This window comes from Phymastichus coffea, unplaced genomic scaffold (genome assembly GCF_024137745.1).
Source record: "Phymastichus coffea isolate CEN01 unplaced genomic scaffold, Cenicafe_Pcof_1.1 PCOF00008, whole genome shotgun sequence".
In the NCBI taxonomy this organism is placed as follows: Eukaryota; Metazoa; Arthropoda; class Insecta; order Hymenoptera; family Eulophidae; genus Phymastichus; species Phymastichus coffea.
Window position 1 is genome coordinate 10038440 of NW_026706819.1, and position 144179 is coordinate 10182618.

The following is a 144179-nucleotide window of genomic DNA, read 5'->3' on the forward strand; positions in this document are numbered from 1 at the left end:
TTATTAAAAGTTTTACGAAATCATTTGTCAAATTCTAAAAATATATATGTGAAAGGAAAAGAGAAAAAACAATGGCTTCAAAGTATACTGCCTGAAAAGTAAGTTTTAGTAATGTGTGTTTGAATATTTAGTCTATGTATATAATTCTTAATTACATTTTTATTTACAGAAAAATTTTAGATCTTGAAAGTGATATCAGATGTCCTCCGTTAGCAGAATTATCAAATCCATTAAGAACGTCAAGAGTATTTCATTGTAAAAAGATACTGATTTCGTTTGTGCTGCTGCAAATGTACACAAATTATATACGTGGATTAAGAAGAGACGAAAACAAGCTGAACCACAAGAAATCGACATAATAAATTCATTTGAAGATGATTATAATTTTTATAAGAATTTATCTGCATATTTTGAAATAGCTATGTCAACTGAAGAGAATAAAGATTATCGATAGAGTATTCTTTACTCTATGTATGATTAAAAAAGTAAATAAATAAATACTATTAATTTCATTGTCTACATACTATTAATTTTATTGTCTACTTATACAATTAAAATGATAAATAAAAAAATAGATAATAGCTAATAATTACACTGCCTACTTACTACAAATAGATATATCTAAGGGAAGTGGGAAAGTGGGTGGGTGGGTGGAGAAGCGTAGGAAAAGGCTATTTCGCGAACTGAGTGTGGGTGAGACACTGAACTCTGTCTTTCAATATAAGCTCGATGCAGCCCTAGCAAGCATACCCCCTTCATACACAAATCAAGCTAGAGAGAGAGAGACATCGAGCCAACATATAGCTTAGCTAGTGCACCTTAATCTAGAAACGCTACCCCCCTCTCCAAGGGCCCATATGCTTACCGAGCGCCCTACTATGGAAGAAGAACGAGAGAGCAGTATCCATGCTATACGAAGAGCGTACGCTGTAAGAATGCATGAGAGAGAGAGAGAGAGAGAGAGAGAGAGAGAGAGAGAGAGAGAGAGAGCAACATCCACGCTATACAGTGTACGTGCCTAGCCAGCATATAGTTTACCAAGCTAAGACGCTACTCCCTGTCCTAGGGCTCACGCTTAGCTAGCATATAACTTAATAAAATTTATTATTTACTATTGAGGAGGGGTTCGCAATTAGGTCAAGAAACAACTCTAGGGGATCGTCAGGAGGCACCACCCACTCCCTTACTGCAGCAGCATCCACGCTATACGATGTACGCGCCTAGCAAGCTAGATACGCTACCCCCTCTCCGAGGGCCCACACCTAGCCAGTATATAGCTTACCAAGCGCCCTATCAACTTCTACAACCTCCTACCTTTACAACCTCTATAGGAGGAATCTACCTTGACAGTCTATCTGAAAATTTATTATTTTATTACTTGCTAATAGGGGAGAGGGGGGGGGGGGGCTCTTGGGAGTCGCGACTAAGTCAAGGAGAGGAGGTCGTCAGGCGGCACCACCCACTCTCGAACTATTAACGACCCGTGTGCAGCGCGCGCGCATGCGCAAACCCCAATATATGATTCAAATCTAGAGTTGCAGCGTGACGGACATGAAAAAATATGTCGGACATATGTCCGTCACATGTCGGTCATATGTCCGAACGACTTATGACTGCGAATTTTATGTCAGATAACGAAAACACACGAACAAACCCGGCTCACATCTAGGCCTACATGCACCGACGTAAACGTTGTTGCGAAAGCCAAGGCGTTCTACTGATTGTGAGAGTAATTCCTACCTGAGATCATCCTGCTTTCTTTTTAAACCTATTTTTTCTACCGAGAAGATTGTATTATAGTGCGCATTTACGATTTTTCATTCCGTGAGCTATTCTACTGGTAAGATTAAGGTATAATATAATATAGAAATGATGAGGTTAAGTACATAAAAAAAAAAAATATATATATATATATATATATATATATATATATATATATATATATATATATATATATATATATATATATATATAAATCGATTATTTAACTTGACTATTTTAGGTCTCAGCTATCTTAGCAAGAGACATGAAGTTGCGAAAAGTGGCCTTAAAACATTTTACCTTGAAACCTAAGCCACCAAACCAAAAATTGGAATCTTATGGTTGTAATTATTGCACACAAGTTTATGTTTGTCATACGACGCGGATGATCGATCATTTGCTCGAGTGCAAAGGATGCCCGCCCCACGTTGTAACTTTATTAAAAGAACACCAACAAAAACAGGGACGAAAATCAAAAAAACGAAAGTTGATTACAAACACCTCAAAATCAGCTGCAGCAAATTCCATCAGCAGTGAGTCATGTTTAGACTCAGAAAATGAAAATAATTCTACCGATTCTACAGCTGTTCCAAAGAAGAAAATAGGTGCACCAATTTCTGAATTTTTTGACAATATGACAAAAAGCGAACAAGAAATTTGTTCGAATCTTTTAGCTAAAGCCATTTACACTGGAGGTACATATAAAAATTTAGCAATTTTGTGATATTAAAAAAAAAGTTCCAATGTTACTTGACTGCTGTTTTTTTCAGGTGTGTCATTCATATTTCTAGAAAATGAATATTTTCTTGAATTTCTCTCGCGTTTGCGCCCAAAATTTATTTGCCCAACGCGTCATCAAATTTCTGGACCTTTGCTCGATAAAATTCATGATGAAGTTCAAGTTAAAGTGAACAAAAAAATTGAGAATGCTTCATCGCTAACAATCCAATCTGATTCGTATTCAACTACTACAAACGAAGGCATTATCAATTTTATCGTCAACACACCAGATCCTGTGCTTTACAAGCACATTGAAACTAAAAATGCTTCGCAAACAGGCGAGTATTTATGTGATGCATTGTCTTCTGTCATTGACGAAGTTAGCGCAGAAAAAACGCTCGCTGCTATTACAGATAACGCGTCTTATTGCAGAAGAGCATGGAAGTTACTAGAATTAAGATATGCATTAGAGCAAATTTTTGGCTATGGATGTTTCGCTCACATCTTGAATTTATTTTGTCAAGACACTATCCAGACACCATCTACAAAATCAATATTAGACGAAGCAGTGCTGATTGTAAAATCAATCAAACATTCGCACATATTAGGAGCAGCTTTAAAAGACATTCAGAACTCTTCAAATGGAGAAGAAGGAGCAAGGAGAGTGACAAAGACTCTGAAATTGCCTGGAAAAACTAGATGGGGTTCATCTCTAGAATATCTTGAGAGCGTCAATGATAATTGTTTCAATTTGAAACAATTAGCCATTTCTAAGTACAGCGACCGATTAAGTAGAGAAGTGAAAGATTTGATCCTTTATGACATATTTTGGCAAAAGGTTACCAAGTTAATCGCCTTGCTTAAACCAATAGTTACTTGATTGAAAGAAATTGAAGGTGATCAATCAATGTTTTACGAAGTAGTAAATGTGTTCGAGGATCTCAAAAGCGTCTTGAATAAAGAGCTATTCGATACATCACTTTCAATTTTCAACTATGATGAAGCACAAAAATTGTCGGATTGTTTGCAATCTCATGCTACAATGGTGTTAACTCCACTCCACTATGCAGCGAACATTTTAAATCCATCATCAAGAGGTAAACACTTAACTCCAGAAAATTTTTCTGTGGGTCAGGATATGATTTTAAAATTAAGCCGCAAATTTCAAGTTTCTGAACAAAACTTATTAGTTGAGTTAAGCCAATACACTGCTGAGACTGGATTTTGGAGCTCAGAAAGCGGACGAAAAACGTCGAGATTAGTAAATCCCGACGAGTGGTGGAAGGGCATTTGTAGCTGTACCTCACTCAGTAAAATAGCTGTTCCAATCATGAACCTTCCCTGCTCTTCAGCTGCAACTGAAAGGTCATTCAGCACATACGGTTGGATCCATAATGCCAAACGCAATAGATTTAAAGTTGGCCGAGCTTCCAAAGTAACATATGTAGCACTGAACTTAAAGTTTTTGGATCCAAACCGAAAGACTAAAAAAAAAAGTATGACGAAGAAAATGCTGACGAAGAAGAGCTTAGTGACGATCAAAATGATTTTCCAGTAGTTGACGATAATGAATATCGTGTGAGCTCGGAAGATAGCATACTGGAAACTTACAGTTCACTTCATAGTCTTCCATCGAACTTACAAAGTCTTCCCGAAGGAACTTATGCAGTGCAAAATGATTCAACCTTAACGTACAATAATGGCTAATGTATATAAAAACTAATTATGCATTTAAAAAAATAAAAATCTTTTTAAAAAAATATAATTTACTTGTTTAAATTTATTTTTGATGTAGTATAAGTAAGATTTTGAACGAATTAAGTTTATTTACGGCTGCATGTCCGTATAAAATGTGACGTGACGAACAATTTTATGTCCGACATTTTCCCACTATGGAGTGGAGTGGATAGAGTAGTTAGATAAAGTAAGATTGTATTTGTTTTTTTGTATTAAATGTAATTTAAATCGATACATAGAATTAACAATTAATTTAATCCCTAAATTAGTACGTGATAATTAACTTATAAAATCAATGGAGCAAGTTATAGCGACCGCTATGTCTATAAAAACGAAAATCTTTTTAAAAAAATATAATTTATTGGTTTAAATTTAATTTTTGATGTAGTAGTAAAGTTTTAAACGAAGTTTATTTACGGCCGCATGTCCGTATGAAATGTGACGTGACGAACAATTTTATGTCCGACATTTTCCCACTAGGGAGTGAACACATATTTAATGATGATATGTCATGTGCTCTAATCTTTTATATCCAACATTTAAACCACAAAATTTATCCACCGGTCACATGTCCGACATATGTCCGTCACATATCAGGTCATATGCTCGAATCTTAAATGTCCAGTCATAAGGCAACCCTATTTAAGTCACCTGGACCCCCACGAGGTGGCTTGAAACATACATTGCTTAACTACTTTTATCATTTATCGATTTCAGTTTCTGATATTTTTGGTTTTTTATTGATATTTTCTGTTTTATCTTGAAACATTACGACGACTAAATCATGAGAAAAATTCGGCCCGAAATTGTAGCTTCATTCCAATTAATAATCTCTTTTCTTTGATGTTTTTAAGTTATTTTAGTGGACGTGACTTCCTGTGTTTTATTTCTATTTATTGTAGTTGGGCATTTTTAATAGTTTCAGTTAGAATTACGTTGAGTAAGTTGATGTTGCTTTCTATTATATACTATTAACTGTTTTAAGAGGAGCGTTGCACGTTATGCGTTTCTCTATGTAAAGAACATATTTTTCCTGGCGACTTATATTATTGTTTACTTTATTAAATACTTGGTGATGTAGAGTAATTAGTACCGACGAATGATCTGATGATAACTATAAGCATGATGACTCTTCAAAATAATTTTACTATAGCAAAGTCAATCAAATCCGAAAACTTTTTTATATCTATAGGCCAATATGTTTTTTCTCTTGTGGATATCATAATGTAGCTATCTTTTTAGTAGTATTTCATAGAGTACTCTGCCTCTGATGGAGTTGATGACCTTGATCCCCACCAAGGATGTTTCGCATTATAATCTCCTCGTTCTATAAAGTAATTTCCAAGTGTGTTGAAAAAGTCAGTAAAGTTTTCTTTTGTAATTGTTTTGTTTGGAGGCTAGTAAACTGCTGATTTTGTTATCGGTTCGTCTTTATCTTTCATGATTACACTGGGTGCTTGTAAATAGATTTCACAAGTGTTAGTGTGAATGTTGTGATTTATTTTTGTTTTGATTATAATCGCAGTACCTTCGTGTACTTTATTAAGCGGGTGATTGGTTTTATATACACTAGTTTGATATATTAAGATAGTTTTTACTTGTAAAGTGTGTTTCTGATATCAACATGACGACTACATTTTCATAGATTAAAAATACTTTTAATTCAATGTGTCTCCGGCTAAGACCGTTTGCGTTCCAGATAGCGAGTATTAGACTGCTCGCCATTTTGTTTACTAGTAGAATTGAAAGATTTTACGTAGTATCCATTCTTCACATCAGCTGCTCCATCATATGTTCAAGTTTATTATTTGTGATTACTTCTCGTTAGTATGTCTACTTACAAGGGAACAACCCCTATCCGACCTCACCGATTTGAATGATTTTGGGATATGTTGTAGTACTTGAAAAACAAATTAGATACGTGTTTTTTTTATCGGCCCATAAGGGCTTTTAAGAGGTGAAATCCACCCTGAAAATCAACCCCTAAAATCAGTTTTTTTAATATTTCTCAGCATCAAATAAATATTTTTCAGTAAACTCAACGTTAAAAAATTTTTTATAAAAAGGCGCTTTTAAGGACATAACATTTATACCGAAGGGTTGCAACCCCCTTTTTAATAGGGGTAAATACACTATTTTTTATACTGTTTTACGACATGTAATATAGTAAATCAGCTCGAGTGATTTAAAAATCGCACTGATAATGAGAAAATACTAAAATTAAATTGACATGTTTCCGGATTTAAAAAAAAAATATATTTAAGGGGTGTTTCACCCCCTAGAAACCACCGCCGTCAAACTATCAGCAGGTTAATCCACCTAACCCTGGGATAAACAAGTTGAGACGTTTGTTATTTCTTGAAATAATTTAATCCTATGCATGAGCGAGCTACCTCAACTAACCAACCTGCCTCTAATCCACCAAACCCCCATAAACCACCCTTACCGAACCATATACAGGCTAACCCACCTAATCCTGTGAAAAGCAACTTTAGTCGTTTGTTATTTCTTGAAATAATTGAATTTCACACCATAAGCGAGTTATCCCAGCTGTATAACATATCTCATATCCATCTACCCCTAACCTATTTAACCCCAACCCTTATAAACCACCCTTACTGAAACACAAGCAGGCTAAACCTGCTAACCCTGGGAAACACGAGTTAAGTCGTTTGTTATTTCCTGAAATAATTTAATCCTACGCCTGAGCAAGCTACCTCAACTAATCAACCTGCCTCTAACCCACCAAACCCCCATAAACCACCCTTACCCAACCAAATGTAGGCTAATAGACCTAACTTTGGAAGAATTGAATTTATCAGTTACATTTTCCTAAAATAATTGATTTCTACACCGTACGTGAGGTATCCCATTTTTTTTTTGATAAAATATATCTGTAGCTCAAACATAATTTATGACAAATAAAAATATGTTTAATACATTTTATTTTAATAGTATCAAAATGGCGAGAAATATCTCTTAAAAATAAACACAAGAATAACATGAGGTCTAATTATCATTTATAGATCTATACATATATATTTATATTCGTATGTAGACACATAAATATATTTACGTAAGAGCCATCGTACGCGATACTACATATATTTTAATTTTTCATAATAATTTTCATCTTTTTCTTTGTTTTATTTATTGGTAAATAAAAATGTATCATTCAACGAATTCCTGACAGAAATAATAATCATCGAAAAAGTGTTTGAAACATAATGATCTTCTACACCAACCACACCGTATTATAGCAACATTTTTACATGCTTCTACTTCGCAATGTATATTGCAAGAATCTCCAAAACTAAAATCAACAGAGTTATCTGTTTTAGCTGGTTTTTCAGCAATGTAGCCGCTTTTATACCAAGCGTATTTAAAAATATTTGTATATCTTGGTGAAGAAAGCTGGTTATGGACAACAAACTGCATTTTTATGATGTTATTTCTTAAATGTAGATTCATTTCACAGTCCATCAAAATTACTTGATCTGATAAACGTCGAACGAAGTTTTTCCAGATACGAAATCCATAAACATCGAGTGGTTGGATGTTCCCTGTCGTTCCTGTGGGAATTTTTTTTATATTAACAATTTTGTTTGTCGGCATCGTTTCCCTTACAGCTTTATCGCAATGTCCACCAAGAGTCGAGTAAAAGTACAGATTGAGATCCAACATTTGGGTAAAAAACTTCTTTCAACCAAATTTTGAAATGATCTAAAATAAAAAAATGTCAAAATTTTTTTATGTCATTGCATTATAATAAACAAAAATATACTAAATTGTCGTTAATTTTCCAGATTTAGATGCTTCCACATGCACATTTTCTGGTCTAAATAATGAAGATTCCACTATGGGACCGAATTGACCAATTTTTTCTTTTAATACTATAAAAAGTAGGGATAAAAGTTTCCCGGTTGCTGATGTAGTTGGCTGAATTATACTCGTATAACTGTGCGTTGTCGATGAAACCGACTGTACCAGACATTACACCTGCTTTTCTCCTTCAACTGCTAATGTTCTTCCCGAGTGCATTTCTAATTGGAAACCACTCTGATCTGAATTATAAAAGTTTGCAATGCCGATTTCTGGTATATAGTACATGATTTAACATCAGCTACAAAAGCATCAGCATTAGTTTGTAGTTCTTCTTTACTTTCTATTGTTTTTCTGGTGATAAATTTATTTATTTTTTTAGATACTAGTAGCAACCTTAGTAACCAATTTTGAGAAGCTTTAAATCTTATATCTTCATGGCCAACAATTTTTTGAGCTTCCAATGCCCATTTCCGTATATCTCGATCATGCACTATCGTACCAGCTGCAATAGCGGCTTTTAAATTATCAAACGTGTATTGGCAAATTTGCGCAATTTTTTCTCGGTAAGTTCCATTTTTATTAATTGTTTTCGCCCAACGTTTAAGTTGACTTATAGATGAAACTTTTTTGAATCTATGATGTACAGTATCCAGTTTTAAGTTTTTGTTTTCTCTGCTCCTCCAAAACTCTACGGCTCTTTGTTTATAATCAAATGTGATTTCTTCATCATCATTTTTGCACTGATTTGTTGGTGCAAAATCAGGATCAGGAAAGTGATGTTGAACTTCATCTTCGATTATTTTAGCATCAGTATCTTTATAATCTTCATGTAAATCTAACGTCTCTTCAACAATCATATCAATATCATTAAACTCATACACGGCATCTATTAATATTTCTTCCAACTTTTCTCACAATTTAATTTCTTTAAAATTAATCTCGCTATCTGGTATTTGTAAACTTTGAAAATATGCTAATAATAAATTAACTACGTTCAAAGGATTGATCTTCATGTTTTAATCTAAAACAAAATCAAGATATATAAATACTCTTTTTTGCAGTTGAATAATTTTACAAAAAACAAAAGAAAACCTAGTCTATAGATAGAATTCGATTATACGTTTTTAACAGTTACATTTCACATGTTTACAAATGAAAATATTTGAATAAAATTATATATGATAAGTGACATAAATATTTACGTAGTAGATAAAAACTTTTCTTCTTGTTATGTACTATATTTTCGTGTTCAGGAAATTTGTATGAAAATATAGAAATAAGTTTATTTATAAATCCAGCACTATAAAAAAACTTTAACTTTTTAAATACTTGACTTTTCTTCAACTACTATGAATAATGAAATATGTATCGGATGTCTTATTATCGTAAGGGGCGTAGATTTGATATAACTTATCTTCTTCGAGCCATTGATAAGACAAAATTATAAATAAGAGAAAATGTACAGCAAAGTAAAGTACCAACAAAAAGTAAACTAAACCACAAGTGAAAATTAAAAAAAGTAAACAGTTTATAAGTATAGGAATCGAGACTATAATAACTATTTATAACTATTAATATAATCAATTATTTGTTGTAATTTCTTTTCTCATTGACAAATTGTAAATGATTAAAAAATAAATAATAACTATATTAAACTTCCACTTTTGAAATTAATAATTTTTAACTGTTATTACTTGTTATTTTTCTTTATTACGAATTAACTTTACGTTTAAAAAATAATAACTACTATTATTACTCTTTTATACACAGCTATATGTAATACAATGCAAATAATATTTTTAAAAAACTGATACTATAACTGTTATTATTAATTTCGAAAAAACAAAATAGTTAATAATTATTTATAATTTATTTTAGTCTCAAATCTTATATTTGTAAGCCGTTATTAATTATTTTTATCTTTTTTGTATTTATAATGAAAAGAAAATAATAATTATTACATAAAATTTGTAATACTTGGAACATATTGTTATGCAACATGAATGTTATTCAAGAAATATATTTATTTTTCGCTATTTATATAAGGTTAGCCCGCATGTGATTCGGTAAGGGTGGTTTATAAGGGTTGGGGTTAGATAGGTTAGGGGTAGGTGGATAAGAGGTATGTGATTCAGCTGGGATAACTCGCTTATGGTGTAAAATTCAATTATTTCAAGAAATAACAAACAACTGAAGTTGCTTTTCCCAGGATTAGGTTTTTTAGATTTTCCCTGCATGTGGTTTGATAAGGGTGGTTTATGGGGGTTCGGTGGGTTAGAGGCAGGTTGGTTAGTTGAGGTAGATCGCTCACGCATAGGATTAAATTATTTCAAGAAATAACAAACGACTAAACTTGTTTATCTCAGGGTTAGATGGATTAACCTGCTGATAGTTTGACGGAGGTGGTTTCTAGGGGGTGAAACACCCCTTAAATATATTTTTTTTTAAATCCGGAAACACGTTAATTTAATTTTGGTATTTTCTCATTATCAGTGCGATTTTTAAATCACTCGAGCTGATTTGCTATATTACATGTCGTAAAACAGTACAAAAAATAGTATATTATCCCTATTAAAAAGGGGGTTGCAACCCTTCGGTATAAATGTTATGTCCTTAAAAGCGCCTTTTTATAAGAAATTTTTTTAACTTTGAGTTTACTGAAAAATATTCATTTGATGCTGAGAAATATTAAAAAAATTAATTTTAGGGGTTGATTTTCAGGGTGGATTTCCCTTAAAAGCCCTTATGGGCCGATAAAAAAAAAACACGTATCTAATTTTTTTTCAAGTACTACAACATATCCCAAAATCATTCAAATTGGTGAGGTCGGGTTGGAGTGGTTCCCTTGTTAGCTCTGCTTGCACAAATGTTTGTTTTAATATTTCTATCTCACTCTGATCGTTTTATTTTGATATTACGGGTACATATGTTATATTTGGTCTAACTATTGACGTTGGCATTTAAATTTGAATTTGATTTTTGATGAATTTGTGGGGACTCAACCGTCCCTCCCTTCAACCACCAGTCGGCAGCACCTACCACGGCGCCGGAAGCAGGCGCTCGAGCCGCGCATCTGCGCATCCGTCGTGGTTCCGGCCCCGCTCGCGCGCAACTTGGCCGAGGCACTAGCAAGTCTCTCAGAGCTCTCTCTGTCGCGCACAGTTGTACCTTAACCCTTTTGTATTTTCTAATAAATGTTTATACTGCCTATCCGTTCGTGTGTTTTGTTCGCTCCTATCCACCAAGAGAGCGCTAAAAACGTGAATACTTCTCTGAATTAACGTTATTTCTCTCTTTTTGCTGAAATAGTTTTTGCTGTAATTGCTTATGAACTGGGCATCCTTTATAGTTTGCAATTTGCACATGTTACTTCTTTCATTTTTTGTTTAATTGGACATTTTTTAGTTTGGCGTTGTTCAGCACGTTTCACATGCATAGCATTTCTGTAACAATAGTTTCTTGTATGCCCGTATTCTTGGCAGTTTTTACATGGAGACATTTCTCTTTTAACATTTGGTTGTTTTGAATTTGATTACCATGTTTAATAGTAATTTAAGATATCAGATAACTAGATCGAGTCAAGTCAAAACTAAAATAAATAAAGCAACCAAAGCTTTAAAGAAAATGTTATATGAAGCAAAAAACATATAAACGTAGAATTATCTCAGATCACTGAGTCCTACAGAAGCAACAGTTTACTTATCATGGAAAGCTACTAAACGAATTAAAAGACTAACTACATTTTATACCGCCTATCAGAAAACCTGGTAGTAACTAGGTCAGATCGGACAAGGAAAAAACTGAAACGTTCACAATCATCTTAGTACAGTATTCAAGCCTTACCAAAAAATAATTACCGAAGAAGAAGAATAAATCTTACAAGAAGACTCTAATGTCCAAGACAGTTCACCAATCAAATCGATTAAAATAAAGGAAGTATTACAAATTATTAATAATATTAAGAATAGAAAAGCTTCCGGTTCTGATAAAATCACAGGAAAAATGATCAAAATGTTACCCTCAATTGCAATAAGATATCTAACAATTGTTTTCAATATATGCTTGCATTGCTGCTATTTTCCTTTCCAGTGGAAAGTACCAGAGATTGTTTTAATACCTAAATCCGGTAAAGAACCAGATCTGGTAAAGTCATATAGCCCGATTAGCCTTTTATCAGAACTTTCTAAAAATTTTGAAAAACTAATTCTAACTAAAATTAACCCAATAATACTAAATAGAAAACTTATACCTGACCATCAATTCGGTTCCCGGTGTAACTATTCCACGATTGAACAAGTAAATAGAATAGTATTTGTTGTGAGGAAAGCCATCGAAGATAAACAATACTGCACTGGTATATTCCTGGATATTGCACAGGCTTTTAACAAGATTTGACATAAAGGGCTACTGCACAAGTTCAAGAGATTTTTCCCTCAGTTCCATGACAAATTGTTACAGTCTTATCTACACCATAGAGCCTATCAAGTTAAAATAAATAAAAACGTATTAAAATCTAGTTAATCAAAGAAGGAGTACCGCAGAGCAGTGTTCTAGGTCCAACACTATATTTGTTATTACCTCGGATCTACCAAATCTGTTAATATCTTAACAGTAACGTATGCAGATGATACAGCAATTTTAACAGTACACCCAGAGGAATCAATAGCAACCAAAACATTACCAAACTACATAAAAAATCACCTTCAAAACTGGTTTAATTCATGGATAATAATAATAAATGAAAGCAAATCAATACATACGACATTCACACTTAAAAAAGTTATCTATCCTTCTATTAGATTTAACGAGAAATATATTCCGTAAAGCAATCAAGTAAAATATCTAGGTATTCGTCTAGACCGAAGACTTACATGGAAAGAACATACAGGGTGTCCAAAAAGTTCCGGGATACCCCAGTAAGTCCTGAGATATAACTATTTCCGAGGAGATTTAGGTAATTCCTGTAGTAACTTTGAACGAGGAATCCAGTGGTGACCATGGTTTTGACCTTGAGCTTGACCTTCAAGGTCAACTTTTTTTTTTCAAATGGGAACCCCTATTTTTGACAACGGTAATCGAAAGAGCGGGAAATTTTACGTCCAAAACGGTATTTTAAAATTTTTTTTCATGGCCTTGAGAAGGTCGATTTAAGGTCAAATGCTTGAAAAACTGCCTAAAAGCGTTTTTTTAATTTTTAAGATATCGAAAAATGACCTCTACAAAATTTGTTCAGAACAGAGTGGGCCACTCAATGCACCAAATACCTTTGACCTTCAACCTCATTTTAAAGGTCATTTCAAGGTCGAAGTGTTTTTTGTAATGGAAACCCCTCTTTTTGACCCCGGATTCGCACATAGCGTGAAATCCGACGTTTGTATAAGGTATTATGTTGAGTTTCGATTGATCCACGACGTTCATCGCTAAGGTCATGTGAAATTTAGATCCAATATTATTCGCGAAACATTTACAAAATGTTTCGGGCTAAGTTTATTAAATTCTACTGGGAGCATGTTACAGTGACCTTATCTTTGACCTTCAAGATCATTTTAAGGTTATTTATCAAGGTCACCTTTGATTGTTTGAATAATAAAGTAACGGGTTATCCAAACCGAAAGTCAAGTTGTTTTAAATGAGGAGCAAGCAGAGACATAGGTACAGTTTTTTTGCCAGATAAGTTGTTTCCACTCATTGCGTTTTGAATGTTTCTTTCTGATTTCGCGCTATGTGCGAATCCGGGGTCAGAAATAGGGGTTTCCATTACAAAAAACACTTCGACCTTGAAATGACCTTTAAAATGAGGTTAAAGGTCAAAGGTTTTTGGTGCATTGGGTGGCCCACTCTGTTCTGAACAAATTTTGTAGAGGTCATTTTTCGATATCTTAAAAATTAAAAAAACGCTTTTAGGCAGTTTTTCAAGCATTTGACCTGAATTCGACCTTTTCAAGGCCATGAAAAAAAATTTAAAAATACCGTTTTGGATGTAAAATTTCCCGCTCTTTCGATTGCCGTTGTCAAAAATAGGGGTTCCCATTTGAAAAAAAAAGTTGATCTTGAAATGACCTTGAAGGTCAAGCTCAAGGTCAAAACCAAGGTCATCACTGGATTCCTCGTTCAAAGTTGCTACAGGAATGACCTTAATCTCCTCGGAAATAGTTATATCTCAGGACTTACTGGGGTGTCCCGGAACTTTTTGGACACCCTGTATATTTATTAAACGTAAACAGTTGGGTTTCAAATGTAGGAAAATGTACTGGCTCATCGAAACAAAATCGGAGCTGTCAATTGAAAACAAACTGCTGCTATATAAATCTGTACTTAAACTAATCTGGACATATGGCATTCAACTATGGGGTGCTGCTTCAAAATCGAATATCGAAATCTTGAAAAGATTTCAGTCGAAAGTCCTAAGCAATATAGCATGGGCCCCATGGTTCGTACCGAATGAAATTATCCGAAATGAATTACAGGTACCTACAGTTAAAGAAGAAATTAAAAAATATAACTCTAGACTTCAAAACCATCCAAATAAACTTGTCAACAAACTTCTCAAGACATCCATCTCCCACACCAGACTAAAAAACCATAAACTAATGAATACATAAATAAATTAACATAATTATTTCAATCATACTGTAAAACAAAAACAGTATACTTACTGGAGTACTCGTATACTGCTGTTTATTATGTATGTGAGTGTGTGTGTGTAGGTGTGTGTTTCTAATAGCAACAACATTTGCTTATTGCCTTTATATGTGAGAGACCAATTGTAAATAAAGTTGGAGTAATAATTAAAAAAAATATTCCTATCCAAATTATCGAAAGTTACGGTTACATAATCTAAATAATCAAATTAACTTGGAATTGGCACCACGTGAAGAGAATTTTTTACAATAAAACGCGAGCTCAGTTCTAATTCTTGCAATTTCAACATATGAAATTGAAAAATCTAGGCAATTCAACACAATCATAATGTTTTTATACTTTTTGAGGTAGTATGAGCAATAAGACCAAACGTTTATGAGTAGTGGATTTTTTATCAGAGGGCAACGAAGTGAACATATTATTTGAAAAATGCTTGCAACTTTCAATAATTTCGAGTTGTATCTGTGATTTTTATTATAATCATCGGTCATAGAATCTAATATATTTGATTTGTTTAATATATTTATGCTTCTATTTAACAAAAGTTTTTTGTCAATATCAAATAATTTTGAAAAAATATAATAAAGGGCTCTAGCATATTTATTGCCCCCCACAAATTTTGCAAATTCGTTTCATTTCAGAAATTATGATTTAATCTAAAATCGACAGTTTCTATAGACTATAACGGCCGGGGCCGTTTTCGCGGAAGATTGTCCGCGCGCGAGGCCGAGCATGGCCAAGCGGGCGAGCGAGCGAGGAGTGAAGAGAGAGAGACAGAAGGAGACTCGATCAGGCGTGTGCCGTAGCGAGAGAGTGGGGAGAGAAAACGGTTTTCGCGGACTTAGACTTAGACCGGCGAGAGGGAAGGATTGTCACGTGCGCGCACGAACGAAAGAAAAAGGAGAGCGACCGGCAAGAGGAAAAAGTGAAAGTGCGCAAGGAAGTAGAGACCATCCCCGAGGATCGGCGGAACCTGTAGATCGTCATCTCGAGTGGGCGGTTACCAGGGGCAGAACTTGCCCGCCCGAGCAAGGGCGATAACGCGGGCGACTAGCGAGGGGTAGTCTGTCTGCAGCAGCTACTTCACGGTGAGTTTCGTTGCGTTTGTAAGCGATTATTTAGCGTGTGATAGTCGCGCGAGCGAGCGCCTCTCTCTCTAAAATAGGATACAAAGCAAAATCTCGGCACGCGATATTGTGTATAAGATTTGCCTAAAGGAATAAAGCCCGATTTGACCTACACTAGTGTTGTCGTCGTGTTGGGCGTACCTAGGAAGGCACCTCTGTCCCTTCCCACGCCCGTGATTAGAACTCACGCACGCTCTCGTGCTTAGCCGTGCTTTCGCGATCCCTTTTCAGGGCAGCGCGTGTCCGCCCGTATTCGGCAGAACGCCAGGAAGCGGCTAGCTGATCGGGGCGGTGGTGAGCCCCGCACCGAACAGCGAAAACAAAATTCTTAACGGGCCGCGAGAATAATTTGATTATTTCACAGGCCGTTACAGTGGCGCCCAACTAGCTATAATCACGGGCAACAACGGTTGACGCGGCAACCTTCGACAGGTCGAAACCGGCGCGAGAGAGAGAGAGAGTCTTTGTGTCAGGCGCGCGTGAGTGTTTACAAACACGCGGCTTGAGTTAAGAGTTCGTGGGGAAAACAGCGGCCTTGACGACTTTTATGTCGTTCAAAATTTTATCATTGTAGCCGAGTATCGTGATTACTAAAATTCCTAGTCGTCAACGCCGCTAGATAGGTTCGACGGCAGTCGCGCGGACAGCGAAAATTGTGCCGCCGCCCGCGCGAGCAAGGCAACCGACAGTTGCGAGAAGTTTTTTTTTCTCTATCATTGTTTTTTTTTGACTTTACTTGTTTCCTTTTTTTCTCTGATTTTCTCCGTTGATTTTTTTTTTTTGAGTAGTAGTGTGTGACTCCTCGCAGCGGTCGATATATTTTTTTTTGTTTTTGCTTTTGCTTTGAAAATTTTCTTTTCTTCTCACTATTTTGTTTTGACTCGTCGTAAGCCGCCTTGCTACGCCGAACTTATAACAGACGAAGCGAATCGAACTTTTCTCGGATTCTAGCTATCGTCACATAATAACCCCAACGAACTACGACACCGGGCGTGCCCAAAAGAAAAATAACACAGCGGCACTAACAAACAGTTAGTACTGCTGATAGGTAGAATTATTGTTTTTTTTGCGTAGAGTGGCGCGCCCCAAGCCGTGTGTTGAGAGGCCATCAAAATAAAAGCTCGCGTTGGAGCATTGAATTCGTTGGAATTTAAAACGCGATTAATTAATTTGTTTTTGGTCGGCCACCATTTAATCAAGAACACACTCACGTGCGCTAGGTTGTCAGAGCGAGGTTGTAAATCGTACTAGGCGATTATTGACATTTACAACAGCGCTCGCAACCAATTAATAATGGAAACGCTAAGAGACCCAGAAGTAAGCGTTCAGCAATGGATCGCCGAGTTGCAAGAAGATGGGCTACATAGGACACTGGCAGCCGTAGATTTGAAAGTAGATGGCGACATAGCAGTAAAGAAGAGCCGGCTGCAGAAATGGATGCTGGGAGACTATACCGCATCAGATATTCAACTGTCGTTGCAAGCGTCACCAGCGTCGGCCATGCGAGCCAGGATGGAACGGAGGACAACGTTTACCCTGCAAGAGCAAGAAGCGTTAGTGGAGGCGACGGGCGCCGCAGAACATCCACTGCAAATAGCATTGACAGATGACATGCTCTTATCAAAAATGGATATACAGCTAACGAGGCTGATTCTGGAGGAGTCGACGCACTCGGGCGAAACACCAACATCGCACCAAAGGCCAGAGCAACCCGAAGATGAGGCCGACGATTTGCTGACAACCGGAGGAGACCCAGTGCAGGTCTCACGGGAATTCATAAAAGCAATAGGAGTTTGGCTGAAGCAACTCCGAGCTGTGGAAAAGTCCGTGGCCCTAAACAATCAAAGGGTTCGGGAAGCGACACAGCTGATGCAAGGAGTGTGTGCAGCACAAGCCAGAATCGTCAGCCAAATCGAGACACTCCAGCACAGAGTCGGAATGCTAGAAAACGACATGGATGACCTGCAGGATACGCAAGAAGCGCAGACACACGCTGAACAAAACGCCCCGCCACCAGACAATCCGCGCCCGGGCGCGCGCTTCCAGGACACGTTTACGCTTCACTACCCTAGCGACACGGGCGGCAGCACGCCATTAAGGGGCAATCAAACGCCCGGGGCGCGATGGCCGCACCAACCACCCCTAGCGTAGCCCTCAGGAGGGGGCGGACAGCAGAATGCCCATTTGAATTCCGCTGTACCGAACCCAGGAGGGCAGCCGAGGATTCACAATAGTACCACGGTCGGACGGAATTTTGGGCAGGTAGAACCGACCACCACCGACAGACTGGGACGCAGTGCAGGGCAGAACAGGTTCAACAGCACCTATCTGCCCAGGTACAGCATGGGCCCGTCGGCGGGGTCGCACCAAAATACGACCGGTGGGTTTTCCACGACCTGAGATGTGGGAAAAATGGTGAGAGGATGGAAGGTTAGGTTCGCCGGAAGTGAAGGCCAAAGTGTGGACGTCTTCATAGACAAGCTGGAAGCGCAACGGATGGCCGCCGGAATTTCCGAGGAAGAGATGCTGATGGGCTTACCCGATGTCCTAACGGGAGCGGCCCAAACCTGGTACTTAAACAACCACCAGGATTGGATCAGCTATCAGGACTTCCTCGAGGACGCACGCCAATGGTTTGGCACCAGCATCGTGCAGCAACAGAGGCTGAAGAGGGAGGTGCATGCGCGCTACCAGGGGCAAGATGAGCCGGTAAGGGATTATATTACCAAGCTCCAAGCCATGGTGAAAAAAGTGCAGCCACCCATGCCCGCGTCGGAAGAACTTGAACTGCTATACGCCAACTTGCTGCCAGAAATCCAGCGCCATATCAGACGCACGGAAGTAATCTCGGTGCGTGAATTATGCCGCTTGGCCACAGAGGTCCAGAACGACCTAATTCACGCGAGCCAGAAAAGAGTGATGCTGGAGCCGAAAGCCGCCCTGTTTCCGGAATGGACTTATACCCCATCGGGAGCGGGTGCAAAAAAGGCAAAAGTGTCAGCACTGAGTGCCGAACAGCCCGAGGAAGGAGAGGAGCCGGCTGAGGCAGAGATAGCGGCGGTCGCTCAGAAGGGGACACCGAGCCATTGGATGGAGAAGCTGGAAAAATCCATAATGGATAAGCTCAGCGAAAAGCTCGCCCAGATTCCTTCTGTGACAAGAGCACCTTCCAAGCCGCAGGCCCAGGGCGAGACGGCACCCAGGCCAAGAGGTCAGCGAAGGGCAATAGATTATTCGAAACCGTTGAGCTGCTCCAAGTGCGGCAGGCTCGGTTTCAGCGTTAAGTATTGTCCAGATTGTAACCCGCCAGTGCCGGCGGGAAACGGGACGGGAAGCGGTTAGAAGGGATCGCTACCGCTCCCCCCAAACCCCAGATCCCACAGGCAGGGCAAACTCCGGGCGATAAGGATCGCCCGTGCCCCCGATGCCGGTCACCAAAATAAACCCGCAATCGGCGGGCAACGACGACTCGCTGAGGCCAGCGAGCACCCAGCCGACACAAGGGCGAGAAAGCGGTGACGACGGTAACATCGGCTGTGGGACCACGGCAAGTAGCGAAGATTCGGCTACAACTCAGGAAAAGAGAGTCAGCGGACCCAGCAGCGCCGACTTAGTCTTCACAGATGAGCGCGATGGACATTCTTTCCACAGCAATGGCAAGGTATCGGCCTCGGCACCAGAGAACCCGGAGATCTCAGGATCCCGCGCATCTACGCAAGCCCAGACGGAGCAGGCAGCGAGCGAGGGGCTCACTGCAGCTAATGGAGCTTGTGATTTGGGCGGCGAGTCTTCGGCGACTGCCGCGGTCGCAAAGGAACGCCATACGGTAAGCCGTGAAGAAGAATACGCGCCGGAGGACGAGTCAAGGTGGTGGCTCACCGTGCAGATCGGGACTTTCCGAATTCGTGCCCTATACGATTCAGGAGCCTCCTGCACGTCGATGGGAGCGTTAGGTCTGCTGATTGCCGCTGAACTCGGACTTAAATTGAAAGTAACCAAGGCTGGGTCGTGCAAGTTGCCGGACGGCCGATCAGTACCCGTGATAGGCCATCTAGAGATGCCTTTCACAACCGGAGGCGTAACCAAAGATGTCCGCGTCTCTATCATCCCAGAGCTCTCTGATCAATGCTATATGGGGGTCAACTTCATGAAAAAGTTCAAGGCAGTGACTGACCACACTGATAATACCATTTTTCTGCGAGACGATAACGTGACGGTACCAATGGAGATGGCTGGCTTAAAGGGAGCCGCCGAAATGGCCTCGATCGGTATCGCTGACACGACAGAAGAACAGCGTGCGGAGGTAGAAAGTTTAGTAAAAAGTATGCTGCCACCGCCCAGCAAACTTCTAGGGGCGGCGAGAGACGTCGAGCATGACATCAAGCTGACGTCCACCAGACCGATCAAGCAGAGATATTACCCGGTCTCACCCAAGATCGAGCAGGAGATGCACAAGCAGGTCGCAAATTTGCTTGAGGCCGGCGTAATAGAAAGATCGAAAAGCGGTTGGTCAAGTCCTATCGTGATGGTACCGCGAGGCAATAAAGGAGAATACCGGATGTGCATCGACTTCCTCGAGGTGAACGCGATTACAGAGCCAGATGCTTACCCAATTCCCTTTATGCAGGATATACTGAGGCGGCTGCGCAACGCCAAGTCTATATCAACGGTGATATATATCTCGCCTACCATCAGATCCCGTTAAAAAAGGAATGTCGCCCATATACAGCCTTCACCGTGCCGGGCTTGGGGCATTTTCAATACGTGAGAATGCCCTTCGGCCTCGCATATGCGGGGGCGACATTCCAACGTCTAATAGACAGCGTCATCGGCCCAGATATGGACCCTTTTGCGTTCGCGTACCTAGACGACATCATCATCGTCTCTTCGTCATTTGAAGAGCACAAGCTCCACTTGGCGAAAGTTCTGAACCGCTTGGTAGAGGCAGGGCTCACAGTAAGCTCTGACAAGAGCGTGTTTTGCAAGTCGGAGGTCCGATACCTCAGACTACTCGTTAATCGCGACGGAATTAGGCCGGATCCAGAAAAAGTCCGGCCGATTGCAGAATACCCGAGGCCCAGCAATGTTCGGAAGCTCAGGCGCTTCATGGGCATGGCCTCGTGGTACCGGCGATTCATCGAGGACTTTGCCACGATCTCTGAGCCCCTCGTCAAGCTGACCAGAAAGGCCGAACCATTCGTGTGGGGAACCGCACAGCAAGAGGCGTTCGAAACCATCAAGAACTTGATGATGTCAGCCCCAATCCTACAGCCACCGGACCCCAAGGGAGACTACGCGCTACACACGGACGCCAGTGACTCAGGACTCGGAGTCGTCCTGGTCCAGTCGATTGGCGGTGAAGAGCGCGTGATTGAATTTGCGAGCCGCACCTTGTCGAAAGCAGAACGCAATTATTCGGTCTCGGAACGTGAGTGCCTGGCAGTGCTGTACGGAATTAAAAAATTCCGACACTACATAGAGGGCTACAAGTTCAAAGTGGTAACGGACCACAGCTCTCTGCGCTGGCTAAGACGCATGAGAAACCCGACGAATCGGCTAGCGAGGTGGGCTCTACGACTTCAAGGATATCAATTTGAAGTCGAGCACCGTAAAGGAGCCCTGCACGCGGTCCCCGACGCACTGTCACGCGCGTTCGAGGACGACGACGAAGACGGACCCACGATAAGTGCTCTCACGTGGGCCAAAGAAACTAAAGACGAGTGGTACCTGTCCAAAATCGAAGAGGTCAAAAATGAGCCCGGTGCCCATCCGATTTGGAAAATCACGGGCGGTAACTTGTACACTTACCGCCCCGACCGAGCTTTCTCCGAACTGCTTGAGGACGATGAGGCATGGAAGCTAGTAGTGCCCCAAGAGCAGAAGGGGAAAGTTTTGGCCGAGTGTCACGATGCAGTGACAGCAGGGCACTTGGGGCGAGACAAAACACTCGCCCGCGTGCGCCGCCTTTACTTCTGGCCGGCGCTTAAGCGCGACGTAGAAGAATACGTGCGCGGCTGCCAAATCTGCCAACAGTGCAAAGTAGAGCAGCGACGCGCTTATGGGCTTATGGGGCGACACAAAGTTGAGCGCCCATGGCAGGTAGTGGCCGGCGACATTACCGGTTCGTTCCCGCGCAGCCCCCGGGGCCACGAATATCTCCTGGTCTTTGTCGATTTGTTTACGCGTTGGGTGGAGTGCATACCAATCCGCCGAGCCAACGCCAAAACCATCGTTAAAGAGTTAAACGACAAAATCGTAATGAGATTCGGAGGGCCGGAACAATTCCTCTCGGACAACGGGACAGAGTTTAAAAACCAACTCGTCGAAGACTACTTGGCTAAGCAAGGCATAAAGTCCGGGCTAACCCCTGCGTATAGCCCTCATGCCAACCCGACAGAGAGATACAACCGAACTCTCAAGACAATGATCGTCACCTATCTGGAAGACCATCATAGAAATTGGGACGAGAAGCTCGTTGAATTGTCCTTCGCCCTGAACACGGCCATACATAGCACCACCAAGGTCAGCCCGGCCCTTTTAAATTATGGTCGACAACCAGTTCCGCCCGGCACTCAGCGCCGCCAACAGGATTCCGCAAGCGCTGAGAACGAAGAAGAACAAGCCAGGGCAGAATGGGCCGAACACTTAGGGCTACTGAGTGACTGCTATGAAGAGGCCGCAGCACGCACGAGGGACGAGCAAGAGCGCCAGGCGCCCCATTATGACAAAAAATATCGGCCGCATAATTTCAAGGTCGGAGACTGGGTGTGGAAGAGGAATCGGATCCTCTCCTCGGCGGCCCAAGGCGTGGCGGCGAAACTAGCACCGAAATATACCGGGCCATACGTCATCACGAAAGTTTGCGGCAACAACGCGTTCAAACTGGCTAACCACCAAGAAGAGTTAGACACCCTCGTCCACGCCAAAGACCTCCGCCAGTTTTACGACTCGGCCGAGTACAAAGACCAAACCCAGCCCGAAGATGGGGAAGACACGGTTCGACCGCCGAGGGAGACAAGGGCGAAAGGCGACCCGCCCGAAGCGTGCGACCAAGCGAGCGAGCGCGAGTCCGACGAACCGGGCGAGCCGGCGGATCCGACACCCGCGCCGGCGCCAGCGAAGCGGGACCAGGGCGGCCGCGCAAGGTCCAAGCGGCAGGCCCACAGCCCACTGCCGCGAGAAAGCCACACCCGGGCTAGGAAAACGGCACGCCTGGTACTTCGCACAGCGACGCGGGCTATGCCGAATCCGAGCCGAGCCGTCGAAACGAACAAGCGAAAGCCTGGAAGACCGAGGAAGGCTTAGCGATCACAACCGCGCCATTCGCAATCATTACCCCCATCAGTCATGATCATTCATTCACCTCATACCATCCATTGTCACCCCATTTCAGATGGAAGACGCGGTCGTCGAAGTCGCCGCCTGGTTCTTCAACCACGCCCGACACGAGGACCTCGAGCGGTCGGAGAAAAGGACCCTCTTCGGCGCTCGCAAGGCTTTCGAGCGGATGCGCGTCGAGGCCCTCGAGTTGGATGACGAAGAGAAAAGGGATGCGGACTTCGCCCGCATCTTTGACCGGATTGCGAACCAGATCCGGGAGGGCATCGCACAGGACACGGTGCTCCACCGGCTAGATGACGCCCGAACTCGACTCGTCCTGCGGGTGCAACAGCTGCATGAAGAGGGCGTCATCGCGTCGCCACGCCTAAGGCTGAATCCAAGGCTCACCCTGGACGAGGTCCGTAAGGCCCCGGAGGGCTGGCCGACCCGCGGCGGGCACATAAGCCACACTGCCCCGCCGCCGAAGACGTCAGTGCACGCGTGGGTGTACGGGCGATACGCGTCCAAGGGCGTACCTACCGGACGACCCGCCTCAAGCAGGGATCGCCCCACGCCCAAAACCCAGAATGCCTCCTCGCAGACCACCGGCGAGAAAAAGGACGCGACCACCCAGACCCCCCGCTCAACAGTGCACCGCGGAATCCAGGTCAGGCCATTCCGCTGGGCGGTGTCAACCCAGGCGACACCAACCCGGCTAGATCGATCAACGCAGGCCTACCCTGACCAGCAGGAGGTGGCCTCGCAAACCTGGCCATCTACGGGCGCGCCAGGAGCCACGACGGGCCGAGAAGAGGCCCCGAGCCGAAGAGACGCGCCCTCCGAGTGCAGCCGGAAGGCACGGGACGTGGGCAGCAACCCGGAACACATTCCGAGGCCTGCCCGCGTATACCCCCGCATCGATCGGCCGTACGAGAGTGCGGATTGGCCCACCTCCCCATTGAGCGAGTGGGTGAGCCGATCGAGCGAAGAGGGCTGGCTAAGCATCGGGCGAGCGCTGACCGAACTCGGGAACGCTTGGAAGTTCGTCATGAGCTTCCAACGCCGAGTCCTAACCAAGTCGGCGCAGTTCCTGGAGCTACCCGGTGCGGTAATCCTCCTTGACCCGTGGCTCGAGAAACTCGAGCGGTGGCAACGCTACGAGTTGGCGGTCCGGGCAATACAGCAAGGGCAGTCGCCCGTATTTACGGCGCCCCCTCCGGTGTTGCCCTACCCGGAATTCCGCCGGGCGCCCGGCACGGAAGACCAGCGCCCCCAAGGGCCCAGAGCCACTAGGCCCACAGCCCAGGCAACGTCTGACCAGGACGTCGAGGACGCGGCTACCCCCGAGCCAGCCCACCACGGCCGCGTGAGCGTGGACGCCAACTCCTCGGGGGGAAGCACGGTGACGATCAATGTCAGCCAACGTCACGGGCGCTGGTCAGAACATCATCGCCAGCAGAGCGCCCATTCCCTGGGGCGAAGAGAACGGAGCCGCGTGAGGAGCACGAGCCGGACTCCCAACCCCAACGTCGTCGACCCGGAGGGTCGCCGAGAGGGCCAATCGCGCCGAGACGTCGAGGGATGCTACGTCTGCGGACATCCCGGCGTCTCCAAGTCATCGCGCTGCCCGAACCTCGCCCGCCACGGCGAATTCCGTCGCAGCCGCAGCCACCGGCGTCACTGACAGTTGCCCACTGGGGCAGCTAAATAAAAGATTCCTACCTCATGTCACCGTCACATTTATTTCACTTTACCCCTCTCACCTCGCTAGTCCTTACCCTCGCATAATCATTCCGCGCCATGATCGTCGGAGACTACCTCGGGTATCATCCGACTAGGAGGGGGCTATAACGGCCGGGGCCGTTTTCGCGGAAGATTGTCCGCGCGCGAGGCCAAGCATGGCCAAGCGGGCGAGCGAGCGAGGAGTGAAGAGAGAGAGAGACAGAAGGAGACTCGATCAGGCGTGTGCCGTAGCGAGAGAGTGGGGAGAGAAAACGGTTTTCGCGGACTTAGACTTAGACCGGCGAGAGGGAAGGATTGTCACGTGCGCGCACGAACGAAAGAAAAAGGAGAGCGACCGGCAAGAGGAAAAAGTGAAAGTGCGCAAGGAAGTAGAGACCATCCCCGAGGATCGCCGGAACCTGTAGATCGTCATCTCGAGTGGGCGGTTACCAGGGGCAGAACTTGCCCACCCGAGCAAGGGCGATAACGCGGGCGACTAGCGAGGGGTAGTCTGTCTGCAGCAGCTACTTCACGGTGAGTTTCGTTGCGTTTGTAAGCGATTATTTAGCGTGTGATAGTCGCGCGAGCGAGCGCCTCTCTCTCTAAAATAGGATACAAAGCAAAATCTCGGCACGCGATATTGTGTATAAGATTTGCCTAAAGGAATAAAGCCCGATTTGACCTACACTTGTGTTGTCGTCGTGTTGGGCGTACCTAGGAAGGCACCTCTGTCCCTTCCCACGCCCGTGATTAGAACTCACGCACGCTCTCGTGCTTAGCCGTGCTTTCGCGATCCCTTTTCAGGGCAGCGCGTGTCCGCCCGTATTCGGCGGATCGCCAGGAAGCGGCTAGCTGATCGGGGCGGCGGTGAGCCCCGCACCGAACAGCGAAAACAAAATTCTTAACGGGCCGCGAGAATAATTTGATTATTTCACAGGCCGTTACAAGACTCATTCAACTTAGATGTACAGTTAGATATGTAGTTATGTTTATATAGTTATGTTCATATAATATAACATTCTTGGTGTTTGTTGAATGAAAAATTTCAAATTTAAATTTTTGTTTATTTAGACAAAGTTAATTCTTTTTTGATAATACTTACTCAAAGTAGATTTTTATTTTCAGTGTTTTATGCTAGAATTATAACTTCTGTATTTGTTAAACCAAGTTTTTAAAAACGAGTTTTAATAAATTATCTAACGAAAAAATTTCATCTAACAAAAGCCGCGATTTAATTGACTCAATTCTCGTAATATCCAATATCCGTTTGTTTAACACATGAAAATTTTTTCGTTCGACCCTTTTAGTTTGGGTTTGTTTAGTGTTAAATTTATACAGATGCAAAACCATACAATTCTTTTAACACTTTATACTAGAAATGTATTGTACACATTATCTAGAAATATATTGTACTGTAATTTTGCCACAGGTTTTACAATGAGTCTGTGTGTGTGTGTGTGTGTATTTTATTACTGTTCATCTAAAGAAGCTCAGTTGACAATTTTTTGTAGATAGCACTTTACTTAGAACGTTTGATATTTCAAGGTCTACTTTGCAGAAAGTAAAATGTTCATTTTGTAAATACGTGAAATAAGGCAGAAAAAAATATTTTTCATAATAAATACTACTATAAATTTCACAAATGAAAATTTCAGATTCATACGAAGTTTTCTCTCAAAAAATAAAGGTTGCGATATTTAATCAAGTGTTTTTATATTTATTGGAATGAAATTCTAATACATTAATATGTGATCAATTTTAAAAGTTATCGCAAGATAAGAAATATTTTATATATCTCTAACTCTGCTTACGATCGCACACAAAATTATTAAAGACCATTTAAAAAGTTAATTTGTTAATAATCAATGAACTTGTTAACTTTCTAATAAGCTACCTTTGAAATTTTTATTCAGCCACTCAAAATACATAAAAAATCCTTACGAGACGCATTCTATCCTCATCGGGTTCGAAGTCTCCTTTGACCTTGCAGATGTGCTATTGACACTCCAGCGCGGTAATCGATAAAACATCAATAACTCAATTCGATATTTTTTTAAAAATGACCATTATTCTACAAGTGAAATTCCATTCATTTGTATAAGTTTTAATGGTTTTCTTTGTTGAGATGATCATTTATACTCTTATAAACAAATAAACTGACGAAAAAACAGATAAAATCCCCAAATTTTACGGCTTTTCTCAATTTTTTAGTGAATGTATACGTCTTTTATGACTTGTATAGATGGAATACAGTTTATAGCATTAAAATAAGACCATGCATGACTAAAAGTATTAATTAGAGGCAGAATTATAATCGATTTTGTTCGAGCACCATAGAGATACCTTTTTGTACTTAACTATAACAATATCTCCGTGTTCAGCGATCCAAAATACATTTAAAAAATGTAGGTGACTTCATATAAATTAAAAAGGCCACTGTGGCCCCCCTGATGACTAGACTAAACTGTGACTAGTTTGAATAAATAAGTAAGTCGCACATACAGGCTCACCGCTACCACTTTTGCCTTCATGAAATTGCGCCCTATGACAATCAATGTCACTGAAATTTGAATATGTTAGAATTATTATACACTCACTGCAGTCACCCATACTAATATATGACGACTTTGGCAGAGCAACTGGAATTTTCAACAAATTGATGCATAATTAATAGTTTATGGTGCTTACGTAGATTTATTATTAATTTATCGAATTTATCATAAATAAGACAAATAAGAGATATTAAAAAGGGAATAATGAATGACAACTCGTTTTCAATCATCGACCTAACTGCACCATTACACTTAAAATATTGATACTCTTCAATAACATTGATTCTCTGAACATTTATTGAATATTTTTGTTCTAAAGTTTAAACATGACCAACGCTGTCGAGAAATGTAAGCATTATTGACACATTCGGCTCAATACCAAAAATTACGGCAGGTTACACTTATTAGTCCTATATTAGGTTCATCTACCTCAAGATTATCATTGCAATTTGGCAACTGCGATCTGACTTAGTGTGGTTTTACTAGCAAAAGAGTGACATCCCTGAGTATCGACGATGAACGAGGTTACTGAAATGACATAAGTATGGACAGTGCACCTGGGGATTTCTGAATACTTAGTAAGTATTAACTTTTATTTGTTTATGGAAGACACTTTTATTCAATTAAGTGTAAATTAACGTAATACAGGTTAATGGAAAGTGGCTTTATTTGATTGAAGATAAGATACAGGATAGTGCGCCTGCACGGACCAGCATATTGGCTCGCTCATTTGAAATTGACTCACAGTGATGAGAATCCAAGCACTCAATCAAAAATGAAATTTCTATATCCGTGGTATTTCTACATTTATGACATTCATAGTTATGAGAAAAATGTAGAAATACCACGGACATAAAAATTTTGTTGTTTGATTGAGTGCTCGGATTCTCAACGCTGTGGACTCATCAGTTAGTTCACGGATGCAGGATAGTGACGAACTTTATGCACTAGAGGGCGCTTTTTGACAATTTTGTTAAAATCATTTATTCCGAAGTATTTTACAACTCCCTTTTAACACTAACACTTCCGGAGGGTTTATACCCTTGAAAGACCTAGAAAATCAGTCGATCCGCAGGATTACATCGATTCGCTCAGTGTTTTGCCAGTTTACGATGCATAACTGGTGTCCGGCGCTGCAAGTACGACATGTCATTGCACTATACGAGCAACACTTGCACTAACCGGTCCGCAAACGTGCGCCCGCGCAAGCGCATATTTCACGTGGGAAGAAAGGCCCATGCTCTGATTTAATATGCTTTTTATATAATGCAGTGCGATCTCGAAATTTTCCCTAACTCCATTTTATATCTCCTCCATTTGCCCGCGAATTCACTTCAACGTTTACTTGTTTTTAGCATAATCACTATCCATCTTTCGCTACCTCACGTTATCCATTGTTTATATTTCGAGAATTTTTCACATGCGCACATGCGTAATCAAAGTGTAGTACAACATAATTATCGTATCAATGTCCATCTGTGGCTTGTTCAATATTTTAACATTTTCATAATATATCCCGGGAACAGTCAAGTTGAAAGACATTAATAGCAAAAAATTATTTGTAGAAAGATCCATGGTAGCTCCGGTAAAATGTGTAGTATTGTCCGCCTCATTTCGCATATAGCTTCGTTAAAGCGAACGAAAGAAGCCCTTTTATATAACAATTTACTATTCAATTAAGTGTTATCGATGTACGTTAGTCGAAGATATACGAGAGCAATCATTTTAATTTGATTTCATCTGATCCCGTAAGATTGAACGAGCCATACTTCTATATATTTTCTGAAATTCATGAGTAGCACGCACCTCTCTTTGGTTCTTCTAACGAAAGTTTTAGAGATACACACGTAAATCTGCACTTTGCGATTGTCGATTACGATTTCTTGATAAGCTGTCAGGTTTTTTGCATAAAATAAATCTGGTAAACCAGTTTAGCATTCTATCACTTGCCCTCTATTTCTTTCCCTCAAAAAAAAAACAAATCAAGAATTTGCAGCAGACGCTAAACAAGTAAGTCCTGATTAATAACGAGGGATCCACAAAGACGTGCGCTGATGATTATTTAAATTTAAGCAAAGTTAGAAAGCTATTGAGACTCGCCTGCCAATGCCATAGAGATTGCACGTTATGCCTTCTGCCGAACCAATTGTACAGAATCGACGTTGATCTCTGTCGACACTAATTTCATGAAAATTGTCTTCTAAATTGACAAAACCAAGAAAGTCTGCATATTTCAGCTTAATAATAAACGATCGACAGCTCATTGATTAACCCAAACTGTTATAAAAAACAGTTATAACTGTTATAAGCTGTTATAAAATCAATAGCATAAGGCGATAAAGATTAAAGAGTATTATTGAACAGTTTTCGAGAGAAGTGCAGGCAACACACAATTGAATTTAGCAGCGCAGAATAAGCGACCGTGAACTATTTCGATCCGTGCAACTTACAACGGCAACATAAAACGTGCCAGGTGAGAGCAAGACTCTACAGCGCACAGACAAAATAAAACCACGATGGCCGAGAGCAAAGAAAGAAAGAAAAAAGTGAGGTGAATAAAAAGAAACGACGATTGAAAAAAGTAAAAACGAATAAAAAGACTGTCGAGGAAGGGAGAGAAAGAATGAAGAGAAGCGGCAAGAAAAAAACAAAGAGACTCCGTGGAAGAGTTAAGAGAGAGAGAGAGAGCGAGAGAGAGAAAGTAGCATAGATAAGGAGAGTGAACAGAGAAAAGGAGAAGGAGAGAATAACAAGAAGACGAGGAAGGTTAAAAGAAGGCAAACCTGATCTAAATATTTTTTGGTGACTGGAAAGCACGAGAACCTGATTAAAAAGTCAACTAATGTTTGCTCAGCATATCCATAGATAGATATACACAGCTCAACAGAATTTCGTTTTTGCTAGCACAAAATAGCAAGCTGCTGAGCTTGTAGAACTGCAATTTATTAATCAATCGTATTAATAATACAAAGAAACTTAATTTTGCTGGGATCAAAATGCTCCTTGCACGTGCAGCATGGAGCTTAATCAACATTTGTTGATGGACTTCCACACTTCTCAGTAAATACCAATCAAATTCCTTAAAGGAATTGCTTCAGTAATATTTTTATCACAGACATTGCTTAAATTTGGTAATTTAACAACTACCAGATAAATTTTGGCATAATTGCCACATATTTATTAAAAAAATGTTTGGTCAAAGGTAATACTTCAAATTTCCTTCTGGTCTATTAAGTTAATATGCGATCGTTAATTGTTGACAACTGTTTGGATTGCTATAAAACAGACACACTGGTACAGCTACGTGAATGATAAGCCCTATGCAACAAGACGAACTGCGAATCAATGATAACGAATAGAAAGTCAGTGTTTATCAAGATCGGCGAAGATTATCGGCCGGACGCTGCAGTTTTGGGAGATGAGCTGCAAGCCATTGCAGTTGAGACTAAAATCGAGGGCGAGATGGAGCCCCGAACAGCAAGGGGCTCGCGAGGAGGGTGACGAGGGTGACACTGGAACTGGTTGCAGCTCAGGAACGCTAGCACTAGACAAATCCAGAGCATCGAGAGCGCGCTTCTGCTTGTGAACAGACTGCTCGCTGCGTTGCTCCTGGCATTTCATCGCGATGCGGATCGTGTGAGTCACTTCTGGGCTGTAACTGCGCGAGCTCCGTCTTACCACGGTCTTCTTGCGAATGTTGATACGCAGCTTCTCCGAGAAGTCGCTGCACGTACATTCATCCGTCGCCGCTCTCGCCTCGTTCGCCTCGTTCGCTTCGTTCGTCTCGTTCACCTCGTTCGCCTCGTTTGCCTTGTCGTGCTCGTGCTTTGATTCGACCTCCGTTTGACCGCTCTCCTCCTTGACCTCGCTGCAATCTCCGTCTGGCACGACCTCCTCCGAGGAAATCCCTGAAATCACTCGAGGATCTACTCACTAAGACGCCAAATAATAACACTAGTAAAATACATTTTTAATAATATGACCCTAATATGCCCCTTTGCTGGTATTTCAAATTGAAGTGCGCTATTGCTACGCCACCTCGTGACAATCATTTAGTACGGTTAATTGATGAACGAGTCCAAATGTCGAAGGCTACGAAAGGTTGATTCCAATTTTCGAGGCTCTTTTGTGTTCCGGCCAAGCAACTTTTTCATTTTTTTAATAAGTTGTAGGTGAATATGTAGAATAAGCTAACTTATTATTCCGACAACAAATTTTCCTATACACCATTCGATCCGTTGTTCATTACACTAGTGTTATTTAGCGCGCTTCGCGCGCTCTATTTTTTATGTTTTTCTGTTATCTGTTACAATATTTGAACTTTTTACATGCAAACTTGGAGATTCTAACGGGCACGAATAAGTTATTCTATTAAAAATAGACTATATACGTCAATATTCATTGATGAATAATAAACTTGCACTCACTTTTTCATAATAACCGATGAACTTCTACACATTTCAAGATATATCACAAACATTATCCAAAAGATTTATTCAACCTAAGATCGATAAAGCTATTATACTATTATATAATACTAAACTTACATATTCAATAGTAATGATTATGGCTCCAATCTTATATTAGTATTATTAGTAATACATTTAATATCGTGTACTTTTTATCACCTCTATAAAAACGCCCGTGAATATTCTTTTAATATTCTGATAATATTTTCTTTCTTTTTCTACCAAATTTTAACACGACGATATTGATTTAGTATCGCAGATGATTATAAAATTAACCATTTTTTACTGATAATTTCAAAACATAACGTATTATGTTCTCAAACAGGTTTATTAACAGCATATTTCTATTCTTACAGCTTATTATTCATGTTAATTATTTATAAATTGAATTTACGGCTGAAGTATAAATCTCACACTCCTAGATATAAAAAATATTTCTAAGTATACAAAAATGCTCTTTTTTAGCATCAACCAATCACAACGCTGGATGTCGGCGACTTATTATTTTTTAAGATAGGATTTTCAAAAACGTTTTTCCAAATTTCTGTAGTTTATGAATAAGCCAAATGCCGCTTCGATTACTATTTCACTCAATTCATTCTAACATGACCGCTTGCAAAAACAATGTATAAACAATTTACAAAAATTACAACTATGTCTCTATTGTTTTAATTTTGAATTTACGAACGCAAAATGGATACAAGAAAACGTGATATGCGCAGTAAAGGGCGTAGAATCAGAGGTTTTATTTATAAAATAAAATTTGAATTTTGTTACATCATATTTTTAAATATTTATTCAAAGATGTTTTCCAATTTTCTTTAGAAATTGCATTCTGTTTCAGTTTGTATGGCTTTCGTGTTCTTTTGATTTGAATAAAATTATTTTTAATTTAAAATTTTTGTTAATGAGAATCTAAATTTAATAATAATATTTTATTAAAGTTAAAGTCAGTTTTTTCAAAATTAGCGTAATTTATTCTTTTACTAGAAAGTGTTAAAAGAAATAACTGTAACGTGAATTACAATACATTTTGTTATTAAAACTTATTCTCTAATGTCTTACATGATTTTAACCTTCCAAAACTCGTTTTCCAAAATAGACCATATTGGGCACACTAACTCGCGCATGTAAAAAAGAAATAGTTTGCTGCAAAAAGCTATAACTCAAGTGACTTGTCATCAAATCGATCGTTCGATGGTTCATTTGAAAGGGTAGGAGAATAGCCTTCAAATGAATGGTCCTACGTGAAAAATTCACTTTCGGGCAAAAGTTATGACTGTTCGCGCACAGGTAAGGCACATTAGTCAAATGTAGCTTAATAAAAATTATATAATACTACTCTATCGAGCGCGCGAGGGAGGCCCGGGAGAGAAAAAACGGCTTCGTAAATTTGCCAAACACAAACTGTAAGTTTGCCAAATAAACGCGCTAATTACAAAACTTGGCCTTTCGACCGAAACTTGAATATAGTACTACGGTTCATATCAGCCTACCATCCGTCAGGCATGCACACGATGCGCCTATGCAGCACGCAACCTGTCGGACTTGACTGCATTCCCAAACATCATTTTACCAACTGACTCTACTACCTCGATTCAACTCTGCGCTCAGCATATTCATTTTAATAGCTATTATCATCTTCCGCTTCTTCTTCCGCCTCTTCTTTACCTGCACTATTACACCAGATAATCATCAGCAGCCAATTAACATTTTCCATAATTTATCGCGATCAAGACGACGCGTGCACATTCCTCTCGATTCCATTAAAATTCTCGCGAGTATTCGCAATCATACCTTGAATTACATTTGCAATTGCTTCGCAGCAGCTCTCAATCTCATAGTGTGGCCGAGGATCACGTTCGTCGATTGCTTTGGCATCTCGCCCATGGGACTCCCAGCTCTCAGTCTTTCGCGCTCTCTTTTGAGCAGCTTTTGCAAACAACCCGTGCGACGCTCCGTCTCTGTTAGCGCTGCGGCTATCTGCAGTTCTGTAACGATTGCCCGCTAACGAATCGATCAAAGGCACTGGACAATCAGGCAACTCCAGCGACGTTATCGTCAATACGGGTTGTCGCTCGCGTCTGCGCTGCTCCAGCCACGATCTGCAACTGCAGCAAGCAATTGTCGCTGTGGGTAAGAAACAATTGGTCGCTAGAGAGTCAGATTGGAGAATATCAAATGGCATCGAGAAGAAGAGCTCATCGGCGAAAGACGTTGCCTAAAGAGAAGCGAAACTGCCAAGGCAAGTCTGTAGAGTTGCCGATGGGCGCTGGCGAGTGTCGGCAAAAATCGATGCGATCGGCGTGTATCAGCGAACGGATCGTGAGGCTACGTGGCGAAGGTGCACGGAGCTCAATTTAACGCGAAAAAGTGCGCGTACATGCCGATGAGTTGGCCGTTACCTGCGAGTCAGTCGGTCTGAGGGCGCGTCACTAGCGCGAGGATGGCAAACGTGGCGAGCGGTCGACTTCAGTGCCGAATCGGGACGCTGCCTGGCAATTTTCGGGTCCTCAAGGGTTAGGCGCCGAATGTAAAGTCCGGGCACCTCCTCCGCGAGCTGCTGTCTCCTCGAGCGGTAGGAAGCCACGCTGGCGTGCTTGCAGCGGCCTCCACTTGTGCCCGCGACGCCGCGAGGATGGCAGCGCGGCCGCTCTGCTAGCCGCACGTTTTGACTAGTCGCCAGGCAACTTCATTCCTGAGAATTCATTCGCTTGTTTATCGGCTGGTCTGTGCCGCTCGACTCCGCGGCGAGGCGCGGCTGGACTCGACGCGGGGCCGCGGGCGAATGGTCGGGTCCGCGAGCGGCGCGCCTTTTGTCATGAGAGCGTTCCCGTCGAGTGGCGGGCCTCGTGCCATTAGATTTCTCGCGCAAATTGCGGGCGCCCGACGCGTCTCCCATTAGCGATTCCCATCTGTCTAGATTACGGCTACCGTGGCCCGACGCGTTCGCCTTTCGGCCTCGCCGCGGCTGAAATGAGCTGCTTCGTTCTTTCGACTCGCCCAGTCGCCGAGCTGCGCCTCGTCCGCCTCCCCTTGCTCTCGCCTTGTTCTCTCGGCCTGCCCCATTCGTGCCCCGCTCCTCGCCGCTGCTGCGCTCGTCTCATTTGCCCGCGACGTCTCTCTGCTCGATCGTAGTCGCACAAAGCCATCGAGCTCGTCGGCCTGTACTCGCGGGCCAACAGGTCGCGCCATCATTTCTCAACGATCGCTCGTCGTCAGGCCTTTTGTGAATGCTCTGCAAAGCGCTGCTGAAGCTACGGTATCGACTTTCCGCTTCCAATCGCGTAGCTGGTGTAAGGCCTAGCACGCGTTTATGAAAGCAAGCCCGATCGATTTAACTATCTGGCCGTCCTTGGTTCCCGTGCTGGATATTACGTGCTCGCTAGTTTCGCACTCTCCTAGCTGCCAGCCAGTTCTGCTCAGCAGTCAATCCTGCGCTGGCAATTAGCTCTTGCATCAATCATTCCGTATTCTTGCAAATTATAGTCGCGTCTCTGCGTATAGTCACCGCGAGCGCATCTATTAAATTTCGGAGAAAGAGCAGAGCTACGTATAGGCCTACAATGTGAAGCGATTTTCGGAAGACTCGAAAAGATTGTTGCGATATATAAGCCAAGACAAAAGCCATATTTCAGTTGCGAAGGCTGTAATCAAGCTATCTAGATTTATAAGAAATCCGCCTTGAATCGAAGATATTTTAAAATCAGAAATCGATGGCGCGTGATTCCGTAATGGCTAAAGGCTATATTTTTTGTTTGCCGATATCTGGCTTCTCGGGAGCCTTCCTCTTCGCCAAGCGGACTAGCGGCTGCTTATGCGTAAAAGACGCTTAGTAATTTGATTCGGCATTCCCGGAAACGCAAACTCGAGCGACGGCAATTGTCGTAATTACTAATCCTGCCAATCAATCTGCAAAGATCAATGACTCCCGACACTGGCGCCCCGTCCCGATTCGTCTCTTTAAAATCCCTGTCAAAAATACTCTACGTGTGCACTGCACGCAAATTACTCCACAGCCAAGTGCTCCACAGGAGGCGTTCCAATATCAAATTTTAACTGACTACAATTCAGTCTACTCGTCTACTCGTTCGCCGATCTTCATCTGCTATCGTTATATATTCCTTGTCCTAACTATTTCTACACACGTTCTTCTGCGTAAATTTTCTTTCCACGCCGGTGTTTTCCTTCGCATGTGCTCGTGAACGACACGCGACGTAACAATCGCTCAGCAGCACCAAAGCCAATAGCAGCAGCCGCCACTCCGATTCGTTTCCTATGCATTGGTAATAAGGCACTTGGACATTTCTACAAAATGATATACAGAGAAGATAAATAAAAAAAAGTACTACTCCAGCACCTTCTTAATCTCTCGGCTTCGTTTTCTACTCGCGCCTTTTTATTTTACTCGAGCCTTATTAGACGCTGCTTTCCGTCCTTCCGATCATAAAAGCCATTCGTGAGCCTGCATTCAGACGTGGAAGCTCAGCCAATAGTTGCAACTTTCGATGGCGTGATTGTATGATCACGGACAGGTATGTATAATTGCACGAAAGCAATAGTGGTACTATTGTCACGGCGCGTAGTAAAGGGACAAAGTAGTTGACAGTAAAAGTAGTAGTAGAGTCGATGTTGCTCAATAGCGATGAAATAAAAATGAAGATTGTTAAAAAAAGACGTATGTGAGCTTATACTTACGTTTGTGCAAACATTCCTGATGTACTTGGCGAGAATAGAGAGTGGCGTGTCGCATATTACCACAGCTTTCGTACGATTGCCAACTAAGATGTTCAGTGTGGAAAAGTAGAGGAAAAAATGAGGAATCGCTGGGGTGAAATAACGTAGAATATAGACAATAGAAGGAAGTAGTCGACTCGCGACATGAATCGCGTCGGAGTACGGACTGGCGCGTTGAGTTGGCGGAGGCACCCTCGACGAGCAGCAACCGTCGACGCTGCCTCCCTCGCGTTCTACGGATTTATTATCGAATGTCGCGCTCGCCTACCTCGCGTCAAGGTAAGCGCTAGCGTACTCACTAGCCGAGGCTTTCCACGAACCTTCAGCTCTTGTAAACCCGAGCGCCAGCTTGCTATTTTTCTCTGGCAATCAGTCGATTTTTTACTTACTTCAACTACATGCTTCAAATACATACCAATTTCGTGCCCCTTTATTCTGCGCCGCTTCCAAGCATACCCACTCAAGTGCACTTTTGTGATTTTAACTTATGTTGACGTTGACGTTAACCTAAGCGCGGACAAGTCTAACTTCTGCTATTTAGCAATTTTTTCAACATACATAATCTTTTTCCCATTTTTCAAGCTGCGCGCTTATCATATAAAATGAGCGCTTACGTAATTGATTTCATAATGTCTATCCCGAGTTCATGTTGATGCAACCTACTATTGGGTTCAATATAACGAAAGTATTAAGAAACTTTACAGAGATTTTGATAAATGCTTTGAAAAGGGTAAAAAACGACTAATTAAATGATATATAAAGTGCCTGTTCCAGCAGCATTAGGATGAGGCATATTCGTCTATGGGAAATCCGTAACGTTGGGAAATTCGTTTTTCCGGAGCATAGCATAGGTAGTTTCTACACGGATGAAAAGTTCATTGGAAAAATTATGGTAACAGTTTCCTAAAACTAGGGTATGGTGATCTATAAATTTTATGATGCTGTATCATAACTTATATATCATTGCAATTTTACTAAGAAAATTTCGTGAAATTTCTAGGGGTACGTGATAAGTTTTATATTGTCATTTCTACAATTGCTACGGTGCAGTTGCGTAACTTTTGCCTCAACAAAATAACTAAGACGTTGCACTTGTACTTTTCATTACATTTGATCTCACAATTCTCAACCACGAAAATACTTTTTTACAAACTTGTGTTTTCTATTTAATAATATTTCATGGTTTATGTCTAAAAAATGTTAATGGTACTCAAATAATTTTGTAATATATAACATTTTAAAATTATCAAAAGTTCCCGTACATAGCTATGTATATAAAAATAACACTATGTAAATTGCCTTTAGCTTATAGTTTTTACAGGCTTGTCAGTCTCGTCCCCCAATTATGATGCGTCGCTATCAGTTTTACTATAAAGGCAAATATTTTGTCCGTGTATAAAACAGACCTGCAAAGAAACAATTGAAACTATTGCACTCTATATCCTCATATGTTAATTCTTCAAAACACTAATGGCACTTTAGTTTTAGTCTGATTATTCTTATTTGGATAGCCTATAATATTGGATAGCCTATAATATTAAACCTTTTTATACGCGTAAACAATTCACGTGCTACTTGCATTTTTTGATTTTCCATATCATTCATAGAAAATATAAAAATTTTCCTGCAAGTAAGCTGTGTTAAAATATGTTCAACATAATTATCATCTACACTTCCTATCTTGTATCGGACGAAATGTTTCAATATTATACTTTCGCGAAAATCAGATGAGCATTATATCATTTATCTTATCGTTGTCTTATATATTATAGAGATTTGGTTATTTAAAAATTACGGAAAAAACTTTTATCGCGACAAAAATTTGCACCAATACTTTCTTTTCTACAATTTAACTGTTTTTTAACGATTAAAAAAATATTATCTCTCAGTCGGTAATCAAAGAATATTCCACTTTTCATATATGAATAAATCCCCAAAACTTTAAATTTCAGTTTCTCTGTGACAACGTTGTGCTGAGGTTGGGGGGGGGGGGGGGGTAGATTAGAATACAGTTGTTTATAGACCAAATGATGTTCAATGAGCTCTATAGGTTTATTTTGAGCTATTTTTCATATTTACGACGATATTATTTAAAAATAGAGAAATGTATTATAACTTTATGTCATTATTCATTATGAAATATTTTTCTTAATGTTGCAAAAAAAAAGTCTTGAAAAAATGTCTATAAAAAATTTTGTGAGACTAGTTTTTGACATATACTATTGAATGATAAAATTTACAATAGTGTTGTTTTTTTACAAAAATAAGTAAAATATGAATAGGAATGTGACTTATTTTATTTTCAATTGAAAATTTTCCAAACTTAATTTTTTTAAGGAAAAAAGTTTTTTGGTCTTAAATTTAAGTAGTATTAATATATTCCACTCAAAATAAAACAATTTTTCCAAAACTGTGCCTTGTAACGCTTGCAAGTTAGAAATCTTCAGTCAGTAACGTCGTTGCGCTGCTCGAGTTATTAATCATCATTTCGTGATGGCACACTAAAAATACCTTTGATAATGACGTAGAACAATGAGCCAATGGTCGTGTACTCTATTTATCAATATTTTGCGTGGTGCTGATATTGCAATGTTATTTCGATAAAAACTTGAACTCAATTACCTAAATTATCAAAATTTTATGTTATAATAATTTATGTTATTCATTTATGTTATTATATTAATTTTATGTTATAATATATTCGCCGAACAAATATCTGTAGATGCCAATTGATACCTACGCAAAATATTTCTTTTCAAAGTATAATTCATGATAAAGAAAATAGTGCGTGCGTCGAAAAATATAATCAATCATCGAATCTCACAGTTGTAGTACTCTTTTAACAGTCAGGTAGCAGAATGGACTCTTATCAATGAATAAGAGAGAAAGAAAATATTGAAACGAGAAAATGTAAGAATTAAAAGAGAAATCAAAAAGCATAAACATTAAAAACAAAAGATAGAACTTCAAAAATCCAATGAAAGCATAAAGCAAAAACGAAATTTTATGAGAAAAGTTCATGAAAAAATTAATGGCCCATATATTCTAATACTATTCAGGATAAAATAAACCAGAATGAAAGCTGTTTAAACGTGTAACTACAATTAAAAAAAAATTTGTTTTCAACGTTGAATTTCAGGTTTTCGGAATTTACTCTTATATTAGTATTTGTAAATCTCGTTATATTTTTTCATCATCGTCACGTTTTTTAATCGATTTTAAACGTTTATAAGTAGTAAAATTTATATAAAAATGGCCGAAATATTATTTTCTTTCAAATTTTAGTAGCACAACCTTCAGCTAATCAAATAGTTAGGTATAATTTATTATTTATTCTCATAAAAAAGTGACAGATGCTATGGTGAAGCATGTTATTCTCGATCCGATTAGCTTAAATAATGATTTTATCATCTTCTCATCATTTCTAATAAATATTATGTTAAAAATTTTTTCTTTTAATTATATACAATAGGTCTAGATCTTACAAAAATAACCAAGATTAAAATATACATAGACAAATACAAAAAAAAATTATTGTAAAGATTAAAAAATGTAAAAAAAGTGAAAATAACGCTTTCTCTTCATAAAAACAATAGTATGCAATGTTATTTTATGAAATTAGCAGTGATTAAATCATTTCATAAAAAGAAGATGCTATAAAATTGTTCTGATTATTTTTGGTGACTAATCGATAATCTAATTTTTAAATGTGTAATATTGAAATAAATGTTGTAATGTTGCGATCTTGATCTTCAAAGAGTAGAATAAACATTTACTAATAATTTGACCCATACAGGTGAAAATAACTACAAAATTATTTATAGCAGTTTTTGAGATGACAAATTATGAATTTGAAATTCGCGGAACTTTTACTAAGTAATTTATGCTAACCATGTTAATCAATATGACAAGAAATGAAAAGAAGAGGAGAGAGCGAAAAGCGCGTTCAACATCACTAGTACGTTAAAATTTTCCATAATTCATGTCAGTTTTAATAACTTCTAACGCATACGTATCATTTATTAATACAAATTAATTATAGATTTACAAAAGAAAAATATTGTTGTACTGAATAACGCTTGGCATCGTTTTCGTTTTATCACTGAAAATATGTATGTGAACTCAGTTGTTTTGAGTATTAGATTTTGTCTAATTAGATATAATCCTGAATTATTTATAACATACAGAAATATAATGCAGAGACATCTGGTATTGTACATAATGTGTTTTTGACGAAAATCGATCCGAAAAAACTATAGAAAAACTATGAATGATTGTAAGAATCACAAAACTCATAAATAACTTCGTGGAATTCAGTATTTATGAATAAAAAAATTCTGAAAGACTTTTAAATGAGTACAAATAAAATCCACGAATGTTTTTATACAATGTGTTGAATCGTTAGCAAAGTCAATCGCAACTTTTCTATCCGATCAGAATATCATTATCATCGTCCGTCAAAATAATATTTCTCATTGCATCGGTACATGACCCTACGAAAGATAAATCAATAACATAGAATTATACTTCTGTGGGACAATACCCTGTAAATTAAGAACTCCGCCCTACTTACATGACCCATACCAATAGGAATGGTTTATTTAAAAATAATAAAAGTTAATATATTTTCAATTTTCATAACAATGAAAGGAAAAGGCTAGGTAGATGCAAATTCTATTGATATAAGAGTGAGTAAGACTTTTTATCGATTTTCGTCCGACCGAGGCTGATCCTAGCTGATACAAATACTCGTAAGCGCCTTGACTAACTCTGGGAATAACATTGATTTCTAATTGAACGTTTCACGAAAGCATAATTAATATTGAGCATTTTCACGCACAAAACTATTGTGTGCGGTATCGCGCGTAAGCTTCATTCATGGTGTAGGTTGCCGTCACGACACTTGATTGAACGTTGAGAAGACAAATATTTGACTGTACGTCTAATAATGAAATGCTAGACTTTTTTATAGGGATGAAATAAAAATTTAGTCTTTATTTGCGAACGTACTAGAGAGCGCAACGTACTGTTCATGTCGTACTACATTTGGCAGCTGGGCTTTCGGTCATTGGACTCGTAATCATTCACACGAGGTGCAAGATAGTCGGACGTACCGTCGCGAATTTGACTGTTTAATCCGATATACGATACTTTGTGATGCCACATAACATAATGCTTCGAACTAAATACCTTAGTTTTCGAAGGTGAACTTGGTACGATCATTATATCTGTGAATTTTCGGGAGAACTGAATTCACTGGTCTAGGCTAATGTTATCAACAACCAATTTTTCGATTACGGACTTATGCATTCTGCTGTACCTTGGAGAATTGACAGAATCCAAGTGCAGGATTACATCTGTCTGCAAGAATTAAGACTCTTGCAGTATTTGCAAATCATGGTGAACTTAGATGCATTTCTTTGGAGAAGCTATCGATATAAACGTAATTACACAATATGTTGAAAAAAAAAGCTCCGGCTTGAAATCTGCTTTGAAAATTGTGCCGTTCAAGCTATCGTTACTGAAACTCCGGCCATATGCATAATTCCCGTACATAGTCGAGCGAATGTTCAAGCGAAGTGTGTAATGTAGTGGAGGAAACTCGAAGGGCGACGAACAGGTAGCATAAGTGCACATGCAAGCTGCACGCAAGGACGAAGAATGCTAAAATAGCGCGTATACGTATGGGGCATTTTTCAGATGCCCCATGCGTAACTGCTCATGATATGCAGATCCGCGCGGAGATCGGTGGAAAGGGAAGGCGAAGAGAAAAAGATAAAGAAAGGCGCAAGAAAGAGGAAGAGGGATTAAGTGGAAAAAGTAGTTTGAAGTCGCGCAATGGCGCTGCTCTCTGGCGAGAGCTTGCGGACAATCAATTTCTCAAGCGAAGGCTGAGTTTGCTTACGTACGCGCGAGGCTTGCGAAACGTATTTAGAGTCTGTAGAGATCAGGGCGCGGCAGCGCGTGCTCGGGGCCGAGATGGCAAGACGGAAGGGAACGCTAGAGAGAGTGCGAGAGATTCAGAGGGAGAGTCGAGTCTACAAGGGCGAGGCTCGCCGAGGAAGGGGTAAGAGGGTCGATGCAGCGTTGCTGGACCAAGGTCCACTCTCACTTGCGTCGCGGGCGCTGCGAGCCGGGCGAGGCAGAGACGCGTCCGGGGCACGCATATACCTAGACGTGCGCACAGGAGGGAGAGAAGAGAGCGAGAGAACGAGGGAGAGAGAGAGCGCCCGCTAAAGGAGTTGGAGTGCCGATGTTCGGGGGTGGACTTGGCCGCGAGGAAGGGTGCGAGAAGGACGAGGGAGAGGAGAAAGTTCGGAGCGCCGGAGAGAAGCCTGGAAGGGCAACAGCCGTAAGGAACGGAGAGCGAAAGTGAGATCGCTCCCTGGGAGTTAAGGGGTGAAAATACTAAAGGGTTCTCTCTCGAGGCCCCAGCCGCGGCCGCCTTCTCACTGCGCTAGCCAGCTAGCCTTCGCCCAGAGAAAGTGAACAGTGGCGCGCAACCACCGACCGTCGTGCACAATATTATTGTAGAAAGAACACGGCCAACGAACAAAGCTTCGCGTTGAGTCCACTCTGCAAGCGCGCTGCCCTTTGCCCAGCCTAAAACGTCAACTGGTCGTTTGATTCTTCGTTGCAACCGAAAGTAGAGGAAAAACGGCCTCGAAAGAGTGCTTAACGAGTCCAATTGGAGTTCTCGCGGCTAATTTGATACAGCTCGTATCAGTTGAAGCCTAAACGTGGAAAGAGCACCGGCGAATAATCGCTGATTCGCGAAGGATAGACGAGAGCGGGGCCAAATAGCCGGGAAGCACGCGACGACGCCGTTCACGCGAGACTCGCCGAGCATCTGCAAGCTCGAGCTCCAACCAGGACTCGACGGCGCGGGACGTGCACACGAATACGCGCACCCGTAGTCGTGGAGCAGCCTCATCGCCCGGCAATTTTTGTACGCAGTTCGCTTGGGCAGCGCGGACTGCCAGTTAACAAGGACGTTTGCCGCATAGTCCTGTCGCGAGTAACATTCATCGCCATTGGTGACTTTCCGAGTGTTGTCTGCATTAGGCTTGGCATGCAACCAATGCACAGCAGAGCGGAAGAAAATCACGCTCTCGTGGACTCACGGCTATTTTGGACGGCGCGCCTTTCCAGGCAGTTGTCTCAAATAAGCCACAGAGCTCATCTTGTCGGACATGGTTTCCTGCCAGAGTTCAGCCTAACTGCGAAAACCTAGTCAGAATCAATGCTCCAACAATGCCCCAAGCATTGCTGATAAATAGAGCCCGTTGAGAGCAGTTCACTCTGTAAGCAACGCAAAATCGATGACGGAGAATAAGCAATCGGCGAGGTGTTGCCGAGTTGAGACGAGTTGCTGATCGCGCATCAGGATTATGATCTTCGAGAGCCTATTGTTCCTGCTGGGCGAGCCTTCAAGCGAAAGAGGTAGACCGAAGGACAACTTTATTAGAGCCTTGGGAAGCGAGGCGAAAAAGCCGAAGAATCCACCTAGGTCGCGCGTGAGAGTGTGCCGGCATGACACTTGAGGAACTTTGAAGAGGGTCACCTTTAAGAAACTCGGCAACAAACTCTCTCTGGCATCGAGACCGTTGTATAATGCACGCTTTCTCACTAGCTGAGCAGAGATGGTCTCGATGACGTAGACACCCGATCTTCCCACATTTTCAATTTTCTTGAAAAACGATCTTTACAAGCTCGCGCTGAGAATGCCCAATTTTAGCTATGTACAACGCCAGCTGCCGCTAGCTTGGTCATTTGCCGCCACACCGCCACACAGCAGAGCAGTCGAGCAGCTTCAACGGCCTTCGCTCTCCGCTTTGATTTTCGCTCTGAAAATCACAGTCGAGTGGATCAACGTGCGAGGCTCGGCTGTCGGTTAATTTTTGATCGGGCCGCCACGAGCTTATTGACCTGCCGAGCATACGCCCAGGCCAGTGCAATTACGTGCGATGATTGAATTTATCAGGCGCGTTAGGCTCGCGCGAGAACACCTGTTTATTGATTTTCCCTGTCGCCTCAAATTTAGCATTGGTCAAGCTGAGGAGCACGCCTGGCAATAGAGCTAACGTGTTTGAAAAACATTTTCAGTCCGTCGCAGCTTATTCGAGTTTATTCTTTGTTAGGAGGTCGAGAAGAGAGCGAGAGAGAAAGAGCGAGGGAGAGAGAGAGGAAGCCGTAGTAGATCGACGCGAGCTCGGACGAAATGTGCTTCCGCGTACAAAGCGCAAGACAAAGAACGGGAGAGGAGGAAGAGTAGACGGAGTAGAGGAGGAGGGCAGGCTTTCTCCGCGCTTGGCCACGGCAATCCAGTTTCAGCAACTCGCGTCCAGCACGAATCTCCAAGCCAAGTTGGAATTGACCGGCGCTCCGGGGTTCTCAACTGCATTCTCCCCGTCATTTTTATCCGCTCGAATTTCCAACAGCGAATTGCAAATTTCATGTGCTTGCTGAAATGTCATTTTTTAATGGAACTTGACATCGAGTATCCGTCGATGTCCAGGCAAAGAATATAAATGAGAGTTGTCGCAGAAGTGAGCACATTTTTTATTCCAGAGAAATATCACTTTGGAGGTCGGTCAGCCGAACATGTAAATTTAGCTCGGCTCTCTCTCTCTCTCTCTCTCTCTCTCTCTCTCTCTCTCTCTTCCCTTGCAGCTTTGGCAAAAAGGAAGAAGAAAACAAACCCAAACAGAATCAATAATTTGCGCAGAGACCATGCTCGAAGCAAAAGTAGAAGCACAATGACCCGCATTTATGCTATTTGTGCTGAGCTATTGCTAATGAAAACAAAAGTGAGTAAAGAAGTAGCGTGCCATTCATATAAGAAAGCGCGATAGAGCAAGCGGTTGCAGGCAGGTCGCGCGTCTCGCAGACTATACAACCCTTTAAAACTATGAAATAAAAAAAGGGAAAGGGTGGATGAGCGAGTATTGGTTGGGTGTACGTCGGAGCTGACCTTGAACGAGGTGATAAGAGCGAGCGAGCGAAAGACAGATAGATAGAGCGGGGTTAAGCCCCGAGGGAGAGCGAGCGAGAGAACGAGAGGAGTGGAAAGGTCGAGAACCCTGGGAGATCGAAAGGGCCGCGAAAGAGAGAGAGAGAGAGAGAGAGAGAGAGAGCGAGCTAGCCAAGTTTCCGTTTCTGGGGTCGATGCCGCAGCGAGCTTGGCCATCGTATTCCGAAAGGCGCGATGTCCGGCGGCCAGCGGCGTTGGTCCAGCGGCGGCAGCAACCCGGAGATGCCAAGTATTGATCTAGCCGGTCTTCTTCGCTACCCCCTGCCTTACACCCTCCGTCTCGAAGAGAAAGTTCGCAGGGGTGCGCCAGACCAAAGTCCAGTGCTGCCTCCGTCCCCTTTCCTCTGGCCGCCCCCACAGACCCGTCTCCCCCCGTGCTCGCCCGCTCTCTCTCTCTCTCTCTCTCTCTCTCTCTACATATATATATCTCTCTATCTCTGTTCGTTTTCTCCGACGCCAGCCAAAGCACCTCCCTATCGCCCGTGTGTGCCTTGACTCGAATTTGCCTCTTACATCGGGAACACGCCTGCTGCCAGCCAGGCAAAGAGAGAGAGAGGCAGATACAGCGGTGCTCAACCCCTCTCTGGCTCCAAAGGAAGCGTCCACACACCAGGGGGATGAATAAATTATTGTCGCCCTGCCCAACTTCTTTGTTTGGCTGATTGATTAATTTTAATCTTTCCGTTAGTATTTTCATTGCTTTCGCAATATTTATTATCTCTGTCTATCACTCTCGTTCTCGAACAGTCCAATAATAGCTCTGATTCGATGCCATGGACTCGATTCACATTGGCAATCAGACATTTCAGACTCGTTAATAATCATTGCTGAAAGCGGGCATTCCTGTGCGTAAGAAAAAACACTAGCTATATGTTATCAAGCAGGAAGAATGTGGCCGGATGTCCCCAATTCAACTATTGAGACTGTAGCTTAAAAGGCTCCGTATCGAGTGTCATGATTTTATTTGATGGGGAGCTGTCTGGTCGTGCGATTAGCCGCCACGGGGGCAGTCAGTCGCGCCAAGAAATATGAAGAAAAGTCAAGAACCTAGCCCACGTACCATCGCTCATCCTTATTTATACCTGCCTCTATGACGTTATGCCTTGACAGCCGAATATTTGCTGAATAGCCCGAGTTCAAGGTCACAGCTGTACTTCTTAAAATTGTACTGATCGTGAGTTGTTTAACGCCAACATTTTCCATCGAGATCCCTTGTCTTTCCGGCAATTCGTAAAGCTGAACTCGTCGTCGAAGAAAATTTGTCCTTGCATGTGCTCAGTACGCTATAGTTCGGCAGCTCCATTTGCATATTATATTTACGGGTGTAAATATTGTGAAAAAAGCGCGACTATACGGGTGCAACTTGAATAATAAATAGTTGAAGGCAGGGAAGGGCAAGGGAAAAGAAGCAAGCGATGAAAGACATGAAAAACGCTTACGTTGGAGAAAAATTATATGCTGCCGGGGCAACGGGAACTGTCAATACCCGACAGCAAATCGTCCTAAGGCGAGTCCCAGAACTTGCTGCCGTCGGAAAAGGCTTTTTAGCCCACTCGAGAGGATAATCGTGAAAGTTGAACTGCTTGTTCGGAAAGAATAAAATAGCACAATGTGCGCACAATGTACGTTATAATACGCTATAATCCATTTACGGCAAAGTAAAAATAAAAGTGAGCCGTGCAGTTGGAAAGAACAGGGATGAGGTCAAGGACAGCCGACGTGAAAGATCGAGATATCGAGGACGGGCTGGCTGCAGCGGGTCTTGGAGCGAGCAGAGTGCGCGCAGGGATTGCAAGATTGTAGTCCTGGGATAAGCGAGATAGCTGCGCCCGTAAGAAGTTAAGTGTTGGGGGAGGGTTGATGGGGCAAAAAGCAGAGAAGGATATAATATTTAGGTCAAAGTCAGGGCGGTACTGGGTCGGGCCGGGCCGGGCGTCGCGCAGGCTCTTTCCCGCTCTCTGATCTGGCGCGGCCTCTTTATGTACATGGCATCTCACTCGCTGGCAGGCAGCACAAGCGCCAAGGAGACAAGATGAGCCGCAAGGGTCGCTCACCCCAATCTTTTCCTCGCGGCCCTGAACCCGTAAGCACTTCGCCTTGCGGATCCTTCGCGATGTCCTCCCCAGAGTGTGCGCCTGTGCCCGAAGCGTCGCTGCTGTGGACTGCCACAGCCGGCGAACGACGCGCGCACTGCCGAAACGAGTTTTCGTCTTTGCGATAGTTTGACCGACAATGTTTGCAGATATATTTCGCGTGTCTAGGCTGTGTATAATTAGAAAGAGTGAGCCGAGGATTATAGGATTACGCTGCTGCGAGCAGCCGTAAATCAGCGCTCGTGCGCCAGCGCCCATAGAAGCGAGTTCATCGAAAATCTCTTGTATCTAATTTACTCCTCGCACACTTTACGAGGATATTAATCGCGCCATAAAAACGGAGTATCAAAAACAGTTTGATGCGGCAAGGGGGTGTGGCTTATTTATTCAACCACGTGGAGGCTTCTTGCCTTCCAGTTTACGATTTGGGCGATTTCGGCGATTCGAGCGAGTTCTCAAGGGCCACGTCGTCCTGGCCAGGCGGCCGCATGAAAAAGCCGCGCGCGAGCGCGGACGAGACTGATCCGTGGCTCGCGCGAGCCAGCTCTAAATCACGTCGCGCAGCCTAGACCCAGGCAGCACGAGCCTCGTTTTGTTTCGACGCACTAGCCGAGCCAGACGCGACGAGCGCGGCGAACGCGACGAGTGCAACGAGCGCAACGAGCGCAACGAGCGCAACGAGCGCAACGAGAGACGATCGATCCACGATTCTTCCTGAAATCGACTGGTCGGCGCGGCTGGCTAACTTCGAAGCCCGCTTACGCAAGCTTAATCTACATGCAGCGCTCCATTCGTCTGCGAAGTCCGACCGGCGAAACGCCTGTGCCTATAGTGCCTACACGTCACCCGTGCCACTTGATACTCTTTCGCTGGAATTGCCTACGAGCGCTGCCGTTCGCGGACACGACAAAAGGCATAAATTGAAATTAGCATAATTCTTGCTTGGCTCGCACCGCTCGCACGCACAGCAAAGAACGCCGCCTGCAGCGTGAGAACATTGATGGCGGCTATTTTTTTCCTTCTTCTTTTCACGAGGATAGATTGGGCCTAGCTAATTAGGGATCGCCTTTCCTTCGCGTTTATTTCAACATTGGACGAGACTTGTTCTTTGACCGATCAAAACCCCAAGAATTTATTAATCGTGCGATTGTCCTGTCTATTATATCATACATACAGATCCGTCCACTGATATATTTCGCTCGATAATTTATCGTCGCGCCGACAGATTCCATTCGATTTGTTGACTGCTCGACATCTATAGTTAACAAACTGACAGTATCCAATGGCAAATGCATTCCCTCGGTCAGATTCTCGGGTAAATAATTGTTTGAACGCCACTAACAATGAATCGGATGCTTTATACGAAGACAATCAAAGCTGATTGAAACTGACCTCTATATCGACGGCAGGTTCTACAGCACACGTGTAAATAATATCAGTGCCTCCAGTAGTTTAATCGCACACTCTAAAAATCACGACACTAGAGACATTTTGGTGTGTGCCAAAGGTAACGTATAAAGTTTATTGAAAACCAAACAGAATGTTGCTCCTCCCGATTGAAAAATCAATTTCCTTTCCTACCGTATAGCCTCTCATCGCATTTTCTTACGCTGTCTTAAAAAATGCCAAATGATCTTCGTCTTTTTATTATTATCTACTGGAAGAGCTATTATTTACAGTATTAATTCATCGACGCAATGCCGCAGCCAATTTCGTTAGAAATGAGAAAGTATAGAAAATTAATAACCCAACGTAGTCGTTGCCAGCGTTATAGTAAACCGAGCCACGCTGGTTTAGGTCGGCTAATCTCAATGACGATCAAGTAACTCAATTGTTGTAGGGTCTTCCCGTTTATCAATCGATAAAACGTATACGGGAAGGAAGGCGTAACTTTTCACAGCCGGTACGGCCGTGCGCATTCGCGCTAGCCACGTGTAGCAAATCACGTAAACGTGAAAGTCAATATAGCAATTTTTTGCTCTCTTCTCTTCACTCGCCATGCACAAATAAAAGCTATAATACAGAGTGCGCAAACTATGCGCATTCAGTAAACAGAAAGGCAATAAATTAAATTTAATTTATCGTGAAAGCTCCGTTGTAATTTGCTATTACGATAATAATGAGCGTAACAAGGACTTATGGCTAAAATAATACGATTAATATTAGGATACCTTTTTCATTATGTTCATTTCTTAGAGATAGAAAATTCACGTCAACAATCTACCAGATCGCTTGAGGAAATCCATAGCTGTAGATATAATGACCAGTCGTTAGTAGATAATAACGACGAGAAACACACTTCCTTTTCTACATCCAAATTTGCTATTTACGCTCAAATAAAAGTCAGTTACATCGCATTGCATTTCATAGAATTACGAGCATCTGTGTACCTAAACAAAACATTTTTAAACAATGTAGTATTTGAAGAATAAGCTAATAAAACAACGTATTTTTTTTGATGGAGTGAAACGAGGAACCGTTACAGACACGACACCGCCCAGTCATAAAACAAAATTTTAACTGGAGTCGATATGTGCTCCTCATCGCATACACCCCTCTCTTATCTTTAATTTTACTTATCACTTAATAAAATATCTTTTCAAAGGCATCGTCGAATTTGGTTTTTTATGATAATTTCTAAAATAAATTGTAGGATGCAAAAATGTCGTATGACTTCTATCACAAATTCGAAATGGTTTCGTCACACTGGAGTCAAGGGTCATGCATGGGAGCGATTTACGGCATGAATGCGGAAAGCGCGGCTCACTTGGAACTTCATTCAAATTTTTTCGTATATACAATTTTAGAAAAATATTTTAATTAGGCAACAGAACTATCATATGTAAAACGTCGTCAAACGTTACATCAGCTGAGCCCGAGCTAATGGCAATAGTGACGGTCAGTATGATCAAAATAAAACGGTTCGGGCGGTGTTACGTTAAATTTTAAATCCTCTACTCAATGCAGATATCATGATCAAGAAATGTGAAAGTAAAGTTTTTAAGGCACGATCGCTGTGATTTTCAAAACCGGAAAATACGATTTTTTCATAAAATTTTTTGTTTGTTTGCCCATTGATTTCTCGCTATACAATATTGAGAGAAATCCAACTATTCCTATATTGGACTTTGATTTTTCTCATTCTAAATTATATATAGAGTACATATATATGCAATAAGAATTTATTTATTGTAAAAATTCTTTACTCTTTGGAATAAGTAAAATCCGTATAAAAAAAAAGTTTTTGACAAAGTAAACAAATTTTTAGAAGCGAGAACGCTGTTTTATAAATTTTTCAATTTTCTTTCGATGATTAACCAAATTATTTGTCATTAAATTATATTAGAGTACATTATATTTTTTACTCTTTTTATCATGTTTGTTATCATGTATTTTTTTTTAAATTTGTTTCGAAAGTCTAAAAGTGTAAATTTTACATAAATTAATTAATAGTGTATTAGAAATAAACAGCACAATGTTCAGCTAATTAAATAATCAGACTTTATTTATACTTTAAAATTATCAATAATTTACATAATTTTATTATAATTTCTATTCTTACTAGTGTTACTTAGCGCGCTTTTTTCTTTATGTATTTTTTGTTATTTATTACATTATGTAAACCTTTTACATGATAAATTTGAGATTCTACTGGTATGTACGTATAAATAAATCATGTTGTTTGAAACACTAAATCCATAGATATTCATTTATGAATAAAAATAAAATTGGCATCGATTGTTTCACAACATGAACTTTTACTTATTTTAAGATGTATCAGAAAAATGATCCAAAAGATTAATTAAGCCTATAATTGATAAAATATACTAAGCTATTATACTATTATATAATATTGCCCCTTACATACTTAATAGTAGTGGTTATGACCTCATTCTTACGCTAGTATGAATAATACATTTAATATTGTCTTTTTTTGTTGCTTTGTTGAAAACATTTATGCTTCAAATTTCATTTCATTCAAAAATTTCATTTCATTTGAAATTGAAATTTCAAATTTCACGGGTTCAATATCTGATAATTAATATCCGTTATCCGAATCCCGCTAAATTTACAATAAACAAAAGAAAAAAATGTGTTTTCCTTCACTTTATTCTAGTCCTTTCTCTTTCTTCGAACCAAATTTTAAGACAATATTAATTGTAGTATCACAGGTGGTTATAAAATTATCGATTTATACAGATAATTTCAAAATATATTCTTTATTTTGTTAAACAAATTATTAAAGATATATTTTAATTTTTGCAGATTATTGTCCATTTCTTTTATTCATCAGTTAAATTTACTGCCGAAACTCTCATACTTCTAGATTTATAATGCAACTCAAAGTATACAAAAATTAAAAATGTTGTGCACTTTTTTCTTATCAACCAATTACATCGCTATACATGTCTGCAACGGTTTTTTTTAAGATAGGAGAAAGGATAGGAAAAGAGGATATGACTGAGTTGCCTGTCTGGGCTTTCACCAACAGCATCAAGTATACAAGCAGAAAAAGATAAATTAAAGAAACAAAAAACTAAAGACAAATATTAATGCATTGAATAATGATATGTACATACATATGAATAAAGGTGATAAAAAAGTTACAGTATCATCTTTTCTTTTAACTACAGGTGACAGATCCGATAAGAATAAAAATTATGTTAAACTTATATAAGTTATTAAATATTTTAATATATAAACAGTACCTGGCTTTTTAATTTACTGAAGACTGTGCTGCTGACATTTAATACATACTTATTTAATTTATATCAGATAAACGAAATAGCATCTGTGCCACCTTGAGATAGATTTCACTAATTTCAATAGCTTAGAAAAAAATTTTAAAAAGTATGATGTTAAGAGTAATCTTAAAAATGACCGATAACACATTATAAGATAAAAAAGAGTAATACGTATAAAAATACATAATGTTTTTAATAATCTAGTGACAGATAATTTTACCGTTAATCGTTAAAAGAATAAAGCAATATTATTTAAAAAGTACTGATGTAACTTGTTACTTTATCAAAAACAATTACAATACTGGATACAGTGGTGGATAAAGAAGATGTTAGATGTAAAATAAAAATGTCGAATAGAGACAGACGTCAGTAGCAAAAAAAATATAGGGAGCGCATATGTTGTATTTCAATACTCGGCAAATATCACATATGTATAAGGAAATACAACAGGATAAGGGGTGCTTGCGAAGCAAAGACGAAAAAACGGTAGAGATATGAGGACGAGGTTCTCGACTCGCTTCTTGCTTTACTCGCTAGTAAAAAATTCAATCTACAGAAAGTTTATGTTTTATATGCGCGTACGTAGCTGTCTCACGCCACGAAACGAAAAAAAAGCACCGAGCGTATCTATATGCGAATATTAGAAACGAACTCGTTTTATTCACAACTTTATGGCCACCAACGCTCAGCCTACTCTAAAATTACATTTGTAAGCGCGGCTTCTTTCTGAAGTCAATGCGCCAGTGATGAACTCACCGGTTTATATACAATAATATATTTATTATTTTTCCTTATTCAAATCTTTTCGTTACTAAACACTAAACTAACTCCGGTATGGTATAAGTTTTTAAAAAATATTCAATTATTGAATGATTTTCCAAAATAAATATATATTCTCACTTACACACGATTATCAAATGAACTTTATTATCAGTACACCGTAGAACATGGTAAAATCCCTTTTTACCCCTTCCTATCATTATAGTAATAACTTTTAAGCAATCCGGACTCGCAGGGCTCAACTTTAAGGCAAAATCTGATTCGATAACAGACCGATTTATGTAAATTTTTTTATTTTTTAGATAATCCATTTATTTACTCTAAAAGGAAGACTTTTTCCAAAAACTTTTATCTCTTTACCAACGACAAAATTACTGTTAATGTAGTCCCATTTTTTCTGTTTTCGACTTTCACAGATATGTTCTATAATAGATCTATATCTATTTTTATATTAGTTGTAATCGATTGTAATACAGCTGTCATTTGCATCATCTGTACAGTTATCATTTGACATTAAACCATTCTACAATTTCGTTACAGAATTAACATCAATATAGTTATGAAATACTATTATGTATAAATTTTAATATTTTAATAATTTGAATTACTTTGCGTACCTAACATTATTATGTTTCATAAAGCTGTACAGTTTGATTAATAGAAAATGTTCTACGATACATTTTTCATTAAAACACAAAAATTACTTTCATAATCAACAGATATATTTATGTTTTATATTTATTTTCGATAAGTAACGTATGCGTAATAAATATCAGTGCGGAATATTTTAGGAAAATTGTCTCACGAAATATAATGAAAATCATAATTTACATAATCAACAGCTACACATGATCAATCTTATACTCACGTACTTATAATAAATCACATTTCAATTGAATCATATTATACATCCATTTATTATATTATATATATCGATTTTATATCTTATATATTTATATATAATTTATATTTTTTCTTGTCTAATTCAACGCAGGAATGGAAAATAGGCAGGTTTAATAAGAAAAATTTTTCAATTGTTGAAATATACGAAATATATTTACATAGAAACATTAATAGGTAATATGTATATGTACACACGCGTGTACGCGCGTGCGTGGGTGTATGTATGTGTGTGCGGGTGTGTGTGTGTTTATATGTATTGATATTATAATATTTCAACTTGCTTCTGCGTATTTGTCGTATAAAACATTTACAGGCAGTAAATCTCACGTTGCAAAAATATTGCCGCAAGGCTCGAGTCATAGACAATTTAAAGATCGAGCTCAAAACAATATTAACGAATATCAAATGGATATTAATAAATTGATATACTGCAAAAAATTAAAACGTTTTGATAAAATTTATAAATTCCTTGCAAACTTTTTCTTAAAAAATTAATATGTCCGGCTTATTTCAACTCCTTTACCATTCTTACTAAACTCTCTAGTTTTCTCTCTTTCACTCTCATCCATAAATAGCGTTTTATATCATCCGAATGCTATGCATTTGACGGTGTCTCACTGTTTAGATACGTCGTATCAATCATTACAATATTTACAAAGAAAACGTACAACTTAAAAAATTATTATTTCAGAAGCTTTTACACTATACTATATCATGAAAAATATTCATTATTTCAGTAATGTTGAACTGAATTATTTTCTAACCTCATCTTTTAATCTGCGCAATTAATTATGCTTTGATTACCAATTGCACTAATTTAAAATTTGTTTTTCTAATTTTTATACAACTCGTAATTTTGATTTTTTACAAGATTCGCCCAGAAATCCATTAGCAAAAAATAACGGCAGTCAAATTAATTTTATTTATATCATATACTTTTGCCTTTTAAACAAAAAATTATATTCTACAGATTTCTCCATATTTCGTATACGTCGATTTATCAATTTATAATAATCAAGCTTCCGGGAAATTTGTTCTGTAACATTAAATAAACATACTGATCTATCATACGATCTTAGTCATATTTGACTTACATGAAATGTATAAACTTTGCACATTTTCTGTTATTACTTTTACTATTATAAATAATCTTATATATTTTCATGAATTTAGTAGCAAAAGTTATTTCCAAAAAATACACACGAAAGCAAAGTACATTAGCCGTTTAAAATATATTTCATACAATTTCCTATTAATCTTAAGACTGATTCTTTTGTCATCAATATTATACCCTCATCAATCATCTGACTGCTCAATATTAAAAAAATAATAAAAAAATTATTACAATATTAATAGTAGACGAAATGGCATTAACGAGATCGCAGTTACCGACGTTACCATTGCATGGTTATAGTATATAAACCATTACTTTCGGTACTGTTATAAGAACTTAAAAATCACACATTGAGTCCACATAAGTTTTCGCGAAATTCTCATACATTCGCTATATCATCTGCTCATTAATTCTTACGTTTATTTTTAATAATTCTCATGGTATAAACGCTATGACAAATTAAGCTAAAATTATTTGTTCACTAAACAAAGCTTCCTAACTCAAAAAAGCTTTTCAAGAACTATGCATTTCTTTCGGAAACTTTCTGCTTTGTAAGCAAAAAAGGCTATAGCAGTGTCTAAAAATGCTGATATATATGTAAGTTTTGTACAAATATCATTAAACATCTAGTACAAAGTCGTAATGTATAAATGTATAGAAAGCACCTTTATTATAAAAAGTGTATAATTTTTTCTTTCTTCGATACCTAGTAACAAGACTTAGGTTTCATTGTTTCGCTATTTTGTATAAACATATAAACGTGTAAAATTAGTGAATTTAGATCCCTAAAAATGGATATAATTTAAGTGTTTTGTTTCATTGATTTTCTGCTAGTTATTGATGATGAATTTCCAGGAGCTTTGTGTGAGATTCGAAACGGTAAAATTGTTATAGAATTGATAAAATCGACGATGTTCAAAGACACTATCAAAGCTTGTATCAATGGCTCGCTGCACTCATTGGCTTTGCAAATAGTATAAAAAGTTCATCAGCCATTGTTTAAATAGATGTAAAAATATCGATGACAAATGAATAACCGATTAAGCAACACAATTAGCTTCGAATTCCCATTCGTTTTTGCGCATTTCGTAATATTTGTTGTTCCTCAAAAAAGCTCTTTGATTAGCAAAACTTGCGGGGAGTTGGTCATCAAGGAAATTGATACGCCCTCAAACTCTCCACCAGTTACAGAGACAGCAGTACGATTGACTTTCGGGACGGAACTGATCGATCTGCTATGGTCAGTGCATTGATCTGGCCGCGGTCGTCAGATGTGTCGTCTCCGCTCGCTTAGGCGGTGGAGGCGGGGGCCTCCTCTTTCCGACAATCGCATTGGCGATCATGCTTCTGTTCTCGTCGGCGAAGCGCACGCTGGGCTGCCTGACGGGACTGGTAGTATTGCTAGCCGCGATATACTCGACAGGCGCGTTCGGATCCGTGGTGTACACGTTTTCATAGAGGTTGTCAGCCCCGTAGTGCTCTTGCACCCAATTGGACACATTAGTCTCCCGGTAGTCGGCGGTAGCTGGCGGCGGATCCCTGAAGCCTAGCACCTCGTGAGGCGTGGTCGTGGTATCAAGTTTGCACTTCTGCGCCACCTGCCACTTCTTCCTCATGACACGCTGCAAATCCTTCAGAAAATCGCCCGGGGGTGCTTGCTCGGAGACAGCCAGCTTTTTGGGCGAGGTCAGTCTCGTGCTGTCGGAGCGCCGCGGCGGCAGGGGCTTGCGCACCGGCAATGCCGGGCTGCCCGGCTCCTGCTGAGGCGGCAGATTAAAGGAGATCTTCTTGACCGTGGGTGTTTTAGACAGCTTGGGTGACATTGGCGGCTCCTGGATGGTCACGCGGCGCTGCGACTGCGGACTCGAGCTAGCCTTTAGCTCGGCCAGGTAGGGCGGGCTCGCATAGTGCCCGCTTCCCTGCTTCAGGGCGCTCCGCCTGATGGTGTCGCCGCCGACCACGGCGCTCCCCTTAGCCAGTGCCGAGCCGTTCATCTGCTGTGTCTGCTGCTGGCTGACGTAGATAGGTTCGCAGATCTTGGAGTTCTGCCTCGAGAGTTGCGTAGCGCCCCCGGACCCACTGATCTGCGAGCCGTAAGCCGGCGGAGGAACGAAGGGCGGTGGTTGAGCGACGATAAAGCTGGGCGAGCTCGGGACGTAGGTGGGCGTGCTGGCATTCGACGCCGGGAACAAGTTATGGGACGAGGAGTTCTGTGAGCCGTTGACACCATTCAAAGTGGCCGCGATCGAGGCGTAGATGAGCGATGGTCGCTGATTACTGCTGACGTGCGTGGGCATGCTGTTGGGAGAAATCGAATTGTTTGGGGTGTCCTCAGCGGCTGTCTGCTTAGGCTTAGCGCGACGGATGGTCGCGGTCTCTCCGACCAGAGGACTCGGCGGTGGCGGTAGAGAAGCCAAGCTCAGCGTCGAGCCACTTAGATCGCTGGTATCGCACATTAATAGTTCTCCAGGCGCCGGCGGTGGCGGCAGCGAGTCCAGCGAGAGGTTCGAACGAAACATCTCCGGGGGAGGTGGAGGCAATGGTTCGCTGTCGGACTCGGCTTCTTCGGTCAAACGTGATGGCGATGGTGGCGGTGGCGGTAGAGAAGTTATCGAGTCCATCTGAAAATAAAGTAAATGTTAGTTACCGTTGCTCTGGTACTAGTGGTGGTTTTGAGTTTCGACCAGCCAGTCAGTTATCTACTGGACAATTCACACTGTGACATACGACGAACATGGAAAGCAACTAACCATGCAAGATTGTATTGGACTAGTCGGTGATTTGAGCTCCTGGCTTTCGGTACGATTATAATTCAGTGGACTGGCTCGTTCTCTAACGGGGGTACCCGGTGGGACTGGACTAACAGGTGTTGCATTTCCGGACCTATGATGTCTTTTGAGGGTACCAGAACCATCGGAATCCGTACCGCTTCTCCTCCGGCTGTGTCGGCGAGTCAAGGTACCCGAGCCCGAACCGGTCGGCGATGGGCAGTCCGGCACGTCGCGCACCGTCTCCCCTACCTCCTTCAACTGACGAGTGATCGAAGTCAGTGGAAGTTTTGGGTTCATGGACGGCTTCCTCTTAATAGTACCGGTGGGAAACTCTCCACACTCAAAGGCCACCTGTTGATTGGCAATCGAACACAGATGAGCATGAAAAATTCGATAATCTTTGAGAAAGTGGCCCGTCACCGAAGAAGAACCACCTACCTCGCAGCTGCTAGGTGCGCCATCGGACAAACATCCGCTAGAGCTGGAACTACTGGCGCGACTCAAGCGGCCGTCGCTGCCGTAGCTCTGACGCTGCTCGCTGCCGTTGTAGCTTTGCCGCTGGACGACTATGGAGTCGTAGTGCCTACCTTGGGTTTGGATCATCAGCGTGGTCTCGCCGTTGAGCCTCGAACACTCGTTATACTGTCTGGCGTTGTCGTTGGCCGTGTTGTACTGCGTCTGATTGGCCGGCGTGGTGGCGATCGAGCTAACGGAGCAGGACCTTGCATGCGCCAACATATCCAGATCCTCCTGAGCAAGCTCGTCCACTAGCGTCCGATAATTCTCCATGATTTTCGGGCCGTACTTGGCCACGCGTATGCCAACCATCCAGCGTTCAAGAGCAGCATTGTCCTCAGCGCACAGAAACTTGATGTACTTAGTGGATTTGGCCTGCTGCAATCGCGGATGCTTGATGGCAAAACAGCAGTCCGTCGGCGCTTTAAACTTCTTCCGCCAGCCGACGCCGTAGTATATTTGATTCACGTCGAATGTTGCTAAGCAGACCAAGTCACGAGCTGTGCGAGCCTTCTCCTTGGGCCAATAGTACAAACCGGATGCGCGCAAAATGAAGTGATATCGCTTCCAGCCTTTCTTGCTGTCGGACTTCAAATACAGCGGACCTTCGACCTGGACACAATGACAAATCAGTATCTGCAGTATTCGATTATTATGTTACGTTAGTCACGCGCAGGTTTCCTCTGATTTCGGTATCAGTGTACTCTTCTGCTATTGTAAGCGTGCAATACCTCTGGGACTCCAGCGTTGCTGGTCGAGAAAAATTCCTCAAGCAGAATGTTACGCGAGTGATCGTCGTACTCGCCGTTGCCACGATCCAATGGGCCCAAGAGAAATTTCTCGGGAGCAAGGAACAGCTGCGTTTTGTCTGACCTTTCAACGAATAACAGCTTGTTCTTGGAGTCACGAGTCCAGAGCAGCAGATTTTCCACCAGAAGCTCGTGGTCCTCGTACACTCGTTCTGTGTGTGAAGGAAAGACACGTTATTGTGGAACAAAAGGCAAATCTGTCAGTGAAGATAATCGCTGTTCGAAACGATCATTACCCATAAAGAGGTCAGGAAGATGCTCGACAACGGCCCACTTGGGATCCATTGGCACGTGATTTTTGTCTGCTAGCAATCTGCAGACATGGGCTACGCTCATGTTCTCGTCGACGAGGAGGCTCTTGCCACTACCGTCCAGAGTGAACACTTTAATGAAAAGCTTCTGCACGCTAGCCTCCCGCATCTTCTCCAGGGCTAGTCGTATTTTTTCTGCTTTCGCCCGGCTGGCAGCGTCTGACAAATATTACACGTTATCGCGATGAACTCAAAGAACAAGAGCAGTTTACGAACCGATAAGCTGGTGAGGCTGCTGTTGCGGGGCTGTGTGAATGTGAGTGGTCTGGGCTGGTTTGTGGCCGGAACCGCTGCTGCTCGCTGAACTCTCGCTCGACAGCATTGACACCGTGTCGGAGAAGGCACTATCGTTGTCTGGGCTATCGGTGCGCATTCCTGAAAGTAGCACAATCCACAGCGCATGATGCACATCATTCAAAGATAACTTACAACTCGTGCAAATGCCAAGGAATGCTACGCGACGCGCGGATGCGGCTTTTCTAAGTCGAGACACAGCTTACCTTCATTTTTGCCAATGTCAGTGTTATCCTCCGACTGAATCCTGCCGTTGCTAGGCCTGTTTTGCCGCTGGTTCTCTGAATTCGGCGCAGACGCCATGTCGCTCTCGCATCTTTGCTCCAGTGCACACAGTTCGCCGAGTATTGCATCGAGATCAACATCTGGCGAATCTGTGGAAAATTATTAACGATTTTAATATTCAGGATTTGTCGCCACGTATCATCTTATCATTGTTTTAAGATATTCATAATTTACACGAGCGACTAATTGCGAGCACGAATATTTCGCTCTGTCTAGGAGCAAGAATTACGGCTTTAGAATATTCTTTATATCGGCTACTTTTCAATGATTTCAGTTTTCTATTGGATCAAGCATGACGGTAGAACAATCTAAAAATGACTCAATTCAATCCAAAATAAACAATTGCTTTATGATGCTTTATTTAATAAATAAAGAAAAAATGCTCGATAAACTTCATTAACATCGATTATTCCTAAAAAACCTTAACTAGTACACAAGATTATGGCTCAGAATGTTCCCATTTCAAAAACGATTTCACCATTGATCATACAAGTACACATAAAACATAAAATAGTTTTATTCACAAAATCTATACAGTGAAAATTTGGTGTATAGTAGCTGCGACACGTTCTTCGCTCTTAATGGTGCAATCAATCCTTCTTCCAAATTCTCATTGCACCCAGTTGTATCTTATATCAAGTTTTTATTTTTTGTTAAAATTTGCCAGAAATCGATGAAGAAATATATTTACAGTATAAGTACTATAGATACTAGATTTATACTCATTTATCCATAATAAAATTTGCTTTAACAAATCATTTGCAAATTATTAGAAGTTGTTACAGATTTTTACATTTTTACTGTAAAATAGCAGTAACAAAAATGGGTACTGATTATATAAAATTTTCTGAGGGATCGATTGACGTTTTCTTTTTACGATTGAGCAATAACAAAAAGAAGTTATAATCGATAAACCAACAAGACGACTTTTTTGTAATAAAATGAAAAATGCAATACGTCACTATCATTTCTAGAGGCCAAAACTTTTTCCATCATATCCAGTACAAAAATGTTCTTACTTTGAGTATGCAACAAATAGAAGCATTTTTTCCTTTTTTTCGTAGTTATATATAATTATGAGGATCAGTCTCTTTTATATAATTTTGTCTGCACGTAAATTATAAAGGCTACTAATTTTCATATCATTTTTACAGCTTTTTAATTGAATAAAAGTCATATTATTAAATTCGATGCATACTAATTGTATGCATACTGATAGTACTTGAACTAAATCAAAGCCGAAGACATTAAAAAGTCGTAGATATAATAAATGTGATAAATTTTAGGTAGGCTAAACTAGAGGAACATCTCATCACATGAATAAAAAGAGACTCGCCGAAACAGGCAAAGCAATGGAATTGCTGTCGTTTTCTAGACAGAACGATAATGAACCGGAATCATACATTGACAGCTAAATAGAGCCACCATGTGGCACCTGGCTATTTATACCGAATACGTATATCCACACAATGTGCAGCTCCATTATGCTAACCAACGCAATTAGCCAAACCAACAAATTTTCTAGAACGATTTCCGATAAATAGTGCAATCTCCGCTCTACATCATTTTAAAATGTACGTAAGCCACTAATTTAATTACATAAGTACTACTAATACGAGTACATTTCCCCGCAATTGAATCCGTAAAATAATATTGGTGAAATTCGATGTGATGAATCACAAGTAAATATGGAAAAAAGATACTCATAGCCAACTCGAAGAGTATATATTACCGATTAAAATATATGTATTCACAATATTTTATTGATTACGACATTTTGTGAATATTTTCATTAACAATAGGATGTACATTAGAAATTTTTTGTTTAATTTCAATCGACCTGTATAAAATATCAGGTGTATATTTTTGCTGGCCTTCTTGGCTCTACGATTAATATAGAATATTTTAAATAAAAAAAAAAAAAATATAGAATATTAGGTATCGTGATAAAATTTTGCAAGTTTTAAGTGCACAATGTTAGCGCTGGTGAAGCGTTGCTAAGTTGAAAGGAATTGTATCGAATCATAAATCGTAACAATGACCTGAGTCATGAATACCACCTTTGTGTTTATACAACAGTTTCATACATGACAATATTCAATATTACTGGTACTTTCATAAAACACGCTATTAGAAATAAATGGTACTTAATTACGGGTTATGATTATTTTTTCATAGCGATTCTCAGAGAAAAAGCAAACAAAATTTTCAACATTTGCCTTCATTATCTAATTCAGTATCTAGTACACATTGTCAGGGGTTATTGGGCTATTGATATAGTGTAGCCTGATCAATCAGACAAAATAAAAAACGCATATAACTTGTCATGATGCGTCATCACAGAAATTAACTTATCAAGCTCGCGCGAAATCCACTCCCGACAAGAGGATGCGACCGATCATCAGCTGATGCCGTCGAGCCCACACGCGCACATATCCGAGACCTTGCGAAAAAACACTTCTCAGGGTCTACTAAATTGACGCGCACGACCCTTACGCCCGCGCACAACCACTCGCGCACTCACAACCCGGACTGATACTCCCCCAGGAAGCTAGACGACGAAAAAGATTGCGCTGAGATCAGCTGATCATAGCAACTGTTACTAAGCTCGCGTTAGACCTGGCTAGACCAAGAGAGGGGCAACCGAGCGCGTCAACCGATACGAGAGCGATCGGACGCGAGCGAAGGGAAATCGGTAGGGCTAACGAGCGCGTGTGAGAAAGAGACAACTTTTGGTGTTTGCGCAGATAAGAATGGTGAGTGGTGACTCTTTGTAGCCGTTGCTGGGCAGAGGACGGAGACCCTGGCTGTTGGATGTTGTTGAGGAGACGTTGTTGTGACCCGTGGTCATTCACGGCGGGGTGAAACCGATCGGCACAGTGAACAGTGTTGCACTTTCGGTGGGTCCCAGATGACAGAGAGCGAGATGTTGCAGAACAGCGCATAAATCGACAATGTTACCGATACGCATTTTGATTCTCGGTCCGATGATCGAAAAATTTAGTGCGCGATTCAACTTGCCACCGCGTATCACTTTATGTCGGTACAATGTTTACATATTCATTTATTGAAACTTACAGATTATTTACAAATTACGACATCTTGTTCTACTTGGCATATCTAAACAAATTTTAAATGTTTGTTTAGATATATTTTTAACTATACATGGTAATTTAGTAATAAATATGAAATAAGTAATGAAAATAACCTGGAAAATATAATCGTCTTAAGGTGGTTCATGTGCAACAGTCTAGTCAATGAGATGTCATTTAGATTCATTTTTAGGTTCTCCCGTAAACGCCTCAAATATAGCAAAAATTAGCATATTAATTTAAGAAACAATTTAAAATGACATTTTAAATATTAATTAATCATCATTATATGATTAAAATATATTTAGTTGACCATCACCAGAAACGCTGGTCCGATCGCGGTGCCTATCCAGGTGCGTTTCTTTTTTCATAAAACATTAAAAATTGTGAATTTGCTTATGCTGATTGCACATTAATTGACCGAATGGTCCGACACTTTGCTTCTGGCAGACAATCGGTATATTGCCAATAACCTATTTAAATCAAAAATATAAAATATGGTCAACAAATGCCGAAGATGCATTAAATACATACCCTGAAAAAAGTTGCATAAATGCTTTTCCTTAAAATCTTTCTTTAAAGTTTTATTGTTTCAATTATTAAAGGCAATTATCTGTTTTATAGTAATCCAACTAATTTATATTTATATTTTACTATCATTTTTTTTACAACTCACTGTCAATCTCAATTGATAAATCTCTTAATTGATGTTTCTAAACATTTGAAAATAGTGAAATCTATGTGATAATAAAATGGATAATATAAATTAATTTTAGATGCCTGATATAGATATTAAATAATTACAAATTATTCAATATTACATACACATGAATGAAAGTTAAACATTGAATCGTGAAGTGTATGTTAAATTTTTAAACAATTATAATTGAAGGAAACTTTGGTACGGTTTTAAAGTAGAACAAAAATAGAAAAATAACAAAATTTTTCCTGAGATATAATTAAATATCATTACATTTTTGAACTTTTTTTCAGAAAAATTGTTTACAACAATTATAGTTTTAAATATGATTAAACTTTGTCAAAGTTGTTGGTAGACCTATAATAATTATATAACATATTATTATTATAGTATATATAGATATAATCATTAATTATAATCAATGATTACACAGACCGATAAAATTTAAAAAAAGTCCGCACCAAAGAGACCAGACAAGGTATTTATAAAGGGATTTGGTGCGCTGAATCCGAATCTGAGCTTAGAATTGCTCTATTATCCTCAGTTTTCTTAACTGAAAAGCGTCAAAAAAACGTTTTGTTGTTGTTTTCCCTGTACATTGTGAAAAAAAAACTTTTTTTTTTGCAAATTTGATCTTTAAGCATATTAAAGAACAACTTTTGCCCTTCAAAACACATGCCTCGTTTTTTTTTTAATATTATTTTTCCGACAGAGATATGACACATTGATGTATGATAAATTTACATTTTCGCAAATGTTTAAGCAGAGGAAAATTTCGCTGAAAAATAATAGTGGTAAACCTATAAGGGTACAGGGTTAGTAGTTTAAAGAACTTAGGATGTAGCGGTCGAAAGTTATTACAGGGTACAGGAATTTTGTGTTGAGGTACTTGGGATGTAGACCAATTAATAGGGCAAAAACGTGACAAAAAGTCTAGAATAGATGGGACCGCTTTTTTTTTATTGATGGCAACATGACAAGTAATGCTATATAATGTGGAAGTAAATAAAATGGGTGCTCAATGGAACCAGGAAGGTGTAAAGTTGATGAAATGATGTTTTTTTCGTTCTCTAAGCGTAGGAATGCATTTTAGAGAAAAAAGTTCAATATGAAAGTTGTCGATAACGAAAAAACCTATAGTTTGAATTATCACACTATATTAATTTCGTTCATTGGTCTTTGCATAAAGAGCGAAAAAGCAACAAAAATGGCCATTATTAAGAATCAATTATTTATGACAATCTTCACTTTTTGCACCCGTTTTAGCTTGCACGATGTAGCTTGTAACATTTTGAATAAAATGACGTATTGAAAATTCGAATTCGGTTATTAGTTAATGAGTTATTGTAATTAGTTAATCCCGAGATGCCCAAAGTACGAGGCTATAACTTTTTGTTAGCCAAACATTTTGAGTTACAAAAGAGCTAAAACTCTTCTGAAAAACGTATATTTTTATAATATTATGTGCCATATGAAAAGATCTTTTTTTAATGACATAAAAAACTCTTTTTTGATTATAAACAATTCAATTTACAACGATCCTATTCGTTTTACAAATTTATAACAAAAGAATTTTTAAAGCTAGTTTCAAGACATAGATTAAAACAAAAATAATTGTTTATGTCCAATAGGAATCGAGATACGGTTTTGTTTTTAAATTTGTAGCCCCTTTGTTTATAATATTTAAAAAACCAATTGTAACGAGTATTCCTCGTTTCGCGAATTGAACGGCGCTGGCAGAGCAGCATCGGCTGCGAGGCTATACTAACAAAGTGGTGTGACCGAAAGAGCGCGCAAGAGAGAGAGAGAGAGAGAGGGGTGGCACGCACGTGTACCGGCAATCTTTTTCTGTCCGCTCGAGTTACTGCACCTAGTCTTGAAACTAATAAAACGTTTCTAGGATTTCGGTGTGTTGACTGATAGAGCGAGCAAGAGAAGCTAGATCTAGTGCGATATCCGCGCGCGAGGAACAGTGAATAGCCTCTTGCGAATCGTTATGGCGAGTCTCCCGTGCGATCAGTTTTGTGCAACGATCTGCTAGTGAGGCCGCGATCCACCTCAAACACCAGAGCGAAACCCCGTGCTCGACAAGCTCGAGATCCAGCATCGTGCAGAAGACGAAGCTTTCGACGAGGGGCGGTCGTACCAGCGTGTCGTTATCAGCGGCAGCAGCGAGAGCGAGGCGATTAAGCTTTTTCGGCTGGCCAGCGGCAAAGCTAAGGTAGCATCCGATTTGTATTGTTTGCGAGCGAAAGCGTGCGTGCGATTTTACTTAGCTTCGCGTATATTCTCTCTCTCGCACGTACAGCGGTTTATCGATTGCGTGCGTCCGGCCTGGCATTGTCACCGTTGTCAAATCGTTTGTAGCAGTCGCCTGAAGGACGATCCGTACCGTCTACCTGACAGTTCAATAAAGCCGAGGTGCTCGAAGTAAAACACCGGATAGCCATCTTTTGTCGATCTATTTTCCGAAAGTTCCTCGCCTACGAACAATAAGTGTACCGGCCGCGGTCACCTGAGTTTTCGCGACCCTTTCCCTTCTAGCAATCTACGATCATCCACTCCTCGACTTCTCATGTCGAAAAAGCAATTAGCGGGGTAGTTGCTGCGTTGAACAGTATCGCCGAGATGCGAATCCGGCCCATCAGCAAGGCGAAGATCCGGCGTCTTCCCCGCGTGTGTAACCTTGCACGCGAACGCGGCGCCCTTCGGGCGTGAGCACATACTCGCGGTCACGTACACTACGACGTCCCTTCGCACGAATATTCGTCCCATTACACAATTTAGCGGTAATTGGTACCGTAAACTGGTATATTTTCAAAATCTCATATGGAATTTGAAAAGTTGAGGTTTCTTTTAAATGATATTGAAAGGGAAAACTACCAGTTTAAAAAGCAAAGGGCTGGTTAAAGTGGTGGGAGTTGCATACCAGCGAGTTCTCGCGCGCCTAAAAAAATTACTCTTACCCCCAAATCGACGGCGCTCTGAAAAATTATTCATAAATTCTGAACTAATGGCTTGATTATTATGTTTTTTTTTGTTAATCTAGGGTAGCAAATTAAATTTTGAACATTCCCGTGTAAGAATTGCCATGACTGCAAAAACGGCCCAATACTGTTGGAGCACTGGCAACCGAACCTAGTTTTGTCAAGCAATTATGGACCGGCTTCGAGCCAACATAGAAATGATAAGAATGGTCCGAGCACCGGCAGCCAATACTGTACCAATAATCTATTTTTGAACGATTTTAATATTTTTTGTGGGCTCACTAAATGGCTCACTACTGAAAATATAACCTTGGCCCATTCTTATCATTTCGTTACCCGGATGACGTTGGACCAGCACTGGCGGCCTGTACTGGCAGTCTTGGTTAACGTTGCAGTGCCAATGTTGGGCCGTTTTGACTTTCTTACACGGGTTGGTGCAGTTTATTTTCATAAGTATCTGAACGTTCACTTGTTATTAACAAAATTTTTAGAATGTACTTAATTCTAATACATAAATAAATATAATATATAAATACATATATTTACACGCTTACTCTCGTTTTTTGTTTCTGTTCTTGTTGAATTGTAATTTTGCCGTCATTATTAAGAAAAATATTTGAAAGATTATTATCAGTCTCTCCGCCATCATACGGCTCTTTTTCAAATTCTAATAATTCTGCATTTATGCAGTGTTTCCATTGCAAAAACCACATAATCGAGAACATTTTAGTCCATGTTTACGACAACTACATGTACCCTTGCCAACCGTAATCAAGTGAATTCAAATAATTGTTACTTCATGCTTGTACCTGTAAATATATACGCCTGTAAATATAATATTGATGGTACCTTCTGTTGGTGGTAAACTTTCGAGTTTGATTAACGATACTTTTGTTTAACGTTCAGAGTAAAAAAAATCATAGGTCAGCGAAAAATAAATCTTCTGAACTTTTCTTTCGTAATATTTTATTCTCGTTGCTTATGTATAATGTTTTAATTATTGTTTTATCGTATTTAATTAAAGTTGTGCTATCAGCTATTTGTTCATAATAACAATTTGCTAAATTAATCAATCTATCGTTATCTATTTTTTCCAAAATCGAATATTTTCCTGCCCTATAAAATGTAGCTGTAGTGTCGCAACTTGTTCATGAATATAAAAAAGAAACTATTGGTTTTAATACAGGAAATTTAAAGCTATTACAATTAAAATATTTGTTTGGTACTTCGCCGTGCGTTGTTTTTATGAAAAATTATATTATCATTATCAGTCAATTGGCACAAAATTACTAATAAATCTGTATCGTTGCCAACAATTATTTTATTCATATATAGAAATATTGATAGCTGTCTGGACTACTAACACATCTGCATCTTCACTTGTCTATTTATTGACGTATCCGATTGTAAGTAAACAATAATTGTATCCAAATGTATTATAAGTAATTTAATTAATTGTTCTTCATTTTTATCATTATTGAAAAATTCAGTAGGTTTTAGCGGAATCTTTGTATTGTCCACGAAATTAATTTCTCAACCAGTAAAATTACATTTCCGACGAAGACGCTCAAAAATATTTATTACCGTCTTCTGCGTACCCATCGAAGATTACGCAACTATTTTTTGTAAAATGGTTACAAACATATTCTACATATTTTTGTAATATATTCTCAATACTATCATTTACGAACCAAGTTATTTAATGTAATGGAAAACCACCGTCAATCAAGTAAATAATCCAGGTAAAGTAAATAATTGAAGATGTTTTAACAAAATTAAAATCGTATTATACGCCTCTTCCTCATAATCAAACATGTAGTCCTCTCGACTTCAAGTCGACTTAGGCCCGATTTACCATACATTTAAAAGCTCTAAGTAAAAATGAGGGCACTCCCAGCGTTCCCACATGACGCTTTGCGCTCAACTCTCCAGCGATAGCCGGCAAGCACTCGCGCTCATTCTTTCACTTTGTATCGGACTGCCCAGTTCGCCACGAAAACCGTCCTTAATTTTCAAAATTCAGAATTTTTTCAAAACTCAGAAGAGATTATTCTTCTAGTGAATCTAGTGTGTAAGAAGATTATTCAAGGAGCGAACTTATTCGCAAATTAAAAAAGAAAAAAAGGAGAGAAGATTCGTGAAGTTTCAGAAGTAGATCACCTTGCAGATCGTTAACTCGCAGACACCGACGGAGATCAAGAACACGTTCACCGCATTTGCGCTATAGTGAGTACATTAATCATTTATTAATGATGTACAAACAAAAACCATTCAAAGCTGTAACAGCTACTACGTTAGGTTATTGGATTAACGACATCTTAGCCAAGAGCGATTTTGATACCAGTATTTTTTCTGTGCATCCTACACGCCATGCGTACACACCTCAATGGTAAAAAAGGTGTTAATATTGATACATTGAGGAAGACAGCTGAATAGACAGAGTCATCAAATACTTTCATTAAATTCTATGATCGCGAAATAACTGCCAGTAGAAATACTTTCGCTAACGCTATTATTAACGATTAATACTGTTACTTACCTTTGTATTGCACACTCTTATTAAAATTGCGTTTAATAACTTGTAAGTGAAAAAATAAATTCAAATTACCAAGGATTGTACAGTATATCAATATACTGCTTACTTAGCGTCGTAACTGCTTTGAACATCTACAGGTTTGATCATGAGGAAGAGACGCATAATACAATTATACGTGTAAGTGAAGTTCTATCATAATTGTAAGAGCGCCTCTTCCGAAATCATCAAAGTCCCACCTCTTACATCCTACAATCTCGAAATTATTTATTCGAGATCCCAATATAAAGTTACGGCGAAGCTTCAAACTAATGAACGCGAGCGCTTGCCGGCTATCACTGTAGAGTAGAGCGCGGAGCGTCATGGGGGAACGCTGGGAGTGCCCTTATTTTTACTTAGAGTTTTTAAATGTGTGATAAATCGAGCCTGAGTCGACCTGAAGTCGAGAGGACTACATGTTTAATCATGAGGAAGAAGCGCTCATACAATTATGATATAACTTCACTTATAGGTAAGTTCGTTTAATTATATAATTATTGGCAAAAACACTTTTATCAGTCTTTCTCATGCCATCTTCATTAAGTAATGGAAGAAGATAAAGAGCTCATTCATATTATAAAAAATATTTCATATAATTTTTTTGAGTTAAATGAGTTGAAATATCAGAAGTGGTGAAACTGTGACAATTTTCTCATTAATTTTTATCTTATTATGCATAATGCTCACGTGATGTTAATATCACCTTATATTTATAATATCGTTCGTACTCTCGTGGTTTGTCGCGTTAATGAGTAAGAATTTGTTTCAATTTTAAAAATGCTTATACATATTAACTTTGAAATGCAATTATAAATGAATATTTATGATTATATGAATTGGATTTTAAGAAAAGATAGACTTTACTCTAGTTTCTTATGGTGCGAATTGTCCCATAAGCAGAGCTAAAGTCTTTCTTATAAAGGATATAATTCAGCCCAAGTTTCTCATAGCGCGAAGTGTTCTATGAGTCGAGCATGAATTATAAAGAGAGGATTTGCTCAGTTAATCACAATGAGAGAAAAAACTTAGGTATTAGCCAAGTTTATTCAATCTTATGCGATCACTTTGCAAGACTAGGAGTGAATACTAGCCTGTGCAAAAATCAGCGTATTTATACACAGATTTTCCCGTCTATTTACGCAGGACAGCCCTCTTCGAGTTGTTTACGTAATTGTTCGAAATCACTTTTCCTAATTTACAAGAGAATAAACAGTAATAACGAAATTTTAAAACATGTGAAATATACAGAAGTAGATATAGATCATTAAAGTATAATTTACAGTTATTGCAAAGAGTATTGTCAAAATTTATTAACTAATAAAGTTAGTTAATGTAATAGCGCAATATTTACAATAAAATAATGATAAAATTTTACATACATCAGTTAATAACATTTGAATTATAATCAATTTTCGTATTTGTAACGGTTTTTTGTAAAATCTTATAATGCAAATACTAAATTAGTTAATTAAGATTAATAAATTATAAAGTTGTCGTTGTTATGTACAAAATTAACGCTTTCGATCTATATACAACTATTTATTTAAATAAATTATTGATTGTTTATTTATTGATAACAGTAATAATTAAGCTGTTATCAATGAAACAACTTCTTACTCATGTTTCTTAGATAATCATCTCGAATTTAGAGTATCCGTTTTATTACAATGATTAATATTTACAATGCAATAAACAAATTAACTTTGCACATTAAAATTTAATATAATTTAGTAGTTAAAAGCAATTAAAATTATTATAATCTAAATCTATGCTTTAAAATCTATATAAAAATTACTTTGTTTCATCGAAATTACTTTTAATTAGCGTATTTTAATTAAACAACAAAAACCATTATATCTATGTCTATAAGTAAGTGATGTCACACTCCTTATATGGTCATGAAATGACCATATTTGACTCTGGTACTAAAACAATCATATAATATATGTGGTGGCGCCGTTTAATATGTTAATTGGTGTAAACATTAACATATTAAATCATGTGAAAATAAGAGAATAACTTATAGATAGGACCGTTACACTCAAAGGTACTACTTTATCCTTTCGTTTGCATATAATTTCATAAAATGTTTTACAGAATTTGTCTTTTAACAATGCAATACCAGTTTCATAAACTTTATGACAATTAACTTTAGTATCTCCAACAAGACCCGAAACTATAGATTGAACTAAGTTAGAAATAGAAAATGGATCGTGTTCATTGTAAAAATCAAACAATAATTATAAATCAAAGGTATCTTCATTCTACTTACACGGGAGTCAAGGTGTTGTTCGCTACTATCGTATACATACGAACAGAAATTTTTTATTTCTATGCAGACATCTATGAGAGTAATTATACAAGCCATCCATTTTGATATTGTACTTTCTGTTACAGTACACCCGTCGGTCATTCCGCCAATCATTTAAGGCACACATGAGGTCTTGTTCTATAACCATATCGAATCAAACCACTTTTTGTTTAAACGACGAATAGTTAAATAACCTTCATTTGTAAACAATTATATTCAGTGATACCAATTGCAGATCGTAATGCAACCATGTCTTGATAATATAAAAGTACTGATTTTGCATAATTATTATGTCCCGTCACCAAACAAATTTGGTATCGTTTCTTTAATCCAGTTTAAATGTAATTTGAAATTAGCTGACCTTTTAGCATGATAAAAATTCATAATTAATATAATACTATCAAAATATTGCAAAAAGAGTTTCGAGCGGTTGGTCCATTTTCTTTTATTGTAACGCGTTATTCTTTAAATTTTAGTAATATGTCAGTAACAATGACATTATCGTGAAATTTTGTTTGATTAAATTCATTTTTTTGTTTTAAATTTTCAAGATATTCCATTTCATCATTTGTAAAATTACATTTTTGAATTATTTTTCAACTTATAGCAATGAGATTCAAGAAATGACACCTAATAGATCGAGAAAAAGCGTGTTCAGATAGTACTTTTTCAGCAGAAATTTCAGCAAATAATAATAAAAAGGCTTCTTTTATTCTAGAATCTTCTATGAAATAATTGACAGAATTAAAAAAAAATATTAAAGTATGGAACCCTCCTAATCTAACAATTACGTTATGAATACCATAAATGGCCCATTCTCGCTTACGGCGAATGCCTCCAGACCTATATGTCATCGATTTTCATGAAACTTGGTAGGATGATTGTTTATATGAAGAACAATATCCGTACAAATTTTTAGGTCAATATATTAATTATTTAAAAAGTTATTAACAATTAAAAAATTTCAACGAATTTTTTTTTTCTATTCATATCTCGCTAACCGTAAAAGCTATCGACACGAATGTTTTTTTAAAATACGCACAAAACTACATACTTTGAAGATAATAATATAGAAAACCATTTTTTTTATTTTTTCAAATGTTATTAACTTTTGAATATAAAAAGTAAATTTTTTTCGATGACGGTAGTCTTGGATTTCAAAAATTCTTTTTCCATTGTATTCCTTGGCCCTTTTTCTATGAAAAACCGTTTTAACATTTTTGTAATCGGCACTTCCAGCCTCGTAATAAACAATAAACTAGTGACGGCGCCGACGCGCCGTTCGGACGGCCGCAGACGCTCGAGCGGCACACTAACCGATTGTAGCTTTCTTGTTGTATTTGTATTTTTTTTTTACTACAATTTAGTCTTTATTACCTCTATTTTATTATACTATTGTTAACCTAATATCAAATTCAGCTTTTGTATTAACAATGAAAATGGGGAAAGCTCTAAATAAAATATTCACTTTAATTTTTGTTTTATTTTGAATAAATATATTTGTACGTTTATTATAGATATAACAATGGAATTATAATTAAATAACTGCAACACGTTCTGTACAATAAATTCATTAGAATACGATACATTCTTAATTTTTATCTGTTTTTCATTAAGCGGAATAAAAGCATGAGACATTTGTGTTACACTAATAGTCTTAGCTTTTGCGAAATCTAGTTTTAGTTCTTCTGTTATTTTTGCGTGCTCTTCGTTTGTACAATATCCAAAAGTCATATTCGGTAATGCTGACACTACTCACTCGTACAATTCTACAGCACTGCTTATATATTTGCCTCTTAAACTAGCTCGGCGGGCTAATCTTTTCACAGTTCCGCCTACTCTATCACACGGACTTTTTCCGTGGTAACTTGCAAAAAAGTGCCACTCTGCATGGATACAATACCTTTGATGATGATGGGCTAAATTAAAAAAATTGTATCGATTCTTGTACTGACTCGCAGCTCCATCAGACACATAAAAAATTTTGTGTACATTGTAGTTCTTACTTTTGATATAATTAATAAGTTTTTCTTGAAACAACGACACTGCTTGTACGTTGTGTTGAAGGTTTTCGGAAATTATCACAAATGATTCCTTCTCTACCTTACCATTTACTTTTCTATAAATAAAAAATGGATGTACCGTTACTTGAGTGTAACGCCAGTGAGCAGCTTGGACTTCATCTTGATGGGTGCAAACATAATTTTCTGCAAAGTCTGACATCACAACTATTTCATCTTCACTCAAATTTTCTATTGTTTTTTTTACAAAGTCACCCTGACTTTTAGCGATATAATTATGCAGTCTAAACTCTTTCATAAATTTTTGTCGGAAATGTTGAATGAATTCATTTTTTGTATACTGCACATCAATTAATTGACATCTATTGTCAGTAGTAGCCCATTGCTTAAATTCAAGTGTCTCTATTGAATGTGATTGAAGTACATCGAGGATCTTACTTAGTATATTATTTACACCAGGACAGTCAAAACATTCATCATAGTGACATGCTTCCGTTGTCTCTGAACATAATGCTTCATCTAAAATTTGTCGATAATTGAAAGGAATGTGGTCTTGCAATTTGAATTTTCTACATATTTTAAGTATAGGTTCTAGTAGCAGTTTAATATTTTGATGACTGATGCAAACACAAACATTATGAAAACGTTTTGATTCGTCTACTAAAATACATTGCGGAGGGCGATATCGACAAAATGTAGAAAACCCAAGGAACTTACCGTGTTCCTCAGTAAAAAGAGCAAAAATTTCTTTCATACTGTGTAGCAGTAAACGTTTTTGGAGCTTTTCTGATGACTGTCCTAGTTTTACAGTTTTGGTATCCCTCATACCAGGACATTCTCTACTTATTTCAAAATTAAAGAAAAAATCTATTACCATCTTGATTTAAACATGTTAGAGCTGATGACCTATTGCGTTGCACGGGCTGATAAAATATAGTTTCAGTTTCACGAATTTTTTTAGACTCACGAGCAGCATACATTGTACAACCTATTTTTTTCTGCATTTCAGATAGATTCCAAGTAGAAGGTGCAAATAACAAAATGTTAATTTTTTCTGAATAATTTTCAGCTTTATGGTACTTTAATTTTAAATCGTGCGTAAATTTTGTTTCAAAATCACTTTGATTATCTGTAATGGCATTTTTGGAGTCTTTGAGGAATAACTTACTGAGACTTAATGTGACAGTATGTAGCTTTTTCTGTATAACTTCAGAATTTTTCTTATCGGCTGTGCTTATAATATCTATGTTCAATTGTTTGCACAATTTATTCACTGTTTCAAGCACTTCATTTTGTTGCTGACACAAACTTAAACTAAAATCTTCGTCTCTAGTGCCATCAGTATCAATGAATGGATTTTGAAATGATTCCGAATCGCACGAGTCTATCTCCATCGGCTCACCTTCCTGGCCTACTGGAGAAACAGATCTATTAATTTCTGATTCAATTTTGCTCTGCTTTTCTTGCTGTATATTTCTCACATAATCTTCTATCGAACGTGGAGTCTGATTATTATTGATCAGATTTTTTCGTTCTTTCATGATCCGATAACATACTACTCGGCAACTTTCACACAAAAATTCACCACTTTGCAAAAATGAAGAAAAGGCAGCATAGATCCCATCTGACAATTTTTTGAAATTCCCTCTACGGGCTTTTTCATGTTTATCAAAAATATTTTTGCAATATTTAATGCTTATGGGGCTCTTTCTTACCATTTTGAAAGCACAAAACTTCACTGGAATGGCAGACACAACCTTTTACGTGAACGTTCACGAGAAAACTAAATTTGGAGGACGAACCTCAGAGACTTATATTTCGGCCAGCCTACCTCACACCTACAAATTTTCTTAATAATAAATATTGTCACTCTCACCTACACTATCTATGAGGCCATAAATTAGAACTGTCATTAGTGCGACATCAGCTAATTGCCAGGTGCTTAAGCCTGACGCCAAAAAGCTGTCCAACCGGCGCGTCTTAGGGCCCTTAATTATTATAGATTTGTATCACTAATACAACAGCTGAATTTATTTGATATTAGATTAACAATAAACATTTTTTCTTTAATCTGCGCCTTGAAATCAGCTATAAGAATTCTTTAATTATAAATTTGTAAAACGTATAGGTCGTTGCAAATTGAATTGTTTATAAGCAAAAAAGGCTCTTTTTTTAAATGGTTTTTTATGTCATCAAAAAAAGATTTTTTTTATATGCCACTAATATGATATAAAAATATACGTTTTTTAGAAGAGTTTTAGCCCTTTTGTAACTCAAAATGTTTGGCTAACAAAAAGTTATAGCCTCGTACTTTGGGCATCTCGGGATTAACTAATTACAATAGCTCAGGAACTAATAAACGAATTCGATTTTTCAATACGTCATTCTGTTTAAAATGTTACAAGCTATATCGTGCAAGCTAAAACGGTAACAAAAAGTGAAGATTGCCATAAATAATTGATTCTTAATAATGGCCATTTTTTATGAGCTTGAAGTTTCGAACGTTCGAGTAGAATGAAAATATCAAAAATAAAAATATAAATATATAATATAAATTATCGCTTCTAGAGAACACTATAGTTGTGTAGGTGATGCAAATAATTTCATATATCGATTACACCCCTCACAACTACCCTTACAGTTGTCCATACATACCATGCTACACGTACTTATAAAATTACTAGTCGTACTTTTCTATTGGACAAAAATTAATTACTAAGAGGGACTGTTTTATAAAGTATATAAATATAGAAATGTACGAATAAAGTTTAAGCGATCGCCCGCCCTTAGTTTCACCCCCATGTCCTTATATACAGAAGCAATGCGTGAAATTTACAAGTTATTTTATTCTCATTTGTTATTAGACAAAAATTTTTAACTCAAAGCGGTATAAATATTGAGTACATCCGTATAAAGATGTGCGAAAAAAGTTTAAGCGATCGCCCGCCCTTAGTTTCACCCCCATGGCCTTATATACAGAAGCAATACGTAAAATTTACAAGTTATTTTGAGATGGTTTGTTATTAGACAAAAATTATTAACTAAAAGTGGCATATATATAAAGGATATCAATATATAGATGTGCGAAAAAAGTTTAAGCGATCGCCCGCCATTAGTTTCATCCCCACGGACATATATACAAAGGCAGTACGTGAAATTTACAAGTTATTTTATTCCGGTTTGTTATTAGACAAATATTTTAAATTGAAAGCGTTATGAATATTAAGTACATCCATATATAGATGTCTGAAAAAAGTTTAAGCGATCGCCCGCCCTTAGTTTCACCCTCATGGCCTTACTTACAATGGAAACTCGTGAAATTTACAAGTTATTTTGAGATGGTTTGTTATTAGACAAAAATTATTAACTAAAAGTGGTATATGTATAAAGGATATCGATATATAGATGTGCGAAAGAAGTTTAAGCGATCGCCCGCCCTTAGTTTTACCCCCACGGCCTTATATACCGAAGCAATGAGTGAAATTTACAAGTTATTTTATTCCGGTTTGTTATTAGACAAATATTTTAAATTGAAAGCGTTATGAATATTAAGAACATCCATATATAGATGTCTGAAAAAAGTTTAAGCGATCGCCCGCCCTTAGTTTCACCCTCATGGCCTTACTTACAATGGAAACTCGTGAAATTTACAAGTTATTTAATCCGGTTTGTTATTAGACAAAAATTTTTAACTCAAAGTGGTACACGGCCTGTAAAACGCAAGCTATAAAGCCCCATATTGACCTTTTTTTGAGTTGGTCAATGTGCTGCTTCCATGGTGAAGGTATAAAAAAAATATAATACTTATAAATACTTTGTAATATTTTTATTTTTATTTATTTTCATATCATTTTCGATATGGTATTATTATCTGTAAAACAAAAGAAATTAAATTATTATTTACGCTATCGGGTATGAACTTATATACATAAACAATTCATACTCACGCTTGACCTTTTCGAATCAAGATCATCGATTATCCACATTTTAAAAATGGAATAATAAATTTTACCATTAGGTTCACAATGATAAATGCTACCTTTTTAAAATTTACTATTTCATTGTAAAATGTCAAGTTTCCGATAAAAAATATTAAAAAATATTAATAACTGTAAAATTTCAAAATACATTTTTAGTTATTTTTTTAGAATAAACTCGCTGTTACTCGATCAATTTCTACCTGATTATATCGCATTTTTTTTAATGCGTGTAATTATCTCGCGTACACGTTGAAACTATACAAAAATAACTGTAGAATATGGTTAATTGTTTATTTTGATGTAATTGAATAAATTCGGGTCACATGGTTTTCGTACGTTCAACAACGAAATGTGTGCAAGGAAATTTGAGACTTTAATAACGTTCAGCGAAACATTTGTTGGTTAACAATCAAGGAAGATTTCTGGAAAGTTCCAGATCGATTCTAACAATAATCAGTGAAATATAACGATTTCACCAAAACGGGGCGCTCGCGACAATAGCCGCGCGGATTTGCAGAAAACGAGTAGCGGCGCAGCGCCTTGCTGCGCTTAGCAGTCAGATAATAAATCACGGAAGACGGTAAATGCAATATGAAAATTATACTGACTGTTATAAAATTGATATTTCAATATTACTCAAATTATGAAATTGTGATAGAACATTTTTTTTTCATACTAACTTGCAATTTAAAACAAACGCTTAAAACAAATTACAAGTATGTATTAATAAAAAAATGTTCTATCACAATTTCGTGCTTTCAGTAATATTGAAATATCAATTTTATAACAGTCAGTATAATTTTCATATTGCGTTTACGGTCCTCCGTGATTTATTATCTGACTGCTAAGCGTAGCAAGACGCCGCGTCGCTACTCGTTTTCTGCAACTCCGCGCGGCTATTGTCGCGAGCGCACCGTTTTGGTGAAATCGTTATATTTCACTAATTATTATTAGAATCGATCTGAAACTTTCCAGAAATCTTTCTTGACTTTTAAACAACAAATGTCTCACTGAACGTTATTCAAGTCTCAAACTTCCCCGCACACATTTCGTCGTTGAATGCACAAAAACCATGACACCCGAATTTGTTCACTTACATTGAAATAAATAGTTAACCATATTCCACAGTTATTTTTGCATAGATTCAACGTATATGCGAGATAATTACACGTATTTAAAACAAGAAATCGATATAATCGGATGAAAATTGACCGAGTAACAGCGAGTTTATTCTAAAAAAATAAATAATGTTTCCCTTTCGTTCACTTTTTTTCTTTCCTACTTATTTCATTTATACACGCACTGTTTTTCTTTAATAACAATCAACTCACTTTCTATTTGGATTCCACCGTGCTCCTCTAACAAGTTGCCCATTCTCCTGCGTAAAATGTATCGGTGGATACTGCGGCGGCTGTTGAGCTTGCGCAAAGAGCTGCTGCGGCGGTTGTTCACCTCGTGGTGGCGGCTGCTGTGTATCAGCTTTTTGTCCATCGTCCTTTTTGGGCTCGTTTTCCTGCAAATACATATAATTATCATATTATATAATTTTATTATTTAATATTTATTAAAATAAAGAAATCTTATAATTACCTCGTCTTTTGAATGCTTCTGGCCCATTTTTATTTTTCCGTCCGTGCGTCTGTTGTCAGAGTTTGGAAAGAAATGAAAATCGAGAGAGTGCGAACTATGCCATATCATGTGTTGGCGGTGTTGCGATCGTCATTTCTATTTCTCTCTCTTTCTCTCTCTCGTTCTCTCGCTCTCTCGCTCTCTCTCTCGCTCTCTCTCTCGCTCTCTCGCTCTCTCTCTCGCTCTCTCGCTCTCTCTCTCGCTCTTTCGCTCTCTCTCTCTCTCTCGCGTGTTGGCGCGTCTTAAGGAGATTCCCTATTGTCTGGGTCCTCAACTGCAGCTCCCACGCATTAAAAAAATGTGATATTGGTTAATATAATATTTCAAATTTCATAACAAACTTTCGTCGATTGAAGCTATGTATTTTGTAATTTTTACATCCTACCCGTTTGACGATTCGTTTTCAAATGACTTGTAGAAACAAAAAAGCGCGTGTCGTTCGGTCTTTGTTCTTCTCATTTCCTTCTTCCCTTCATTCTTCACATTAAATATACCTGTTGATTTTCACGAATTGAATTCCTTATCGCAAACATCCAAAACAAATGACGCTTATCGCTCTTTCATCTAACGGCACTTCTCTCACAAGGATTAGTCGAGTAGTTGACTTTGAACAGCTAACATCGAATATCCAGTTTTGTCACAGTGTCATTATATTGTGATTTTTTGAAGAAATACGTGATTTAGAAGAAATATTTAGTTAATTTTTAAATATCATTTATTATTTTAATTAGATTATTTTACAAGTGTAGAATATTACATTATTTGGAAAAATGAATAAGCAAACTGTACTTCGTGTCGCTGCAATTATTGCAGATAATATAAATAATATAAACGAAGTAAATCTTCAATTATCTGGCCCTCACTCATTAAGTCGAAAGGTATTTTTCTTATTTTTAATATAGTATATATTCTATATATGACTCATTTTAATGCGAAAATGTCTCCAATGACTTTTTTAAAAAAAGCATATTTCACAAGTTAGTGATATTGAAAGGTCGATAAACCCATTAGTTCTACTAAATTTGCTCGGTTATAACTTTTTTATTATTGAAATTTTTTGTTGAATTAAAAATGATAGGGAATAAAATTGCAAGAAATTGTTTTACGATTGCAATGAAAACGTAAAATCTTATACAAGTAATTCTTTTATTTTAAAATAAATGTGTCTTCAATTGATCTTGACTTTATGCAGTCATCGGCTCACGTTATTGATTGAAATGTATATATTAGATGAAACCTGGAATCTTTAGTCAAAATTAAACTTAATAAGTTAAAAGAGCAATTTTCATTGACCTAATGCAATAATTTTCAACCTTTCATTGAACTCAGATTTATAGTCTTTTTTATTCTACACGACAAAATCTACGGTGTAAATCGATAATTAAAATATCAAAGGAAGTTGTAGGCATATATTTATTGCAAAAGAAAGAATTACTTTTGTAAGAGTTTGGAATTTCAGATCAAATAAATGGGTAATTTTCAAGTAATTTTCATGCACTCAATGTAAAGTCAATTTTTTGTTAATACCAGTTTTCAGAAATGTTGTTATGTCCACTTAGATTAATATTTAGACAGAAGTTTGAGAAACTATCCTTTTGCATTGGTTGTCATCTTTGACAAAAGTCCTGTACGTAATGAAAGAGCCTGAAACATTTTTAGCTTTTAAAAAGTTGAGTTGACGTAATTTTTTTTAAGCAACAGGCTCCTCTTGCACTCTCATTATTGTCAGGACTTTAGTCAAAGATGACAATCAATGCAAAGGGATAGCTTCTGAATTTTCTGCCTCTAAATATTAATCCATGTGGACAAAATAACATATCCCTCCAAACTTCATAATGAAAAAATTTTTATTATCACTCTGACCAATATTAAGAAGCAGAAAATAGGAGAAGCTATTCCTCTGCATTGAATGTAATCTCTGACAATAGTCCTGACAGTATAGTCAGAGTGCAAGATGGGCCTGACGCTTCAAAAAAGTTACGTCCACTCAACTTTTTAAAAGCAAACAAAACTTGTAGCTGCTTCATTATTCACAGGACATTAGTCAGAGGTGAAAATCAATGCAAAGGAATAATTTCTCAATTTTATCCTTCTAAATATTGATCTAAGTGGACATAACAACATATTTCTCAAAACTGAATACTGAAAAAATTTTTATTATTATCCTGACCAATATTGGGAAGCAGGAAAATTGAAAAGCTATCCCTTTGCATTGGTTGTCATCTTTGACAAAAGTCCTGTACGTAATGAAAGAGCCTGAAGCATTTTTAGCGTTTAAAAAGTTGAGTTGACGTAATTTTTTTTAAGCAACAGGCTCCTCTTGCACTGTCATTATTGTCAGGACTATAGTCAAAGATGACAATGAATGCAAAGGGATAGCTTCTGAATTTTCTGCCTCTAAATATTAATCCATGTGGACAAAATAACATATCCCTCCAAACTTCATAATGAAAAAATTTTTATTATCACTCTGACCAATATTAAGAAGCAGAAATGCGAGAAGCTATCCCTCAAGAGCTTCCCATTTTTTTGCAATCGTAAGAGACAATTTCATGCAATTTCATTCCCTATAATCATTTTTAATTCAACACATGTTGAATTTTACACCGAGGTAAGTCTGATTCTTTTGGGACAGATCTCTTATTATAGTAGACGTCAAACAAATCTCTTAATATTTAATTTTGCGCTTGTTATATTAGGTGGGTGGGTCAGGAAGTCCTTAGAAAAAAATAGAAAAACAATTATTTTTTGGTATATTTTTTTTTATTTTTCAACAAATCTCATTTTAGCACGATACATAAACGCACTTCAGTCTCATCTAAATTTCGCACATCTATATATCGATATTTTTTATATATATACCACTTTTAGTTAATAATTGTTGTCTAATAACAAACCGGAATAAAATAACTTGTAAATTTCACGTATTGCTTCTGTATATAAGTCCGTGGGGGTGAAACTAAGGGCGGGCGATCGCTTAAACTTTTTTCAGACATCTATATATGAATGTAATTAATATTCATACCACTTTGAGTTAAACATTTTTGTCTAATAACAAGCAATCTCAAAATAACTTGTAAATATCACGCACTGCCTTTGTATATATGTCCGTGGGGGTGAAACTAAGGGCGGGCGATCGCTTAAACTTTTTTCGCACATCTATATATGGATGTACTCAACATTTATACCGCTTTGAGTTAAAAATTTTTGTCTAATAACAAATGAGAATAAAATAACTTGTAAATTTCACGCATTGCTTCTGTATATAAGGACATGTGGGTGAAACTAAGGGCGGGCGATCGCTTAAACTTTTTTCGGACATCTATATATTGATGTACTTAATATTGATATCGCTTTCAATTAAAAATATTTGTCTAAGAACAAACCGGAATAAAATAACTTGTAAATTCCAGGAATTTCCATTGTAAATAAGGCCATGGGGGTGAAACTAAGGGCGGGCGATCGCTTAAACTTTTTTCGCACATCTTTATATGGATGTACTCAATATTTATACCGCTTTGAGTTAAAAATTTTTGTCTAATAACAAATGAGAATAAAATAACTTGTAAATTTCACGCATTGCTTCTGTATATAAGGACATGGGGGTGAAACTAAGGGCGGGCGATCGCTTAAACTTTATTCGGACATTTCAATATTTATATACTTTATGAAACAGTCCCTCTTAGTACTTTATTTTTGTCTAATAGAAAAGTACGACTAGTAATTTTATAAGTACGTGTAGCATGGTATGTATGGACAACTGTAAGGGTAGTTGTGAGGGGTGTAATCGATATATCAAATTATTTGCATCATCTACACAAGTATAGCGTTCTCTAGAAGCGATAATTTATATTATATATTTATATTTTTATTTTTGATATTTTCGTTCAACTCGAACGTTCGAAACTTCAAGCTCATCCATTTTTGTTGCTTTTTCGCTCTTTATGCAAAGACCAATGAACGAAATTAATTGTGTGATAGTTCAAACTATAGGTTTTTTCGTTATCGACAACTTTCATGTTGAACTTTTTTCTCTAAAATGCATTCCTACGCTTACAGAACGAAAAAATACATCATTTCATCAACTTTACATCTTCCTGGTTCCATTGAGCACCCATTTTTTTTACTTTCAAATTATATATTATAACTTGTAATGTCGTACTCAAAAAAAAAAAAAAGCAGCCCCATCCATTCTGGATTTTTTGTCAAAAATAGCCTCTTTTTCGCATTATTGATTGGCCTAATATTGCAAGCCGAGGTTATTGCCTAGCAGGGTACAAAGTTCTTTGATTGAGATATTTGGGATATTATTTTATTTTTCAACGAAAATTATTTTTCAGCGAAACTTTTCTCTGCTTAATCGACATTTACGAAAATGCCCATTGATCATACTTTAATGTGTTATAACTCTGTCGGAAAAAATGAAATTGAAAAAAATTACGATTGCGTTTTGAAGGGCAAGAATTTGCTTTTTAAGATGTCGTCATCAAATTTGCAAAAATAGTTTTTTCATGAAGTTACAGGGGTTAGAAAACAGCAAAAAATCGTGCTTTAGACGCTTTTACGTTAAGATATCTCGAAAAATGAGTGTAATGGAACAATTCTAAGTTCGGATTTGGATTCAGCATACCAAATCCCTTCAGAAATACCTGGTCGGGTCTCTAGGTCTGAGAAGTGTCGACTTGTGTTATTTTTATTACTCATGAGTTAAAACGCAACGCAACGCCATCTACTCATAAGGTGACTGAACTTGATCACATAACTTGTAAATTGAGCCTGAGCAATAAAATTGTTTATTTATGTAATGTCAGTCTCAATATTGTTAATTATGGACATTATGTGTCATAAAAAATCAGCAAATTTTTTTTTTCATATTTGTCATCTAAAAATTAATTAATTTAGATATTCAGGGATATAATTAATATTACTATAACTCATAAACTATTTGAATTATAGATTCAAGATGGAGCATGAATGATTCGCATAAATTGAAGATTATTCTACTAAATTTGAGGTAAGATCGGTCCATATTTACTACAATTTACATGCATTTGAACGACGAAAATGAAATTTGTATATATCTCCGATATGAAATCAATATTATTCGACCCATAACAATATGTTGTATGGATTTTCTATCAAGCTACGAAAAAGTGCAAGTTTTTCGAAAAATTAAAGAAAAAAGACACGAGCAAAAAACCGGAAAAATAATCTTTCAAGACGTCAACAATTTAGCTAAAGCATGGTAGCAAGTGCAACATCGGAATTGTAATCAGTGACGACTCTGCCATTGAAATTCGTTAAAAATTTTTTTTCTCTTTTATTTTTCCTTTATATGCTCAATTTTTACGTCTGTAGATTGGACTAGTAGGTCAGAAAGTGTTTCGCACCGCGTGCACAACGACGCAAATGTAGAGCGGTTGATTTCTAGACTGAGCAAGGTGTAGCAAAATGCGAGCCTGTTGCGACTAACAATGAAAATACAATCCACTTACGTAAACGTGCACTTGTGCGCAGTGGACAAAATATTCGATTCACTCATTACACGATCTATCTTGAAATGGCACAGCTGTTATTTCATTCAAGATTCTTTATACAAATAATATAAGTGTAATGCATTAAATGTCAACAGCCCAATTTTCAGAAAATCAAATAGTCAGACGTTATTTATTCGTTAAAAGCACATTTGTTTTTACTGTTCGTACACATATTTCACGGATCATTTAGTACATATCATTGATGGCGTCATTTGAGACACACAATGAGATTCAAGAGGACTAACAAATACGTAGAATACAATATTCTTTAACGATCAAATGACAAATGTCGTAATATACTAATGTATATTACGACACGTGGATAGAGAGTTGGATTGGCTGGCCGGCGTGGTTCGACAGACGCCGGCCAGGGCATCCTACATCGGTCTTTAAAGGAGAAAAGCGAAACTATTGTAAAAAGCATTGGTACACGTTTGTCTTTGTTAACGGGCTTTGTTTTTCGAGAAAAAGGAACGGCATAAAAGGCGGGCGCTAGTTGGAGCAAGGTAAAAAGCCTGAGCAATTCGGAACATTGATAATAATTTATTAATGTACCAAGAGGACAAGTCGCTTGGCGTAGCGCTTACCGAGTGCAGTGCAATTGAAATAAAATTTTCTTTGCCGCGGCAGACAGCAGCCAGACGAGAGCGGCAACGAGGCTGTAGTATAATGGTGGAATGCGAGATAACTCGACGTCGGAATGGACGTTGTACCCGCCGCGCCGGCTCGTTAGCTCAATCGCGAATGTCAACGGATCGCTGTTGCAAGTCAGACTTCAGCAGCAGTGAGCCGCGCAATAGCTCTTTTCTCGGGATAAATACAGTATTCTACGGTTGCACTGATCGCACGAGCGCGGAATGTTTCTAGAATTATGAATTGCTGCCTAATGCCATTGAGATGAAAACACCGGTCGATGAGTCCCGTCGATAAGCGCGAGCAAGCCGTTCGCAGGCGTGCAAGTGCAGCTCGAGTTGGTCTGCGTAACGGGTCCGACTGGCATGATCGTCCGGATCGGATTCGGCAACCAAGATAGCTCCGAATCGGCAAATATCCGAATCGATAGCAATGTCAATCGCGGTCTAACTACTTCGTTCGATCATCCGCGCATTCTAGACTCTACGCTGAGTTTGCTGGCCGATGAGGGGCTGACAGCGCGGGCAGCCCCTTCTTGCCTCGGGAGCGCCCCGCCGCGTGACCAACTCTCCGACGCAGCCTCGCTTCTCGACTAACATTGCCCGAGCAAGTTGTCAATCAAAGACCGCACTCTTCTATGGCATAATTGTTCTCGCGATAGTTGGGTCGAATGCCGATCGCGAGCTTCGGGACTGCGCCGCTTGAAATCCGTCTAACTATAACTTTCCCGTGCTCGTATAACGAGCGCGATACGCTTTTTTTTATGACAAGCGAAGAATCCAGGCCCGTGAGCTGTGGCTCGGGCAAGAGCAAGCTTCTCTTTTCAACGGAGCAGCGTCATCTCTCGTAGTGACACACTCGCCCACACTAACAGAGAACTTTTTTCACCGCGCAGTTTTTTTACAGATCTTTGTTTTCTTATCGTTCTGCCTTTCTTTGCTCGCGATCATAGTGGGTGTCGACACGACGCGCACTCATTGCATCCAAGCACAATTCGCCGAGGTTAGGCCGTTGTGTTACAGGCGCAGCTCTTATAAAAAATGAATTTCATAAAAATCGTCCAGACTAATCTCACGAGCATTCTGAAGGCCGATAGGTTAACCGAAATGGGAAACTTACAAGGAAACCCCAACCCGACCTTGCCGATTTCAATAATCTTTCAATATGTTATAATTCATGAAAAAATAAGACATAGGTATTTTTTCGCCGATAAAAAAACACGCATGACTTATTTCTTCATGAACTATAACATATTGAAAGATTATTGAAATCGGTGAGGTAAGATTGGGGTGGGGGGTTTCCTTGTTAGCCGGGACTTGGCGTACTTTGCATGGCGCTTATGGCGCTTTCAATTAGCGCTTCAACATCGTTAGCTTCTCCCTCAAACGGACAACGATGAACGCAATTGCAAAGCATGACACGTGCTTGCATCCGCAGCAGTTTGCTGTCACGTCGAGCCTCCGATCGCAGACTACTTCGTTGTCAGCAGGTCTGCGGCTACCGAGGCGTTCGAGCCTCACGCAAGACTATGTTTTACTCGATGGCTTAGGCATTAGGTCTTATATTACGCAACAACCTCGTAGCTTCGACGGGCTGCTTGACGATGCGCAAATTGAAAGCCCCAAGTGCGCACGAACTGTTGGCGTACCAGACGCGCTGGCAGCCCAAGATTGTCGCCACGCTGCCACGCTAAGTGCTACCAATCGACTGTGCACAGGCGTCACGACGTCGCGCGCGGAGCAACTACAAGAAGCTGCCTCGCGATGACCGCCAAGTGCGCCCCAGAGCGTCGCTGGCGCATTTGGCATCGCAAGTCGTTGCTCTCGAGCTCGTACAGCCGTGCGATCCGTCCACGGGCATGTACGTTGGAGTCGAAACTTACAGTTCTCCCGTAGTGACAATGTCTGTTGCAATAATTGTGCAGCTAGTTAAGCTAGTTGCAGTTAATATTACGATGCGTTGTGTGCTCGTCAGCATAGATGTATTGTGGCGTCGGATGTGCCAGCACGCACAGATCGAGTACACCATAAGCACGGAGCGCGTTTTGCCGAGCAGAGCGAGAGCCGAGGCCATTTCTCTGTCTCTGTCTCTCTCTCTCTCTCTCTCTCGCGCTTTTTGCAGCCTGCCTGCTTCGATTCGATGACAGCCCGAGCTTGGACTTTTCGAACGGTCCATTGTTGTCGCTCTACATGCATGCTCTCGGTCGAAAAATCACTGCGTCCGCGTGTCGTACATTATTCAATCGCGCTTCGCCATATGTAACGACGTAGCCGTGCACGAACAATGCACAAGACGAAAAAAGGAAAGTAACGAAACCGAAAGGGAGATAGAAGCGTCGTTAACGGGAGTATACGATAGACACGTCGCGCGGAAAGTCGGCCAGCATGCAGCGACAAACGGAGACACGCACGCAGCAAGATATATCGAGGCTTTCTTGGCTTGCAGAACGTTTCCCATTTGTCGCTGCAAATGCGTATGCGAATACGAATGTGCATACGCGCAGTGGTGCGCTCCGAGACTCAGAAAATTGACGGCTAAGAAAAGGCAAGGTCATTATGCTGCAGATCCGTTATACGGCTCCGACACGTAGTTTCTAAAGTGAATGTCTACACTTACCCTCGAGATTAGCCATAGAGATTCTATAGCTATCGATCCTCGGCGTGGAGTCCGGGTTGTATGGCCTCAGCGTCGCCGAGTTCACATTGTTCAGGCTCTGCAAACGAATAGCACAACGTTCATCTATGAGTACGAAATATGATAATTCGGAAGGGATTGTATTGAAACGCAGTTAGAAAATGCTACAGACAATGATTTTTAATAATAAAGATGCGCCTTCGGATATCACGATTACAGCACAATCTTGCGTGCGTGAACTAATATATGTCAGTCACTAGTGGGCGAGTCAAGACGCAAGTTCTTTCGGCGTACCTCCTTGTAACTTTGTCTTCAAAAAAGAGGACACACAATAACTTGTGTCGTATTAATTTACTAGCTTATCAATAAAACCTCATAAGATTGACATAAGGCCAAAGTAAAAAGACAAGTAGGACAGCAGCGCGGTGCTCGGTTGCGATGATAGCGCCTAACGCCTCAGCAATGCAAGCCTCACCGTCTTCAGAGCGTGATGCAAGGCACAATGGCGAGCGCCGGCTACAAGTTGATCGCGCGCTGCTCTCGCACCGCAGCGAAGCGCACGCGGATGTAATTTCCAAGGTGCACGACGCTCGTCCGAGTCGTTACGCGTTGACCCCAGCAGCAGCAGCAGCTGCCGAGGCCGGTAAGCGACAGCTCGAGCAAGTGCGCACGGCACGTGCGAGTGCAACGACGCACGCGGCACCGCGCCGGCTACAGACGCGAGAGAGGCACAACAATCGGATTGGAGCGGCACGCGACGGGGCGGATACTGGCAGTTTCTCAGTCGCGCTCTAAACTCGAAGTCATGTCCTCGCTCGAGTCGTGGCCTGCACATTTTTGATGGAGCAACTGGCCGCGTCGCCAGCCGCTCCACTACTTGCCTTCTAATGAAGTTGCAGCTCTGCTCTGGCGCTACTGCTTTCAGTCGCGCTGGGCAACAACGCCTCGCTCAACTTGCCCTCCTTCTGCCCGCGCGCGCTTCTATAATTAGACCAGAAAGTCGGGTGCGGCCAGTCGAGCTTGGACGAGAACTAAACAAGGGCGAAGCGAGCGAACTATCGGGGAAAAAGACTTGTCTGGGTTAGCAGTCGCTTCGAGCCTTCTGTTTGTTGGCTGTGGATAGTGATCACGTCGTTGTTCGAATCACTCGGCGCAGCAACGCCTTGACAGCTCAGCAGCGATCGAACGCAGAACGAACGCGAAGGTACTCGGAGACGCAGCGAAGCGCGAGAGAATGCACGCGGAGGAGACAGAGAAAACAAAGGATACAAAGAGCGCGGCATGTGTGCGCGAAAGCAGTTGGATCTGTCGACGACTCGTGAACAATGCGTAGCCGGCAGGCTTTGCATTGACGCCACTTGCCATACACTTGACTGTTTGAGCTTTTCCCCATAGATACGAATTTCGTATATAAAATCGCGCGCAGACGAGCCAGAAAGATTTTTGAGTTAGCTGGAAGCGTCATTTACTCTTCCTTATTCGCTTGACTCGCGGTTGGCAAAGCCGTGCTTACATTTACCTATCTCGGCAGGTTTAAGCAATGGTAAAAGGCGTCGTTCTCGTAGTCAGCAGGTCATTTGATACGCGTAATGAAACTGTTCTAACCATCTCTTCAGCCGACGCGACTATATGCCAGTGCTGAGCGACCAACGAGAGCCTCGAAAGGATTCGATGCTTGGGCTAGTGGGAGAGCAGGCAAAAAGAAAAAGGGTCTGAATCCCGCTCGTAGGTGGGACTCGCTCTCTGTGCTCCGTCACATACGCGTCCGCCTCTTTGAATCGTTGAATCGCATAGAATCGCAGAGGGAAGCAAGAGGCACGTGGCAGACTGGCCCCCCGCCGGCTGCTACGCTTGGATAAAATGCCCATTGCCAGCTACTCACATCGTCCATGACGGCTTTGTGGCTCTTCCAGCGGAAAAGCCGCTCCATCGTCGCAGTCGTCCTCCGAGATGTGCTCCGATCGCGAACGAGCTGCTCGATCACTTATCCGAAGGCAGCTGCTGTCGGCGTCCGCTCAACTCGGACCCGACGCAGACGCATCGCGAGCCGCGGCAACGCTCGCAGCTCCCCATCGGCTGCGCGCGCCTCTGCAGCTCCTCTCAGCGGATACCCTGCTGACTCACGCGGCAGATGTGCGCTGCGCTCTCGCCACAGCAGTCGCTGGCCGTCGTACGTCTCCGACGCTCGCGCGTTCACCTAGCAGTCTCAGTGCTCATCTGCACGCGCTCTCTTGTGGGGCCTTTCGCTCGCATCACCACGGCACACGGCACACGGCACACTGCGCGGAAGTCCGATTGCAACTCGACGGAGAGCGCACCGCGAGCAACTGCTCCCTCGAAGTGCCCAGAGATCGAGTGGGCATGCTCGTCCGGCCGACGTGTGTGCGCGAGGCGCTCGCAATACGACGCTCAGCGGAGGAAGCGCGCGCATGCAGGGAGATGGCCAGCCGAGCGAGCACTGGCTGCCTGGCTGCTTCCCTCGCGAGGGCATCGGCGCGCGGCGGTCCTCCCTCCTCGCAGTGCAGGCTGCCGCCGTCGCCGCTCGCTCGCTCACTCTCGAGCTTCCCTTTAGACTCGAGCGGAGTGTAGACTGGCTACTGGCTCTGGCTGCACTATCCGGCACTATACGTAGCCGGTAGTACGCAACTCGGCCGCCGAGCGGGCGCATGCGCGGCCATTGACGCGAGCAGTGCTCGCGCCGCTCGTCGTGCCTCGACTCGGCGGCAGCACTGAGCACGCCCGGGTCAGCCGGCTAGCGGCGGCGGCACGCGCGCTGCTCTCGCGCCGCACGCCGCACGACGACGCGGCGCGTGAACCGGCGCCAAGCTAGAGACAGGCGGAGTGGCTGAGCTCTCGATTTCGCTGCAGCCACTCCGAGTGCGACAACGCCCTTTGCGCGTATACGTAGATGTCGTCACGCGCGCAAAATGCAACTTGGTGCTTCTAAATCTGCTGCTGTTTTGTAGCCTAGTCCAGTCGCGGATTGGCCAGCGGACGCTCGTGTGCGATCGCGTCGCGGGGGTCGCGGGGGCGAGAGCCACAAGTCGGCACGTTTGCCTGCATTGGCTTTTGACTCGTCGGACCGCTGTCGTCGCTTGCGATCGATCTGAGTGCTGCGCCAGCCTCTCCGCCACGCGCTAGAAATCAGCTCGATCTTCTGGCGGAAGATATCATGAAACGGAGGCTGAGTTCATTGGCCGAGCGCCTCGTCTGCTGCAGTCTGCGCTTTTGAGACATGCAGCGCGCCGTTTGTCGCATCTGTAATCTCGACTGCACTCGGAGCAAGAATGAACGTGACAGATAAGCTCGGGCTGCTGTATACGCAAGTGATAGCCTCTCGTAATTGCGCTTTCTCAAGCGCTTGCAAACTCGAATTCGCTCGCCTACGTAGATATCCTCCGGGCTATCAACTCGTGGTGCTATTTCATAGTCAATATTTACTTTCATCGCGACATTTACGAAGCGTCGACAAATCATCCGCGCGATTGGTTATTGGTACATTCCGCCTGGCTATCTGAAACGCTCATCAGCTGAAACACGATCGCGCGCTTACAAGCACTAATTGGACAACGATTTCCTTGACGAAGTATCGAGCTCAGTTTGCGAAAGTTAGCCTGCTGCGACCGTGAAACGCAACTCAGTACAACTTGTGTACTTGCATACGTGAGCTCGCAGATCTTGTATCGAGCAAAGGCAGTCGCTGCTGATCGTATTCCCGCGGTTACCGAAGAATAAACGCTCGTGCAGTCCGTACAAATACTAAATGCGACTGCGAATCGCTGGCAAGGAGAGAGGTTTTATCGTTTTAATAAGACTCGGTAGCGAATCACGAGTCTAGGCAAGAAGTAGCCACCACAAGCGGCGGTGGCGTGAGCCATTTCTACGGCAAGGCACCGATTCCGAAAGTCACCCATTTTTTCTCTCGCTTCCATGTATTACTCGTCATGTTCTCATTAGCAGAATGCAAAGTTTATGTTACCATCCATTACCTGCGACAACATTTTCTGCCGCTCGAGTGATGCAGTTTTGAGATAATTAGTAAAATTACAATAATAAAGTTACAATAGTCCAGTCAACGTAGCTCTTAAATCGAAAAATTGAGTACACGCCTGCCAATAACACTTTTAAATATATTTTTGGGCCAGGAATACGATTTGTCGATTGGTGAAAACTGCGAACGACGATCAAATTTTCAGTTTTTCGCATTTTTGAATTTCAAAAACGAGTTTCAAATAAAAGTTAAAGCTATAGAAATTCTCCTTCGAAAACATCTATCGTACAAAGAATTTTATCAAGTAGAATGTAAGTTAAAACGAATTTCCACAATTACGCGTTTCTAGACTATGTGATTCCCTTCGGGAAGCAGCCAGCCTTTATGCTACTGCGCAACTCGCGCCTATTTAGATCTTTCTCTTTCGTTTTCTTTCTCACTCTTTTTCGGTTGGGCTATAGTCGAGGAGCTGTGTATGGTCCTGTATGAATTAAAAGAGCAAAAGATAAAAACCATGCAATCTTATCTATTTTCATCCGCTGAATCCAATGGTACCGGTTAATTTTACGAGAAGTGGATGCGTTTTGTTTAAAACACAATTGTTTAAACAAATAAAAAAAAATCGGTTTTTTCAATGGGACAATTTATTTTTAGAAAATATAGCGCATGTTAAGAGGAACAGATCCTTAGTAGTTTTTTTGTAGAATGCATATTTACAAAGTTATGAATTTTTAAAGTTCGAAATTTCACGTTTTTTCTTAAACTTTGAGTGCCAATAAGTTTGGATCTATCGAATATTTTTCAAAAATTAAAAAATCAATTTGTTCTTTAATGTTTCCTCTACTTATTCATCGTATGCAACATTAGATTAACCACTCGGAAGCTGAGTTAATGCAATTTACAAGTAACACTTTTTAACAGTAACAGTAGGCTTGACCGCTTAACGCATGCGGCTGGCGTGACGATCGCATGCTCACTAAGGAGATATAATGTTCATTTTGACTTTTTGATCCAATAAATTATTTTTATCGATGAATAATTGCTTATCATTTAATTATACAGGACCTTATATTATCATTAAAATAATATAAATTTTACATAATAGAACAAATAAAATACAAATATTCATGTGCTTAATTCTTTTCTTTGGGCTCATTAAACTTATTTTTACGTAAATCATTTTTCTGACACAAAAAAATGAATGATTTAAGAGTTACGTTGACTGGACTAATAAGATTTGTTTGTGTTTCTTCTCATTGCACATTTTTGTCTTAGGCGTCTGTAGTTTACGTATTCTACTTACAATACACAAGTCAATGCTATCAAGAATATGGTCGCTAGGAGACTGCCCAACTATCGACACCGAGTCATACAACTTGTAGTCCAAAAGCTACATAAAGGGCATGAGAAAATAATACATTATGAAAAGTTGATAAAAAACAATTTCAGTCCGAAGTATTGATTGGTCGCATCGCGGCGTGATCGTTATTCATTTCTGCTGGGATGTTTGAGCCAATAAATTTCTGCCACTGAAAATTTATGAAATTTGCTTTGCATAAAATACATATTCGTTGACAGCCAAAAGTATTCCTTAGACGCCTTTTCGTTGCATAGAAAAATCATGTTGTCGCATCCCACTTGCCGATAAGTTTGAGCCGCGACAAATATCTGCCAATGAAGAAATTGAAAAAATCACTGAATTATAATGTAGACCTCTGATTAAAACCAGTGCAGAACGCATTCTTTTGTCGCTTTTTGCTAGCTTTCGCTAGCTTTGCTAAAAAAATCGAAGGTATGTGTAGCACGCTAATACGGCATAAAAAATATTCACTCTTTAATTTGATTATATCAAAACTAATGAACAAGACAAGTCAGGTGTGTGAAGTCAGAGAATGAGATTTAAGAAAGTTATATTTTATTTACATGAAATTCAAACGCATATACTTTAAATCGAATATGTACCTACCCATACGTATACACTTTACAAACGCGTAGATAATCAAATGTAGCAGGGTGGAATAAAACTATGCGCGTAATTGGTAGCGCTAGCCGAATATATATGCTCTTATAAAAAAGTGATGGAAGCCATATTAAAGCATTTTATTCATAACCTAATTGGCCCAAATGAAAAAAGCGCGAGAATTTAAATTGATTTTAGTTGATTTTTTATGTTAGATCTAATTTCATTTGTTTTTTAGCAAGGAAATAAAACATAAAAATGTAATCTTTTATTCATCATTTATAATCATAATGTAATTCATTGTTTATCAATTTTATCCCCGTATGAAAAAGTGATGGATGCCATGTTAAAACATTTTATTCGTCATCTAATTGGCTGAAATATAGTCGCGTGATACACTGTTATATGGTGGCAAAGGAGCATGTAAGTGTGGTTTCGAGTTGAGATTTTAGTAATATATCATAATTTATCATTATTATTATTAATTAATTATTATTACTAATTAATTATTAGTATTGTATTATTGTAGTAGTGGTTATAACAGTATTAATGTTTTTTACACTCATTTTATGACACTAACAACGAATAAATTGTTTTGTACAAATAATATAGGTTGAAATTGTTCTAAATATTTTCTATTAATAATCAATAATTTGATTTTCAAATTTGTAAAAAAAAGGTTGTAACATGAACACTATTATTTATTATAAATTTTTATAAAAGTTTGGTTTCTTACATATGATCTGACCAGATCTTTCATGAGAATAGAATACGAGTCATTTTTATATATTTCTTACGTTGGATCTTGCATGAGAACAGGTTCAAGCATAAGAAATAGGAGGCGAAAACATCCTACGGGATCTAGTGATGTTTTTTACATTAGAACTGATGTAAGAATTTTTAGTAGGGATCCTACGAAAAGCTTGATATCATTAAAAAATATATTAAAAAATAAACAAAATTAAATTATTAGATACCGCTAACGGTTCTATCCTATCCTTATCCTTTCCTTATTTTCATTTTTTATTTTTTTTATTCCTAGTTCTAGTCCTCGTAGTCCTCCTAATAGTAGTATATATTTTTCATCCCTATCTTTTAAGAAAATGATGAGTCACCGACATCCACCGTTATGATTGATTGATGCTACAAAAAAGCGCAAACTTTTTTGAACTTTCCCATACTTTGAAATATTATTATTATATATGTAGGAGTGTAAGATTTATATTTCAATAGTAAATTTAACTTATAAATAATTAACATTGTTGATGGGAACTGCAAGAATGGAAATATGCCATTAATAAATCTGTTTCAGAATATAATACGTTATGTTTTGAAAATATCAGTACGACGCGTTAATTTTATAACCATTTCTGATACTGAAATCAATATCGTCGTGTTAAAATTTGATAGAAAGAAAAAGAAAATGAATCGAATAAAATAGAAAATACATATATATCTTTTGTAGATTATAAATTAAAAGGCATGCAAATAATAGAAACCAATTATCAGAATATTAAACCTAGAAGAATATTCACGGGTGTTTGCATAGTGGCAACAAAAAGTACACGATGTTAAACATATTACGCATACTAATATGAGATTGGAGCCATAATCACTACTATTGAATATAAGTAAGTTGAGTGTTGTATGATAGTATAATTAACTTTATCGATCTTAGGTTGAATTAATTTTTTGCATAATTTTTCCGATATATCTTGAAGTATATAAGTTATAAGTTCATTAGTTTTTGTGAAAAAAAAGATGCAAGAACATGACTTATTCGCGCCCATTAAAATCTTCAAATTGGCATGTAATAGGCTCAAATAATGTAATAAATAACAGAAAAAAATTAAACAGAGAGCGCACGATGCGCCCTAAATAATACTATAGTATTAGATACGCCGGCTGAATGGTCTGTCGGTCAATTTGCAATCGATCCCACTTCTGCGAGCAGAAAAGTTTTGCAACGTTCATACGTTAATTAACGCTTCATCAACTTTTCACGATGCATTAATTGCTTTCTCGTGTACCTTTCAAGACCAACTCTTGGTAGCAAAAAAATTGGTTTGAAAGCAAGCTTTAGCCAGCTGCAGCATACTCGCATGCCATTTTTATTATTCTCGAAGTTTGCTTAGGATTGACTGTACGTGAAATTGATGTTTCAAAACGAATCAAGCCATATCACGTAGAAACAGATTGGCCATGCCTACGACCTTCGATTTCACGTCAAAACATAAGATATCAATGCTCGCTACAGCCACGGTTCCAAAGAGTTGCACTGCATTAAAGGGAGAATGGGAGTCAGCGGCAGGTTGGGTCACGGGTGGTTTGATAAGCATACACTTTCCCAAAAAATGAAGTACCACTAGCTTGAAAAAACGTATACAACAATCACGAAAATGAGACGTGGTGAATCGTGGAAATGGGCCCGGGCGGGCGTTTAGCTGGTCGAAACTCAAAAATCGATCGGCAATGCAACAATTTATGTTTGCGAATAGCTAAATAAAATATTTGTGCTAGAGAAAGTTGGAGAGATATCTCACATCGCGTCGGTCGGAGAGCATCCAAATGAATCTCCCGTGCGCCACCAGCTTAGCCTAGATGAAACTTCGATAGACAGCCCACTTCGGCAGATGACATTTCATTGTAAGTATCCCATCTAGTGAATTGCATTCTTTGCTTCTCGCGCCCATTGATCTCTTTCACGAGCGTATCCTCGATGCTAAATCACTCGAAAGTGTCAGCACGAGCTTATTGAAGGCGTTAAAAATTTCGTGAACGAAGCTTCTTACGCAGTAGATAACGACTATGCGAACACCGAGAAATATATTATACTGCGCCTACGTATCTATCAGTCGTGATAAAACAAAAACTGAGAGATAAAAAGCATCGAAGTGCTAATAGTAATGCAATGAATATTAAACCTGCACTATTACTTATGAAGGATCACATTGAAAGGTCTTATGAAATCGATTATAAAAATTGTAAAAGCGAGGGTTCGAGCTTCAATACTGAGCAAAGCGTGGTCTATACAGTGATGGAAAAATTAACGAAGATCAATAGCAAGAAGGTTCTACAGTACAGTACAAAAGATAATAACGGTCTTGATCTCGATATTATTGCTGTAACTTGTACTTAGTTCAGGTTTCAATGTGTGCAGCACTAAATTTCATGCCACGTATTAACTGGGTTGTCTATTCCATTATCCCGCATTGTAAGCTGTGTTTTTGCCTTTCTCGATAAATAAAGCTCCGCGATCATGACAATGATCAGAACCAATTTTGTTGCACACCCGTAGACTAGTTCAATCTTGATTCTCAAAGCTCCTTGAGTACTCTGTACGTTTTAAGAGGTGACGAGCCGATTTGAATTCAATTACCATACCTCAAATATTTTTCAACGAGTTGAAATATGAGCAGCGAACGGATGGCCTCCCTTCAGCTTATGCACGTAAGACGCATACGATTGTCGACCGTTGTGTTTCATTGACACGTTACGGCTAACAATTGCAGCGATGAGCAGTGAAGCCATAGCATATAGGGCTCTCAACTGGCGGGAAGGATAAGGTGCTTGAAGAAGGATCGGATCAGCAAAACGGGAAAGATCAAAAACTTTCGCAGAAAAAGTGATTGATTGAGCGTTTGGCGTATCTCATAATCGGCTGCAGCTCATATTGCTGCAGTTTTGGCAATAAACGAATGATCGTTACTGTACGCGTTCTTTTTAAATATACTCGAGATATATCATTGTTAGATACCTGACCAAGAATTTGCCAGTACTCACGTGGAACTAACGCAAGATATAAATAGACTAGTAAAAAAGAAGAAAGAAATTTGAGCTCGGGCATTAAAGATTATTAAAGTGCAACTATCCGAATGAGAATGAGCAAATAGCTAAGGACCGTCAATGGCCTCAGTAGAAGGATTCGAGTACATACTCGTATTAAGAACGGACAGAATGAGCGAGATTCCGGTATTCGGTGTCTAGTCGTTATTTCTTATCTTGTCAATGCTCGTGTTCTACAACGCGACTTCCAAATCTGGGTGAACGACTACGCACTATATTTAACTCTGTTGAAGGGGGCTACGCGAAGCTTTTATTTCGTATGCGCGGTCATCAGACACGGCCAAATTGTTTGGAGACTGGTCGCGAACGGAACGATAATGCAATTGCGTTAACCACTCGACGTGCGCGGAAACGAGGGCTCTATTTCTGGCCGGAGGCTCCTCAGCCTCGGCCTTTACGAAAATGACAGCAGCGATCCAAGAGATTCTTTCTCGACCACGTACCCTCTTCTCTGTCGCGCCAATCACCACCGGCTTCCACTCAGGATCACTGCCAGAGCTATATTTACATGTAGTGCATCGCACCCGTTCAGATTCAAAGAACACTGCCACTCCGGCTGTGCCCGACTGAAGCATAAAGCGTATGTCGGCCCCGGGGAAATTTCGAGCGCGCCAAACTCATTTTTCCGAATGCTCTACTGAAGACATTTAGCGCATTCCCAGGAATGCCGATGAAATACAAGCGAGTTGCGGAGGAGTCGTCGGGCGAAACAGTTGATAAGGCAAGAGAAAAGGCGGCCTAAAAGCCGCAGCAGCAGTCGAACTGATAAGCTCTAAATAGGTCCCTGCGTTCTCCCCGCATGAGCGCTCGAACGCACGAGAACTTAAAGGTACAAAACCGCAATCAAGCCCGCCCGCGCTAGTGTCAACGACCAGCTAACGTTTGAACGTACTCCCTTCGATAATTTGACCGACGTTCGCTCATTTCAATCGGCGCAAGCTGAACGGCCGATCGGCATGGAGTGCCAAGTGGGCAAGCAAATGCACCGAGAACAAAAACCGACAAGACAAGCAGCTAGTGGTGACGCGGCTTTGTACTAGCCACCACCGAGACGAGCATTCACACTCGCACAGCTATGCAGCCGTGCAGTGAGCCAGCGAGTTCGTTGTTCTGCCGAGAGACCTCTAAATCTGGCCTAACCGCCATTCTAGACAGCCAACAGTGCTCTCCAGAACATTGTGGTCACTGGCTTTCTAGTAGCCCGATACACGGCTCACGGTCAGTAAATGTTGAATCACTAGGAGCTGAATATTTTCAAGGTACAGTCTTGAACTAATTCGATCAAGCTGATAACAAAACTCAGTGTCATAAGTTAGATCGACAGGCAAACGATTGAGTCTGGTCATTGAATAACAGATAGGCGCCCGATTTATCTACGATTAATAGACGGTCAACGTTGATGCAAGTATCGTTTGAGTTTCCGTTTTACGTCCAGAAATTCATGCTCTTTGGGGTGAACTGTCTATGAGAGAGTGTGATAACATGGGTCGCCTTCTATTTTTTATGAAGCCAAGTACCCTGTGTCTTTAAATTCTTTTACTATATTTATTAGTTACTTCACGCTACAATCCATAAGTTTTTAGTCGTCATTCGAGGTTCTATCATTTTTTATAGGCTTTCGAACATTTTCACACATTACTCACCAATGTTTCTTAATTTTTCAGTATGTTATTGTATTAAACTAAATAACTATGTCCACGTGAAACGCTGCAGAGATACACTTGGTACCTGTATACATTAGTTCTGGTTTCCTATAGGCGTGAGAGTGTATGTGTCACTTACGTGTAAATTATTTTTGGTAATTTAAAAGCTCATGAAGCATGCACGGACTACGACAACAACATAGGGTACATTTATGACTTACGCTACTAACTATCTTTCGACTGAAAAATTTATTGTAGGTTTTTATTACTTAAAATAGTTTTATGACCTGTTAATAATATAACTGCATAAGCAACTTTTTAAAAATAATTTGATGATCGTTATCAAATACAAAAAGTAATGATTGACTCTCAATAAAACAATGTCAAAACACATACGTAGTAATTAATCAACATTATTGTAGTATTACACTCGTACGAAATACATGATATTTTAGTGTTTTTGGGCGTTTTACATAGGAAATACAATAATTTTCTCATTTTATACGAATTTTGGAACAATTTTGTTGGTGGTTCTTTTACTTGTTTATTTTATTTTATTTTATAAAATCATTTTAGAAAAAACCGAATCAGAGGCTTTCGTAATTAGGGACTGATAAATACGATAGCATATTTCAAAAGTTCCTAACTCCTAGATTCATGGCGTACTATCAATGCCTCCATAGGGCTGTAACTCTAAGGATTAAAGTTTTTCCTAATTTGCATGCTCGTTAAAAGTTGAGATGGTTCATATTCTGCCACTGTCTCCTGAGAATATATGTAAACTCACCTATTGTACTGACTGATCAGATGCGAGTTGCATGCACAAAGCCGGCCACGCGTGTGGATATTATACTGATTGTAATGAACGTAATAGTGTCAATGCGTTAATGCTTGTATGCCGCATCGGGTCAGAAACGGCTAGGTTGTACTGTTATATAACCACGGCTATATTTATGTAAGCCGTTGGACAACTCGCTCGCTTGAGCAAGGGTTAACGAATGCACAGATCGGAAATAAAAGCGAGGCAACTCTCGGAGTGGAACTCATCGAAGGCAGTACATACGAGTGTTTCAGCGTGGCGCCCACGCATGGAAGAGGCGAGTCTCCATTTCTATTCTCGCAGCGTGACACCCACGCGCGAGTTTTTTTTTACTTTTCAATCAAGGCGTGGTCCTCTCTCGCGCATCCAGCCCATAAAGATCCTGCCTGCGCACGCGACCTATCTTATTTTTCAGCTGTGCTCAGCCGATTGTACCTACAATCGATCGTCATATCTGATCGCTGCGGGCATGTTCAGCTCGTACAAATCATCATACTGTTAGTAGTCTTGTCACTGATTTATTGGTTTTCCTCCAGCTTCACTGCTCGTATGCCAACTGATGTCGATTATCGCACAAAATGTTTGCTGCCCGCTTCCTCTAGCCTACCTACCTTCATTTTGGCTGACGAATGCACTAAGTCGTGCACCTACACAGATGTCGTCTACCTTTCTAATGACTCAGTCCACGTTCGTTTGCGGCCATTCAGCCCGCATATATAGTCAAGCTCTTAGCTATACTCTTCTGGCCTTCTTCCTTTGGATGGACCAATCAAGCTTTTTCTTGTGTATTTTGACCGACTGACTTGTCGTCAGGTTATCTCTCAACAATCTGTAGTATCAAATGGTTTCAGCTTCTCCATTAGGCTTTATATGAAAAACCTTCTAACTAGTTGGTCTTTCCAGCCTATAATAGTTTCGAGATAATAATTGGCCAAGTTTTGGAAAATATGATTTTTTTTCAATGCATATTATGAAACGCATAAGAAAAACTTTGATTGGTACATCCATCTTGGAAAAAGGCAACGAGACCATACTTGGCTCCTTGACTGACAGGTCACTATCCTTCTACTATTAGGCTGCATGTTTCATGGCTTTTGATCGTGATTTATGAATAGTGTAGCAAAACTTTTAACACAAATATAGTCACGCAATGGTTATATCATACATTTTACATGTATTAACTAGGTGCGTAGATTGGCACGTTTCAAAGATAAAGCTCAAAATCAATCGACCGAATGGTCACAATGTGTACAGTACGAAACAAAGCAGAAAAAAGACACGCGATCGAAATCGAGCAAACAATGGGGCGCATGCACACGTTTGTTGCGCGGTCTGTGGTTCAGTGCCTTTGTCACGCGAGCACTGTATCCAAACCAGAACATTCTTTTTCCGCTTTCAACTATCACTCACTACTACATCTCTTATAACGCGGAAAAAGAAATAACAACTTAAAACCACGAATAGCTCTGATCGACGGTATAGGCAACATTGCAATGTCCTCAAAATGAATAGTAGTTGTAGCCGTCATAAAATAAAACGACAAATCCTATCCTATTTCTTGTTCCTATTTAAAAACAATTATAAGTCGCTAACATCTAGCGTTGTGATTATAGCCGGAACGTGAACAGAGCTCGAAAATTGAAATTTTATTGTATTTTGCAACACTTGTATTACGCATCTAGAAGTAGGAGAATTTTATTTCAGTAGTCAATTCAATGTATCAATAATTGATAATCTGCATTAGTAATTGTAAATGGAAATATGCAGTTAGTAAATCATTATAAAAAATAATAAGTTACGTTTTCGAGTAATGATGGAATTATTGTTAGTAAATATCGATTAGTTAGTAAATTCGATTTCCATCTGTGATATTAAAATTAATGTTGCCTAGCAATTTGGTTAGAAGAGTAAGGAATAGAATAAAATTAAGGAAAACATATTTTTAGTTCTTATACTGCATTGCAAGAGATGTAAGGGCAACCAAAACTAATTGTCAAAGTAAATTCACTAAACTTAACGCATGATCACGAGTGTTTTTAATGAGACGACTAATAGGCCAATCAAGAGGGCGAAAAACAGGCTATTTTTGACAAAAAGTTCAGAATCAATGGGACCACCTCTTTTTTGTTAAGGGCGATATGACAAGTAGTGCTATATAGTCTGTTACTAAAAAAACGATTTTTTTAGTAACAATAAAAGAAAGCGTTCCCATCGATTCTGAACTTTTTGTCACGTTTTCGCCCTCTTAATTGGCCTATAAATAACGCTCCGATATTACTAATACTAATCTAACACTAGAGCCATAGCAAACCACGAATATCAAGTAAGGTTAAGACTGTATGATATAACAGTTTCGTACATTTTATCAACTGTAGATGTATTAATTGTATCATTTATTCATATGACATGTATAGAAACTCAAAGATAGCACGTAAAAGGTTCGATTAAAACAACAAATAGCAGTCACAAAACAAATAAGATCCCGCAAAGCGCGCTAAACTACACAGTCTCAAAATAATAAGTCGCCGACATCCAGCACTGTCATTCATTAACGCGTTAAAATGGCAAGAAAATTTTATTTTATACTATACTTTATAATGTTTAAATTATACACTTGAAAGTAAGAGATTTATATATTTTAATAGCAAATTCAATTTTAGCAATCATTTCAACTTTTGTCTTTTTCATTTTTTTATAATATTAATACAATTCTCATTATAAACATGTATATAACAAAAGTGGTACGATTTTTGCCATTCTACATTCTCAATAAGCCTGAAAATTAACGCATTCCAAATTCATAAAAATCAATAAAAAGTTTCATAAACTGTCAAACATGATCTTATGATATCAAAAAAGAAGCCGTAACAATTAAGTTCAGGCTCAAATATAACTCATATTGCTATATTAGTATACAATAACAGATATACTTTAAGCCAAATGTAATTAAACTTTTTGTGGATGTTGCTTCAAAATTAACGTATTCAAATAATGTTTTTAATACAATTAGATGAATGGTTTTATGATTTTTTAATTGAAGTTTAAAGCCTGGACTTTTCATTGCTGAGATCGACTTTTTGCAAAGTGTCGAACACTATTTTTAGTCTTTTCTTTTCGGCTAAAAATCTAGACAGTTGGTGCTCTTAGATATTAAATAATCATTTTCTAACACAGATTTTATGCTTCAATTGATAACGTGCTAGTTGCATTAATTTTCTGAGGATATTTACGAGAAACCTGCGTACTCTATAATTTTTTAATCGATAATAATACGTTCATCAAATCTTTTACACACCTACTTTATCATTCTGATATTATAGATGAACGATAAATTATGCGATTTGATAAACACTAGGATCATCGATATTCATTGGAAAATAAAAACTCTATTATCAAATTCATAAAAAAATCAATGATTATTCAAAAGTTTCAGTTACTCTACGGTTAATAACAGTAGAAAATGAAGGTTAATAAACGAAAGGCTGGCGATACTTGGCATTTTACTTTAAATTTATTTTGCCCTTTGCGGCTTTCTGATGCTTCTAGTTAAACATTTAACGCTGTCATTATGCTTGAGCACGCGCAGCTTGCGAGCTGACCTCTGCGTAAAATCTGCCGAAATTTTAGAAAAAGCATTGACTACTGGTCATGCATGTGATGATAGGTGCGCTACTTTGGTATATCTCTATATATAAGCTGAACCAACAACGTAACTCGACTGATCCACTATCGGGCATCCACGGTAAGGAGTTTCGAGACTGAAAGGTTAATTAATTATTAATGGAGTTTTAGTGTTCAGCACCACTGTTACACTTTATTTTTCTTTCTTTTCAACTTTTTTGCTGTGTCTGCCATTTACTGTACCATTGCGCTTGAATATGTTTGTGTTAAGGACGTATCTTTAAGAATTATATCTTCTGTTTGCAAACTCTCTTTTCATTTTTTTTATGTATGGATAAAAATTTTAGCGTCAACCCCACCAAAATAGTACAATAAACAGTTAATCAGTGAAAAAATCATTCTAAAGCTGAATCATTATGCCGTTAAGGCGCAAATAAAGTAAAAACGAATTTCACGGGTTTGTGAAATTTAATTTAGCATCAGTATTCGCGTCAGAGTGCGCGAACCGATCAGTATTCTCTGAATGTTTTTAGAACCTGCATGTTATTTACGAAAACCGTGTGCACAGATGGATATATAATGAAAAGACTTTAGAGTGTGATAATGTAGAAAACATCGATAGGTGGACAGAGAGTTGTAGGCAAAATTTAGAACATATTTTTGTACGACGTTGCATGCTTTGTGTTTGAGGTGAACCAATAGGAAAGAACAAATGACATTGGTCCAAACTAACTAGCACTAAAAGTGTAGTCTACTTGTCGTTGAAAAAATAACAGCGACCGTCATATTTTCGAGTACAGCTTCTGATTAAGATCAAAAGAGTACTTACACACTACCCTGTTTAATGCTGTTAGTCACAAAAAAGAGCAAAGAGAAGATGAGAAGTAATTACGAAGGCGAAAACCCTGGACTTGGAAATACCTAGCTGCAGACCTAGCTTGTATTGATTCTCGCCTTCGGGATCCTGAACTCTTGTTTCACGATCCTCCTGGTAGATCTGGGCTTACGCTTGGTCTAATAATTTGTCGAATGTTCGAGTCACTGTATCTTTATAACTTGTGGCAATATGAGGGTTCCTCCTAGTATATACTTTTCACACATAAGTTACTCATAAGTTACATTTCCAAGCACATCAGCACAAAATAATCAAGATGCAGCTGAACAAGGAATTTTATCCGTCGCTTTGCACGTACCTGTGTGGTACTATGCCTAATAAACCTCAAAATATATAGAATACGATTGATCTTCTTAGCAACCACTTGTGTTTTTTAGATCTACTTACTATGCAGCGTGACCCCAAAACTAACGACTCATCACTAAACGGGACAAAGCCATCATTGCTGACAAGTTATTGCTGCAAGCTTCGCTAGTGTTGAGGCAAAGATCGATTCTTCTACCTATTCCAAAATCAGCCAAGCCACTTTAGGTCGTTTAGCGACGCTCTCGAGTAGTTCGAACCTCGTAGTGTACCGACGTCTTGCAAATCGTTCACGTAAGACCTATTTAACCTCATATTCATTGGGTAGATATCGCAGGCCATTGGATTTGAGACAGAATAATTGTTTTTTTTTTAATGGGGGTTATCGGTCTCAACTCCAATGCCACCGTGTGTCAGAGTCTCCAGCATAGCCTACTGACTAAGAAATCCTTTTGGTTTTATGGCTGTACGGGTGTAAAAACGGCGTGTGAAATCCCCCTTACATCTACTCGTAGTATTCGCCGGCACTTCTTTTTAGTATTACTTCGGTGGGAGATGCCCTTATCCCGAAGGATCCCCCTTCGGATACTGCATTTGTCAACTTATTATTCTTGTTCTTCAGTATTTTGTTCTGATTTCTCTCTCATTTTCTTTTTAATTGCTTTCCTGTTGACTGCAGCTATAAGGTGCCATTTTTCCTTCGTCGTCAACATAGTTGCTACGAGATTATCTCTCGATAGCCGAGTCAATCCTACTTATGCTATAGGATTATATAGCTTTCTTCTATCGCATTCATGTGCGGGACACTCAAGCAGCGTGTGCTCTGCATCATCCTTCTCTTCACCACAAAAACTATAATTGCTATCGAGGCTATACACTCTTTTGAAAAACATTTCCCTTTCTTTTGCTCGTATGCACTTTTTTTCTGCTCGGACAGCTGTCGCTGTCGCCGTTGATGTTCATATTGCTCGGTCCATATTTCTTGCCTCTCAAGAATAGTAGGGTTGAGTAGGACTGTAAGCAAATTAGACGCACCTCTTGACAATGAACGCCATGTACTTATTATGCGTAGGTTCATCTTTCGTTGCACTGCAGCCATGTGCTTGTCGACTATTGCTAGCAAGACTACAGTTGCCCAAGTTAATGCCTCGTACAGTTGTATTGATTCTACAATTGTTGACAATAGCTTTCTGCATACTGAACATGGTTCTTCTATATTTGGTAGAGAGAGAATAGCAAAGGTCTCAGATGAGAACCATGTAAAAGTTGCATGTTGGTCTTCCACCACTACCGATTTGTCTTGATGTAGGAGACCTTCTATGCCTCTTAGTCACATTCCAAGTCCGAAGGCTTTAAATTCATCGGCTGTTTTAATTGCTCTCCCTCTCTCTATTTCTCTCGATCCGAACTCACTCTACATTATTCCCTTAACGATGTCTTTCAATTCACTCCGCTATTTGCTGTCGCGAGCGCTTTTACTTTATGGTTTCAGCGTTAATGCTCGGCGCATTCCAGTATTTACGGGCTCTTTTTTCAAATGCGACGACTTTGAAAATATTTCATTGTTCTTTGTAATCTGTGATTCTACTGACATCAACAATACATCAAGATTTGAAGTTGATCGGGATATGCTGCGCTTTCTAATTGTGTCGACGCTGCCAGGCTTCCCTCTCTCTCATCCAAGATCTCTTTCTCTCTATTGTACTTTTCTTCGGCCGCGAGCGAGGTGTATGAAAATGTGTGCGTGCTAACGGGACTGTGGCTATTATGTATCCAGCACCAGCTGCTCTCTCGGCTCGCTTACTTCTCTGTCTCTTTCCGTACACACTCGCTACGTGATCTTCGACCCGGAGGATGCATGTATTATGTATACTCTACAGGGAGAGACAGAGAGGAGCGGAGGCCGGAAGCGGCCAATCGGCAAACGAGACAGCTGCTCGACATCTGCGGATTAGATTCTATGCGGCTCTCCTCTCGCTCGCGTTTCATTAGTGCCTATAGCGAGAGTGATAAAAAAGCAAAGTAAACAAGTTTTTGAATGCGATTGTGGAAAAGCTTCGTTAGTGAGATCGAACCTAGTGAAATGGGATACCACGCGCCGATGATCGCTGACACTAGTATGCCGGTACGTGCGCAAGCTCTTGTAAGTCGTTGACATAATAGCGATTTATACAAACATTTATGTATCGTTGAAAGGTTTACTATTGTAGCGATCTCTCGCGCTTGAATTAGCGTTATTGGCGTCTTTTTAACGATTCCACTGCATTAATGTACCAAAGAGGAAATAATTGCACAAGGCAGGGCCCGAGAAGAAAACGACTCGTAGACTCAGGATCGTTGTATCGATGCTTGAACGCAGTAGGGTTAACAAACGCAAAAGACCGTCAACAACCTCTCGCACTTAGACCGCCTCGATGTTTCGGAAAAGCCCAGCAGCGCAAAGGAGTGAAGGAGCAAAGGGTGACAGGCCGGAGTGGCGGCTCCTGCTGCTCCTTCAGCAGCAGCAATTCGCGGCTTGGGCCAAAGGAAGGCACGCGCGTGGCGACCCTCGGACAAACGCTGCCTGCGAATACGTTCATCGCGATCGTCTCTCAAATGAAGAATGGGAGTCGTACTCAAATGAACCGCTGTAGCCCTCTTTATTTTACGTTGATTGTTACCGATTTAAGCTCCTGGGCATTCGATGCGATAGGACATGAATTAAAGATCCGTGTTTATGAGTCACATAATACGGCTATTCAAGAATACCCCGGTAACAAGACTAGCGCCAACAATAATAATGATAAAATAATTCTTGCTTTAGTTGTGGTCTCAGCCACGCCTGTTCGCGAGCGCCATCTAGCCACCCGCGTCAATAATAACGGCAGCAGTCAGCAAGCACTTATGACTGTGACGGACAAGCTTTGCACGGATTATCGCCAAAAAACAGCCGTGGCATTAGACGCGGCACTTGTCTGGAAGAAGGGGACAGCTGCGTTGCTCATTGTATTAAAAGTGAGGGGAGCTGGTCCGTACGCCTCTCCTCGGCGGATTATACAAATCTAGGGGCGATTCACAATACGAACATAATACAAGATCGCGTGAATGAAGCTGCGCCTGCAAGCGTCTGTTTCTGACAATGACTCATTGTTATGTATCGATTAGTCTGCATGTCTTTTTCTTAAAGATAGCGGCCAAAGTATCTCACTGCAGCGCTTCACTTTGCGTTTTGCGCTGCGGATCCCCACGATGGCTCGTCATAGAGGTCTTGGACGAATTCAACTTTTAAAACTCAAAAGCACGAAGCCCGTCAATCCCACATCAGGAATACCATTCTTCATGTATATTCGCGTAAAGTGCTTGCATTGTAGATGCGTCTTGGACTTTTGCGGAATTGAAGAAGCAGCCGACTTGTTGAGAGACGCGTGTTCACTCTTCGCCGCAGTGTTACGAACGTACACACAGCGCGTTTCGTTTTGCGCGAGGGTGCGTACAAAAATAAACGGGAATAATACAGTCGACGTCAGCGAGTCCTGACGTCGACTGTACGCCTCTGGACGTTCGGCGTTTCTTTTCGTTTTTCAGCATGAGCGCAAACATCGCAGGTGTAGTCGATGTGTCAGAACTGTTGCTCATTGACGAGCGTAAGGTGGTGCGCGACTCAGTCTCGCCCAAACGAATGAGACTAAGCGATAGGCCTACGCGTCAAGGTCGATCGTTCGATTCGCGGCCAAACGTCGTTGCGGAGCGTTCGTTCTCGCCTTTTTCGCGAGGGCCGGGCCGTTGCCGTCACGGTGAGCGGTCATTAAATGCGGCGATCTGGGGGCATTTGCATAGTGCTGCACTGCCATGTTGACTACCGAGAGATGCGCACGGCGACGAATCGAGCTGATCGGCTTCGCGTCTCCGTTGCTGCGGCTGCTTCGAGTGGGAGTGCCTAAGTGAGCAGCGCGCGTAGCCGAGAGACAGGAACGAGGTCTGCTAGAATGGCGGGAGCGACGATAACGCGCGATTTCGTAGGCACCGAGGGGTCGGGGGCTGACTCGTTCGCCGATGAGTCACGCCGAGGGGGAGCGAACGCCGCGCCGCCGCGCCGAGACCCCGCAGCCTCCCTCGTGTCTCTCCGTCCACGCGCGTGGTCGCGCGGCGCCGAGCTCTCCCTTTCTGCGACTGAAATGACCCGGTGGCTTTTGCGCGCCCTTCGATCTGTTTGACGAGTACGCAGACTCGCCTAATGTACGCTTCGGAGTTGGTCAAAAGCGTCTCTATCCCTTTCGATGGTCCGCCCGCTTCGACGAAGAACGACGAGTGCTCACGCAGCTCCGCGCATTGGACACGCTTTATTTTATTCGAAGCACCTCGCTGCCACTCGCTAATTGATCCTGCTCGTTCCTTTAATCTTGACGACGCACGGAAGGAGCGCTATTCCCCTCGCCGGCGACCTCTCCTTTTTATTGTCGGAGGGCCTTTGCGCTTCAACTCACGTTAGGTTTATCAATTGTCGGTGGAACAATAAGTCAGCCAAACAGCTACTTGTATTCCGACACTCATGTGCGAATCCAGAGCACTATTGGCAGTATAACATTACATTAAAGTGCTGTTCTTGACATTCGATAAGCCGAGTCTTTCTTTCTCTCTCTCTCTCTCTCTCTCTCGCTCGTCACTTTTTGCGTATTCAAAGGTCAGCGGCTTCCCTTCTGGGCAAGAGGGACAACGTCGATGGCTTCGATCCTTTCTGCGGGCTTTGCCCGCGCGCACCAAGATCCGAACTACGCCTATTTCGGAGCAAAGCTTTCTCATTCTCCTCGGCTCTTCCCCTTGGTTCTTCCACCTTCGGTCCTTCTGCTCTGATGCATCGCTCGAGAATCCCGACTATGCCTAATGGAAACAGCTGAATCGCAGGCCTTTGCGCAGCCAGTTGTGTATTCGCGGAGGGGATGTATTCACGGGACTACCGAACTCTCAAATTGCACCAGATCAGGCCACTACGTCCAACTGATTGGCTCGCGCTGAGCGTTCATAAAGCTGCTGTGTCTTGACTCGACTGCGCCTATCAATCATTGCGCAGCCAAGGAATGCGCTCTTATCTGTGAGCGCTGATCATTAATCACGCCGCTAACTGACTCGAGATCCACGCGGCAAGACTGTAGTAGAGCAAATGAATCGCAAGAGGCCCTCCATTTCAAAAACACTCGCTCGAGGATAGAAGGGCCTGTAGAGGCGAGCGCCATGCAGGCAGCTGCGAACAGTCGGCAAGCAAGGCAACAGTCGCTCGGCCCGGGTATTCGCGGGACCATTGTCGGCTTCTCCCGCGAAGTTGACGATTGACTTTTTGCTCACGGACCGTCAGAGAATCAATCCCTCGCTGGACAACTTGGAGACAATCGCGATCGATAGAAGCTGACTGGAAGCGAGAGCCCGTTGCGGCAACTGAAAGCCGGCGATACTGGTCGACGCGCGCGGCGATTGCTAAACGTCCCGAGGCGGGCGCGTGGTAGGAAAGCCCAGACACGCAGTCGCCAGCTGCAGGTGGACAAAGCACAATACGCACTAATCGAAGCCACTGCCGTGATCACTGTGTCACACGGCTAAACCCCTCTAATGCACCTTCACGGCCACAACTCGTCTTCCGGATTGGCGTGGCTTTTCACCTGGTGCTGTTCCGCATACCCCAAAATGCGCACGCCAAAGACAACACACGCGAGTTTCCAAATGAGCCGGCAAAGAAAGCGCAGCGATTCGTCTTAGTTCACCGCTTCGGCGAGTCTCGGAATAGACACCACGCGCGTGCAGGGCCCGAGGGAGTCAACGGATTCCGCGAGCCGCGCGCAACGATTGCGCGGGCTTGCAGTGCGGATAACAGGACCATTACAACGGAAAATACGTACCAGCGCCTCATCGCAGTAGTAGTCGTCATTGTCTTCGGGGCTCCCAGTCGAGAGCTGCTCCTGCCGACGCAGCCAATCCATCGTCTGGGCTTGGGCACTCGCGGACGCGTGGCGCGTTCCTACCTCTGGCGCGGCCATCGCAGCGACTCGACCACCGCACTCGCGCTTTCTGCACCGCGGACCGAACTACGCGGAGTTAAGCTAGTGCCAAGTCGAAGCGACAAGCCGGCCGAAAGGAGACTGACTGCGCACGAGTGTACGTCCGTCCATCTCGCGCCGGCTCCCCTCCCGCTCGTCCCCCTGCTCCCGGGCCGCAGCACGTGCGAGACTGCGAGCGTGGCACGAGAGAGAGAGAGAGAGAGAGAGAGAGAGAGAGAGAGAGAGAGAGAGAGAGAGAGAGAGAGCTGGAGGGGGTCTCGGCGAATAAAGGGAGCCAGGGCGCAAGCCTGCTCGCCGCCAGCAGCGTACGGAACCTATATATACTGAATTTCGTTAAACGAAAGCGCGACAAATAGCAGACAGACGGCAGCAAGCCAAGCAGAGAGTCGTGGCGCTGATGAAGCGATACAACGAGTGCGGCGGCCTAAGGAAGGGGCTTCCTTTCTAATATTTGTGATACCTCGCTTCGCCAAGGATAGTCGCGGATAAGACAAATTTTCCGTATCTTTCTACGAATCTCGACTCGATAGCTGCGGACGAGTAGTAGGGCCGCTATTGAATGACAACCCAAAACAATGTCAAAGTGTGGCGGGAAATGAAGTCGCTTGCGTCGGTTGTCTTCTACTCAACTCCTTGTCAAAGAAAGAAAACTCGATGTCTCGCTTTGGTGCTTGCTCCTTTCACGTGGTCATGGATTGTGTGGGCACAGGCGCGCTCCGCGCGCGAGACAATGCAGAGAGGCCTGGCTTGCGCCTGCCTGCGCGTCACTTTGAGCGGCTTGGCGAGAAATGCAGCTGCAGATTTTGCGATCGACAGCGGTGCAGCGTTCGTTTGAACGACGCATGGCTAGCTGGACCGAGATCGAAGCAGCTCGAGTGCAAAATCGAAAGAGACGCGGGATTGAGTTCGAGGAGTTCGCAGTGAGGAGGACCCGCGGGTGACAGAGCCCTCGAGACGTAGAAACGCAGCGCGAACTGGAGCGGGCAGACGTGCTCGATCGGAGGCTGGATGCAGCGGCAGAAAGGTTGACGGTAAAGCCTGGCGAGCCGTTGGGAATGCGATGAAGTCGACGAGAGAGGGCGCGACGAAAGAGCGAGGGGAACAGACCGAAGGACGCTCGGGCTCGCATATTTGCGTCTGCGTCGTGCGACTGGCTGAGTCGAGCGTTGAGCGGACAGCGAGCTCGCCTCGAGTACGCACTGTCCGACGCCGGACGGATTCGCCGGCCAAACATTCCAAGCGCACGCTCTCGGAATCGCGCCAGCGGTGAGCTTGGCAGTCCGGCGCGCGCGGCTGTGCGTGTAGCGTCGTCATGGCGAGAGCGTCTCGAGTCCCTGCGAGTCGGAGCCAAGCCGGAGCGGCATTAGCTGCGCGCGTACAAATGCCCTCTAGCGGAGCGCACGTTTCCTTGTTGATTCCGCGAGCGATCAAAGGCTCTGCACTCGTGTGAGTGGATCCTCGTCGAGAGTCGTGCCGCGCCCGCAGCGCCGACGTAAACGCGACGGAAAACGCCGAGCTTTCGGCAGAGAGCCTATCCTCGCGAGATCGAAGACCAGCTTGACTGGCGCCGCATTTTCGATGAGAAGTCGGCTGACTAGCGCGATATCGCGCTCCATCTGTTCGTAGACTCAGCAGCCCAGCTCGGCGATAATGAGCGTTCCCGAGACTGGAGCAATAACAGCCTCTTATCGATTCGCAGCTCACGCGACAGCAGCTGCCGCTGCTCACTACCAGGCCAACGCCTCGCTCAAACTCAACTGTGTCTTCTACCACTGCAATCTCGCTTTCGGAATTGGACAACCAGGAGCGAATGTTGGACACGATCATTTGCTATTGACTCTTTCGTCGCGTTCACCTGAGCCCTGACGTTGAACGGCTCGTTCAACACACCAAGCTTATGTCTGGCTTCTGCCTTTCTTCTGTCTTACCAAGCCTCACCATCACCCCAAACAGGCCAACGTTCGCTCTTACACACCTTGTCTCTGTGTCATCGAGTCGATCCCCCCGTTGCGCGTAGCTTTGGCATAGGTGTGTAGGTCTGTTCAGCAGCTTCTTTTCATCAGGTTCAACGCTGACTGATCGCGAATTGCAACAAGCAGCTCGACCGAGACGAATGGTGTGCTCGATAATGATCCTCGAACAGCATTAGCCTAAGCCGTCCACGTTATATCCAACCTTGTTTCTAAGGTCCCCCGGTCCTGGTATATAGGAGTTTCTCGTCTTGTAGTCGTCTCAGTCTTGAAAATGTCAGTTGCCGTAATAACGAGGCGGGAAAAATACACATCTAGCCGTGATCGCTACTTCCGAGACCTGTTCACTGATTAATATGCAGCTGTCTCGTGTTTTATGCAAGACTGCTGCGGGCGATGCGCCGCTGGACTGGACATTAGCCGAACGCGTTTTCCGAGCATTCACTGTAGACGAACCCCTCGAGCAAGCACAGCGCCACGTTAATTCGATTTCTCTGCCTCCTGTACCTACAATACGCACATATGCACGACCTGTCCAACCGAGTTTGCTATGCCCCAAGCGTCTCCACATTTGCAAATCATTCTATCCACTGTCTGTTCAACATCCCTGACTATGAATATTTCGAACGAGGAAATAACGGAACGAATGAGATTGTTATTAGAAGATAGCTCCATTTTCTTCTAAATTTACTTTGACTAATTGCATATTTGAAAGCCATTCCTATAGAAATGAAATTTTCCCATTTCTACATTTGTAAATTGATCTATTCTAGTATAAGGATCTAAGCTTCTAAGCTCAAAAAGTAATGTATGAAAGATTGGACGGCACACGCTTATGTGTGACGGAAAGAAATAATGGAGACAGCGCGATTCGCAATATTTTTTTCACGTATTAACGATACACATTAAGTTTCTGCCGGTAAATTAAAATTATACATGGCTGTACAAGACACATTCTAACGACATTTAAAATAAATTTATTTGACTGGCAGAAATAGATTTCACGAAGAAAAAATATTATTTTCAAGGTTCAAAAATGTCTGATAATATTACACGGCAGTTAATCTGTGCAACTACGCGATAACCAACTCCCACTTTAGAATTCGATCAAACTAAAACGTGGTATCACTTGAAGACTTCATCGAAATGGAATCTTTGGCAACAAATATACATGTCGGCCGATTAATTGAGCAGCTCTTGCTTGCTTTTATCCTTAGGGAGACATTTGAAAAAGATCTGCCTTTTTAAAACTTTTTTCAATGGGATATATCGCTGTTTATATAACTTATCTGGAGAGTCATGGAGCCACGATGCTTGAATAAGATAAACTTGACTATTTTCAGTCGATTTTCGATGAAATGTGAGTTACTCTGGATAATCGTAAATGCAGTTGACGATATATAATTGAATCATTGTAGTTCTGGATTTAGTCTCTGAAGTGCGACTGTCGAGGTATTGTCGCAGGTGTGAAAGAAGACAAGACAAAAGAAAGATGTAATAAATCGCCTGAGGCAAGCGAGCCAAGTATATCAGCTACACTTTACGTGCACTCGAAAGCTCGCACCACGCGTCTTCGCTGAGCGCCAACAGCAGTAACGTACTTAACGAGTCGGGAAAAGTGGCGCTCGCGCTCGTGACGCGCAGCCCCTCAGTTCAACTCTAATCCCAGACATGAGAATAAAGTGGCGTTGCGCAACAATCGCGAGTCGTGCTTTCGTCTCGCGATTGTTGCGCCGTTAAAACGAATGCGCAGTAACGGTCCCAGATGCGCGGCCGCTCTCACCAATGTCCGAATCGTACGTGCAAATATGCTCGCTGATCACGATGCAAACTAAACTGTTCTCAAGAAATAAGAGCGTGCTATTATTGGCCGTGAACGATTCTAATGCAACACTCGGTCTACGAGTCGGCGACTCCATTGAATCGGCCTATTCTCACGAGACAAGCATTGAACGAGGCTGCTGGCTAAGTATCTTTAGTGTCAAACTTGCCGGTAGGACGTAGCCGTGGCTCTGCAAGACAAATCGCAAGCTTCACTGAATGTCGCGTTGAAATAACAGAGGCCGGCTTTCGCAGAGAGGCAAAGCCACAAGCAAATATCACAGACAACAGTTGAAGCCATAGAGTCAGCTCCTTAGAAAGATCTTCATTGGTAGACTTATAATCGGCTAATGCGTAAACCGTAGAAATTCGATGGCAGAGGACCAACGTCACACTCCGACGGACAGAAGCTAACTGATAAACCCCGTCCGGTTTTTGCGAGGACGAGATGTGAAACGCAAAAGCGGTCTTTGAGGCGAGCCGCACAAAGCTCACGTCCACTGCCTATACATGTATTGGAGAATCCATAAAGTTCGAAATCAAAATTGTTTTCGACGATTGAGCCTCGATCGATTAGGTCGAGGGCTTATTTTGACAAGTTGACCTTGATCTAATCTTGTTTGGTGTAATTGATGTTCGATCGTCGAAAATCGTTTGAATTTTGAACTTGGCAGATCAGATTTTTATTTTGTCCGGGCAGAGTACATACACAAAAGCTGAATGCTGTAACACTCTTTTGATCAAATAACAGGAAACGACGACACTACTTGCTGGCCTCAGATGATCTGATAATGTTAGAGGTGCTGATCGGGAAACAACCAAGGGACATTTCTAATAAGAATCGTTATATCAACCAAGAAAACGATAGCTCTGTCGCTTTTTAATTACAGCCAAGTCGCCAGACGTTACATCGTCGATCATTTTTGGCCATGTACATTGAACGATGGTGGTTGAGCTCGTGGTGAATCAGGCAACAGCTTGGCGTATTCAATACTCAGCTTTTGGTTCGCAATAATTAGTATACAACTGGATCGATGGCAGTAAGAGCGTAAGATGCCAAGATAGGCGTGCGAATTGTTGTGCCGTGATTTTCGGAGACGCATCTTTCACGCGCACACAATGTTAATCAGCTCTTATTGTATGGTATAGGCAATTGTTATCGGTTTTTTTTCGCAAAAATCAGCGGGTACGTAAGAAACGTAAACGGGAACGGCTAAAGGTGCTACTACAGTTGATTGTACGATCGCTGGTGACGAGGGTTCGGCGGATCGACTTACAAACACGTGCATTCGGCATGCATAGCGACAGCTGGATTCAGAAGTGCTGCTTCTGTGAAGCTAGAGGGAGGAAAGGGACGCGCGTCGCGCTGTCCATACACTGCGCCAATAACCGTCACTCGGTGCAATCACATCGGCATTGTTCAAATGGACACATTGCGTCGATCGACCAGAGATACAAAGTGCATACGCAATACTGCAATCCGCCAGCTAAATCTGAATTATTCATGCGCGGAGCGCGAGTTTTAAACCCACGCGCGCCTTGCTACATACACGTCAGACTTGTTGCCTTCACAGGCATTCGCTGCACTGCAATCCTTATTTATCATTTGCTACTAGCAGTGTTGGCTTCTGTACAGAACCATTCACATTTCATCGGTCAATAAATTTCTCTCGATCGACAGAGTTCCTTCAATTCGGGATTCACGCGAATTCTCAGATACTCGTAACGAACCAATCGCGAATATTCGTATAACGAATATTTCAATTTCGATTGTTCTTGTCTAACGTCAATCACGACTCGTTACACGTGTAATATCAATATCGACGTGGTTTGAGACACAATGTTACTGGTATCCAGGCTATATCGAAGGTTGCAATATGATTGTCGGTCATTAGAGTTACGATTAATTATTCCATCGAGCAGGCCAATTAGATATCGAATAATTGTTAGGCGATCCAATGCAAAGAGAATGGCATGATTCTCGCTGTGCTTTGGTGCTTCGCGCGCCTCGGTTGGATCCCATCACAAAGTTTTCGTCGCATACTATCGCCACTTGTAACCACAGCAGCAAGCCACAGCTAGCTTTTTTCTCGGCCTTTTGCTCGCGTAGCGGCGGCGTTGACACAGCGCATCCTGCAGTCTTGGAGCTCGCTGGAGCTCGCTTGTCGGGAGGGCACTCAGGTGTGCTAATTAGCGCATCGTTTTGGCCTGCGGGTTGCCCTCTCGCCAGCGCTTCGCCTGTGGTCAGCCACATTGTCAGAGGTAAGCGACCTCACGGCACGCCGCCTTCACAAATAAGGTCACGCGTCGGCCTCGCGCTGTCGGATATTCTCTCTGCGCGAACTCCTTTCTGGCGGCCGTTCGGTCTGTGCGCCAATTAAGCGCTGCCATATCTGACCCCGCGCGAAAATGTCGCAGGCTCCGTTGCTACTGATCCCGATCCATCGAATGGTCGAGTGGCTGCCTTTTTTTACCTCCTCGTGCGGCAGTGCACTCGAGTGAACGAGAGCAGCCTCGCGGTCCAACTGCAGTAGGCGCGCCCGAGCTATCACAACAGTAGAGTCGCCGCGAGAAGGAGCCCCACTACTCTTAACCGCTGTGACGAGCGCGTTACGTGCATGCCGTGCAGTGCTGGTCGACTTTGAAAAGACGCCACCGAGAGAGAGAGAGAGAGAGAGAGAAAGCGATAGAGCGAGAGCGTTCGAGAATCGCAGCCTCGCAGGCGAGCAAACGAGTCTCGGCAGAGAGCCTGCGCCGGCAGATAAAGATGAACGCGTTTAACGCGCCACTACTGCAGCGTAGAACGCGCAGGTCGCGTCAGCGCCAGTAACAGCAGTCCTCGGTTAAACCGCGCTTGGTTTGCGTTGGACTCGATGGAAAGCCGAAAAAGAGCCTATAGCTGTGCTTCGAGAGCTGACGGAGTGGGCCCACCAACCCACCGGCAGATGTTCTCGTCTTGCCGACTGTGACCGTGCGACTGCGCCTATCTATCTGGGTAAACAATGCACACGGGCTCAGCGGGACGACGCGGCATGGCCGCGCATACGAGCCTGGTCCTCGTGTACGCTCGTACATGAGACGCGGCACGTTATAACGAGCCCTAAAATCGCCGAGAAAAGCCTGATCTAGCAAATATTGAAAAGAACAGGTGTTGGATTCCGTGGCACAATCAAAAACCCCAGAGCAGCAACAATGCCCGTTGACTCTGTTTACCACGGCTACACTTGGTTGTCGGGCAGTTGCAGCTTTCTCCCCCGATGTCGAAGCCAGAGCGACGGCAAGTTGATTTGTCTGCATCATTTGCGAGAATGGTGTAGTATCTCGGTAGACGCTGATTTTTTCTCAAAGATAGGCCATAATTACGAACAGCAAAGAACCTTTCTAGAAGCCGGATGCGTATCTCGATATGCCGGTGGCTCTGCATCAGCTTGGTCACTCGCTTCGCCATCGCGCGCACGGCTAGACCAGGAAAAGGGAGGTGAGCCGCATCGCTACAAAGAGAGACCACGCGCTCACTATAGGTTGCACCGCTCGTGCACCGCATGCGCGATGGATCCGCTGCCGGGTGAAGCGTGGCGAGCCCGCCTCTGCCCTCAGCTGCTAGATAGCGGGTGTCACCACTCGACACCCGCTCGGCCTTCATCTCTGCAGCTTGCTGTTGTCGTGACTGCACTCCCGAGCCTAGTACTCGGCACGCTGCTGCTTGCGTCGACGATTGCATTATTCGTCGCGTCGTTCCTCTCGACTCGTGCAAGCCCGACTATCGCAGTTGCAACAGCCAAGTGTAGAGATTGTTTTCGGCAGCTGCACACCCTCGCAGCAGCTTCGCTACGCGTGCCGGCAAGCCGCCAACGACAATCGCACCTGCTCCCGGCTTGAGCAGTCGCATCGCGCGCTGACACGGCCGGCCGGCCGAGATTTATATGTCGAGGCCAATCAGGCGCGCACCGAGTCCACATTACGGCTTATTAAGCGGCCGCACGTAAGGCGTATACTATACACGCACCTATACAGGCAGCGCCGGCGACAGCACGCCTGAAAAACCGGTCGGCGACGCCTCGCACACCTGCCGTTGCCTATCTCGCTCCGTCCCTGTCAACCTTATTCACTCGCTCCTGCTGCTTTGTTCATCTCCTGCTCATGTGTCCGTTTGCCACCTGCGCTTTATATTCTCTTCCCGCATGAGTGCGACGCCGATCAAGGCTCAACAGACACAGAAGACTTTCGCGGATCCGACAGGTAGGTCGGCGAGAAATGGAAGAGCCGGAGCGCGGCATGGCACGGCAAGGCACGTCCGTGCAGTTGGTCGCTCGCCGAGGGGCGCCGAATCGGAGAAGGGGCGCGCGGTCCTCGTCGAGCAGCAGCTGCCCTCGCACCGGCACGTGGCTGTCCTCCTCGAGCAATGCGCACGCGCGCCACTCCGCGCGGCCGGCCAGCTGCTCGCGAGTCGCGCTCTTTGTACCGGTCGCTATACCTGCATGCGCCTCGTGCCACTCCATAGTTCGCGTCGGCCCGGCTAAGGCCCACTGCACGCCAGCGATCTCACAGTTAGAGTAACAAACAGGACGACGAAGAAAGCTGCACCGGTCGACCTACGGCCCAACGACCAGCCGGCACGCACGTGTGCATTTTACCAGAAGCCATGCCGATGCACGCGTACAAAACCACTGACGCTCTGCCTTCTTCTCCCGCTCGTGTGCTCATTGTTCTGTCTTGGGGGCGACCACGGCAGGCGATACACCTGAGACGCGTTTACTTAGAGGCTGTCTGGTTAGCAAGTTGCTTTAGCAAAGTGGACGTGACGCGAAGTCTACGCATCGCACTTGTTCGGTGCACGTGGAGCTGCTCGGTTAGGTTGACGAAGCGACTGTGTACTAGTTTGCATTTTTTCGTGCAAACTTGCTAACGGAACATGATGGCAATCGACTATGCCGATAGAACTGCAATTACTCGAAATTATCGAAAGTATCGTCAGTAGAGAACATTGCAGAAGAGCAGTTGTCGTTATCAAGGGCTTCAAATTCACGAAGCTCGACTTGGTCCAATTGCACCGCACCTGTGTAGCATTATAAGAGCAACAGTCACTCGGGCTTGTAAAAACAAAGCCAATCAATTGCTCTCGGCCAGGTCCGAAGAAGTGCAGGCATCGTTGAAGGCATGCATGCGCGCTCGTGCGTGACTGAAGACACACGAGACGCGCGTACGAGCAGCACTTCTAGACAGAAAAGCAGCCAAGCTATGCTCATAATACTTTTACGCCTTGATGAGCACACTCAGTCACATGCACCAGGTAGCAGGGTGTATCGCGTCTTAACTTGTCTAGCGGAACTAGCATCCGATCATGTCGATTACCAATGAGCCGCGCGCGGATCACTCTTCGCAAAACATTCCCAAAAGCTCAAGCGAATGAGAAATCTTATGAACAGAGCTTGTGAAAAAGTGGGTGCATGTGAATTAACATGGGAAAATTAACGGAATAGCGTGATCGATGATAACGGTGCGCTGACCTTGGGTCCGCGGCGCGGAAGTGTGTATCGTTTTGCTGTACCATCGCGCTAGTGAGAGCGAAAGGAAGAGAATTCTAAAGGAGAAGGAGAAAAATCCTCTCGGAGGTGCAGCTGCCGCGGGAGAAAGGTAATGTGCCTATCTACCAGAACTTGCGGGCTGTCTCTATGGCCAGTTTCATCAAGACTCTGCTCTGCATTACGAGTGCCAACTAATCCCACGTTACTCCAAGCACCGCCCCGCATTCTTTATTCGTTCATTCGGAAAATATCAGAAATCTATTAACATAAACGCCGATTAATGTAATGTAATTATCAAAATAATATTTTCTCGTCGATATTTAAATTAAAATGTATCAATACCAGATTATCAAGTGTAGCTTTCAAAGTACAATATCATTATTGTATTACGAAACTAGACTGTAATACTTTCGGATATGCACTTGCTTAATTCTGATGAACGGTTTCAAATGCAAAAAACTATTGCCGACAAGGAGAATTGAGAAGACGCTCTTGGTCATTTACGAAACTAATACATTCAGCGGACTTTTCTTCGACAAAGGAGAAGTCGCAGCTGTGGATGAGAATTGCAACGAGACGAACGAGAGGGAGAGAGAGAGAGAGAGAGAGAGAGAGAGAGAGAGAGAGAGAGAGAGACTGAGGAGGTAGAGGAGGGAGAAAGAGCGGATGTTTAGATGTCCCATTGGTGCTAGCTCGACGATTAAAATGCCTCGAAGCTCGGCACGGATACGGATACAGTGGAGCCCGCATACAAATCGCCAGCGGAAGTTCTTAACTGTTTGTCTATATTTTCTGTTTCAACCATCATGGTTAAGTCCGCCTGTCTCGCTGCTCCGGATATAAACACTAACGCGTTGTGAAGACGTAGGTAGCCCACAGCAATCCTATCGAATCGGTTTATCAAATAATAAACTGCCTCTTCCTGTTTCAGAGCTCTGTTTACTACGACCCCCCCCCCTCCCCCTTAATTTTTTTCGATTTTACATTTTTAGTCACTTCGATACAGCAAATAGCGATCTCATAAAAAAAGCTCTCGTAAATATTCATCATTTTTCCAGCTCAGTTTTATCGAATCTTCGATATTTCGAATATTCGTGCACGTGAGAGATAAAACTAAAACTTGAAATAAGCAAAATTAATGTCGATAACTTAGAACCATTACGCAGCATTAGCTCATATATGTAGATGCAAACGAATAAAAATATCTCGGCGACTGAGATGGAAAGCTTATGTTACGACGTATCACGGGCAATCGTGAAAGCTGTATCCGAGTCATCGAGCGGTCGTTGGCAAGTCAGCTAACTGCTGGGAGTATGGTAAAACAGTCTACTGCCGGTACAGCACCGACATGAGTAACAGTGTTGAAACTCGATTGGACAATATAGTTATACACATGAGTAACGTCTGCAGCCTGGGAACAAGCGTAAGCTCGAAGAAAGTCCATCAGTGAGGAGTGAGGAGATTCGGCTGGAGAAGCTTGGTGGTGCAGCCGACACTTGTCATGCATAGATAAATAAATAAAAGACGCAAGTTTAATGGTAAGATTACAATGAGCACATCTGTTGAGTCAAAGCGTGGCAAAAACTAAAAAATAAGAAAAATGCACGCCGAGCTAAAACAGACAAGACGGTGACTACAGGAGGTTCTTTGCAATTTGTAAATTTGCAGTCTGAAAACGCCATGACGCAGACAAGTGTGGTGTGCGCGCAAGCTTGTTAGTAACCAGTGCTGGAGAGCTAGCAAGTTGCACGACCTCGAGTGCGGCGAGCAGCCCGTCCAAGAGGACTGCAGCTGCGAGCAAGCATGTACCGCTCATCGTGACACAGCGTCGAAAAAGCCCGATTGATCGTCGAAACCGACTAATTGCAGAGCACGAGACTGCAGAGATTGCCAGATTTGGCAATAATAGACAGGTCGCGAGTGACCGATGTACAAGGCGACGTTGGATTTGCAAATGAGTCGCGAGCCGCGAGTAAGAAGGGTCCCACGAAGAGCAACTCGAATGAGTTCGTGACTCGCGGGGTCAGCGGCCCGAAAGCCGCGCGGAGCTGCGGCACCTACATACATGTATAGCACGTGCGGGCTGTGCACGCTGCGCGTTCAGCCGGGCTATTGATCGGGCGTGCCGCGCTTGCCGGCGAGCGAGGGAACGAGGCTCGAGCAGCAGGGCGCCTTGACCGAGCGCTCGCACTCACGGCCCAAGTGCAAGTGCAAAAGCTCGTCCGAGCTAGCTCGCAGCTTGCGCCGTCTTCTAGCACACCGCCGCCCGCTGCACTTGGCTCCTCGACTTGACTTGTTGAATGCTTCGACGATTCGTAAGGCCAGCCGAGCTACCTTTATTCGGTAGCCAGCCGATCGATTTTACCGCTAGCAGCCGTCGCATCCTTTCCGTCGTTACGACTTAACTCTCAGACGGGCAAACCTGCGTGCGGTGTATTCGTAGCTTTCATTAGCGCAGCATTTCTTTTCGATAATAGACTTTCGACAAATAATATTACTTTTACATCGCTCATTACGCTTATATCCTCGTGCTCCCTACTTCGAATCCGACATTGTTGCGCATATTACTGCAACTTAGTGCAGCTTACGGCAAAAGCTTCGACCGTCATAAACCTACACATTTACCGTCGGTATCTTATCAACTGACTGCTAATCAAACAGTGGCAAACGAGGCAGTAACGGTAATGGCTGGTCGATTCATAAAGTATAAAAGAAGAGCGCAGCTTCTCGTGAACGGCCTTATAAAACATCTAGATCAACTGTCTTCACCAATTATTTGGAACGCTTAGCAATTGACACCAATTGCACGTCGTCTTGGTCCGTCGTCATCAATAAAATCCCGGACGACCGAACTATACAGCTCACTTAAACTTGTTTTCTTTTGCACTTCTATTCTTTCCTCTATAACAGCAGTTTGCAAAAAAGACAAGGTATAAGTTGCAGTACTTTTGTGGTCGCCTTGCAATCAAATGTAGATATTCGGATGCGATCTGAAGATAAAAAATCAAATCAAACTACTAATAAAACTTGGTGCAACCAGAGCTAAAGTTGAGACGTTTCAACCGGTAGAGAAAATGAGTAATAATTTAGTATAATGCTGCTATAATAACTTTGCTTACAGGGAAGAGATCAATGTACGACGCCGACTGAATATTTGATTACATTTTTATTTCCAGAATGTAAGCCAAGGTGAGAATCTTTTTCCTTAGTTGTATGCACAGTTAGTGTGTGTAAATGAAATTTTAATGTTGTATTTTATCTTGAAAATAGTTAATTTAATCAGCTTTGTTCAACGAATATCAATGGAAAGTATGAAATCTCAATTTCGTTGATTCAATTATTAGTAATAGCCAACATCACGGCGTAAAATTACGTTAAACAAAGTGCGCGGAGCTGTGTGAATCGTTAATCGTCTAAATACACCACAAACTCACACAGAAAATTACTCATTGAGCGTCTTCTAAAAGAACTGAAGTCAATCGCGACAGCTCAGCTCGCACGTCTCAAAGTTGATCGCGCTTCTGGCAAATTATGAAGCGATTGCATCGCTTCGTGCAATTCGAGAGTGTGATAGGATTATTCAACGAGAATAGTGACAAAATGATCTCGACAACCTCCGCAGCAGCTCATACGTCTAACAAAAGGAGACATATTTCCGGAAGGGAGCTCCCTCAATTTTTAATATTTCTTGAAATCCGGACAAATTTAAGCTGTACGGTAGAGTAACAGAGGTATGCGTCAACAACAATATCGATCAAAATATAAACATAAAATCTTTTCTCTTTTCTGTTCTTCGGTTCGCGAATGGGCAATCTATCTTGTCAATTTCTCGATTCTATGCTATATTAGTACTATCAGCGTCTAATTTTGAGCCTCTGCATATGCCTGGGACAGAATGAAGTGGCGAGTCTAGTCTTTGCAAGTGTCTCTTTAACTGCAGTAACGCCGCGCTAGTGCCAACTTCGTTGCACGAGAAGCAGACCAAAACCAGGATAATTAAATGCGTCATATTTTCCGATGTCGTAGATGCTTAAAATTTCATACACACGCCAATAGTTTACAACATAATAATCTTGAAAGAAATAAATTTTTCAAAAGACTATACAGCAAAGCAATTTTCTTTGCTACTATATGAAATAATCGTCTCCGTACTTTAACGTGTAGTTATTTCAACGAATAATTTGTAGCTTCGTGACGAAAACACCAGATAAACGATATAAAAAAATGTAGAATGCTTTCCAAATTTAAATTTACGATAATGTTACGTGAATGAGAAAAAGACTAGGATTTCCATACAAAGAAATCGACAATACACTTTGTAAAACTGAAACGCACTTCCTGCAAGACATTATATCCCCCTCCTAAACGCACGTACTCGTATACACCTTTCCGAAAAGGTAAAATTGGCATGCGAGTAGGCTGCAGGCGTCTATAGAGATTTTTTGAATTCAATTATTTCACTGCAAGCAAGTAATTCATAGCAATTCATTGTAATTGTAGTCATTGGTAATGTACCACCAATTTGGAACTTCATGTATGACCGTTTATGTTTAAAATAGATGTTGTAATTGAAGTGACTGTCTGAAAACTGCATCAATCGAGCGAAACGTTTTGTCGGCTGATAAATTGTAACATCAATTTTTCATCCCGCTAATATGCATGTGAGAGAAAAAATAAGTGAGTTTCGGAGGAGTCTTAAATTGCCATTTTATAATCTGTATATAAGAATCGCGCGAGTGGCGCTTTCGTGGCTACTTCGTATCTATTCGCACATAACTTGCTACCAAAACTTTTGATGAAGAGAGAGTCCAACGCTGCATAATCAATGTTTTTGGAAGTAAATCTACTCACCACTGCCAGACTGTCGAGTTCACTGAGCCACTCGTTCATAAGTTGCTCAGGATCTGTCTCGTTGTCGCTATCTTCGCCACCCTCTTCTTCGTACCGATCCATTTTTTGATTTTGCAATCTATCTTCTCAGCTCAGGTAATCAGCTGTAACACAAATTTCAAAAAATTATTCCTTTTTTTCGCACAATTTAATACACTGGCTTAAGCATTTATGAAAAAATGTAATAAGTCGTTATCAAAATCTGCTAGGAAAATTTATAAAATAAAGAAAAGAATGGTTCGTTTTCCACCGTACAGTGAACACTGTGAATGTTCATAGTCAGCGTGAGACACGATTCTTTCATTCGTTATGTTGACTTGAGTTTAATCGAAAGTAAGAGAGCAGAAGAGGCACAACGAACAGTGAAAACGGGTTATTACTGCGTGGCTCGCCACAAGTCGCAAGACGAACCCGCTATTGACAAATCACCGTGCACCACCGAAATTGTGCACACGGAATAAAAGCAACGATTTCGAAAATGAGCCAAGACTCGTGTACTAATATGGCTTCCCATTGAATTCCCACAGAATAGCCCCATTTTAGTCATTTGTTGATCTAAAAAAACAAACGCTACTCTTTCTAGACTTCCACGATTAGAGTTCCACGATAGCAATTTCAAATGGAAATTTCAGGAACCCCATCGCGGTAAGCAGTGGTCATGATTTCAAAAAAATTTTTACGTCAATAGTGAACCCTTCACTCTTCCTGACGCAGCCTCATGCCTATGAAAAATGCAGCCGGAAAAACTCCGATCATGTTTATTTACCTCTCGGGTAATGGTTGAACAGCCCGCTAAACATTTGTTTATAACATAACTTTTATCCGGTGATGATGAGAACATTACTCCTAAATATATTTGTAGGCTTGACCAACTGTCAAAAATACATGTATTTTGCAAAATCAGCTGACTACGCGTCATACGTTGCTAATGATATGAGACAGAAGAAATTTGTTAGCTAAGGAGAATTTGTTTGTTGCGCAGTCAGCTGACTTTGCAAAATTTGTACTTTGGACAGCACTTCAGGTTTTTGCCTTGTCGTTGTCTCAGGAAAAATATCTGTCAATAATTTGCTCATCATCCTCTGATGAAAATCATATTATAAACAAACGTTCAACAGGCTGTTCCACATTTTCTAGTAATCGAAGATGATCGAGGCAACAGGCTCAATAGAAATAAAAGTAAGTTTGGTGATGAGAAAATAAATTTATGTCGAATTTAGGGCTTTGATTGCGAGCGAGGCATACGCGCATAAACACATACGCAGCCTGCACTTTCCATCACTTGAGATCGGCTGGCTATCGCGTCACTTAGCCCCATGATCTCGATAGTACTGCAAGTTATTGTTAGTTTTGTCGCTCAAAGAGGCAATGAGCTAACGATTCAAGAGGAGCTTCCAGCTCTTCAAATTTCAGTTAATCACATCAGCAAGCCTGTCCTGTCGCCGTCGTATTTCAATTCCAAGTTCAATGGTTTGTCGCTAATGTTGAGCTAGCTACCTTTACTGGATGGATGACAAACAAGTTTCACCAGCGTTGACGATGCTCGATGCTGCTAAATAGGTACTATCAAAGCAGCGCGTGGCATTACTTGCTTTCTCAGCCAATTGCTGTTCTTTCCACTTTTTAGGCTAAATACAACGATAAATCTCTCAAATCTTATCATTGCACCGTTTTTTACGACAACTATTGCATTACTTAAGTAGTTCTCGAGACTGTTCCGCCGACGAGAATCGATGATTAACTGAGTATTCACGCGGAAGTATTAATTGGAAGCTCTAGAAATAAATAATAAGACGATCAACGATTTCCTAAAAATTACGCAGGGAAAATGGTCGAGCTCGATATTCAGCGAGTTGACGCATAGGTGCTGCGCAAGCGCGTTTTAAGGGATTTCCGATCAGTTCAACCAGTTAACAGTTTAAAGCGTATGATTTACCGACTGCAAGCTAGTCGAGAAAAAGCTTCAGAACGTGTGAAAAGCCAGCGCTGATGACTTATGAAGTAGAGAGATCTGCACAGCAGTTGCTCGCTAAAGTCAAGCGGACGTTTGCAAGACAACGAGAGCAACAAGTAAGAGTGAAGCTAGGTGCGCCGAGCAACAATTGGCGCGAGCCGCATGCACTGCACTGTACTTGCCGCTCGCATACGAGTATCGAGCGATCAGAGACTGAAACAGGCCGTCAGACGCGTAATTGGAGAGTCGCAGAGCCGGAAAACAGCCGCGGAGCCAACCAACGTAGCTGCGATATGTAACTAGCGCCACAGAGTGAAACTCGCAGAACAAGCTGTGACGTCCATATTCAAATGCAGTACTGCACGTTTGTGTAGGCAACATCCGTTTCGCGGCTCCTAATATCGATTTTCTGCTATTAATATTGCAGCAACGAGCCTTAGGCTGCTACGGCCCTCTGTCTTTTTCCTGTATCGTAGTTCCGCTACGCCGTGAGCTGTTTCCTCCACTTGTAGCTGCGTATTGTACGTGTCGCCAAATTTTTCGATTACTGTCTGTGTATAACGCAGTTGGACTTTTACCGTTTGCCACAACACGTTGCAGGTTTTTTATTTCCAGTCGTACAGAGAGAGCGAGAGATAGATAGATAAAGAGAGAGAGAGAGGGGGGACGATTCTAACACAAGCCGAAAGCTCAACATTGTGATGGCCCTTTTACTCAGTTCGACCTCGAAAACTATCGCCGACAAGACTGAGCTATCAGCACCATTGCAGTTGGCTCGAGTCTCATTCATACTTTCTTAAAAAAAAGCCAAGTCTGGAGTCGCGGCGTGCGATGCAGGACAAGATCCATGGCAATCTGGGCTCGAAACAGTCAGCGGTGCGATGCTGCGCGTGACGTGAATAAGAGTACATCGCCTTTGGTCTTTATCAGCCCACTCACCGTGCAAACAAAAACAAACAGGCGTCGGCGCATATGACGGAACGAGATATTAAGCCAGGCATCCGTTCCGACCGCAATGTAATTCATGCGGCAGGTTCTACCACGTGATTAACTAAATAACAGGAAAGCACTGATCGCAACGTCAACTGGCTATTTTGTTAGCCTGCGATTTGCATGCGTCAAGCCAGCGGGATCATTACTCAATAAGTCAGCCAATATGGACCAAGCCAACGAAAGCACAAGTAGATCTGGCGTAAATCGGCAGGCTGTATTCTCCCAAGGATATGACGCATGTGACGAAATGAGCCGGCTGTTCGAGGTTATCGACACACGAGCAGATTAATCGGTTGTCCGAGAGGAGGGAAGCTCCAAGCCTCCCTTGGAGCGCAGTGTGGCACTCGGCACTGATTTCGGTCCTCGGTTCGGTCCGCGGGAAACTTGCCGGGCATCTGACTTACGCCTACGGTGTATGTATTTTAGAAGAAGCAGCGCACGTCGACTCGCCGTACCTGCGAGTGGCAGCCAGCTCTATCCGTTCGATTGGCTGCTTGGTCCTGACTCCCAATAAGCGTTCAATTTAGCATTTGGCACAAATCGATACCGAGACAGCTGATGCCGGTGCTGCTCCGCGCGTAGCTGCAGAATCAATCCGTTGCCACGCTCCGTTGTGCTCAACCTACGCTCGTCATACGCCAATCGCGACAACTTTAGCGCCTTTGGTAATCACTGTAACGCAAATAGAATGCTGTGTCATAGGCACCAGTAGAGGAACAACCAATGGGAACTTACGCTCCAGCTCCAAGTGCCGCGAAGAACATTTCTGAAATAGTACGCGCGAGCCTTACTTGAGTTAGCGCGTACAAGCTGTTAGGCATTTTAATGATGCTTTAATCGATAGGCCGGCGTTTCTAGATTATTTCGGGCGTGTCATTGTGCTCGCGAACAGTTATAGCGCGAACCACCTTGTAAACGACCGGGCGCGATTCACGAAATCGCCAAAGCTGTTCTCGACGTGATTGCACGCGACTACGTGAATAAGGCACTGGAACTGCGGCGCACTAGCTCTACTCGGATAACCCGATTAATTTGAAGAGCTCACCGTGAAAGCGGAGACCGGAGGCCTCGAACGCCGTACGAGGCACGACACTGGAAGCCCAGAGGCGCCGCAAGCTAAGCGGATCAAGCGAAGCACGGAGTCATCATAGAAGTTTCCGAAGATGTCGCAGGCGCCAAGATAAATAGCCTGCTTCTTCGCAGATGCAGCCTCGCTCCCTCTGCGCGCTCTGCCTCGAGCCTCTTCGCCCTCTCGTACTCCGTCGTTATTTTTACGCGCGAGCGTGCGTTGCACTCGCTTTCGGAACAATAGACACTTGGTGCCGACGACGTGGCGCCGCGTATTTTCCAGCCTTCCCTCCATCTTCGATGCGCTACTCAACCGCTTTTTCCGTCTTCTGATTATAGCCTGCGTAGAATGATGATCGGCCTCGACTCAATGCACATCCAAAATAACAGAATAAACGCTTCTTTCACGCAAACAAGCCAAACATCGACCGAGTGCGATGACCAATCTGATATGACGTGCTTCACGACTTTCGGTATCGTTCGTTTCCCCCGCAGCCTCTCATGACCACAGCAAATTTTAACTGCGCTCACGTTCATTTATTCCAACTATTCGACTTTCGCATCTGGCTTCTTAGTTGGAAGTTCAGATAACAGAATTGTGCATGATTCACCAGATCCCGCGTAACCACCAACGGGATATATTCTTGATCTGAAATTTTTATTTGTTTCAGTCTTCCTGATGAATCTCAACTATTTTGTTGTTTCGATATTATATAAATATCCATTGAGTGCACGGGTGACTTCGATAACAATTCCAAATAATACATTTTCATTGAAATGAAGGAATGACACAGTGACGCTAGATAGCAATGTGATTGGCAATGAATCTACAATCGAAATACATTGGCTTTTATATATATATACACTTTTCACAGCAATTCTTTTACATTTTCATTCAATGAATTTTATTCAAACGCGTCTTTCTTAGTAATGTGCTTTTCGATTTTCGAGTTCGAAATTTGTCGCACTTTAAATTTTTTCTTCTTATCTTAAACACAATTATCAGCACGACGTTAAAATGTATATTATTATTCAGTTTATGGTGCATAATAAGAAAGAAATTAATACAAGAAGTAGTTAAGGAAACCGGTTCCCTGGCAAAAATGCTGCCGATTCATTGACAGTTAGTTTCCTTTTTAATATATGCTGGTTCTAATCGATTTTTACAAACTAAAAAAATAATAAGAATATGACAAATTGTATCTTTACAATTTCACTTCATTCGACAACTTGTGCCATTTTTTAATTTCATATCATACGCATATACTTGATCTATTTAATTTGTTTGTCAAATTTATCAATATATTTATAGGCCTAAAAATTAAGTATGGTTTTCATCAAACCATTATGAACTACACAAAATTTACTTTCTTTCTTATTACAATTTTTTATAGTTGGAAACACTGATCATTCAAGTATTTTCCATTAACTTTTATATGAATCCAGTTAAAATGATATTAATATTATCATCACTGTGCACATATGATTTATAATCTTACAGTGTAATTTCAATTATTCATTATTTGAAATTAATAGATTTTAACTCTTTGAAAGTATGGTTGTTAATATTTTGAGCAAAGTATTTTTTTACATTTCGTTATAATTAATTTTTTTAATTTTAGCAACGTTAAAATATAAATAATAAAATCTAAAAACGTTACAATAACACGTTACTTTTATTTGCTGCATAGAATTTAAGTTAATAAAAATTTACAACCATAATTTAAAAACTAAAAAATAATCAAATAGAGTTAGCGAAAAAACAGAAACCTCCTACTTTCAACTCGTATTGCGTATATTATTTTAATTTATTCCTGGTCGAAAGGGCGTTAATTCATCAACGATATACGCTATTCATAAACATTAATAAGAAAATATGTTTCGATACAATGATTTTAAGTAACATCGTTTTTCACGAAAAGAAAATTTTCTTAATGAGTAAGCAAATAATATGAATAATGCCAATGACTTAATTAAGGAGACAATATCGTTCAATGCATTGCTTAAAAAACATATATCAACAGTAATGAAAGAAATGTAGCAAAATTACCACGAAGGATATTGGAATGAAATGTTTTCAACATCCACGTAAATGGACTGATTGCAATGAGTTTGCGTAAGGTTCCTTCTTTCATACAGGAATGACCAAGGTTGTCAAAACGGCTCAATTCTGATGGAGTACTGGCAGCCATACAGTCCGGGAGCTGGATGTCTTCCCGTATACATTGAAGTGAAAACTTTGAAAAACTATGCAACCCTATGCAAAACTTTTCGCTGAATTCGAATATCTTGGTCAGAAATCACGAAAAATAGTACATTTTCTAGAAAATTTGATTTTCCGAGGTATTATGAAAAAATGAGCTTTCTGATGCGGATTCATTTTTATCGGGAAATATGGCTCAAAACAAGAAAAGAAATATTTATATATGTTATACAAAAATTCGACAGTTTTAAAGTTATATGCGATTTTACGAGGTCAGATAATGGTTTATTGACTTATTTTCCGGAGTCAATAACTTTAGTGAAAATCACAAAAACCATTTAGGTTTTTTTGCGAAAAATTCTATTGAATATCAATTTGCCAAATGATACGGTTACAATCGACGGAAATGCACTCATAGGTCAGATTCAGCAATTATAATCATCACTTCAAATTATGTGAAACATGATTTGTTCGGTAAATTGAAAAACTATTCTTCTATTCTTCATAATATTTATTTTCTGTATTTCTATGATGGATGTAGTGATATGTTCTTTTTGTTCAGTTATTTTTGATAATTATAATCTTTTGTTTAAACATATAGCACAATACCATAATATTTCTAGTAATCTACGTTGCTTTTGTAAAGGCTGCAATAGAATTTATTCGAATTTTAGCTCGTTTAAAAAACGTGTATAATGAACAAAAAAATCTTTTTGAAGATACTAGTGAAATTATTATTTCTATTAAAAATAAATCTTATGTCCATAAAGAATGTCATGTTTTTAATACTGATACGAATCAAAGTAGTAGTGAAAAATCAATCAAGTATGACTCTACAAACGAAAAAGATTATATAAGCGAAAATCTTCCTTCTTACGTCGATCTACTTAATGACATAACTATGAAATATAGTGCAGATATTGCAAGTTCTAAAAATGTCTCGAGAAAACACGTAAATGACGTAATTAAGAAAACCAAGCAATTTTTATTTACTTTTTCAAAACTACTAAAAAGTGAAATCACAAAAGAACTGCATAACACAAATTCAAATAATATAACTAATATTAATCAAATAATTGATAATTTTTCAAACTGTTTAAATAATGGTGATACAGAACAAAAGAGGTTCTCTTGTTATAACAAATTAAAAACGTACGTTCCACCAATTAGTATTCCCATTGGCGAAAGAGTGGAATATAAGAATGTAAACAATGTTCAAATGCTTGTTCACATACTTGTAAATGTGCAGTTTATTCAATTGAAATATGTTTTAAAACACTTTTTCGAATTACCGGGGCTAGTTAATAAGACTGTAGAATATTTTAATGAACTGAAATCAAATGATAAAATAATAACAAATTTTGTACAAGGAGAATTTTGGAAGAAACGTTCGAAGAGAAAATAGTTTTTCCATAGCCTAATGTACTTTGATGATTAGGAAAATAATAATCCATTAAGCTCGCATAAAGGATTATTAAAATCTGGTGCTATATACATAAGTCTACCTGAGTTAACTGTGAAGTATCAATCAAAAGTACAAAATATTTTTTTATTTTTGATATATGATAATATCTGGTAAGATTTTACGATACTTAACTGTCAAATGAAATTTACATATAAACGCAATGTTTTAAGTATCCTCAAAGAAGCTTACAAAGAAGATATTAAAGTTCTGAGCTACTTGTCCGAACCTGGATCTTGTAATCACGATGGAGGCAGAATGAAACGAAGATACTTAAACGATCGTACTGGAGAAGGCGGAAATAAAAGCGCAAATCAACGCGAGGGCGATATGTGATTGTTGTTTTATATATTTATTGAAATTCTTTAGCATTAAAATTTACTAATGTTTTCGTTTCTTATATATTCTATACGTTCACCACATTCTATTCAAACTTTTTTTAGAGTAATTGTTGTTTTATTGTTACTTAAATAAATGTAAGCCGTTTTAAGTTGTAATTGTTATAATTTTTAAAGAGCGAAATAATAATAATAAAGAAAAAATTAAGAAAATAAATAAAATAGCAAATTTTGTTATTTTATTATTTTATATGATAATTACGTGATAATTATTCGTAAAATTATTTGACGATTGCGATTACGCGAAAAAAAGTTGAGCTATGAGTGTAGAACCAGAGTTGAATTTCAGCAATGGCTCATTAGTAGAAGAATAAGCTTTTTCCCATTCTGATCATTATGGTACACTCACACAATATTGGCCCATCACTGGTTACCTTTACTGACATTTACGGCAAATATTATTTAGTCATAATTGGGCCATCACAATCACACAGGCAGATGCGCATGTATACTGTGATTAAGTGAGTTTGTAGAGTTTATCTGCGGCAGCGATTTCGGAATTGACGGAGCTGGAGCGCACGGACCAAGCAAAGATTTACATTAAAGTATGGCTCCGAGCAAAAATCTCGCCTCTCCTTTGCCCTCCCTTATTCGTACAGTGTGGGGTTCCGGTTATACGCGCAAAAACGCAACAGTGCTATCAATTGCAAAATGCAGTTCCACCGTGAGCACAGCCGTACGTGTTATCATTGCTCAAATATGAAAATATTTCGAGGCATTTCGGCTGGCAGAGGCGAAAATAGCGATGACGAGAGGAGCAATCGGTGCAGGAACTCGCGTGTAAGAGCCGAGAGCTCGAGCGGCTTTATACGGGGCCAGTCGGGCAGACGCGTGCGCTCAGTTATGGACATTGCGAGAACGAGTGCTTGGCGCCGTAGCGGCGCACGATTATGCAAGAGCAAAGCGGATTATGCGCGCGCAGGCTTGAAAACGAGCGCGCTCTCTGCATTTCCTCGTGTCGACGCGCGAGCGAGTCCAGCATCCTCGCTGAGTTCCCGACGCCGACGCTCGTGATTGTGCAACCTGCGGCGCCCATGCGTCCGGCCGTGTACTGCCGCTATGCGCGCTCTTGTTTTATCGCTACGTCAACGAGTCCTCCGCGGCCTGTGATCGGGGAAAGCCATGACGCCGCGGCGCCACTTCTGAGCACGCCGACTGACTGCCGAGTGTGAATTCAGGTCTAATGGAACTTTATCGCGTTTTCATTTAACTGAGGAAACACGAGCGCAGCTTAAAGTTGAATTAATGGCAGCTGCACGTACAAGTCTCAAAATAGTCGTAGTCGACCTCGGCCCAACGGTTCTTCTCGCGTGGGCTACGGACCACAATTTGTCGCCGCGAGCCGTTGATCGCTTACAGCGCAGCGACCAGAGAGGCTAGTTACGCTCGGTCTATCCGGCGTCGACTCGCTTCCTCTTGGTGCTACCTCGGTCGCAAAATCGCGCGCAAAGTTGGCAGCTCTTACTTGGTCGCGAGCTGCCGGGCACAGCTTGCAGTTGGCTGGACGTGCAGCTCGAGAGGACCAAAGCGCCAGAGCGCCAAAGGCTCACGGCGAGCCAAGAGCGCCGAGGCGAGCGTGCGCCTTGCGCAGTCTCCCTCCACTGCACAGCTTTGTTGCATTCGGCGCTGCGCTCGCGACCATATTTGGTGAAACGTGAAATGGCCAGGACGCCGACGCGCTCGTACAGTGCGCGTACGCCGAACGAGACCTTTACCGCTCTCGCCGACGTGACATACTGAAATACTCCTGGTACGCGTCGCTTCTTGGTCTTGCTCTATTCGTCAGTCACAGATGCACTGAAGCTGTGTACTCTTCAGGGGCGTGCGTATAACGGTCGCATTCCGAAACACTCGAGACGCCGCACAGAGAGTGCACTTACAGTCAATGAAGACGAGTAGGACAGAAAGCTTAACAGGTACTAGGCGCAGGACCACCTGCGCGACTTCATAAGCAACTATGCCGAATATTTCAACGGGTTCTGTCCTATCTTCTCTCGGCGAGGTCGCTGCCTTTCACTCTTACCGCTCCAACCTGCTCGCTTCTCTCGCGCACGTACGCGCGTCAACTTTTGGAAAGCCACAGTCCTGCGTCCGAACGGCTATAGAGCGGTTGACAGGTACTCCCTCTCGTTCGACGTTTCACCTTTCGGCGCTGTTAACCGAGTCAGGCGGGATGAAGGGGCTTTCACGTCACGCTCGCGATGCGCGTCATTCCAAGCTGGATAAGCAAGCGAGAGCGCGACGCTGTCAGCCGCGGCTCAGCCGATAATCGAAAGCTAATCTAGCAACTTATTCGGTGACTAATTCGGAGCCGGTTGAACGCCTCGTCACCGCGAGAAATCGGATCTAAGAACCACGAGTGTCACTGTATCCGAGCAGCCGTTCTACAATGCAGCTACGGCTAAACGGAGACTGAGGACCCGTAAACCCGAGCGTAAAAAAGCTGTACTACGCGAGCGCAAAATTCCGTTGCGATTGCTAAAAGGCTTGCTGGTCGCTGGCTGTGTGCAGCATCAATCGCTGCCGCGACATTTTCTCGAGTACGAGAAGCGAATTTCTGAATGGCAGCTCTCTCTTTTCTCTCTCTGCTTTCCGATGTCCCAACAACAAAGGTGCAATTTGCTTCAGCTCGCACGACTAAAGTGCCATGCACGTATCACGGATGTGACCTGGATTATCATCCAACAGTAGTGCTCTGCCATGCACAGTACATGCTCGGCGTGGCGCGGCGCACGTCGCAACCGAACAAAGCTCGCCTTTAAGCCTCGCGCGAGCTCGGCCCAAGCCCAAGCACAATGCATTTGAATCGGCATAAGCTGTGGAGCCCCTTGCATGCCTAGACGCCGTACTATCCTCCTCCGGCTTTCCATGTACAGCATCGTGTGTACGTGTCAAATCAATCTGCCTTCAGCTTACTTATCAAAATGACAGCCTTTGTGCCATGACGGCTTTGTGCGAGCCGGACTTTATGCTCGCTCCTCGATTGCTCTTTTGCTTTTCCTGCGACTGCTTGCACGATGTTGCATAAACATCAGGCGTATATCAATAAATTAAATGTTCAACGACTCTATCGGCAAATTTCTCACTTGGACAACAATACGCGCGTTTCAACTCCACGCAGAGCAATTAAAAGCAACAGCGTGAGCTTATTGTTCTCCGCCACAGCATTAACTTGTGCTCGCACAATTGAATCAGCGTCACGATAAGTAATAATAACGAACTTTTGCAACGTCCTGACCGATCACTTATCACTCTACTGACTCAATAATAGTGCTTCTCTAAATAAAAATGACAAATTTTTTTGGAGAACGTGCCGCTCGGCCGAGCGACAAGTGTGCCAACGATTGATTTGCATAGCTGGCAAGAGGCCAAAAACGCTACAACCAGAAAGTCATCGAACGCAGAGTTGTTGCACAGTGTCGATTGAAAACGATAGTGAGAAGTTTAAGGTCTCATCATCGTTCCCGTGTGCACGCCTCAAATTATTATTCTCGATTATTCCGCCGGATTTTTTATGGCTTTTTCGCCAATCGTCATCTTCTTCCCACTGTTATGTCAGAGCTACGGCTTGATAGAAGGAATTCATCAGAAAGGAAAAACGATCGAGACTATTGCGGAAATATCTGCAAGAAATTATTAAGCACGTCTGTTCCGAGTGAAAATTCCGGCTGAAAATGAGATTAGCCTGGTTTGTGCTCGGTTAACCGCACTGGCAGCTACCGTTCCTACGTGCAGACAAAAACACAACACTCATGCGGAAAGACAAACTGCGCCCCTTACCTCTCGCAAATGAGAGCGCCATTCGCTCATGGTACTTGATCATATATTTGCTCGATTATTGACGCGTGGCGCTACAAGCCTACGCGAATTTTTGTCTTCACACTCAAATGCGACATCAGAACTGCCAGGCGTATGACCTGGAGAATCCAGTGCATACGTATATATGCGAATATATCACATTATGAAATTTTTATTTCAAGTTGTAATTTTACGACTGGAATTTGACTAGCTGATTATTGGTTATTCATAAATACATTTTCAAACAATACACCACTCCACGGCTATCCTCCTTCCTCTTTTTAAAAAGAGATAGGTCTGAAAGTGAAGCTAGTTTATTCGTGATGTGATTGGCTGAACTAAGCTCACATGGATCTATCTCTAACAATTGTTAACATGTATGCCTATCTTATCTTTAAAAAATGACAAGTCATCGACATCCACCGTTGTGATTGGTTGATGCAACAAAGAGCGCGAAATTTTGTATTTCGACAGTTAATTTCATTTATAGATAATTAATATGAATAACAATAATAATATGCAAAAATGAAAATTTGCCATTGATAAATTTTTCTAAGAAAATAAGAGGTTATTTTTTCAAATTACGCTGGAATAATTGGCACAAGTCGATAATTTGATGACCATCGTGAAATGATTAATGTTATCTTAAAATATGATTAGAAGAAAGAAAAAGTGAATAAAATAACATGGAGGAAATTAAATTTTTATTTCGACACTCCGTGCACAAAGTTCGTTTTTTCCCGTACGCTCGGCAAAAAACGTGCGTTGAAAATCGCACTTTCCACACGTCGTATCAAAAAATACGGTACGGCACATGTTCGGGAAAGAGTTTCTCGTCTCGTGTACCTTTCCACCCTCGCTTCGCTCGCGCGTAAACGCCACACGAGACAAGAATCTACTTTCTTCTAACGCAACAAAAGAACATACGATGTTGATATATTACTTATGCTAATATAATATTAAGACCGTAGAAAAGTACTACTATTGTGTAAATTTATTATTATATGAAAATAACTTAATAAATAACAAGAAAACAAAAAAAGAGCGCGCTAAAAATAATATTAATGTAAGTAAATTTCCACGCGAGTAGGCAGCCGCTAATACTTATTGTTAGAGCCTAGGCAGTATTTTGAAATCAATTTTGTAGTTGCAAGTAATTAAAAATGGTAATTTAACCATTTTTATTATGATTATGAAGCGGCAATTTTTAACTTTAGCAGGCAATATGCCTAAATTGCCGCTTTGTAATTATAATAAATATTGTTAAATTGTAATGTATAAATTTATAAAGCAGATAAAAATTGTAATTTTTATTTGATTGATTTCAATTGATTTCAAAATAGCTGTCTCTACGTTCTACAGGTATTAGTGGCAGCTTACTCAAATGAAACTTTTTTACTTTTTGAAAAAGTGTGAAGGGTAGGAAGGAGGAGATTTCATTAAATGTGCCAGGATCATAGAAAATGAAATTAATATATACGAGTGCTTAAAATTGAGTACCCGGTATATCACCGATGATCATCTCTGATCAATGTTTAAATTATATCAATAATTACAATTTTACAGATCTTTAATCCATTATTATCCAAGTTTTCTGGCAAAATCCAGGCCAGATAGCACGAAACTAACCATTCGATCACAGTCAAAACGGAAAAAAATGTAACAATGTTTTTTCTTTTTGTGATTCCAATTGTATATGCGAAATTATTTAAACAAATTTAAAAAATTTTGCAATTTCAAAAAACTGATCGTGTCAATTAATTCTAAAAAAATATATCGAAAACCTTTATACTACTTTTTTGTTAGATTCTATTTTTTAGTATAACATCCTTAGAAAAGAAAATATTCAGTTTTATTCGGAAATCAAGATTTTATTCTCACCAATTGCATAAGAAATTTATGCATGATTTTTTTAACCGATCGTTTAGAGTTGGGTTTAGGTAATAAATTACATGTGTACAAGAAACTTCTAAAAAGATTTTCTTGGTATGGTTAGTTTTTTGAAGTTGCAAAGTTTTTTTATAATTTATTTCAATAATTTCGTATATACAATTAGAATCGTAAAAAAAATGGTTTTTTTACGTGTAGAGAGTGATCCAGTCGATAGTTTAGTGCTATCTAGCATAGATTCTCCTTGGGGTAAAACAAATTACATCTCCTGTCGGGATGTTATTATTTATAATGATAATAAATTAATAAAATAGAATTTGACAGAAAAATGTTATAAAGGTTTTCGATGTGTTTTTTCTTGTAGAATCGATTAGCATAATCAGTTTTTTGAAATTGCAAATTTTTATTAAATTTGTTGGAATAATTTAGGATAAACAATTGGAATCGCAAAAAGTAAAATGCGGATAAGTTTTTTTTTGGTTTTGACAATAATCGCCTCGAGTTTTGAATACAAACAGCTCAACGTATCTGCGTTTCAAGATGTGTGTAGGTTGAACGCATATGAAAAAATCCTCAAAACTTAAAAATTTTAATTACTCTATGATAATCTTGTTGAAGAAAGGTCGAAATGAAATTTGAAAACAGTTTTTTGTAGGAAAATTGATGACTAATAATCTTCACTATTTATTTTGGGCCATAGATTATAGTTATGAAGTTATTTATTGAAAATGTATCATTTTTTTTCAAGAATTTAAGTTGTAGCTGGCTATAAAAATTTGATTCTTTGTACTGTAAAAAAAGTTTTGAATAAATTATTTTAAAATTGTTTTGTAAGTTCCTTTTAATACATATTATTGAAATAAATGAGTTTCAAGAATGTGTTTCTATCATGAAAAATAAAAATAAAAATGTACTTGTATTTTTTGTACTTGTATTTGAACCTTGTAACAAATAAAAAACCTCATACATTTTATTTGTTTACAAGAAGAAGTTTTCTGTAACTCATATATAAATAAATAAAATGTATTGTTCTCCAAAATATCAATCTAATACTTTTTTTTTATTTCTGTGCCTTGTAAATACTCTGAATTACAGACTTTTACAGTCAGCATAGTCAGTGAGCTCCACATGTAACAAAGAGGCATTTTTATTGGCACAATAAGAACACCTTTCCGATTGAAAGGTAAGGTAACTCAAAGCTAATTGATATTTAGTCACGTTTTGAACGGTGCTTAAGTTGTATATTCATTATTCATACTCGTCGACTGGTTGAACGCAATTAGAAAAATTAAAATAATCTAATATAAATATAATACAACGAATACATTTCCGAATGTTCTTACTGATGAGCATACCTCTTATTTCTCTTTTAAAACGGACAGAATAAATTGTACATTACTGAAATATGTAAATAAATATCAAAAATGGCGCGTGGAAAATTTAGTGTTGTGGAAATTTTTTCTTTTTTACAATTTAGCTTTACAATGGATAACATCAGTAAAGAAGAGAAAATAATATATTCACCAAGTTTCCATGTAGTAATTTTCCACTTAAACTAACTAAATGGAATTTAGTCAATGCAAAATTGAAAGAAGTAACAAAACTAAAGAAAAAAGCTATAAAAAAAGTACTTAGTGAAAATATTCACATTTTCTATTATAGTATTTGTAACTACCGTATTGTTACTGATAATTTGTTATATTATTATTTATTAAATTTGAAAAATAAATAAAATTTTACTGTTGCTAAAAATAATTTAAAACATTATAATTTTCAATATCTAATAATTTTAACCTATTTAAAATGACTATTTAAAAAATTTAAGTTTAGATTGATTAAAACTTTGAAAAAATGATGAGCTCATATTTTGTAATGCTATTCAAAGACAACTATGAGAGAAAAAAAGATTTTCAAAGCTGAGTTTTGAAAAAAACATTTTTTTAATAACAAATTATATAGCAATAAAAAAATAATAATAATTTTCTAATGTTTTGATTAGATATATGTTTGTTCATATATACCTACATTAACAGCATCGGCGTATGACTGATAGCATTAATTTACGTATTATGCGTTACTTATAATATAAAATACGCCGGTAAGCGAATTTTTTGTCTGGAGGTGATATTCTCAATTCAAAATCGTCTTTATCAAATAATTTTCTCAACATTACGTGGACCGACTTGAAACTTTTTTCGGATAATAGAGGTAACCTAGATTTGCCTTTCGACTGCTAAAATCAACGATAACGAATATATGGTAGAGAGGCATATACTAAGCGTGTTTCGGCAGAGCCCTGAATCGTCATCTTGCTTTGTATAGAGTCGCGCGCTACCACTGGTTAATGGTACGTGCATACTTCCATGCGATTCGCGATAGCAACTCTTGATTTAAAGCAAAAGTAACAAATCGGTGCTAATAAATAGTTCAAGTTATTTTACATCGATTTATTATCCAATCACAAAAATTGAATAAAACGGAAGTGAGGCAATCCTTCATCTATACAGAAGAATTAGGCTTTTTTTAATAACAATTCTATTAACCCATCGCTTCCATCAAATTTCTTATTATCTATATTTCATTATCTTTAAAAATTAATGATTTATTTACCAACCATTATTTAATTTTGTAATTTGTGTATGTTATAAGATATATCCAATAAGATTTTCTGATTATTTTCAACACCGTTAAGTACTTATTAAAAAAATTATTTTTACTTTGAACTTTAATTTAAAAAATTACTGACTCGATGGCCTAACCTTAAAATAATATGGTAAAATAATTTTAATATAGATAAATTACATTTATTTTAGGACATATAATTTAGTGAATAGCTAGATTACAATGTTTAGTTTCGAATAAATATAATTAACAATAAAGAGAATTATAAATCGTTGATTGTTTGACACATAATACTGTGAAGTAGCTTTGGCGAATATGGTACTCTAATTTCTTAAAAAAATTGTCTATAATTAATTATAAATGTAAATATAAATTCAAAATGTTTCAATGTAACGGATTAATAGATGAAAGATGATAGTTATACAGATTGCTTCAAGTAAACATTGTTTCAAGTAAACAAGTAAAAATTATTCTTATATGAAAAGCACTGCGCCAAATGAGCCGAAACTGATTTCCAGTATTTTTGTCAAGAAAATACATTTATTAATATGAGAACATTGTACAAAATTGTTCGAATCATAGAGAAACATATTAAACAATAAACAAAATGAAATTGCTAGACACAGCTGATAGTTCAATTTATTTAGAAAAAGAATAAAGATTAATGAATTTAAACTACACCTAAATATCTTTTAAGTCATTAGATTTGAAATTATATCTAAATCTAGGTATATAAATTTAATTTGATTTTGATTTACCTATTAATTTCAACGGATATGGAACATATCAAAGCGTATAAAAATTATTTCGTGAGTACGGTGTATTTTAAAATGTTTAATTTCGTTTATCAATAGTTTTAATTAAGTTGAAGCACAGGAAACTGAATATTAGTCTGTACAAATAAATGTTGAGCGCGCGAAGCGGTTACTAATATTTTAAGAATTTAATAAAGCCGATTGAAAATTCGAGGGATAATTATCAACGATTTCAATTTAATGAGCCGATTTACTTTTTCTATCGTAAAATTATTTAATATCGCAATTATTGTTTGATTACCTAACTTCTGCGGGAAAGTAAATTCTTGTATTGAAATAAATAAGAGAGGTTGAAAAGACACAGAACGAGAATTTCTATCCCGATCATGTTAACGACGGTATTTTTTAAAATAAGCGTAGGGAAGGCTTAATTGTGAGCGCGCATTTTAGCCGAGCATGCGGGAAAGTCGCATTTTGCGTACGGAGTATCGAAAATAATCAAGACTAATATTTTAGTGAGAGTTTGAATTTACTTAATTAGTCCGTAGCACCAATGCTCGTAACAGATTTTTTTAACTTATCACAAAGTACTCATCAACGATATATATTAAAAATAATTCAAATTTTAATAACTTGAAATAAATACCAATTCGTTAATAAAATACAAATCAGTTTTTCAGCTTGTGATTATCTAAATGTTTAAAAATTAAGTTAGAAATACGTGATACACTTGGCGATAAACATTGATGCGAATGAATTGACACCTTGTTTGATGATATTTAATTGTATGCAGATATTGTTAACAGCATAAATGTTTTTTGGTGGTTTATTCGAATACACTCTCTTCATAATAAAATACCATATATAATCGTATAAATAATACCATTGTTGAAGAAACATGGCAAACATTTTCCAATATTCATCCAACTACTTATTTGAAATTAGAAAATAGTATTTGAGATCTGTACAATCTATTATGGCAATCATATAAAGGATCATTTATGAATTTCTCAAAATAAGCTTTTTCAGTATTTAATTGATTAAATTCCTAAAATAAGTATCTATTATTAAAGTACGTCGATGACTTTACTAATAATTCCGCAAGTAAAAGTCTATTTACTTTGACATTGAATGTAAATATCTAAACAACTTTATCTTTTGAAAACTTAGTGACTTTAGTTACGTTATCATCGTATTATCCTTTGCTTTGTATACTAATCTCCGAAGATTTTAGAAAAGTTGTATATTTTTATCGATATTTTCATCGTTACTATAATTTTATTTCGAATCAAAGAAAGAATTGATCACGTTCATACAATAGGCTACAGCCAAGAAAACCGCCTTACTATTGTATTCGTCTGA

General features: G+C 40.4%; 3 protein-coding genes across 5 annotated transcripts; 1 reads left to right on the forward strand and 2 right to left on the reverse strand.

The window, feature by feature from the left end:
- Positions 1 to 2026: 2026 nt before the first annotated feature.
- Positions 2027 to 4188, forward strand: LOC131670713 (uncharacterized). The gene is made up of 4 exons (XM_058946547.1): positions 2027 to 2456; positions 2532 to 3272; positions 3369 to 3916; positions 3979 to 4188. Exons 1-4 carry the CDS (start codon positions 2027 to 2029, stop codon positions 4186 to 4188), a joined length of 1929 nt encoding a protein of 642 aa, XP_058802530.1.
- A 23126-nt stretch (positions 4189 to 27314) lies between these two features.
- LOC131669530 (uncharacterized) lies at positions 27315 to 36615 on the reverse strand. Of its 3 annotated transcripts, none has more exons than XR_009302378.1 (3): positions 34281 to 34828; positions 33673 to 33986; positions 27315 to 31314 (listed from the first exon to the last, which is right to left on the reverse strand). XR_009302378.1 is itself a non-coding variant. In XM_058944473.1 (3 exons), the coding sequence occupies exons 1-3, from the start codon at positions 36585 to 36587 to the stop codon at positions 30770 to 30772; spliced, it is 873 nt and encodes a 290-aa protein (XP_058800456.1). In that variant the 5' UTR covers positions 36588 to 36615; the 3' UTR covers positions 27315 to 30769. The 3 variants fall into 3 exon arrangements, 2 of the variants coding, with proteins under 2 accessions (XP_058800456.1, XP_058800447.1); XM_058944473.1 differs by lacking the exon at positions 34281 to 34828 and adding an exon at positions 36574 to 36615; XM_058944464.1 differs by lacking the exon at positions 34281 to 34828 and adding an exon at positions 36574 to 36615 and having other exon boundaries at positions 27315 to 31332.
- Positions 36616 to 56175: 19560 nt separating this feature from the next.
- Positions 56176 to 111533, reverse strand: LOC131669937 (amyloid beta A4 precursor protein-binding family B member 1-interacting protein). The gene is made up of 9 exons (XM_058945163.1): positions 111310 to 111533; positions 88346 to 88442; positions 60189 to 60356; positions 59905 to 60063; positions 59614 to 59847; positions 59300 to 59529; positions 58491 to 59180; positions 58032 to 58403; positions 56176 to 57902 (listed from the first exon to the last, which is right to left on the reverse strand). The coding sequence occupies exons 1-9, from the start codon at positions 111445 to 111447 to the stop codon at positions 56523 to 56525; spliced, it is 3468 nt and encodes a 1155-aa protein (XP_058801146.1). The 5' UTR covers positions 111448 to 111533; the 3' UTR covers positions 56176 to 56522.
- Between the last annotated feature and the right edge of the window lie 32646 nt (positions 111534 to 144179).

Excerpts from the sequence above, each read along its gene's own strand:
- LOC131669937 (XM_058945163.1), bottom strand. The coding sequence starts at position 111,447 with ATGGCCGCGCCAGAGGTAGGAACGCGCCACGCGTCCGCGAGTGCCCAA. Across the intron at positions 60,064-60,188 it reads TGACATTGGCAAAAATGAAG|GAATGCGCACCGATAGCCCA; the intron begins GTAAGCTGTGTC and ends TGCTACTTTCAG. Across the intron at positions 57,903-58,031 it reads GTCCAATACAATCTTGCATG|ATGGACTCGATAACTTCTCT; the intron begins GTTAGTTGCTTT and ends CTTTATTTTCAG.
- LOC131670713 (XM_058946547.1), top strand. The coding sequence starts at position 2,027 with ATGAAGTTGCGAAAAGTGGCCTTAAAACATTTTACCTTGAAACCTAAG. Across the intron at positions 2,457-2,531 it reads TAAAGCCATTTACACTGGAG|GTGTGTCATTCATATTTCTA; the intron begins GTACATATAAAA and ends TGTTTTTTTCAG. Across the intron at positions 3,917-3,978 it reads AAGTTGGCCGAGCTTCCAAA|TATGACGAAGAAAATGCTGA; the intron begins GTAACATATGTA and ends TAAAAAAAAAAG.
- LOC131669530 (XM_058944464.1), bottom strand. Across the intron at positions 31,333-33,672 it reads AATTGCAAATGTAATTCAAG|ATCCTCGAGTGATTTCAGGG; the intron begins GTATGATTGCGA and ends CTTAGTGAGTAG.